Source organism: Setaria viridis, chromosome 4 (assembly GCF_005286985.2).
Source record: "Setaria viridis chromosome 4, Setaria_viridis_v4.0, whole genome shotgun sequence".
Taxonomy (NCBI): Eukaryota; Viridiplantae; Streptophyta; class Magnoliopsida; order Poales; family Poaceae; genus Setaria; species Setaria viridis.
Genome location: NC_048266.2, coordinates 38,307,719 through 38,429,839, shown reverse-complemented (window position 1 = coordinate 38,429,839; position 122,121 = coordinate 38,307,719). Strand labels below are relative to the sequence as shown.

Sequence of the window (122,121 nt, the reverse complement as noted above, 5' to 3'; positions counted from 1 at the left end):
GGTGCAGGAAACCAATCACACCTATAGTGTACAGTGAGAATTAACCTTCCCCAACCTCATTTGTTGGTTGCTGCATCCATGTGAAAAAAAAGGAAAGCATACTTTTCAGCTCACTGTACTCCGAAGGCGGCGTTGCTTGTGTACACGGTAGTTTAACAGTGCTGTGCTGCGGACCAGGCAGGTCCTGCTGGCTGCTGCCGATGGGGAGGAACACAACAACCACTGCAGAAAATGCAGAAGAGTGGAGCTAGGCCTGTGTGCATGCACTGTAGTCAGATCTGCAGTCTGCAGATCCTATCCTCGGCGCTTTACGAGGCAGCTTGCTTTCGTTTTCCTTTTTTTGTTTTTGTTGGTCTTTTTATTAGCAGGCGGTAGTGTTTGTTTTTTGCTTATTAGCATACGGTAGTTTTTGTTGCCTTGTTGGTCTGTTTTGTGCCACTAGGCTAAAATCCCCTGCCAGTTCAACCAAATTTCCAACATGCCCAGGTGGATCGGGCCATGATTCGGCGGCCCATCGATTTTTCTTCCCCCCTCCCCCCGATTTCTCTTCTTCCCTTCCAACTGTAGCAGCAGATGCAGATCGAGTGGCGGTGGGAAGCAGAGCTGGACCGGCGGTTCACTCCTCCGCGCCACTTGCACCACCATGCGGACCGAGCCAGACCTCCGTAATTTTCTCTGCTCATAACCTTCTCTTCGTTTCAGTCAAATAGTATTTTTTTTCTCACAACAAATCAACCGTTTTAGCTTTTCAGCCGAGCTTATCAGCCACCAAACAGTATTTTTCTCTCACAACAAATCAACCGTTTCAGCTTTTCAGCCGGCTTATAAGTTCAGCCGAACAAACCGTTTTGTGTTCCGCTTCAGGAATCTCGAGCTCGCCAAAACCCAGGGCCTGCAAACATCTAGGTTTTGCACTTTGCTGGTTTCTGGTCGGCGACTTCCCCCTCCCACCGCGTCCATTTTGTTTGTTCAGGTATCAGGTCGTCGGTCCTATCATCTTCGTTCTTCGTGCGTTCCTGTGACCTGTCCCATTTCTTCCCCTTTTCTCCGTGGTTTTGTTTTGATTCTTCTTTGTGCAAAATGACGGCACAAAGCGATCTTGGTTGAAGTGAATGCATTCTCTTTTTGCTGGATTTTCCCCTCGCGGAACGGTTTGCTCTCTCCGCAGAAGTTCTATTTTGATAGCGTGTTCAATGCAGAGGACCGAATTTTAGCTGAACTGATGAGCAGGGTTTGACACAAAGTTTTGATCGTTGCACTTTTTTAGCTGAAGTGATGAGCTGGGGCACTTAATTGTTTATCTTGTTTTCTTCTTGTGCTACTCATGTTTGAGAGCAACAATTGGGGCAACTGGCCTGTCCTCGCTCCTCTTGCAGTAGAAAAATACAAGGGCCAGATTTTTTGCAGGAAAAAGCAATAGCATCGGTACTTGTTATTTCTCGTTCTTCCAAAACAAACCTCTTTTAAGCCAACCAACCAGCCGACCCTGACAGCGCGATTTCTCCCTGATCTGCCCCAATTGGAGGAGGCGACATGCGACAGTGGAATCGCTGTAGAGGATCTGACCAGGGAGGGGGATGCGACTGTGAAAGGCTGCACCTGGCCTGTGGGTGGCCAAGAGATTTCCTTCCATTCATTCATCCCACCCAACCTGCACGGCTGCACATGATCCTACTGTTGTGCGCACTGATTGAGAACAGTAGTAGCTCTGTCCTCTACCCAACCCCCCTCTGAATCTTTTTTCACAAACTGATCATGACACCAAGGATCAAACCAAACACCAGCTGCAAAGATCACCCTGGATTCCTGGAACAAAGAAAGCCTAGATCAAACATCCTCCTTTGGTAGGGGGCTGCTGGCACCCTAGAGAGGGTTTGGTAGAAAAACAGCCCCATGGCCATGGCATAGCACACCTGCAATCAGGTTCGGAATTATCACTTCCTTTCTAAATCAGATTTTTTTTTATAGATTCCCCACATGCCCACTCAGATTCTTGCTCAAAAGGAATCGGCCATCTTCGGTGTTCTTTGCTTTCTTTTGAGGTGTGGAGTAGTTGAAGTAGTAGTTGTTGCCTTGTTGGGGCCTTCAGTGTAGGGCATGTGCATGGTTGCTGTGTGGGGAGGCAGCCATCCACTGGGCCTCACCCTCTTCTTGCATCTGGTGGGGTTTACCCTTATGGGAGGAGAGAGATAAGAGAAAAGGTTGCCATCTTGTGTGTGTGTGTGTGTGTCTCTTGGATCTTTGCCTCTGCGTCGTCTTGCTTTGCTTTCTCGGTCCTTTTCTTTTCTAGCTGAACTCTCATGGTTCTTGGTTTTGCACTTTAGCTCACCTAGAATTTCAGCTGAATAAAGATACTTTCAAGCAAAGGAGGTGAGATTCTTGATTTTACATCCAGCGTTTCCCCCCCTTTTGTGTATAGAGGTAGAGTAGAAGTTCCCTTTTTTTATGATTTGCTTCACCTTTGCTTCCCAAAAGCAACTGGATTCGATGCAATATTGGTTCGTGTGTTGGTGGGAACAGTAAGGCTGAGCAAATAATGCCAATGCTGAGGTAATTGCTGTCAGAGATCGGAGGGTTTAAAGTTTAAACGGGGGTGGTTGTGATGGTGGATAGGATAGGGGCCAGCCTAGATGCCGTTAGACCTGGACGCTTTGGCCTCATAAGTTGAGGAAAGAGACCTCAAAGGCCAGCTGAGAGCTCAGTTGACGACAATGGCGCTGCAGGTGCTTTAGTTACCATTCAATTGACAACCACAGTTGCTGGTTCTGCGCTGCCCGCCCAGTTGGTTGATTTCAAGCTTGTGCGGTGTTGCTGATTGGCGACAAGATTTTTCAGGAATAGACGGAGGATTTGGCTGTGTTCTTGTTTCGTCAGAAAAGGGAATTGAGGTCTCTGATCTTTTTTCCCTGTCCTATTTCCTCCAGAACTAATTTTCTGTTCTGCTGTGATTTCCTGACTAAATTAGGCGCACGTGATTCACTGTCAGGGTCTTTTAACTAAGTATATTTTTGCGAATTAAAAGTTTTAAGCGTTGAGATTTCCTCTATCTATATCTGTTTCAGTTCTGCAATTTCTCTGTGACGTTTATTCTTTCTATTCTTCCTTGCAGTGCTGCCAGCTTTCACAGACACAGGTGGTAACAGCAGTTGCGATTTTTAATTCTTCTTCTTGGAAGGATTGAGATCTTCAGTTCTGGAATGGGTTCTTTTGGGATGAACTGGGATCAGAAGAATTCCATGGTGTGGGATTGCGAAAATCTAGCACCATCTGTCCCGAATGAAATTGTAAGGCATGGATCTGCGAATTCATCTGGTGGTACCCTCACTTCTAGCTCAGAGCTAGGGCATGGTTCATCCAAGAGCTCCATTTCGGGATCCATTGATTCACCGTTTGGAGTAGGGAACAGCATAGAGTTCAATTTCGCTGCTGTTGAAAGGCATGTTAAGGACATGGGTAAGAATGGCAGAGTTGACGACTCGAGAACTTCTCCATCATCAATGATAGCGTTCAGCCATGGGGAGCCATCAATCAGCCTGAAGCTTGGAAAAAGGGCTTACGTTGAAAATGTCTGTGGAAGACAGGATAACAAGAGTTCTGCACCTTCAACTGTGACTTCTGCATCGACTGTTGTCAAGAAGACCAAGGTATCTCATCAGAATGTGAAAAACTCATACTGTCAGGTCGAAGGTTGCAAAGTTGATCTGTCTTCTGCTAAAGCTTACCATCGCAAGCACAAAGTCTGTGAAGATCATGCTAAAGCTCCCAAGGTGGTTGTTGCTGGTCTAGAGCGCCGTTTTTGCCAACAGTGTAGCCGGTGAGATGCCCTTGCCTTTAAAATGAGTGCATTTTTATTTCTATGGCATTCCTTTTGTATATCACTTTTTTTTTTGGCATCCTTAATGAGAGAAGGATGGAGCTTCAAAAATGTGACCAGCTGAAAGAAATACCACCCACTTTAGTTGTAGAATCAAATGAACCACTACTACACCAGATAATGGTCAATTATTTTGCATGACTGAGCCTTTCATGATATTTGCGATGTTTATTTATCCTTTGCTGATCAAGATACACAGGAACACTAAAGCGAAACGAATAGTGAAGAAAATTGGCATTTCCTTTTGTTTCTGGCACTAGTTTGTTATTGATGTGTAAGTGGACTGTTGTTAGAATATCTTGAAAAAAAGGGAAATTTCAGATGAGCAATTATAACAAACGTTTACAGTTTGACCTTTTAGTGACTCCTCTTTTTTCTTTAACCCTTCACTGTCTGTAGGTTTCATGGTTTAGCAGAGTTTGACCAGAACAAAAGAAGCTGTCGTAGGCGTCTTACTCATCATAACGCACGAAGGAGGAAACCTCAGACAGATACGATTTCATTCAATTCATCACGACTTTCGACAATGTTTTATGGTAGTCCTGAACTCTCAAAACACTACCCATGCTGATCAGCTACATATCACTCATTCAGTACACATTTACTTTTTTTTTTGTGTGGGACCCTGTTTTTGAATCCTATATGTTAGTAGAACAACACTTTCTATTGGTGTCAAATGACTAATCTACTATTTTAACTTGTTCTGTCCATAACTTCAAATTTGACCGATAGTGTCTGCCCGATTCAAATTGATAAGGTGAATGCAAATCCTTTAACCAAATTTATATTTGTGAATAGGATGCTGATATTGTTGTAAGCATTATAAATATGCATTGGTTCGGTTCTCCGCAGATGCATATTTATGGAGTTAGTTAGTGACTCAGCCCAACTTCATGACACTTTTTGTAACCACAATCATAGAACGTGCAACTTCTCTTTTAGTGGGGGGATTACTATTAGGAAGTTCTTGTTAAATTATCAGCAAGTTCTTGTTTTCACTCTAGATGTATTTTTGCTTGTTTAGTCTTAATGCTGATATTGTTTGCATTTGCAGACACAAGCCAGCAGACAAATCTTTTCTTTAGCCAACCTCTCTTTAGCCAAGTGAGAAGCAATGCACTTTCTTCATGGGATAACTTGGGAGGCTTCAAATTTGTGGAAACAAAACATATGTCGATGCATCCAATGAAAACAGTAGGCCTTGATGAGTTGCCTTTCTCAAACCTCCAGATATCAACTAGTGTTGCTGCTCAAACTGCACGCCATCATAATTTCGATGGGCTCATGCCAGTCAAGGGAACCAACACAAAGGTCCTCAATCAAGGTACTTTGCTAATCTACTGCTTTTAGATGTATTACTGATCTCCAGTTAGAAATGCTTTTAGGTGTTTCAGAATAGGTTATCTACACTACTGTCGTACCTCTTAGCAGTTTTTTCCTTCAGTGCATTTGTGACAGCATTTTATTCTTTGTCGCTCCATTTTGGATAACAACATTCCAGTTGTGCATTTATTACAATTTGATGATTTGTTGCTAGCTAATCAAATTATTGTCCATGATATTTTTGTTAAGCAAATGTTCTGTGTTGTGAAGACCCAAAAATTTGCTAATCCATTATACCCTTTTCATGTATCTGCACAATTGATTGTTTTCCTGAATCCTGAGGCTACCGTCTAGAGAAGGACAGTAAAACACCAAGCCTCTCCTGCTAGTTTAGAAACTTGCTGGATCATGCGTGTAGCTGTAGCATAGGAGCCATAAGATTCCAATCTGAACTCTTCTAGTTTTGTCTGGAGGTTTTCACCACAAAAAAAGGCATCAAAGTGCAAATGCCAAACAGCTCTGCCCTGATACTATGACCTGTATTAGAAGTTTTAGCTAGCTTGGTACCATCTGAAGTTCTGACACCCTGGTTCCTAGGTCCCAGAGAAAAGATTCAATGTTACCTGAGTGTGACTGAACCCTGTTCCATCTTCCATGGAAGTCTTACATTACAGTGCCATCGACTGAAGCTCTACTCTCATGATCAACCTCATTTCTAGTATAACATTTCTATTTATGGGACTGATGTTACATTTTGTATCTGCTGAATTTCAGGTGTGGAAGCCTCCACGGCCGCTTCCAACTCAAATGGAGCCCCAGAACTTGGGCGTGCTCTCTCTCTTCTGTCAGACGGTTCTTGGGGTTCAAGTTCAACCGTCATCCAGCAGCATAATTCTCATGTGCACACTGGTGCGATGCCGCCCCTCGGCACTATTGCTGTTTCCAACCCTGTCACGAATCATCTGGATCCGTCCCCGGGAGGGTTCTGGCATGACGACCCTGCCACGCTCGATGGAACTCTGCAGATTCAGGCATCCACTCACCTCTGAGTATGCATGATCGAATGCACTGAAGCTGCATACTTGAACACTTGGCTACTGATCCTCTTAAATCATCTGCGATTTGGTTTGTCAGTTACAGGCTCTTTGCATTGTTTCATCTCACAACTGGAGGCAGGAGGCATTTGGTGAAGCAAGGCGCTGAAGTTTCATAGGAGTTAGGCATTTTGGGTCCATTGGTGTGGCTACCTGAACCTTTTTCCAGTTTGCAATAAGCACCGGTGTGGCTACTGGCTGCCTGGTCTGTTCTAAGCAAATTCATGTTTGATCTCACTGCTTGTTTTGGAGTCAGACATGATCTGAAGCATTTAACCGGAAAACACATAACCCGGCCTGTTTATCTGGATGGTTCTGTGACAGCAGATGCAGTGTTGTGCTGTATCTGTATGCCCACTGGTGCAGTTTGGCGCGAAGGCTTTTGCCGTTGGCGCGCCGCGTCCGGCCGGTCTGCCGCGCGTGCTTCTCTGCATGATTTGGTCGCGTTGCGCGCCAAATTAAGGCATGCGGCAGGCGAGCCGGGCTGGCCACCCCCAAAAGCTCGGGGCGCCGCCCCTCCGACCATTCCTCCCGTCGCCTCCCCCCCCTGCCTATTCATCTCTCCCAGCTCGACCGGCCTCCCCCCCCCCCTCGTTCCGGCCGCGAGCACCATCATATTTATATCTCTCCCCGGCGCGTGGTCGGAGGCTGCCGTCGGCCGGCCGCCCCCGCACCACCGCCGCCGGCCGCTGGAGAGGTAACTACAAAAAGGCAACCTGGATGGCCAACCTGTTGCCGCTTATCCGGAGAATGAATCGGTGGTGGATCCTCCCTAGCTGCGGCGACATCCGGCCGTCGCGGCCAGCATCGTCCCGCCGTCGAGGTGAGCAAATGATCATACCACATTTATATATATATATATATATATATGTATGTATCGACCTCGACTTGGATCTCAAGCGTGCCATACGTGAGCTCGATGCGTCCTCGTCGGGCAGATGCCGAGACGCCGAGGTCCCCTCCGAAGCTGGGGAAGACGGTATCGGAGGGGATGCTGGCAGTGCCCAAGGACGTGGAGGAGTTCCGGACGATGTCGGCGTACGGGTTCCTGAAGCTCTTCACCTACGACGACCTGAGGCTGGCGACCGGCGACTTCGACCCCGGGCGGATCGTCGGCGAGGGCGGCTTCGGCGTCGTCTACCGAGGGTTTATCCACGGCGCGGTGGGCAAGGAGGTCGCCGTCAAGGAGCTCAACCCGGAGGGCCTCCAGGGGGACAGGGAGTGGCTGACGGAGGTGAGCTACCTGGGGCAGTACAGCCACCCCAACCTGGTGGAGCTCATCGGCTACTGCTGCGAGGACGACCACCGGCTGCTGGTGTACGAGTTCATGGCCAAGGGCAGCCTCGAGAACCACCTGTTCCGGCGAGCCTGCACCCTGTCGTGGACCACGCGGGTGGCCATCGCGCTCGACGTCGCCAGGGGCCTCGCCTTCCTCCATGGCGCCGAGCGGCCCATCATCTACCGCGACTTCAAGACCTCCAACATCCTGCTCGACGCGGTTCGTTCGTTCGCCGATCATGTCATCGGCGGCGGCCAATTCATCGCTCGTCCGCACGGCGGCGGCCATCGTCGGAATCATCGAAATTTATCTCTCGTGTTCTTTTTGGCTGCATTGCAGGAATTCAACGCCAAGCTGTCGGATTTCGGGCTCGCCAAGGAGGGGCCGATGGGCGGCAAGACGCACGTGTCGACCAGGGTCATGGGCACCTACGGCTACGCCGCGCCGGAGTACATGGCCACCGGTAGGTACCCCTCACGCCGCCGTCCGTACTCGTCCGCCGCCGTCGCAGGAGTACTCACTGACGCCGCCGCCGGGCGCATGTGCGTGCAGGGCACCTGACGGTGATGAGCGACGTGTACGGCTTCGGCGTGGTGCTGCTGGAGATGCTGGTGGGGCGGCGCGCCGTGGAGCCGAGCCGCGCGGGTGCCCGCGAGGGCAGCCTGGTGGACTGGGCGCGGCCCATCCTCATCCGGCCCAAGAAGCTGGAGCGGATCCTGGACCGGCGGATGGGGGGCCCGGCGCCGCGGGGGCTGGACCGCGTGGCCCGCCTCGCGTACGACTGCCTCAGCCAGAACCCCAAGGTCCGGCCCGCCATGGCCAGGGTCGTCATCACGCTCGAGGCCGTGCTCGCCGCCGGCGCTAAGGACGACGACGACGACGAAGAAGGCACCGCCGCCGCCGACGCCCCGCCTCCGTGAGGCTGGCCAAGAGCTCGGTCGTATCATAGGTAGTAGGGAATGAACAAAGGCACAAATCACATTTTGGTTGAAACAATGGCGGTATTCCAAGAAGTGAAACGAACGAAGTTTGTAAAAACTGTGGTTAACATTACAGGCGGAGCTTTTGCGTGGTTCAAACACTTTGTGCTGCAACTTGTCGACGGTGACGAGTGTTGTTCTAAGTGCCTGTTTGGTCGAGGGAATAAAGTTTAATTCACGTCACATCGAAGTTTAGATACTAATTAGGAGTATTAAATATAAGTTAATTATAAAATCAATTGCATAAATCTCTACCTAATATTAACTAGCAAATATGCCTGTGCGTTGCTACAGTAACTGACATTTTTTATTTCCATCACTAAATTTTTATTCCACTTATTGGGTATCCCCACATTTAGTATGACCTTGCTGGAGAATTAATTCATTAAGCACTGAGGTAGATGTTCAGGAGGAGAAAAAAACTCATTTGATAACTCAGCTAAAACTTCATACTTAAAGCTCCAAGATAATACCATTATTGAAGCTGGAGAATAAACTAATTCATTTATGGGTCAATTAAACCGATCCAGTTACTTCATACTTAAAGCTTCAAGATAATGCCATTATTGACGGGGCGTTTGGATGTCAGGGGCTAAACTTTAGCCCTGTCACATCACACGTTTCGGATGCTAATTAGAAGGACTAAATATGAGCTAATTACAAAACTAATAGCAGACCCCTAGGCTAAATCGTGAGATGAATCTATTAAGCCTAATTAATCCATCATTAGCGAATGGTTACTGCAGCACCATATTATCAAATCATAGACTAATTACGCTTAATAGATTCATCTCGCGATTTAGCCTAGGGGTTGTGCAATTAGTTTTATAATTAGATTATGTTTAATACTCCTAATTAGTGTCCAAACATCCGATGTGACAGGTGCTAAAGTTTAGGCCCTCCCTGCCAAACACCCCCTGAAGCTGGAGAGTAAACTAATTCATTTATGGGTCAATTAAACCGATCCAGTTACTTCATGCTTAAAGCTTCAAGATAATGCTATTATTGAAGTTGGAGAATAAACCAATTCATTTATGGGTCAATTAAACCGATCCAGTTACTTCATACTTAAAGCTCCAAGATAATGCCATTATTGAAGTTGGAGAAGCAGTTGTGTCTACAAATATCTTGTTTCTTTTTCTTTATAGAGTGCACATGCAGATGTCATATTCACAAGGATTCCAGTGATAGTGAAGTTACTACTGTGATAGTGAAGTTGTGTATATCAATATCTAAATTTGATTACTCTGAGTTGATGCCTACTGCGCATCAGTGCAAGTAGTTTTCTGTGATAGGGCTTGTGAAAACGAAGTTTTCTTTTGTTCTTTTCATTCCTTCTCCACCTTTTCTATAGAGTACTTATGGGTGTACATGGGATTTCAGTTTCCTCCTGGTGAGTTGTAATCCTTTGCAAACAGATGAGCTGCAATTTTTGAATGCGGGCCTGCTACATTGGTACACATAAAGAGATAATTGATTCCTCATGATTAATGATTTGTTCAGTACCGGGCATTAATGCTTTGTTCAGTACCGTGCATTCAAAAGCTTGCTTTTGGAAATCTTTCTGATAGGTCGGTTCACGGGCTATTTAATTGGCCTGATGGATGATAACATGTTAAACTGGGTAGTTTTTTTTATCTAACTCATAGATTTTTTTATTTCATTTTGGCGATTAACCCAGCTATAAATTTTGCAGCCTTTTATTATCAATTGCACATCTTAACATGCTTGAATTCACAAAAACATTAGCAGAATCTGTTCAAGTTATTTACTGATTCTATTTACTAGCTACTTCCATCTCTTTATATTGCACTAACTTGGTCTGCTTGTTGATGCAGCCTCTGGGGAGGTTCTATCATAAATATATGAACCAAAAAGCATAGGGATAAGTACTCTGATGGAATCGATAATTTGGATTATCCAGGCTGTTCGGCAATGACAGAACTGCATCATGGTTAGCTTCTGCACTTATTAATTTATCCACTAATTAATTTTATCTCTATTCTCTTGTTGTTTATTTTAAATGGTGCACAGTAGAGCTTGGACCCAGCACCTAAAGCCCTGTTATGTGTTCGAAAGCTCTGTCACCATATTTTCTCTTACATTATTAATCTTTTTCTCAAACTGGATCGAATGTCCAAGCCCTACAGACTACGGCTACGTTTGATCCTGTTACTGATGAGTTCATCATTAATACCCCAAATGATGGCGCTATTAAGTGGTGGATTGGCAATGCTGCAGTTCATGGAAAATTTGCTACTGTCTTTGCAAGGTTAATTTTACCCCTTCAAGGAAAAGGAGGGGAACCTGCTGATATGGACATTCATTGTCCCCATACGAGACCTTGAAACTCATGCTGTTCTTCCTGGAGTCGAGATCAATGATTGTGGGCACAAGATAGGCCTAAATGGTGTAGATAATGGCGCACTGAGATTCCGCTCAGTTAGAATACCCAGAGATAATCCTCTGAACCGATTTGGTGATGTATCACGAGATGGAAAATACACAAGTAGTCTCCCCACAATTAACAAAAGATTTGCAGCAACCCTTGGGGAGATTGTTGGTGGGCGAGTAGGTTAGTTAATCTTTCATGATGTGGGATGTGAACGTTGAATTGCTAGCATAGCTAAAAGTGGAATGTGAATGTTGAATTGCTGGCATAGATAGCCTTTAAGGGCGCCGGCTGGATCTGGGAGGAGAGGAGGTGGGGTCCGGAGGGAGGACTTTTGGTTTTCTATGTAGACATCTAATAAGTGGAATAAAAATTTAGTGATGGAAATAAAAAATATCATTAGTTTGAAAAACACAATTGATCTTTTAACGTAGCAACGCACGTGTATTTTGTTCAAGGATTGCGTCCCGTTGCAACGCACGGGCAAATTTGCTAGTAGGTGTAGAAGTGCGGTTATTTCTTTCGACCGTCATGATTGTTTTGCAAAAAAAATCCTCAACTTTTTCGTAATCAACCCACAGTCCTAGAAATAATTCTCGACACTTTTAAAAAAAAATCCCTTTATCCACCCGTGCCCCTCCTCCTCCAGTCTCTCTCTGAGGCCGTGTGCTATCCACTAGTGCTCTCCTCCTCTAGTCCCTTTCCCTGACCTCGTGGTTCACCGCCACCGACCACGCCATCCACCAGCCACCACGACTTCCTTTGATCTTCATAAAAAACAAGCTTCTTAAGTATTTCTTTCAAAGAAGCAAGCAATATGACATTTTATGTGTCTTCCATTGGCAGCACTATGGAAGAATGAAGTATTTGCATCTCCCTCAAGTAACCACAGTTCTCCAGCTCTCTTCTGCCAAATAAGCTCCTCAAATTGGTATATGCCCTCCAATTGCTCTTCTAGGTTGTATCTAGTAGCCTACTCTTCTTCTGTTAACCCCCCATCTTCAGCTTGAGCATCTAACAGTTTTATATCATGCAGTAGTTCTTGCTTTACATCCACATATGTGGTGCGTGCTACCATGGGAGGTTGCGCGTGGGGGAGAAGAGAGGTCGCCACCGGCCCCCTCGCCATCCTCCGTCCGCCCACCGGCCCCTTCTTCCCTCTCTCCACTTTCTCCTCTACCCGCCGGCCCTTCTCCTCCCTTCTCTCCACTTTCTCCTCTACCCGCCGACCCTTCTCCTCCCCTCTCTCCACTTTCTCCTTTACCCGTCGGCCCTTCTCCTTCCCTCTCTCCACTTTCTCCTCCACTCGCTGGGCTGGCCCTTCTCCTCTGGGGTGCAAGGGCGCGGCGGTGGGAGCTCCGAGGGTGCGGCAGCAGGAGCTCCGGTGTGCACAGCGGTCGGAGCTCCAGGGGCTCGGTGGCGGGCAGCCCGCGACGCCGGGAGTGGTGGGCCTCTAGCAGCGGCAGCTCGGTCGGAGCTCCCCGGCACGTCGGGGCAGGATGCGGCGGCAGCGACGGTAGGCGCGAGCAGTAGGCAACGACAACATGCGCGGGCGGCAGGCTGCGGCGGCGACGATGGACGGCGGGCTGCGTCAGTGCCTGCGGGCGGCGGCGTTGGCGGATGGGATTTTTTTCTTTTTCTTTTTATTTTTTGAGATGCTTATGGTTTGCAATCCAATTGTGATAACCAAAGTCATCAATGCCAACCAAAGTCATCAATGCTGACCTTGATCTAATGGATCGCAAAACCGGTGGTGATGACGGTTATAGGGCTGACAGTTGGGCTACCAAAGTCATCAATGCCAACCAAAGTCATCAATACCGATCTTGATCTAACGGATCGCAAAACCGGCAGTGATGATGGTGATAGGGCCGACAGTGATAGCCCAATCTGTAATAGTGTTTTAGGCCATATTATATCGCTGTAATTTTTATGAAATAATTGATGTGATCGCTTAGATTTCAGGCTATATCTATTGGACTTGGTGTTTATTCCCGTTGCAACGCACGGGCATATTTGCTAGTGAAGGCTAATTTGCGAGACGAATCTATTAAGCCTAATTAGTTCATGATTTGACCATGTGATGCTACAGTAAATATGTGCTAATTATGGATTAATTAGGCTTAATAGATTTGTCTCGCGAATTAGCCATGGCTTACAATTAGTTTTATAATTAGTTCATATTTAGTCTTCTAATTGGTATCAAACATCCGATGTGATCCGAACTTAAAAATTAGTCCATGGATCCAAACACCTCCTAAACCAAGAAGCAGCCATACTACACTTGAATCTTGATGACGACACTTAAACTGCTGCGCTGTCAGTGATGACATTGCTGGGTCACTGGGTCAATAATAGATACAAACATAAATGAAGGTTCGCCGCCACCGACCGCCTCGCCATCCACCGGCCGCCACCTTCGCATGTGTGGTGCGTGCTACCATGGGAGGTTGCACGTGGGAGAGAAGAGAGGTCGCCACCGGCCCCCTCGCCATCCTCCGGCCACCCGCCGGCCCCTTCTCCCCTCTCTCCACTTTCTCCTCTACCTACCGACCCTTCTCCTTCCATCTCTCCACTTTCTCCTCCACCCGCTGGGCTGGCCCTTCTCCTCCGGGGTGCAAGGACGCGGCGGCAGGAGGGCCGGAGCTCCGGGGGGCGTGGCGGTCGGAGCTCCAGGGGCTCGGTGGAGGGAGCCCCGCGACGCCGGGAGTGGTGGGCCTCTAGCACCGGGAGCTTGACCGGAGCTCCCCGGCACGTCGGGGCAGGATGCGGCGGCAGCGATGGTAAGCGCGAGCAGTAGGCAGTGCGGGCGGTGGGCCACGGCAGCGACGGTGGACGGCAGGCTGCGTCAGTGCCCGCGGGCGGCGGCGCTGGCGGATGGGATTTTTTTATTTTCTTTTTATTTTTTGAGATGCTTATGGTTTGCAATCCGATTGTGATAACCAAAGTCATCAATGCCGACCTTGATCTAACGGATCGCAAAACCGATGGTGATGACGGTTATAGGGCCGACAGTGATAGCCCAATCTGTAATAGTGTTTTAGACCATATTATATCTCTGTAATTTTTATGAAATAATTGATGTGATCGCTTAGATTTCAGGCTATCTTTATTGGACTTGGTGTTTGTTCCCGTTGCAACGCACGGGCATATTTGCTAGTGAAGGCTAATTTGCGAGATGAATCTATTAAGCCTAATAGTCCATGATTTGACCATGTGATGCTACAGTAAATATGTGCTAATTATGGATTAATTAGGCTTAATAGATTTGTCTCACGAATTAGTCACGGCTTATGCAATTAGTTTTATAATTAGTTCATGTTTAGTCCTTCTAATTGGTATCAAACATCTAATGTGATCCGAACTAAATTAGTCTATGGATCCAAACACCTCCTAAACTAGGAAGCAGCCATACTACACTTTGAATCTTGATGACGACACTTAAACTGCTGCGCTGTCAGTGATGACATTGCTGGGTCCAATAAAAGGTACAAACATAAATGAAGCTAGTTGAGTTGTGATCACCAGTGATCAATACTCCCCTTCACAGTTGGCGATGCAATGGGTACGTACGGCACCAGGAAGCACGGGACCTGCTGGGATTGGGACATATATCTACTACCTACTGAATTCTAGTACCATAGTCCTGTTTGTGAGTCCCACATCTTCAATACTCCATCCGAGGTTTATCTTTATAAGGCGTGATATTAACTGACTCACTCCGACATCATCCATGCAGTTGTCATCTCGAGCATGCATGATATATATAAGCAGGGCCTCACTCCACAGCTAGCTGCACTACACATTGTCTATCTGCAAGCTTATAGGTAGTAGGCACGCACTTCAGCCTCTACCTTCTCTTCTTCTGCCGATCGATCGAGGACAAGTCGCATTCGCCATGTGGAAGCTCAAGGTGAGCGAAGGTGGCGGGCCGTGGCTGCGGTCGTCGAGCGGCTTCCTCGGTAGGCGCGTCTGGGAGTTCGACCCCGACGCCGGCACACCGGAGGAGCGCGCCGAGGTCGACAGGCTGCGCGAGGATTTCACCCGCCACCGCTTCCAACGCAAGGAGTCCCAAGACCTACTGCTCCGCATGCAGGTATATTTTCTTTTAGAAAATGAAAATATATCCGGCCTATGCGATCAACACATAGCCAAATTTTTTATAGAATCTTCAGCTCAGTTGCTGATAAAAAATAAAAAGAGAAAGAGTAGATAAAAGAGAAAATAATAATAACCAAATATTTAATATTGCTTATCCATCCATTCTTAATGAAAAATTTCCACAACCTCCATTGCTCTGCTATCGAATGGACAGTCTCCCTTATATCCTCATACCACGTTAATAAATCGTGATCAATATATATGTTCCCTGAAAGTAACCTTGGAGATCAGAGAAATGAACTAGGCCTAGGCCTGGCCTTTACAGGTCTATATCGACACTCAGTTCTTGCTGAGTTCATATTTCCCATGTTCATCAATCGTCATGCCCCATAAAAATCCTTATCAATGTGCATCATCCATTTATCCAGTATGCAAAACTAAACGGTCTTCTGGGGAATATTCCGTCCGTGAAGCTTGAAAATGGTGCTGAAGTTACAGAAGAAATTCTATTAACTTCATTGAGGCGAGCTTTGAATCAATATTCTACTCTGCAAGCACACGACGGGCACTGGCCCGGTGATTACAGTGGAATTTTGTTCATCATGCCAATATTGGTAAGCATTTTCAACTTCATATTCCCAGTTATGTAATGATCCAGTATTCCAGTGTCTTGATACCCTCATATGTCATCGATCGGAACATGAAAGTTTACGTTTTTGGAATTTGCAATAAATCTTCCCCACAAGTTTATTTTTCAGCTTCCTTTTATGTTGCAGATATTTGCTCTGCATGTTACTAGGTCCGTTAGTATCGTCATATCACCGGAACATCGACGTGAGATATTGCGCTACATATACAACCATCAGGTGAGACATCCTTTCATATATTCTCACCCAAATAAGTATGTTATATGCATTTCGGCTACAGAATGTAAAAAAATTACACAGATTTCATATAGTATTGCAATACCTGCAGAATGAAGATGGCGGTTGGGGCACAATGGTTTTGGGGCGAAGCAGCATGTTTGGGTCATGTTTGAACTATGCTACCTTGAGGCTTCTCGGTGAGGTGGCTGATGGCAATAATGATGCCTTAGCCAAAGCGCGTGCTTGGATTTTATCGCATGGAAGTGCAACTGCGATACCGCAATGGGGAAAGATATGGCTCTCCGTAAGGGCAAAGAATACAAATAAAAGATCTATTAAGTTTATGAAATAATTAGCGAAAGTGAAAGAATTGGAAAACAATAACTATGACAAGATGATAACTTTTCTATAGACACATCACTTAATTCTATTTCGATCTCATTGTACCAACTTCTTCACACCTCTTAATGTTAGGAATAATCTAAAAGTAAAACAACAGAAATTAGTTCTAAGCGTGTACAATGAGATCTACGAATGTTCAAGCCTAATTAGGAAAGCTTCTCATTGGTTGATTCCGACATGCCGTGCTCATAAGAGCAACTCCAGCAGCAACTCCAGCGGAATCCCCGATAGTGATTTTGTAGCCCTTAAAAAAATTAGAGAAAATCCCATTTGGCCTTTGAGGGCTACTGCTGGAGTTGCTCTAAGTAAATATTTTTTTATCACGATTAAATTCATGCTTTAGCTGAGACTAATTTAAGCAAATCTTGTTTATCACAGATAATAGGTGCTTATGATTGGTCAGGAAATAATCCAGTTATTCCTGAATTGTGGTTGGTTCCATATTGTCTTCCAATCCATCCAGGTAAATGTTTCATTTGCACTAACAGTTCAGTTTTTGAATAGATAAAATGTTTCTCATACTATGAAATTGAATATATTAAATTGGCACAATTATTTTCTAACAGTTCCATTATTATTTTTAGAGCCTACAATCAATTCGTAAATAGGTTGAAATGATCCATACAACTTTGTCCTTCGTAGGGAGATTTTGGTGCTTTTGTCGCTTGGTATACATGCCCATGTCATACCTTTATGGGAAGAAATTTGTTGGGCCTATCACTCCAACTATACTGGCATTACGAGAGGAGTTATATAGCATACCATACGACACGATTGATTGGGTCAAGGCTCGACATTCTTGTGCCAAGGTTTGTTACTATCCAAGCTTTTAAACTTTCGGTGGTTAAGATACCCAATTTCTCCTAGATTGGTCAAGTTTCTCTAGTACATTTGGAACTGTATATGCTGATTTCATGCCACTATAGCAATAAAATAACAAATTCTTATCTTCTAAAAGAAGAAACAGTTTTTTAAAAAATAATACTCCTTATTCCTTTTTTAGAGAGAACAATATTTCCTTTACTATGGAGGCAGATTTTTGAATGCTTGATTCACTCTTCTTTTGTTACAGGAAGACCTTCGCTATCCCCGATCACAAGTTCAAAATCTTATTTTTAGTTGTCTCAACAAGTTTGTGGAGCCCATGTTAAATCGCTGGCCAGCTAACAAGCTGCGTGAGCAAGCTTTGGATAACCTCATGGAGCATATCCACTATCAAGATGAAACTACTAAATACATTGGTGCTTCTCCTATTGATAAGGTATTGCATTGTCTGCGTGGAAGCTGCAATATTCCTTGCTTACTATAAACTTTGTATATATCGTGGCAACGAATCACTCACTTCTAGAGAATCAACCTTTAGTACTGGTCAGTAACCCCCTTTAGTACCGGACGCCTGATCAGTATCACTTGTTCGATACTAAATGGCGCCAAAATGCTCGGTACTAAATGCGCCATCACATGTGCATCATCACAAGTCACGTGAATTTCACACGTAATATGCGCATGCGCGGTCCGTGGGATTCGAACCCACGACCTCCAGTCTCGCGCGAACCTTTCTTATCATCTCACCTACACAACACATGTGATTGAGTTAGATATGCTTCCCTTTTGATAACCTGTGGAGAGACCTTTAGTACTGGACAATAACACACCATTTAGTACCGATTGGTGTTATTGACCAGTACTAAATGGTACTCCACGGGTACTGCCGTCCGATACTAACGTCAAGGACGAATGCTCATATTTCTAGTAGTGATTGGCCACTTGTTTTTGTCATTAGGCGTTGAACATGATTTGCTGCTGGGTAGAAAGTCCAAATTCAGACGCATTCAAGCAGCATCTTCCAAGGATTTATGATTACTTGTGGCTTGCAGAAGATGGCATGAAGGCACAGGTAGTGTTTGCAACTTCGTATGGAATTATTGGTCCCGGATGTGTTTGTACGATTTATGATAGCCATTAAACTTATGTGTGAAGGACATTTCCTCATGAATATTGTATTATTATTGAAGCAAAACTGGAGTCAGCAAGGGAAATATGTTATAACCTTAGCTCTCAATAGGTTCCCAGGTTGCTGACACACAAAACAAGAAACATACACACGAACATAGTGGATTGGTGCTGCTGGAATGACTCGCAGCTTTTCTTGTTTTCTTCACTATGTATAGCTGAATAATTGATACAATAAAGGGTGAGAACATTTCCTATTTAATGCAGAAAATAACTAATTCTGAACACATATGATTATTTTCGAACAATCTCCCCCTAATTCATGTGTGCTGATTTAGAGTTGGTGTGGACTATACCAATCCTAGAACAGAGCTCATGGAATTCGACTTGCCCAAGTGACTTCGTTTGAATGTCAGAAAACTAAGAATTCAATGGGCACAGAAAACTCCACTCAGTGTGTCTTTATATGTCTTGCGATACCACTGGAAGATTAAATTGGATTTATAGTTAAATTATTATTTAGCAGATATCATTGCGTTTGAGAGGTGACCTCTTAGAATCTACATTCAAGCCTTGCTGACTGCATGACAATTTAACCTGAATGTGCAAAAAGGAATGATCAAAGATCCACATATCTTCCTTGCAACAGGACAGATAAATAAATGAGACCCTAATTCTGTGATAGCATACCATCATTGTGGTGGTGCTCATGTCATTAATAGCAAAGCCTATTGCATATAGCAACAAGGTCTTTCTTTTTGGAGTCAAAGATTTCTTCAAGACAACTTATAGTTTTTTTTCAAATGGAACAGATAATTTGTTATTGTTCTATTGAAAATAGGTTTACGACGGTTGCCAGAGTTGGGAGACAGCCTTCATCGTTCAAGCATTTTGCTCAACGGATCTTGTTAATGAATATGACCCAACTCTAGCTAGAGCTTACAATTTTCTAAAAAAGTCACAGGTTTGATATTCTAGTCTTATATTATTGTAAATGTTTCAGAACAAATTGACATGCCATTTTTACTTTGCTTGGAGGTTCTTGAGAACCATCCAAATTACCAGAGCTATTATCGTCATAGATCTAAAGGTTCATGGACTCTTTCAACTTTAGACAATGGGTGGTCTGTATCAGATTGTACAGCAGAAGCTCTTAAGGTTAATTTTGTAAGAGTTTAACTAATTTTCATAGAATTTATGATGAAATAGCTTTGGTATTATGGACTCTTCAAATTGTATTTCCTGCAGGCATTACTGTTGTTGTCAAAGACTTCTCTCAACCGTTCTGTTGATCCGATAAAAGAAGAAAGCTTGTATGATGCCATTGATTGCATTATTTCTTTCATGGTATGCTCCACCAAACTAAATCATGTAACATGACCATACTATTGGATCAGCGTTCTTCCATTCTCATGAAAGTTATGCAGCAAGGATATGCTCATGAAACTCTTTTTTTTTATTGGGGGGGATGGTATTGTAGAACAAAGATGGAACCTTCTCTGCATATGAATGTAAGCGAACGTTCTCTTGGTTAGAGGTAAGTATCCTTAAACTGTAATTTCAGGTAATAATCCTTCACTTATAATTTTACTGATTCAACTAATAAGATGAATAAATATGTTTGGTTCTTAATTTTTAGATTCTCAATCCTTCTGAGAGTTTCCTGAACATCATCAACGATTATCCGTAAGAGATCCAAATATCTAGACCCAAAAACAATCATTGCACTTTACTTCAAGAGAACTAACTCACCCCATGTAACGAATTGGTAGATCTGTTGAATGCACATCATCGGTGCTTGAAGTTCTGACATTTTTTAAAGAGCTATATCCACTCTACCGTACCAAAGAGATAGAAAAATGTATTAAGGATTCTGCTAAATTTATTGAGAATAAGCAATGTAAGGATGGTTCATGGTAAGTGGAAAATAGTCAATTTACTGCATGCAAACCATGCTTTACTTCAAATTACGCTAGTTGCAACTCTATATTTATCTGACAGGTATGGCAGTTGGGGTATATGTTTCATTTATGGAACTATGTTTGCGGTAAAAGGACTAGTTGCTGCTGGAAGAACGTATAATACTAGTGCATCCATCAAGAAAGCATGCAAGTTTCTATTGTCAAAGCAACAAATTTCAGGGGGATGGGGAGAAAGCTATCTTTCTAGTGAAACAGAGGTAAAGTTTCTTTCTTATGATCTTATCAACCAAGATGTTCCTTTTGGTTTTGAAAAGGTAATCAGGTTCATCTTGTTCATACACAGAACTATTATGAATATATAATGCAACTGTTAAACATGCCATACCATATACTATATTTTTTTTAGCACCAGCTGCATTTTGCTCCTCCATTATATAACAATATATAATTATATGTTCCACATTTTCACAAATAACTGTTTGTCTCAAACATTAGTATCCATGGTATTATCTTAGACCACTAATTCTATTAAAGCACACTACCAATATATTACACATCTACAATAATTACATGGGGAAAAATTGTTTTGGTGGATAACTTACCGATACCTAAGTTCTTTTGATGCAGAACGTTTGTTTTCTTATTGGTGCTCAATAATGAATGCTTGCTTGCAACCATGCTAGACTATTGATGTTCAGTACACACCTTCAGAATTTCAGCTTGCAGAGCATCAATTTCTTATATTCAAACTAAACGTGTCTAACTTAGATTCTTCTCAGCCACCTTTAGTTTGGTGGTGGGAGTTGTTAATAATATATATAGGCACATACATGTAACCCTATATTCAATGGAGGTGACCTCAGGTTATTATTCTTCCCTCTAATAGATGTCATGCAAAACTTGAGCAGGACTATGTTGATGGAGGTACTTCTCATGCAGTGAACACTGCATGGGCAATGTTAGCTTTGATTTATGCTGGACAGGTTTGTTCATTGTTCCTTGGAGAAACTATTCTCATAAATGTATGCCATTTTTTTAGTCGAGAACAAGTGCATTATGTGACGGAGAAGTTCTGTTTATTCAATATTCTGGTTAGGTTGAGAGAGATCCTTTACCACTATATCGTGCTGCAAAAGAATTGATCAACATGCAGCTAGACACAGGCGAGTTCCCCCAACAGGTAAGTTTTTTCACTTTAATTATCCTAATAGAACTCTGTAGTAGTATAGTTGATGAACTTGGTAGATTTGTCATCAAATATACTGTTATAGAAACCTATAGAAGAGGCCGTTATAAAAAGTTTAGCTTCTAATAATTAATAACAGCTAGTATTACACATGGTATTAAGTAACAAGCAATGAATCGTATGTGTTGACAGTGGCGGACCTGCGCCCCAGGCTGCCCAGGCTGCAGCCCTGGTCCTGTCCAAGAAATCAATGGAGGTTTATAGAAAATTAGACAAATATTCAAGGCAAAAAACACTTGAACTTCTAATAAGCTTGGATCAGCCCGACCAATACTTGGGTCCGCCCCTGTGTATTGATGAATACAACAGTCTATAAACTAGTTATCTGGAAATGGCATTGCTTTGTAGGGCTTGCAACAACATGCTTTGTAGAACAGTCTATATTGTTCTTCTCTTCACATTAAATGTTAATTGACAGTTGGTGATTAAAACCGAACCACTCATCATGCTTTAACCTTCCTTTCGATGCTAGGAACAAGTTGGATGCTTTAACTCCTCCTTTTCCTTCAACTATGGCAACTACCGCAACTTATTTCCTATTTGGGCCCTTGGAGAATTTCGCCGCCGACTACTTGCAAACAAGTGCTGATTTGAGCTTGAAAGAAAAATATTGCTACTGAGAACATATGCTTTTCCCTGAAAGTCAGAAATAATATTTCTTTGCTACGATCATGTAAACCGATTCGATGCATTGGTGAATTAGATGTCAAGGTCGACACTTCGCCCCCAATATATATAGCCATAAAGTATATCATGAAAAAGAATGTTATGCTCTGCTCTAGACCTGAGCAAATTTGGCCTGACGTGCCCGGCCCATGGCCTTTATAGGGCAGGGCGTGGCACGCATTTTCCCTAAAAAAAATCTGGGCGGGCCAAGCCCGACCTGATTATTTTTTGAATTGTTTTCCAACTAAAAAAGAGCGGGCGGCCCGGTCCGGCCCGAAACAGCTGGCCCGAGCTCGAAAGGTGTTAGTGGGTCACGCTTTTTGGGCCCGAATCATTCCGAACTTTTTACCGACCTGGCCCGGCCCGCATTTTGCTCATGTCTACTCTGTGCCATATAGTATTTGTCATGCCCTCCTAGTATTTGTCATGCCCTACTTGATGTGCTAAGTCACCCGTTATCATACATACATCTATGGGCTCACCAGAAGGTTTGGACAGTCCTAAATATAGAGCTGGATACTGAGACACATCTGACATGAAGATCCTGGCGCAAGACGGCGTGGCCTACATGGAAAGACAGGAACTAGTCGAGGATTAGGAAAGTACTCGTTGTAATAGGAGTAGAATTCATCTAGTCGTATCCGACTAGTATTCTTGTAACCAACCGACTTGTAACCCTGCCCCCGGCAATATAAGGCGAGGCAGGGACTCCTCCAAAACAATTTAATCCAACAAACACACAGGACGTAGGATATTACGTAATCCAACGGCCCGAACCTGTCTAAATCGTGTGTCTGCGTTTACCTTTGAGTTCCTGATCTCGACGAGCCCCACCAACCAAAACACTACCTCAAGCACCCCCTCGGTAGGTTGCCGGGTCTAAACACCAACACCCATACAAAAGAACACAGATTTTGTGAATTTGTTATTTAGTGGCATGGAAAAATTTTCACCAAAATGTTTAAGTGTCCGTATACTAACTAAATTATCCAAATAAATGACACTAAGGCATAACAATGATATTGATATGTCATATGATACACCAAAATAGATGAACGAAGATCCATGATTCGTCGTCAACACTTAACATAAAAAGGAGCAAAAAGGACACATCTGAAACTATATGAGCATTTAGACTGTAGAAAAGCTCACGAACGAACTATGAAACCACTACCTTACAAGAATTCATGTTCCTCATCACTAGCAAGGGAGATCTGCATAGCCTTTCAAGTGTTCAGTAACTTGTTCGGTTGCACCAAGCATTGACCTATAGTCGCTATAGAAGACTCATCACTTGAGATAATAACCAAACACAAAGAAGCAACAAGGCCGCACACGAAAACAATACCAATACAAGTACCCATTATTTGCTGGTAATACCTAAACATGCATCTCCATTTGGGACACGAGATTACACGTGGCTGGAGCAACACACGAAAATTCCGAGATTTGCTGGGGACGTGGCTCATATATAGGAACTATGGTTTTGAGGTGATGCCAATCATAAACAGCAACCCAGGCATAACACACTACTGGAGAAAACGCTCTAGTACCGGTTGGGAACCCTCCATCTAGTAGCAATTTGATACTAGAGGGGATCCTTTAGTACCGGTTGAAATAACTGGTACTAAAGGGTATTAAAAAATTTTAAAAAATAATCAAAATCCCTGCCAGCCCCGTCTCCCCCCGCCCCGCCGCCGCCGTCCCGCCTCCACCCCGCCTCCGCCTCCTCCTCCTCCTCCTCCACCCCCTCCGCCAGCCTCCTGTGCCCCCTCCTGCGCCTCCTCCGCCGGCCTCCTTCGCCCCTCCTCCACCTTCGCCGGCCTCCTCTGCGCTTCCTTCGCCCCTCCTCCGCCTCCCGCCACATCCACCAGCCCTGCCGCCACCCGCCGCGCCCTCCCGCCACCGCAGCCACCAGTGCCGCCGCCACTCCTCGCCGGGGAGAGCAGAGGGCAGAGGAGAGGGAGAGCGCCGGGGAGAGGAGCGTTGGGCCATTCGAGAGGGAGAGGAGCAGGAGAGCGTCTAAGGAGCAGGAGAGCGCCTGGGGAATGTATAAGGCCGGTTGGCACGGGGGGTGGGGGGTGGTGGCAGACGGGAGGCATTTAGTACCAGGTGGAGCTCTCACCCGGTACTAATGCCTCTTAGGGCCTTTAGTATCGGGTGGGGGCTCCATCCGGTACTAAATGGGGACCTTTAGTACCGGGTGGAAAAAGGGGGGGTCACGGGGTCCTTATCGGGGACTAATTTGAACTGATACTGAGGCTGTGGATGAGAGGTCATTTTTATAGTAGTGACACTAGAAAAGAAAGTGCACCTAAACAAGCAGCTTATATTTACAATTTACTGCACGCCTAAACAATCAGATTATATTTTTACTGAATCAAAGCGGATTGTCAGGAGCTCCAAATCATGGCTGAGCGGGAACATCTATCATCTGTACCCACGGCATTGAGCTGGAGCCTAGAGTGAATGATACCATCACTCTCGAAGATGACAGAAGCGGTACCGTATTCCCATTTGCGGGGCTCCTATCTGTCTTCTGTAGGAAGACGGATAGGATTAGGATTATTAAAGCCCATACAAGGTCTAGTTAACGCTAACCCACGGCCAGCAGCGTAGGAGTGCATGCCGGCAGCTTAATGGAGCAATATAATAATATTCAACATTTTTCTGATCCGATTCAACAATAGTTGAGATGTAACTCAACATTTTATTTTAACATTTTCTCCAACATTTTTCTGATCTGATTCAAAATAGTTGGTAAACTGATTCAACATTTTTCTGACTGATTCAATGATAGTTGAAATCTAACTCAACATTTAATGTAAACTGCTTTAACATTTTTATTTAATACAACATTACATATAAATTGATTCAACATTTTTTATGTTGAAATAAAAAATGTTGAAATAATATACAAAATTTTTGAAATAGGGCATTTTGAATGTTGATTTAAAAAACAAATATATCAACAATTTATAAAAAAATATTGTATAAAAATATGTACCAACATTTTTCTTTAACCTTTTGACACTCATCAATATTATTGCTCACCAATTTTTTACACGCACCAACTTTTTTTGCATCCACCAATAATTTTTCGCTCAATATTTTTTGACGTTCACCAACTTTTTTTACTAAAAAAATGTTGAAATAGTTCATCTAAAATGTTTATTTTTAAAAATATAACAAAACATTGGATCTTATTTTGTAGTATTAATTTCAATAAATATTATGATTCAATCGGAATTCAAAATGTATTTACGATTTGGGTGAAAAATAAGATTAAAGTTTTGAATCTAAAAGGAATATCACTCATCCACCACCATGCAACAGCAACAAAGCATGCATGCGGGCACCCACCCATGCATCACCACTTATCCACAACTCCATCAAAACGCTCGTGTATTAGCGCCTGCTCCAATCTAGTTCGCTTATTGTACTGCGTACGAATCTTAAATAGTGGAAGACAAGTTAAATAATTTCTTTCGGGAGATGAATAGGAATCCCGCCCATTTGCTCCCCATACTTGCGCCATCAGAAGGATCACGGCCCGGCGGAAGCATGGATTTTAGGCCAAAAGCTCATCATTTTCAGCGAGCTGAATATCTATATCAATGTTGTATCCTCTACATTTTTCGTATGACACATCATCCCTTTGAATCCACGTGTCGTGCTGGGGGCATGCATGTGCCACGTGTCGTGTGCTCGAGGAAGGCGGAGACGAAAGGGGATGCATGACCTGATGAGCTCAAATGCCGGTTATCGATCAAGTGTGAACAAGAGCTTTGTCGCCGCGGCGGCGGCGGTGCACGAACGCTGACCGTGTTACGTGCTCCACGCCTTCCAATCCTCCGACGCGATCAGATCTCTCCCATCGTTGGCGTTCATACGGCGGTCGAGCTAATAGGGACGTGCGCCGTGTTCGTCACACGACAAGACGGACGACGGTGGCAAGCTCAAGCTGGAACTCGCACACAAGCGTAAGCTGGTGATGAGGACGCGCAGTATGTCATGGGTTTTGGCCGTGCTCAGTATGATTCTTTGTGTACGAACACTGAACACCCCTAATCTTCCCAATCCCTCTGACGCAATGGTCTCCTCCGTGCATGTCACCGCTCACCGAATCCCCCATGTTTGTAGCGCTTGTGCCTTGCCCCTCTCTTCGCGATCACCGACAGCACAGGCTGATGGCTGGTGCCAGTCGTCCTGATCATTAGCAGGGCGCCGGCCAGTTCTTATCAGAAGAGCTAGCTGGCTCACCAACATCATGTCATGTCATATGCTGCATCAACTATTTTGATTGGTATTTCTGGCGACAAAATGGATAAATGCATGCAGTTTTCAGTTTTTCACGGGCTCCATGGCTGCTGGTGAGAGAAGGTAAGTGAACTGAGGCTTTATACAGAGGGGAAAAAAGAGTGAATCCCATCAAAAGCATGCAATGGTCTCTCCCTGCAAGCAAGCATTCCTCTTGCTCCTGTTCTTTTGCTACCTCCCTGCTAGCACCTAGCTAGCCTACGGATTTACTTCTTTCAGCTTTTTCTCGTATGAAGGTCTTTTGGAATAACTTGCGACCAGGATCATCGAATCGGGTCATTGTTGTGGGAGACAAGCAATGCCAACCTAGGAAATACTTTGTTTTCCCTAATGAGTAGCCCGCAAGCTGCAAATTATATTTTGCAATGGCTTTCAGCAGCTTTGATCATGTAGTTCAGGACCAGCCTACAAATTGCTGGTTGCTCTCAAGAACAGAATCAGCTGATTAGTGCTCCATATGGACCATGATGTGGAATAATGTGCATGCATATGCATGCTTATCGTTCATACTAGTTTTTTTTTTAAAAAAGTAAAGGGCAGGAGTACTGCCTTATCATATAAGGAGAGGAGAAAGGATCAGTTTACAATGCTTAGATTACATGATATGCAAGAAAATTCAGCACACATTTCACATATAAGTACATTTGTCAAACTACTCGATTCTCGGGGCTCCACAAGCCGTCTGTCGTAAACGGATTTCTTCTTTGATGAGGAAGAACACCTGCAACGCCGAGCACTGAGAACCTTCAAAAATCCTCCGGTTGCGTTCTTTCCGTACGTTCCATGCCGTGTATACGAGTATTGCCGCTGTAGCTCGTCTCTTGTCCTTGGTGACCGCTCTGATGGAGGAGCACCACCACTCCTGAATTTCAGAATCAGTTGCCGGCATTGTCACCAATTCGGTCGCCCAGGTGGTAATCTTTTGCCATACCTGCCTAGAGAATGGGCACTTGATGCATAGGTGGGTTGCCGTTTCAGGATCATTACGGCACAGTGGACACAAAGGATTGCACGGCCAGTTCCTCGCCTGAAGCCTGTCAGCAGTCAGCAATCGTTTTTGGATGAGCAGCCACGCAAAGAAACGGTGCTTGCCCTCAGTCTGCGCCTTCCAGATGGCTTGCGGTTGAAACTCACAATAAGAACCTCTAAACTGAATTAGATAAGTACTCTTAGCAGTGTATTGTCCATCAGCAGACCATTTCCATATGATTTTATCTGGCAGCTCAGTGAGTGTTTTATCTTGAACTAGATCCCACAGCACAACATATTCAGACATTTCAGTGACAGTTTCCATCCTCCAAAGTCCCCTCGTCCAACTGTGGCCATTGAGTTCCTCTTTGACTGTCCTATGTTTAGGCAGTGGCTGATCATACAACCATGAGGCCATGACAGTCTGTCATGAGAGAGTCATAATCAGGAATAACAATGCAGTATTTTTGCTCAGAGAACAGAGAAGTCTTCGTCTTACCAGATTTCAGGAGCTCAAGTAGTTGGCAGACAATGGTCCTGAAGGTGAGAATTAGTGCGGAGTATATGCTGATGTATCACCGTATTTAATGTGCATGAAACCTCTATAAAACTTGCATTGGGATTAGCTATACACCAATCATGCTTAGAAACGTGAGCTAATCGATCTGTTTCTTTCTTCTTACGTTTATATGTGAGATACCGGTTTTCATGCTTACGTTTTTTTCCCCATCCAGTTGCAATATACATGTATATACATGCCTGTACTTTGTGGCGAATAAAATAGCAGTCTCTCTTTAGAAACATTTTAGTCTTCCTTTACTTGGACCAACACGCCAATGGTTGCTTGCCGGACAGCAGTTAAATAATGTGATCATGCACGAACAACTCTTAAAATTAAACAATTGGAACTTGGAAGTACAAAGCGAGTTGGGGTTTTGAATGCAGAAAATGTATGTAACCAATGAAGAAACCCGTCCATCTGTGTAAACAACTAGCTTCACCGAGAAACTGAAACGCAGAAGCGAACAAAAACGGATAAAAAGCAAACGATAATTCCATGTCAATGTGGTTCATGATGACAGCCAAGCCAAGCCTAGCCTTGTAGTGCCTGCCAGCCCATGAATTGAATTAGCAGCTTAGCAACAACCTTGGGTGTGCATTGCATGCGGTCAAGCTTGTTGGTGGCAGTTGGGAAGCTGCAGCTAGCTAGCTGCTCACTCCGAGATCCATGCAGTTATCATCTCGAGCATGCATATGTATATAAGCAGGGCCTCACTCCACACAGCTAGGTAGGTGCAGTGGATCGATCGACCGAGGATAAGTCGCATTCATTCGCCATGTGGAAGCTCAAGGTGAGCGAAGGTGGCGGGCCGTGGCTGCGGTCGGCGAACGGCTTCCTCGGCAGGCACGTCTGGGAGTTCGACCCCGACGCCGGCACGCCGGAGGAGCGCGCCGAGGTCGACAGGCTGCGCGAGGACTTCACCCGCCACCGCTTTCAACGCAAGGAGTCACAGGACCTCCTCCTGCGAATGCAGGTTCTTTTTTTTTCCTCAAAAACAAATGGAAAAAAAGACGATGCCAAAGCGACGACAAGCTTTGCGAAAATACTTGCTTCTGCTAGTAAAAAAAAAGTTCACTAAATAAAACCTGAACTAGTCCACTGAATCTTTCGGCTGCTTGCATTTAGAGTTCAGACCTGAACTAGCTCTAGCTTACATGTCTATTTGACACTGTTTCTTGCTGACTTGATTTCCCCACCTTGTTCATCATCCATCGTAAAAACCCTCATCATTGTATCATCTATTGCTTGCAGTATGCAAAGCTAAACCGATTTCCAGAAAATAAACCGCCTGTGAAGCTTGAAAAGGGTGCGGAGGTTACAGAAGAAAATCTGTTGACTTCACTGAGGCGAGCTCTGAATCAATATTCTGCTCCACAAGCACATGATGGGCACTGGCCTGGCGATTACAGTGGAATTCTGTTCATCATGCCAATATTTGTAAGCATTTCCAACTCCATTTTCTTCCCAGATATGTAATGAGCAAGCGTTTTAGTGTCGTCGTGCTATCGGAATATGTGTTCCCAGAAGTTCATTTAATTTTCCAACTCATGTTTCTGTTTGCAGGTATTCGCTTTGCATGTTACTGGGTCCCTTAATACCGTGATATCATCAGAACATCGACGTGAGATATTGCGCTACATTTACAACCACCAGGCAAGGAACACTTCCATATATTCTCTCACTCAAATAAATGAATAAAAGATGTGGATTTTTGCTATCGTTAAAAAAAACAAAACAGAATTCACATAGCACTGCAATACCTGCAGAATGAAGATGGCGGTTGGGGCACACAAGTTTTGGGGCCAAGCAGCATGTTTGGATCATGCTTGAACTATGCTACCTTGAGGCTTCTCGGTGAGGAGCCAGATGGCAAGAATGGTGCATTCGCCAAAGGGTGTTCTTGGATTTTATCCCACGGAAGTGCAACTGCGGTACCACAATGGGGAAAGATATGGCTCTCAGTAAGGGGAAAACAAAATATTTTTTTATTACCTTAATATACAAAAGAGAAAACCACGAACTATTACAAAAATGAGAATCTTACTGCACACTTCAGCTGCTTTTCTTTTGCTTTGATTGTAACAGTATTTTCACATATCTAAAAGTCAGTACTAGAAACTAACCCAAGTTTTTTATTTTTTTAAAAAAATAATCACAATTAAATTGTTGTCTACATTGAGAATAATGTAAGGTAACCTTTTCAATCACAGATAATTGGTGCTTATGAGTGGTCAGGAAATAATCCAGTAATTCCTGAATTGTGGTTGGTTCCATATTTTCTTCCAATTCATCCAGGTAACTTCCATTTAGATAGAAACCTTTGTTTTTTTTTTAAAAAAAAGGATGTTCGTGAGATAAAATGACTCTCACACTATGATACTGAATATTTATTATCAATAGTTTTTTTTATAACTATTCCATTATTATTTTTATAGCTTACAGTTCATTTGTAAATAGACTGAAATGAATCCACAAAGATTGCTACAAACAGTTTTAATCTGCAAATTCAACCCCGCTTTATTTGAAAAAAATAAATCGAGTAGAACAATAATATGTGAAGCAAGAATAGCTGAGGTCACTGGGTTAAAAAAGATGGTTTATAGGTAAAACACTCTTAAGAAATTAAAAATATTACAAACCTAGTAAATGCTATCTAAAATACGAGATAAAGAAGGTCCCAGATAATAAATCTGCTTCATCCGAATTCTCCCCTTTCACCCTTTTTATCAATTCACTGCCCTTTTGATTTTATTTTCTTAAGCAAACTTTGTCTTTCATAGGACGATTTTGGTGCTTTTGCCGCTTGGTCTATATGGCCATGGCATATCTCTATGGAAAGAAATTTGTTGGGCCCATCACTGAAACTATACTGGCATTACGAGAAGAGCTCTATAGCATACCTTATGACACTGTTGACTGGGACAAGGCTCGTCATTCTTGTGCTAAGGTTTGGTATTACTGTCCAAGTTCTAAATTTTTTTGTGTTCACTGTACCATAGTTAAGATATCCATGGCCTCAGATCACGTTGGCCGATATAAAAACTCTATTCACAGGTTATTCCCTCAACCTTAATAGTGGTCAGTGCTGCTAGTTATGTTTATGTATGGATTCAGATGCCAGTTGCTCTGATTGTAAGAGTAAGCCAGCGTGGGTTATAATAGGACAAATCAAAATTGTATACATGAAGCACTAAAAAGTATAGATTAGCCACATGTCGCATGATTGCACAATGGAATACTACACTGAAAGTTTCAGAACAATGATCATAATCAAGTTACTGTATTTTTTAAAGACAGAAAAACTACAATTCTAGCAAGTATTAGGTACACTTTTATTGGTTAGGACATTTGACTTGTTCCAAAAGAACACTAAAAACTATTCATTTTACACAAGACACACAAAATATCTTGTAAAACTGAAACAGGCTTTTTTGTAATAGCTTTACCTCCCAATTAATTAAGAGAACTAATAAATGGTGTGTAACGAATTGGTAGATCTGTTGAATGCACATCTTCAGTGCTCGAAGCTCTGGTGCTGTTCAAAGAGCTATATCCACCATACCATGCCAAACAGATAGAAAAATGTATTAAGGATGGTGCTATGTTTATTGAGAATAAGCAACGGAAGGATGGTTCATGGTAAGTGAAATTTCATCATTGCAAATTATCTTTTACTTCAAGGTTATGCTATTAGCAATAACATTACTTATTTATCTGGCAGGTACGCCACTTGGAGTGTATGTTTCACTTATGGAACCATGTTTGCAGTAAAAGGATTAGTTGCTGCTGGAAGAACGTATGATACTTGTTCTCCCATGAGAAAAGCATGCAGCTTTCTGTTGTCAAAGCAACAAATTACAGGTGGATGGGGAGAAAGCTATCTTTCAAGTGAAACAGGGGTAAAATTTCTCTTATCTACCAAGATTCTGTTCATTTTTGTTTGGAAAAAGGTAATAAAGTTCATCTTGTTCATATGTAGAATTGTTGAGACAGAGATATAATACCGCTATTAAACATCTATGGATCCTATGGTCCTATTATATTTTGCTTAAATTAAGACTTCATCAGCTGTCTTGTCACCATGTGCTTGCATATTTGCTGGAAGTCACTAGCAACACATGCCTAACTCTATCCTATACATTTTTTTCCAACTAGAGCAATGCTCTTCTGTTATCTAATATATCGACCCACTGTTCACATATACATTTTCCCTCGAACACGTAGGAGAACTGCACTTCATTATATTAATTAATAGGAAAGGCACCTTCCATTTTATATCATTGACCACTAATTCTATTATAGCACACTAGTAAATATTACATACTATGATATATAAATTTTTAAATGGTTTTGATGGAAAACCTACTGGTATCCTTCTTGTGTTGAAATTAGATCTTGTTTAAATTTGTTTTCATATTAGCAGTCCATGTTGAATGTTATCCTGCAACCAAACCACAGCAATAGCATATATTGGTTAAAAAAAAGGAAGTGCATATGGTTCATCTCAAAAAGGAAGTGCAATGTTAAAAGGAAGGCATCTAACTTGGAGATAATAAATAACAATATATCACAAATCGAACTTCAGACCTAGCAAGTTCTCTTCAGAAATGCATACAACCCTTTTAGGGGCTCAAATGTAGGAAAATTTCTCCCTTCCAATAAGGCCCTAGCAACTGATATGAATGTTTAACTCGGATTTCATGAACAATTTTGGACAGAATTATGCTGATGGAGGTACTCCTCATGCAGTGAACACTGCTTGGGCAATGTTAGCTTTGATTTATGCTGGGCAGGTTTGTTCATTTTTCCTTGGAAGGCATACTAATGTGCCTTTTCTATGAAACAATTTTCATAACTGCATGATATATTTCGGGTTAATCGTATTATATGATGCATTGGTTTTCTATATTGATATTCTGTACAGGTTGAGCGAGATCCGATACCACTATATCATGCTGCTAGAGAATTGATCAACATGCAGCTAGACACAGGCGAGTTTCCACAGCAAGTAAGTTTTAAGTTTATTTATCCTGAAAGAATGTTTCTATTTTGTTTTGACAGATTTGTACTAAAAGTTGAGGTGCTAGCCGTACAATCAGTGAAAATGTATATGATGATTAATAGAGCATTCTAAATTGGAAATTATCATTGGTTTCTAGTGCAAGCAAGATGTTTATTGTGTCATCTAGAGTGATACAAAATGTTACCTGACAAATCTAGCACTTAAAACTCAACCAACCATCATGCTTTTCCATTTTTTTATGCTAGGAACATATTGGATCCTTTAACTCCTCTCTCTACTACAACTATGCCAATTATCGCAACTTATTCCCGATTTGGGCTCTTGGAGAATTTCGCCGCTGGCTTCTTGCAAACAAGAGATAATGTCAGTGCACATTATTACCATCGTCATATCACGCTCAAGATGTGGTTGTAAAGAAATAAGAAAAATATCCTTCCTGAGGACTTTTGTTTTTCCCTGAAAATAAGAATCACTCTGTTCAGACATGGACTCTGAATCTGCTTGACACTTTGAAAACAATTTAGCTGTCAGGTAGAGTGTGAATGGACTGTTTTGCTCTGTGACATATTAATTAGAATTTAAATAAATAATGACTGCTGGTGGGGCCCAGGTGTCATGTGGCTGGTGTTACTTGAGATAGAAAGGTTGATTGCAACAGCAGCGTGCTATGCCAATGTGTTGCATGCCCCCAAATATTGAGGGTCAAAACAGCCCTGTCATGCTGTTTGATGCCTTATCTGACACATAAAGGAACACGAATCATGTTGTTTTTTTGGATTATCCAATGGCATACAAGAAAATTCCACCAAATTTATTTGCTGAAATTTCTCAGACTGTAGCTAAATTATCTAAGCAAATGACACTGAAGAGCAATGGTCAAGTACTCAGCTATTCACCCACAACATTTATATAATACAATTTCTTTCCTCTATTAATTTTAGAAATTATTTTCAACGTATGAGAACAAAAGTATGTGCAAGCAATGAGCACCAATAAAAATCAAATATATGTATTGCGAGGGTCTTGCTTGGACCGGCACGTCACGAAGACGTACCAGTGTGCCATAGACCGGGCTTGGATCTAGTAAAAGACTTGTCTACCATACCGACATGGCACGACATGCCTAGCGTGCCTAGAAGTCTAACCACGATGTGGCACAAGACACGAGAAGGCTGGGCCATGCCACGGCCCAGGTCCCACCTCTACTCAGGCTACCCTGTCACGCGATACAACATATGCAATGACTGTGCATGCATGATCCAAGGCTAAAGCTAGAGCTAATAAAAAAGAGTAGAAAAAGCCAAAGTCGCAACTGAATTACCTGACAATAACTCATGTTCCTCCTTGTTGCCAGCAGGAGATGGCATGACTTTCCAACATCCTACTAAATCAGATGCAGCAACTATTATACCTTCAAAAGACCCTGCCATCTGCCAAGTGCCAACCGAGATGACCCGAAGCTACAGCGATGAATAAAAAACCATTAACCTGAACAATCGTCTCCATCAGGAACACGATTTACACATCGATCGGCTGAGTTGAGTTACCACACGAGTTGATCGAGACTTGCTGGAGAGATTAAGCTCATACACATGGCCAAGGGGTTCAGATGATATCCATTGTAAAGAACACGAACAAATGGCAGGATCTTGCTAGTCAAAAGGAAGCGCGCCGAATCGAGCCTGCCGAATCAACCTAAGCAGAAGCACCATGAAATGAAATGGCTGAGCAAGAGCATTAACAATGCAGACTCAACACAACCGCGGACGCTATCACTCTCCACGACAATCGAAGAGCTGGCATGAAAAGGGAGCCGAAATCAATTCCACAGGAGCGATTTTGCCTACAGATCGCAACAAATAGCAGACGGACGGAGATGGTAGGAAATGCCGTCGCGCGGCATCCTCAGGGTCGGCGACGCAGATGCAGGAGAATCAAGGTGGCGTTGCAGTGCCGGAGACATCACCGGCGGCGGTGGTTTCGTGTAGGGAACCAAAGTAGTCGGCCCAAGCCCATTCATGGAAACCCCAAAGAGAAAAAAAACATCGGAAAAAATTCAAAGTGTGGCTGCTGGGATTCGAGCCCAGGTCTCCACGGCCACAACGTGGAATTCTCACCACTAAACTACAGCCACTTTGGTTGCATTCTTTCTATGATGTGCTTTGATGATGTTTCCGAGTTGAACACCTGCGTACAGAGTCTCAGGCTACATTGCTACTCTGGATGCTGCGGTGGAGTGGAGGAGGACAAGAAATCAGCCAACAATTCGACCCTCAGGGTTAAAACACGAAGTACTGCCGTTTCGTAGTTGTAGTCAGTAATCACTGCTTTTACATTTTTCCCTGAAACAAAGTCACTGTGGCTAAGCAAGTCGCCGGCCGTCTCGAGCTGGTCCATCCGGACAGAGAACGCAAGTTGCAGCTTGCAGAGCATCAGAAGAAGCTCGTAGCAGAGATGAAGCGTGCCGGCAGCAGCACCACTTGAGTTGCAGGGCTTGTCAGAGGCCGCGCCGGCCGGCGGCAGGACCACGGGCTCGGACTCCGATCCGGTGGCGCCGCCGCCAGCGCGCACTTCTCCTTCCACTCCTCGATCGTGATGTGCTGCTGCCGGCACACCAGGCTGCAGAACGCGGTGTCGCCCCTTCAAACCAGACGGACAGCTCGATTAGTTAGCTTCTCCTTGTCCTTGCACGAGACCGAAGCCGAGAGCCGTGCACGCGGAGATCTCTGTGTTACCTGTACATGAAGGTGTCGCGGCCGGGGCCGAGGCGGCGGTTGCAGAGCCCGCGGGCGCAGTCGGCCAGGGCGGCGTCCTTGGGCAGCAAGCCGACGAGCGTCTAGCGAGCGCGAGCCCCTCAACAGCTGAACGCTCGCCGATGGCTTTGGGTACTCCAGGCGGAGGCCAGGATTGCTGGTTGCGCCGACGATGTCAGCTGGATTGGCTGAAGTTCTACGCCAATGAACGCCACCGAGGTGCGAGGGGCACGACGGCTTCACGCGGACATCCTGCTATTGCGCGCCGCGGCATCTTGCGGCGATGTTCGTACGGCATCGGCGTGGCCGGTGGTGATGAGGAACGTCCGACGAGCGTCGACGGCGTCCACAGCCGGGCCGGCGTCGTTGGCCAGCAAGCCGATGGCTTGGGAGCCTCTTTGCGGAGTCCAAGACTGCGTGGTTGCGCTGACGGTGTCAGCCGGATGGACGGCGGGCGGCGGCGGCGAGTGGCAGCCCGCCACAAGGGGCGGTGAGTGGCTAGCGCCTGAACTTGAACACTTAGTGGATGTAAATTAAAGCGCCTTCATTAAGAAGAGATCCATCCATGACAGTTTCAAGTTTGTAGAGCAAGCTGCTAGATCATTACACAAGAAGAAAAAAACCTCTGTGTTGCTCAAGTTGAATATCTCAAAGGCATTTGACACGGTTTGTTGGCCGTTCATGCTGCAGGTCCTGCAAGTTCTGGGTTTTGGGGGAAAATTTCGAGATTGGGTATCTATACTGGTATCAACAGCCACAACAAGGTATTAGTCAACGGAGTGCCAGGAGGTGTTATTCGCAATATGAGGGGGCTACGGCAGGGGGACCCCTGTCCCCCATGATCTTCATCCTTCTGATGGAGATGCTGCACCGTATGTTCAAAAGAGCAGTCCAGCAAGGTGTTTTGGCTGCACCGGCCGATCATGGCATACATCACCAATGTTCTTTATATGCAGACGACGTGATCCTTTTTTGCTTCACCGACAATTTAGGACATGGTCACGGTTAGGGAAATTTTACTCTTCTTTGGAAATGTGTCTGGCCTGCACACCAATTTTTAGAAAAGCTTGGTGGCGCCCATAGCTTGCTCTCGACAGCAGATTGAAGCAATCACTGAAATTTTGCCAGCCAGGGTTTCTGAATTTCTCATTCAATATTTGGGGCTACCATTGATAGTTGGCAGATTAAGGAAGGCACACTTCCAACCGTTGATCGACCGAGTAACAGCTAGTATGCCCACGCGGAAGGCGCCATTGATGAACAAAGCCGGCCGACTGACAACAGTTAGGGTGGTCATGACTTCAATACCTATTCACACACTCATTTAATTGAAAATGCCAGAATGGGTCCTAGAGGAGATTGACAAAAGGCGCCGCGGTTTCCTGTGGACTGGCAAAGAAAAAGCCTTAGGTGCTCAATGTACAGTTGCTTGGCCAACAGTTTGCAGGCCTACTGACTATGGCGGCTTGGGTCTATTGGACCTCAGGCTGGCGTCCTTCCCCCTCTGTCTACGATGGCTATGGCTGAAGAAGACTGACGCGAACCGGCCTTGGAAGAACCTGCAATTGGAGTTTGCCTGAGACACTGTTCTTCAGCACATGTTCCAGGCTTCCATTCAGATACAGCTTGGGGACAACAATCTAGCGCTCTTTTGGCAGGATGCTTGGCTAGGACAATCTTCACCCTCTATTCTGGCACCAGATCTCTGTAACTTGATCGCGCCGCAGGTGAAAAGAACAAGGACGGTCGCACAGGCGTTGCACCAGAAGCAATGGATTCTAAACTTTGCCGGATGCGCTAAAGTGCCTGCTCTTACACAATATGTTCTTCTTTGGCACAAACTAGCCAATGTTCATCTAATCTAGGGAGTTGAAGACCGAATCTTGTGGAGATGGGACGCCTCTGGAGTCTATTCTGCTCGTTCAGCCTACCGCGCCTTCTTTTGTGGAGCCACAAAGTTCGTTGCCGCTAAGCTGATTTGGAAATCATGGGCACCAATGAAGTGAAATTTTTCATCTGGTTGGCAGTTAAGGAGCGGTTGTGGACGGCTGATAGAAGACATCGACATGGGTTACAGGGAAACACGGAGTGTACATTCTGTGAACAGGAGCTAGAAACGGCAGTGCACTTGCTAGTTGCTTGCCCTTACACAAAGGAGGTTTGGCACATCGTCTCGACAGTGCTGCACATACAGAACACCACCTCACTGTCTGAAACCTCCTTAACGGACTACTGGGTGCATAAGCGGCGAGCCATGAGTAGATCACTAAGAAAAGGGATGGACTCCTTGTTTATGTTGATCTCCTGGACAATTTGGAAACAGCGCAACGACAGAAACTTTGATAGAGCCCCAAAAAGAAATCCTCTGCAACTAACTGAGCTAATCTGAGAACAAGCTGCTGATTGGTGCGCGGCAGGAGCCAAACACTTAGCAATGTTCCAATGGCTGCGACAACAGCAGGACGACGCTGAAGCAACGGTACCTTAGTGGTTTCTTACCCTAACCTTTGTGTTTAAACGGATGTAAATAAGTTGCCATGTAAGTTCAAACTACATTTCAAAACCGTGTGCATGAGCCCGATAGGCCCGTGTTGTAACAATTCTACTCATTCTTCTTAATACAAAGGTACGCAGCTCTCCTGCGTATTCTCGAAAAAAAATTTACCGTCCACCCCCGGAGTGGCTGAAGCTGTCGGATCGGAAATCGGCGGGCAAGATTGCCGCGGGTAATAACAAACGGAGACGCCTTTCTTCTTCCTCGCGCTCTCCAACGCTCGCCGCTCCCCTCGGCAGCTCCGCTGGTCGGGGGACGCAGGTAGCAGCCGCGAGCCCGCGACAAGTGAGAACTGGCGACGGATTGGAGGCCGCGGCCCCCGAACGCCAAGCCAATAGCTAGCGTGCCTCCTGTTCAGGCTGATTGTAGCCGAAGTAACGGAGTTCCTGGTTATTATGTTTCTCCATCTACTGTTATACCATATAATACAAACTCTATACCTCCCCCAAATTCAGATTTCCAAATTCAAATTTTTCATATGGTTCAACACCATGTACGCAACGGAACTATGCACCACATCAAACGCCGCACGACAGCCAAATGATCCTTATGATTTTATGCTTGAAAAACATACGAGGGATTTAGCTATTATGTTTCAAAAGACTTTTGGCTTAGAGGTTAAAGATAAAATTTTAGTGTGTCAAAAACCTTATCCGAGAGCTTTTTTATACTACACGATATCTTCATAATTTCAAGGTGCCTGAACCACATGGAACACATTAGCCAACTTAATGCAGGGTATTCATGGTAATATTGCTAATTTAAAAATCAGAATGTTGCCTTTGTCGTTATCTGGCGCCGCTTCCGCTCCTTTCCCGTCGCTCCTTCTCCGCAGAGCAGAGTGCGCCGCCCGTGCCGCTCCTTCTCAGCGCGAGCAGCTTCTCGCCGGCGACCACACGCCACGCGGTGAGCCCGTGCTCCTTCCCCATCTCCCTCCCTCTCTTCCTCGTCCACATACACAGCAATTTCTCTCCTAACCCAAACCCTAGACTCGATCTGTTCTTTTTCAGAGGCTGTAGACAGATCTGAGGGAAGGGAAGCACAGGGACGGGAGGAGGAGGAGGAGGAGGAGCTCGGCCGCCATCCGTTTTACTCACGGGAAGATCGACGTGCACCACCAATACTCCTGCCTTGGTGAGTCCTGCCTCTCTTCCTCCCCATGTGAGATATCTTCCTCTTTCTCCGATGTCTCTGAAATCCTCTCGTTTGATCTAGTTCTGTGTCGATCGATTTCTTGAATCAAAGTATTGTGGATGATGTGGTTCATAACTCGAGATGGATCTGTGGATTGTATGCTCTTTACAGTTAATTGTGATTTTTTTGCTCTGTTCCTGAATACAGTGTGCTGTTAATCTCTTCTTGTCTTTGCCCTGAATCAGATTCCTAATCAGATTGTTCCTGAATAGAGGTCAAGTTTCCATATGAAAACATCTTGGAATAGCTAACATTACTATGACTTGTCAAATAAATCTGTAGGTCTACTAGAATCAGAATAATAGGATGGGTTAATCCAAATAGCTAGAATAATGTTCTTTTTTTAACATAATGTTGCAGAGATGGTTTCCTTTATTTTTCAGACCAAGTTGAGATTGTTTCCTTTATTTTTTTGTGCACGAGAGAAGTGACGAAAATTAATTAAACATCGTAAACCACGCACAAATGATGTTTATGTCAAAAATTAGCAGCAGCATTAGCAAAAACGGGCTTATACACAACAATCCAAGTATTTACATTGCAATTTTCGCAGACTTTAGCTTCTTGGTGCTAATCAGCTCAGATGATTAGTTATGTGTGAAAATTGCGATGTAAATACTTGGATTGTTGTGTATAAGCCCGCTTTTGCTGCTGCTGCTGCTAATTTTTGACATAAACATCATTTGTGCGTAGTTTACGCTGTTTAATTTATTTTTGTCACTTCTCTCGTGCACAGAAGAATACAGTGAAATGTTTTTACGGTTCTAAAAAAAATTCGATCATTCCAAGAAGGCGGAGATGGCTCGAAGCCCCTGCGACCTCCGCCTTCTCCTCCTTGCTGCCGCTGCAGCTTTCATCTACATTCAAGTAAGGGAGCACACCTGCCCATTATTTCTGTCTCTTTGTACGCTGTTCGATTGAGGTCTCGGTTGTTTGGTCTCCGCATCCTAACCACATTGTTCTGTCCTACATTCAATTTCCATCACTATGAGTGATCTATACTGACATGGTCCCTCCCTTCAGGTGCGCCTCTTTGCAACACAATCCCATTATGCTGACCGTCTTGCAGAAGCAGTAAGTACTAACTATTTGTATGTCTTTGTTTCTATCCCTTCTTCATCTATGCAATTCCATTGTAGGTTTTCTTAATCTGTGGACTCACCACAGGACTAGAATCAAAAGCGTTCCATAACTCAAAGTTGCTTACACCTGTAATTTGTTCCATACAGGAAAGATCTGAAAATCAATGCACCAGCCAATTAAAGTCCTTGATTGATCAAGTCAGCATGCAGCAGGAGAAGATTGTAGCGTTGGAAGGTACACACAATTAAACTTGCACCTCCATGGGATTTTTTTTGGGCGTCAAAACAGAAATCAAGCAAATCTATGAGTTGCTCAGACCCAATGGGTATTTAAGCTTGTAACCTTTTTGGTAATGTAACAGAGATGAAGATACGGCAAGATGAAGAACGTGCACAGCTGAAGATTCTGATACAGGATCTTGAAAGTATGGAATCATTTACCTTCTTGTAGCACTTGATTATTGATTTTGCTGGCCAGCCTTGTCTACTTCTGTTGAATTTCTTTGTCCTCTCTCATACAAGCCTTTTAGGCTGTGTAGAGTAACACATCGTTCTCCAGTCAGAACCTTACCAAACTGCGGCATTATGCACACGGTTCATTCCTTCATGCATTGTGCTCAATTCATAAACAGTCTGGCTGATGTTTCATCTTGAAATTAGCATTTTTTTTCCTTCTTTATGGAATCAAAACATTGTTTCCCATGTCTTCTATAGATGAGAATATTTTAATCCGTTGTATGCTATGTGGACAAATTTGAGTAAAGCATGTTTAGAAAGAGCACTGCAATAAATGGAATTAACTATAGTAAAATTATGGTTGCTAAATGGTGTTGGTCAAATGCCAAAATACAGAAGCGAGACATCTGGTCCTTAAACCTTGGCAGTTGCCATCTGCATATCGGGCCCAAAGTTGTATATTTGCTTAACTGGATGCTATTCTTCCTATGATGTCTATTCTACCTTCTGTAATTTCTAATCCTTTCCTAACATTTCTTTTAAATGCAGAAAGGAGTGTGCAAAAGTTACTAAACAATAATGTGGTTCCTGTTGCTGCTGTTGTCATAATGGCTTGCAATCGACCGGACTATTTGGAGAGAACAGTTGAATCTATCCTGAAGTATGGTTCACGTCTGAATCATTTGGTTTCAAAAAGCGAAATGTTCTATTCTACTCTTGATTCCCAAATAGTTTTCTAACTTGGTACTAGAACCCACCCAGTGTGGTTATATGATTATACAAGAATTATGTACATTTGTCAAAATATACATAAAATTGACCCCGTTGCATATAAATTACATATGAAGTTTATTTAAGAAAAAAGTCTATTTTACTTCCCTCACCTATTTACTTTGTCCACATAACCCCCTAAGCAAAATTTAGGCTCACTTTACTCCCCCAAACTATTTCATTTGGTCCAATCTACCCCCTAATTAGATTTCTCTTTTTTGTTTCTTCCTGTACAAATTGAATTTTAATTTCAGATTTTGTCAGTTGACTTATAACATGATGCTCCATGTTAAAAAAATATATTAGAATTTTTTCATGATTACTTTTCGTACAGTTTTGTATATCTAAGATCAATTTCGTATTAAATATTCCTAACCTATGAAAATAACCATGAAAAATTCTTAGTATAATTTTCTAACATAAGGCATCATGTTTTGTATATGCTCACAAAATTTGAACTCAAAATTCAACTCATACACGAAGAAACAAAAAAGAGAAATCTAATTAGGGGGTAGATTGGACCAAATGAAATAGTTCAGGGGAGTAAAGTGAGCCAAAACTTTGTTCAGGGGGTTAAGCGGACAAAGTGGATAGGTGAGGGGAGTAAAATGGACTTTTTCCTTTATTTAAATAGATTTAAGTAGATTTTCAGCTATTATGAATATTATAGGTATATGGCCATTTGTGGTACATATATACACATATTTAAGTGGCATTCTTCATTGCGACCTATTAATCCTGTTTAGCTCGACATAGCTTGGTGCATAGAGCCCCTTTCTAAATGAGTGATGGATAATACTTGTTCCAGGTATCAGACATCAGTTGCTTCAAAGTTTCCGCTTTTTATCTCTCAGGTACTTGAAACAGCAATTTCTGTTCTTGGATCCATTAAGTGTGTGGGACTCCCATTTTTTCATTGGTTCTTTTCTTGTCACAGGATGGAACAAATGGAGCTGTGAAAAAGAAAGCTTTGGATTATAAACAAATAACATATATGCAGGTGCAGAAACGAATGTTCTGATGGTTTTTTAGAGCACTTTTATGCTTATTTACCTAATAGTGCAGACCACAATCCATTGCCTTCATGTACTATTTGAGGCATAAGTGGTTAGACATTGTCATTGAAAGATGATGTTCATAGTTGGAGTAATAGAATCCTTTACACGCTTCTCTTATTCCAGTCATGCACTTTATATATTACGGTATTACCCCCTGGGATGTTCAAATACACTTGTATACTATTCAGCTCTGATGTAGGAAATTAGGAAACCCTTGCATTATTTTGGTAGTATTAGGGTTTGACATTTGTGTGGGTCTCAAATAGGATGATGGCTGCGATTTCAGAATGAAATAGACAATAGAGACCAAAAGACCCCTCTGATGTTTCCCTGTGGTGTCTGTTTTCACTGAGCTAAATGAGAGTGAAATTAAATTACTTAATTGGAAACAAATGATAATTGACAGAATATCAAATTCACATCTTATAGTGAATTTGAATGGTAGTATTTTTTGTCCCATTGATTTATTCAATTGATTTCGAATCAAAGTAGTTACTGATTCATTAGTTAAGACTTTCTGTGGTCCTTACGCTTTCTATATGTTGCAGCATATGGACCTTGAACCTGTGCGAGCTGAAAGGCCAGGAGAATTGACAGCATATTACAAGATTGCTAGTAAGTGCTCCTTAACTGATGTACAGTGCTTAAGTTTTTTATGTTGTTCCTAACACTTGCACTTTTTCAGAACATTATAAGTGGGCATTGGATCAGCTATTCATTAAGCATAACTTTGCTCGTGTAATCATTCTAGAAGGTCTGACATCCATGATGTGGCTGTTTATTATTACATATTTTTCGTTTTCCAACATTTTTCCATAATTTGTTAATAGATGACATGGAGATTGCCCCTGATTTTTTTGACTACTTTGAGGCTGCAGCTAAATTACTTGATAATGACAAGTATGTTACATTATTATCCTTTCTACTTGAAAATCTGAGGAATTCGATATATAATTTCTCTAATCACTTTCCTTTTGTTCTAATAATTGTGGCATTTAAGGACGATTATGGCTGTTTCTTCTTGGAACGACAATGGGCAAAAGCAGTTTGTCAACGACCCAAGTTAGTACTATGGTAGTCCTACTTTTTGAAATTTCTTCTTTATATAGAGGGAATACTACTCACTTTGCTATGCTACATTTTGTAGAAGCACTTTACCGCTCGGATTTCTTTCCTGGGCTTGGATGGATGTTAACAAAGTCCACTTGGATTGAACTGTCACCAAAGTGGCCTAAAGCATATCCTTACTGCTGCCTAGATATTTTTTATTACTGCATATGCTATTTCCCACCTTTTATCATCTAATTCTTCCTTGACGAGATTTTACTTATTGGGATGATTGGGTGAGGCTAAAGGAGGTACATGGAAACCGGCAATTCATACACCCGGAAATCTGTAGAACATACAATTTTGGCAAACATGTATGTCGGCATTGTTCCTTAATTTATTTAATTAACATAGGAATAGGAATATCAATCACCACTACCAAATTTCTTCATGCGATACAGACTAACACTTAACAGTCAAAGATGAATATGCAGTGAAACGCACCACATTTCTTCGTGCAATGGAAACCACTGATAACAATTTTTGTTGGATTACTGTCCCACATTTACACTTCGGCATTATGCTTTCTTTGCAGGGATCAAGCTTGGGACAATTCTTTGAGCAATATTTGGAGCCCATCAAGTTAAATGATGTTCATGTATGCAAAACTTTCCATATTATTCATTTGTATTCCTGCTACAAGCTACCTGTTGCTGAAATATACTTGTTCCATATTTGTGGACACAGATTGACTGGAATTCGGAGGATCTGAGTTACCTTAGGGAGGTAAGAACTAATTTGGATTTCGAAGGCTGCCTGCCATTCACATAAGAAAGTGCCTAATCATTTTGTTCTTGCAATACTTCAAGGATAAGTTTTTAACCAAATTTGGAAAAGAGGTGGCTAGTGCCATGCCTCTCCATGGATCGGATGCTGTGTTGAAAGCCCAAAACATGGCTGCAGATGTAAGGATCCAATACAACGACCAGGAAGATTTTGAGCAGATAGCTCGTCAATTTGGAATATTCGAAGAATGGAAGGTCAATTCTTAACCCAAATGTAGATAGTTTTCTCAGTTATGTGAAGCAAAAGTTTCTCTGTTAGCAATTGCCTATTTGGATTTGAAAAGTGGTAAAGTGTATCTTGATTTTTTTTTCTTGGAAAAAAATTCTAGGATGGCATCCCAAGAACAGCTTACAAAGGAGTAGTGGTCTTCCGATACAAGAGTAGTCCGAGGCGGATATTTCTTGTGAGCCCAGATTCTCTTCGTCAGCTTGGGGTGTAGTGGTGTTGAGAAGATAAATTTCATCATGGAGCCCGTGGTGAACCCTTCTTTTATCAAATGGCAAATGTCGGCAGATCCGTTTATTGATTTCTGGAATGGAGCAACCGGGATGCATGGCGAAGGAAATTTTGAGAAGTGATTGTCTTGGCCCAAGGGCCAAGGCACTGAGTAATGGAGGCATGGGCTTGGTTTATTGGAACATTTGCAAGATTAGTCATCAACATTATATTTTTTTCCATGAGTCCCTAAATATTTAGTTAGCAAGGGACTTTAATCCTAGACTGTATTTAGGGTTTACACGATGCTGTGGAATACACACATTTGAATGTAACAGCAGGGTACTAGTTGACCTGACACTCTCGATCTTTATGGTAAAAGAAAGGTGATTTCATTATTGGTAACATCCAGCAAATCGCTAGATACAAATGCCCTAATAAACGTGGATGGTTTATGTGTATGATTTCATGTTAAGATTCTGTTACTTAGATTACTTATACATGCAACATTCAGATATTGCATTACAATTTTTTTTTCAACTTTGTGGTTTGTGGAGGATGGGAGTGGATTTGGCTGACCTCTGCTCAAATGCATGAGATTGATTTGCCTGGATTTGAGTAGGAATATGAGATGACCACAAAAAATCACCGTTGGGTATTCCCATGGTTTTTTATGTTGAGTATCTAAATAATCCTGCACGGTCAATAACTGGAAACAATCAAATACTGTCGGGCTGCAAAAACCAAAAGAAGATCAACGAACGGAAACAGAAGAAAACGATGCGGGAAACTGTTGGGCCGCAAACACCGCAAGGTGGACGCCAGCGGCCCAACTAACGGCCCGTGCGGAAACTACGGCCTGATCGGAGCGGCTTGAGATTTCCATACAGGACTTGATAGACCCCACCGGGTTGGAGCGGGTTGCGGTTCGGAATTCCAATCATCTTCCGAAAGATTTTAGTGTAGACATCTTCCACCATTTGAAATTCGTGTAATGTTGTTTGGATGACTCAGATTAATTTGGAACTGAGGAGGAAACGGAGTGTTTGCGCAGCTGCACGTGCGTGAGCAGGTGGTCAGCGATACGTGGGGGACGCATAAAGATGGCAACAAGCACGGAATGCCCGTATGCCCGCGGGCATGGAACTTGATGGGCAAGGATAAAGGCGCCACTCCTTGCACGTGAGCATGGTGCGGGCACCATCCTAAATATAGAGGATAGTTGTTCATGGGTAAAGAAAATTGCTATTCTCGCTCGCGTACCTACCAGACCCGCTCCACAGGTCTGACATGTGGGATCTACCAGCAAATATGTATATATACACAATTCCTAGGGTACCTTTCCCCTGAACCCTGATTCAACACACTCGGCCACACCCACCCTCAAGGTTTCATCAGTGTAGTTGAATGCCATCAGTGGCCTGTCAGGGAGTACTCGAAATGTATACATGTCGCTGGAGTCGTTGTAGTGCTTTTCAAGCAGTGATGTTTCAACCATGGGGAGCTGGAAGGAGATGTTGTTCATGGTCGCAAGAACTTTGCCCTCGAGACTCGCCATCCTTGTGCAGAATTGGCGGCCATCCCGGCAGACAGTGCCTAGGGCAAGTGTGATGAAAAGGTGCTCATCAGCACGCATTGGTATATGTAGGTGAGGTGCGTGGTGCAGGTTTGTCAGGTTTCCATGAAAGTAGAAAGATGTTATCGAGTCATGCTCGTCCGGCATCTCAGGTGTCATTGGCATATCACCAGACGTACTTCCTCCTCCATCAGCACGAAATGAGCTCACTGCAGCACCATTATTTCCAGAGCTGTGGTTGTTGCTATACAGCACCATGCCCCTTGTGACATTGTTCAAAGGCCCAAAGGCCGCACACGCGGCTCGCCCAGGCCCAGCTCGCCCACCTGCTCTCTCCTCTCGCCGACACCCTGGGCCCACACGATAGCGCCCCCTCTATTGTTCTTCTTCCTCATCAGTACCACCTCGCCCCCCCCCTCCACATGCGCTGCACGTGCTGCTGCGCTCGCCCCCGCGTCGAGCTGGAGCACACTACCGCTCGCGCCTGCGCGCGCCGTGACGCCCTGCCGCGCCTTTTCCTTTTGCGCTGGCTGCCCCGGCTGCTTGCCACGCCGCCCACGCCTTGCGCCGCCTTATCTCCACCGCCCACGTTGCCAGCACCGCGCCACCAACCCCCTAGGGCGCCGCCGCCACTCCAGAAGCTTCTCCTACCTACCCGCGCTTTAACCCTAGCCGGCCTGGGGCTATAAATAGAGCACCCCTGGTGCCCTCTTCGCCAGGGTGCTGCCCGTTCGCCACCGCTGGGAGTGAGTAGGGAAGAGACGGCCGTGGGAAGAGGAAGGAAGAGAAGGAAGGAGGGAAGAAGGAGAAGGAAGGAGAAGAGGAGGAGGAGAAGAAGGGAAGAGGAGGAGGGCGCCGTCTGTTGGAGCCGCAGCCGCCCGGAGCTCCGTCGCCCGAAGCCATCGCCGCTGCCGCTCGCCACTGAGCCCCATCTTCACCGAGCCTGCGTTGTGAGCCGCCGCCCCTCTTTCCCCGCTCCTTCCGCTTGGTAGAAGTAGCCTAGGCCGCCGCTGCCGCCGCCGCTTGCTGCCTCGCTGCCGGCCTTCGCGAACCCGGGTCTCCGGCGAACCGCGCACCGTCGCGGTCAAGCCGCGGCCGGGAAGCCCCGTGCCTGCGCGCGCCAATGCTGCGCCTGTCGTGCCTCGCTCACCCGCGCCGTGCCGCAGTCCTCCTGCGGTGCTGATGTGGCCGTGGGGCCCACCTGTGGGGCCCACTAGTAGGGCCCACTGACCTGGTTGAGCCCACCGTTGACCAGGTCAATGCTGATGACAGCGTAACACGTGCCACCTCCTTGGGTTGCCACGTGGACCAATCCCGTGCTGACACATGTCCCCTTAATAATTGTTTTCTAAAATTAATTAAATAATTAAATAAACCCTTTAATCTTTAAAATTCATAATTAATTCATTTTAATTCAGAAAATTATGAAACCAGATGCATTAAATTCGTAAAATTGAGCTCGTGCTATTTGTAGCTAGTTTGATGTTATTTGGATCTTCTAAATTTGGCTTTCTTGGAGTTTTTACCTAGATGTAATGCCGTTTAATTTATGTTTCGTCGTATTTCGTTCTGTTCAGACCCGATCTACGACCCGGAAGACCTTTAAGACCCCAACTACGTTGAGGACCCAATTGACTACGGACAAGGTGTCATGTCACTCACAATCATATAGATCCTATGCATGCTTAGTTCCTAACGCTTTACTCACATTGCTTGCTTGATGATGATGGATTGCATAGCCAATGTTTTTAGCCATACCTGGATAATTGTTCATCCTGTTTTCCTTGTTTTACCTACCTTTGTGGACTAGGTACAGATCCCGAGCTAGTCCACTGCTTATTTATCCATATACATGCTTTTGAGTTATGGATGGGCATTTGCCATGGTTTTGATGATGTGATTCCTTGAACACTCTCACGTGTGTTTTGGATGAGTGTGACTCCTCGATGTGTTCTTGGCGGGAGCGAGTCATGGTTGGTATTGAGAAGTGCCTTGCTGGGAGAGAGCTTTCTAGACTCTCTCTATACCACGTACCTGTGGCGGGTACCTTGTTTGTTACTGAGGAGTAGGTGACGTACTGGTACGTAGTAGGTGCTTCGGCATGTACTTGTTGGTAGAGTGCTTGCTCTCAGCCGCTTAAGGACCGAGTTAGTTTACCACTAGCCACAACAGCTACTTTTCGTACTTACTGCTCGCTTACATTTGGGCGGGGTTCAGTCCAAGACTAGTAGTGGATAGTGCTCTGCCTGTAGGCAGATTGGAGGATCGTGTAAGGAGTTGAAGGTGTTGGCCTGCTCGGACCAGACTACACCCCAACGTGGGTATGTTTCACAGCTTCGAGGTCTTCTCTGGTGACGGCGTGCCTAGCATCTGAGGACGGTTCCAAACTCGAGGAAACAGGAGAGAGCTATCCACTTACTAGGGCTCTGGCTGTTAGGTGGGGTTTGGATGGCTAGCTACCATTCAGGCTCCATTTGTGCGGGTACAATTGTACAACCTCTGCAGAGTATATAAATTTATAGCCATAGTCCGTGTCCACTGGTTATGGGGAGGGAGCTCTCACATCGCCTAGCGTGTTTGGGTGCTGGACCTTGGGGTGAATGATCCGGTGTTTTGTGCAGACTTCCTTGTTGAGGTGTTGACCTCGGGATATGTGTTTTGCTTCCTCGATTTGCTACTGCTGCAGCATAAAACTCTACAGCCATATATAGGTTTTACCCATGCATATAGTATGATTCCCCCGTTTCCTTAGCGTTGCTGCTTTTGGGAGTTGACATGGTCTACTCGCTTCTCGGGTAGATGTTGGCTTTTCAGGATCGGAGCCCAACTACGACTTCGGCAACGATGGATGGGAGGACTAGGGATCGTGCTTCGCTCGAGTCGCCTGTGAAGATGGAGTTCGCCATAGCTTCTGTTTCCGCTGCGTAGACGTTTTACCTTTCTTGATTCAATCCTGATAGACTTGTAACGGCATGTGCCGCTGAGATGTACTCGTACTCATATTATCTATGAGGTTATTGTACTCTATTTCTCTCTCTGTTTCTATGTTTGTATGGATTTGTACTATCTGAGATAGGGATTCGCACGTGATAGCCTTCCCAGGACTATCACCGAGGTGCGTAGGCTTGAATTCTCAGAAATGGGAATTCGGGTTTGTTTCACTATCCATTAGGCCGGACCAAAATGCAACCGGTACCGAGTATCGGGACGAATACTCAGTATTGCAGTAGTGAACACGGATCCACTCGATACATTAATTCTCCATCTTAATGGTCAGATCCAACTCCCGATTCAGGTAACCAATCAAGACAATCTAGCACCCGAGCAAGCCTGGCCAAGCTGAGTACAGCAAACCAATCAGCCCTTGATGATGGGACGCGTCACAAGAAGCAGCTCGGGATCCACTTGTCCAATAATCGAGAGGGCCTATACATGGACCACGCAATTCAAGCCCAGTGAGCACTATTAGACATCGTGCATTAAGTAAGTTGTTTTCTGTTCTGCACACGTCTACTGGCCATTTTACAAGTTCAACATATGGTACCTTTCTGAGTGTCCTTTTTGTGGTCTCAGGCATCTGATGATCCACTGCTGGCCACATCACAGCTTGCCTTGGGCTGCTGGTGCGCGTGGAACACGAGTGCCGCCCAGTTGGCGCTAAGACATCCTGCAAGGGTCCCTTTGGTTCATTTGCTGGGCACTGTTTCACCTTCCTGAGCAAGGACAGGCGTTTGGCATCGAGCCAAAAGCTTGCTTTGCCAGCAGGCAAGCTCGCTCAACGCGACAAGGAAAATCTCGCCCGTGCAGGCGAGCCAAATCAGCTCTCCTACACAAGCAAGCATTGCTCGCTGGTGCTGCTCCGTTCTATCCAAGCTGGTAGCTGCATGACTGCGACAGTGCGACCTCCTCCTCATCCAACCCTAGCTCCTCCCTCCCCATGCGCAGAAATGGCGAGCTCGGCGCTAGTGGACCACCAAAAGCAGCCCCTGGTGCCAGTTTGAAGCTTTTCCATGGTGGATTTGCAAGCTTGACATTGCAGAGTGCAGACCAGCAAAGCAAGTCCCCGCTGCTGTTGTGCAGGTATAGGCAAGCTCAGCACTAGCGGCCGACCAAATCGAATACCTACTGCCAACATTGAGGTCGTCTTCACCCGGATTGAGTTTCTGGTTGTTGGATTCGAGTTCCTTGCCGTCACCAGCAGCCATGGCTGTAATGTGCCGTCGATCCCTATCTCTCTCTGCATGACACCAAGAGCCCATTAGTTTTGGATAAAAGCGGAGGGCTGAGACTTAGGGATAAGCAAGGAAACCAATCAGATCAACAAATCTTGACTTGCCTTGCTCGACAAAGCCAGGCAAGCTCGGCTAGGCAAGGCTAGCTTGAGCAAGGATTCCAAACAGGTGCTGGGACAGCTGCCTCTTGCTTCCCCACCATATCAGCAACGATCTCTTTCTTCTAAGGTTCTGTTTGGTTCCATAAGACTAAAATTTAGTTCTTCCTTTTTTATTGGTTTCATGGGACTAAAATTTAGTTCTTCCCTTAGTCCCGAAACTTCCAAACAGAAGGACTAAATGAAGGACTAAGGGGATTAGTCCTCTAGTCCCTTCGGGTGGCTAGAGGGATAAAAGATCCAGAAGGACACCCCTACCCCTTATTATTACCTATTCCCCACCCATCTCGAGCCCTCCCGAACATGTCGTCTCTGCTCATTCTCGCTCACTGCCCTCCCCGCCGCCGCTCTCGCTGCTGCCACCGGCCCCCTCAACTCCCCACGACGGCTATTAAAACTAAGGTATGGAGCATCAAAGCCGTGAACGCCGAGAAGATGGTTCCAAATATTATTTTCGACTACATCTTCACGTGTAACTTCTTGAGCAGCGGTCTAAGTTTCGGCGTACGATTCACGAAGCACAGGATTATCCAAGAAATCTGATCGTGGTGGTGGTGGTGGAAGAGATGTGTCAACTGTTGGGCCGTTCTCTACGATGAATATTGCTGCATGCTTATCGTCAAATGAAATTCATAGTGGCAATGGATGTACCATATCCCTGTACACCACCACGCAAGTGTCATACGATTAGATTTTGATAGCGCTCCTTTAGTGCCACCCTTGATGGGACCGACAAATATTGGTCATATCTAAATTTAAGTCAAACTTAGCAAAATATTCGTAATAAATATAATAGATAATTAAATCTTGTACGCACCAGGATTATCTGTGACAAAGCGGATGGCAGCCCACCCAAGCCTTGGCACTTGCACGGTGTTCCTCACTGGTGGATCTACAAGGTTGTACCTCTCGACATCCCTCGTCGCATTGTAGGTTCCGATCCCCTGAGCAAGCACAAACATATTGTGCCCATGTAGGTGCATTGGGTTGGAATCACTTGACATCAGTGCTGTATTCTGGAACACCACCTCCACTGTTGTGCCATACCGGAATCGCCGTACCACCGTCGCTTGGGACGTTGGCTCTAGCTGCGCCTCCTTGGGGCCTAGCGGGATCAAGGTTTCATCAGTGTAGTTGAATGCCATCGGTGGCCTGTCAGGGAGTACTTGAAATGTATACATGTCGCTGGAGTTGTAGTAGTGCTTTTCGAGCAGTGATGTTTCAACCATGGGGAGCTGGAAGGAGATGTTGTTCATGGTCGAAAGAACTTTGTCCTCGGGACTCGCCATCCTTGTGCAGAATTGGCGGCCATCCCGGCAGACAGTGCCTAGGGCAAGTGTGATGAAAAGGTGCTCATCAGCACGCATTGGTATCTGTAGGTGAGGTGCCTATCGACGTCTTGGAGGTCCGCCTCCCACCACTCCCCTGCCATTGCATGTACCATAGCAACTTAAAAGCCAAATTAAAGCTAGCGTTGTGCCTAAAGCATATCTTATCTTACAACGTAAAAGACCGAACAATTCACGAACCTATAATGATGGGGATCTCCTTATGGGGTTTAGGAAATGGATATGATTCTGCCCCAAGTCTAGGACGGATGATCAAGGCACCGTGCAGGGTTGCCCGAAGGCAGGGGACATGAGCGTGCCACAACAGGGTGCCTTCTTGCCCGGAAACATGGAACCTATAGGTGAAATTGTTGTTGGGTAGGATAGGAAGTTGCGTAAGCATCGGCACACCATCGGCCCAACAGTTCAGCCGCTGCTTCACACCATGCCTACATCACAAAACACAGAGGAGTACTTCGTAATAGATCGCAAAAGGAAAAAAAATGAAACAAAATATACTGATCTTTGTTGCTGAAAACAAAACGGATCACATAGGTGGTGAAAATTGGGTTGACTACTTAAAATGCAATAGCTAGACATTTTGTCTTTCAAATAAAAAAAATCGATTAAGTAATAATCTATACTTTGTACTTGCTCATTACCAGTGGATTGTTATGTTGTAGGGTGACTTGTTGATGACATTAGCAACCACGAAATCCCCTTCTGTGACCTCGATCGCCGGCCCCGGGAGCTGCCCGTTCACCACAGTGGTGAGTACCTCCTTGCACAAGTGCGTCATATCCATCTGGCTTACCTGCATATATACTTATACGTGTTCCAGCAAATCAAGCATGCATATACTGATTCTTGATGTTTTGTAAAATCACAGATGCTGATCGTCAACAGCATACACAGAAGTGGTTAAAGATGGATAGGAAAGCAGTGCAAGATAGCTTGCGCTTACAGTGAAGGTGTGCTCGACAATGGCCGAGGCAGCAGGTTGGGCCTTCATCATGAAGAAGATGACTGCAGCGGCGACTACTGCAGCCGCCATAGGGACGCTCCAGGCCCTCATAGTTCGCAAGTACCTCTGCTTATCTGTAAACTTCCGCTATGTCTGACTATATATAGGATCTTGGTCACTGGTATAGTGGTATTTGTTGGAGTAATAATCATGAGGGAGATCACAAACCATTATTTTTGTACACGTCACTTATTTTCTTTTCTGCACATTCTACAGACAGTTTTACTATATCGTGTACCTTTCTTACTGTCTTTCTTTGGTCTGGATTCTACTGATCAGCTCATAAGCTTGTCCTGGGCTGCTGCTACGCATGCATCACGAGTCTTGTTGGTTGGTCAGCTCATCATAATCCATTGATGTCTGACAGCGAGCTGTTTCCACTGGGCCATAAAAGATCAAGTGGTCCGTGCAGGCGGACCGAGCACCCACCAGCAATCTTGAGCCAGCACAAATGCCGTCTTTGTTGACGGGCAACGTTAGCCACCCGCTAGCACAAATGCTTTCTGTCCTGCCAGGAATATGTATTGAGTTATTTATAATTTCTATTTCCCGCCAGTTTTTAGCCGTCAAATTGAAATATGTATATCCAACTCCATAACAACAAACTTAAATAATAAACAATTCAAATTATTCAAAACTGCATCATACATAATATATAATTCACATTATTAAAAATCCAGCATTTGGAACAGAGCTATTCTTTGCCACGCTAATATTAAAACTACTACACCATCTATGAAGATTTGTGCACTCGTCCACCGTCAACACGCCATTTTTACCGAAGAATGCTCCATCCTCATGACAAATCTCGCATATGATGAACCTCGCCATGTCCCTACAAATGTTGTCGATTTGTTTGTCTTTGAGTTTGGCATCGTGATTGTCGATCCTAGGCATCTGCAGGTATACAGTAAATGAAGATTATGATGTATTGCCATTAGGAAGTTAGCACATGCCAATGTATAAGAGACTTAGGTCTTCAGGGTTCGTCTAGTACCTCCCATTGTTTCTGAGGAACTCGCACACGTAATATCCGCATAGTGCAGTGCTGGGAGGTTGCTTGTGGCACTGCAATTAAATAGAAAAATGATGAGTTGTTATTAATGACAAGTCTAAATTATATGAAAAAACCAAGTTTTATGTTCTTACGAATCTATAATATATTATTTTCATAGCTTTCTTCCTTTTTTGATAGTGCTCCCTGCCTTTTACTATGTAAAGCTTGTACGCACTTTGAGGATATAAAGACAAGAGTTAGTAATACAACTTAGGTGCATAAAATATCAACATTCATTTAAGTACTATCAAGAAATGTCTTATTTTTGTATAATGCCTATCAAATCTTTGTAGCTATCTCTACTAAAGCTGGCTGAGTCGAGGACCACTTCTCCTAGCTTGGGTAAAATAATGATGCAGATCAAGTGATCTTGTTATTCTTTTATCTTTTGTTGCCAGTACCAGGGGTGTTTCTGTGACTCTAAAACTACTCGGTAATTTTGTTGCTCGATGGTAATGAAATTCGGGCAAGATCCTTGGTGGAAAAAGTGGGTTGGTTCATTATTAGTTTATTAAGGACCACAAGAGAACATGCATGAGGAGGGTTGAGCAATTATTGGGCTGGTGAGTGTGAGAGAAGGAGATGAAGTCGTAGTTAATTCCCGGCTTTGCTTTGGTTCGAACGACATGGGTTACTCATCACCAAATTAACAAGGATATAATTATATATAGGCGATTTGCTTGTTTGCGCTTGAGCCTGCTGGCATATCCATCTGCACGGTGGCACGTCGTTCTCTGGCTTCCGCGTGCTCCGCGAGGTCGCTTGCTTGTGAGGGGCCGGCTCTAGCGCTTGCTCAGGCACCTCAAGCCCCTCTACTCTGCACGGGCAGGTATAAAAAGGCCTTCACCTGCTTCCTTTAAAAAAAATTGTAGCCATGTGGCGACTGAAGATCGATGAAGGCAGCGGGCCGTGACTGAGATCGGCGAACGGCTTCCTCGGCAGGCAGGTTTGGGAGTTCGACCATGACGCCGGCACGCCGGAGGAGCGTGCCGAGGTCGAGAGGTTGCGCCAGGACTTCACCCGCCACCGCTTCCAGAGGAGAGAATCTCAGGACCTCCTCCTACGCATGCAGGTGGTTATTACCACTCCATCTACATTTTCCTGTTGTATACACCACACTTCTAATTTTAAAATCTAAGGTGTTTTAGTTTTATCCTAAGTTAAACTTTCTAACGATGGAAAGTTGACGGGAGTGGCACATAAAAGAACCAGAAATTTAAACGATCTCATTGAAGGAAACTTGGTTTGTAAGATGACATATGGAAGGAATTGAAGATTTTTTTATGGCATAAAGAGTAACATGCAGTCAGGGCATTGTCCTTCATATCATTAGAACTCCCACTTAGTAGTTAGTACTACATTCATTTCATTATAATCTGTACACTATCTTGTTAAATAAAAAAATATTAATATTTTAAAAACAAAAATAATTGATGATATTCCTAGTTTTCTGGACCAGTTATCGAACTCCGACCTGACTCGATCTAATCCTTACTAGTGATTTGCGCGCGCCTAGAGCCTAGCGCTTTTATTGATGAGTATACACTACTAGAAACATGAGCATTCATTCTTGACATTAGTACCAGACGACTTTTCATCCGGTACTAACGCGTGAAATTAGTATCGGGTAGAAATTTTCGATCCTCGGAGGTCTTTTAGTACCAGGCAATAACGGTTGGTGTTATTGCCCAGTACTAGAAGGCATGGACCATTTAGTACCGGGAATAACACCAGTACCTCGTGTAGTACCATTTAGTACTGGGCAATAACACCAACCGGTATTAAATGGTGACATTTTGTACTGGGTGGTGTTATTGCCCGGTGCTAAAGGCCTCTCTACGGGTTACTCCAAAAGGAAAGCATATCTAACTCCATCACATATGTTGTGTAGGTGAGATGATAAGGAAAGTTCACACGAAGCTTGAGATCGTTGGTTCAAATCCCACGGACCGCGTACTGGGCATTTTGACCAGTACTGACCAGTATCAGGCGCCTGGTACTAAAGGGTTTAGTGACCGGTACTAAACGTCGTTTGTCCAGTAGTGATAATTCACTATTGGTACATAAAAAAACACACTGATTAAGCTTCATCTTGAGAGTATCATCCCTTTATCACACGGAAATTTAAAGCTTCAGTTCAACAATAAAAATTCGTAAAATAGTGCTCTCGGTATGGTGAAGGACTAATGGGTAACGGCAAAATTTTAACAGTCCAAGAAGTTCTGCCTGCATAGAAGGCTATGTTTTTTAGTTAGTCTATTATGATATACGACAATATGTCGGATTCAATTATTTAGATGCAGTCTAGAGACGAAGTAATTTGTACCTCTTGAACGCACGAAACAATAGCTTTTTATATAGGGGTTTCATTCTGCACGGCAACATGACATCTGCCCCAGCCGAATCTCGCAGCTTCAAAAGCCCAAACATAAGTGAGATCCTTGACAAAGAAAAGAAGATACATGTGCTAAAAGGAACAATTCCAATAGTAAGGACTATTTTTTACCTCGTGATGCGTCACACCGACCTCCGAAGATGAAAATGTGAGGGGATGGCATGAAGACACGAAAATGTTCAACGATCGTATGTTTGGTCATGAAAATATGCGCTATATATAGGTCACGAAGGCTAAAAATGGCCCATGTCGCCACCGGGCGAAAATAGCAAAATTTTTGGAAAACAGCTAGAGAGTTAATCTGGTCAAAATTTGTTAAATCGGCTCAAGAATAGGTGAAAACAGGCTCTGGATGGGCTAGCACGCCACCAGCGAGGAGGGCGGTGGCGGTAGAGGGGAGGAGAAGAAAGGAAGTGTGAGATTTTTTTCTCCATTGTGGAGAAGAATTGGTTGGGGTTGAGAGGGCGTGGAGAAGAAGTGGTTGGGATCGAGAGAGTATTATGCGAACAAGAAACCGACACCTATATTTAAAAGCGCGGGACGATTCCTATTTGGAAATGCGGGATGTATATTTGGAGACGCGGGATGATTTCTTGATAATGTGAGGGCCTTATGATTTCTTGATAATGGGAGGGCCTTATGATTTCTTGATAATGCGAGGGCCTTAATGCAAAATATGTTGAACACTGTGAGTCCACTAGCCATTGGATGGTCATCCAACCGCTAAAAGATTTTAGGCCGACGTGACCATTCTAACCGGCCGTCGAGTCGCTCTGTTTAATACATAGAAAGAATAGGAATAAGGAAGCGTCGGGATGATTTCTTGATAGTGCGAGGACCTTCACCCAAAATATCTAGTAATATATTTGGAAGCGTGGATGATTTCTTGATAATGAGAGGACCTTAATGCAAAATTATTTGGGCACTACTAAGACATAGCCATTAGATAGCCATTGTATAGCAATATATTTGGAAGCGCGGGATGATTTATTGATAATGCGAGATGGACTAAAACTAAAGTTTAGCACTAACTAAAGTTTAGACGTCTAAATTTTAGTTGGCTAAAATTAGCCAATCTTGTTTAGGGCCAGAGCTAACTTTTAGCTAATTTATTGGTAAAAATCCATTCTATCCTTAAGGGGTGGAGGAGAAAATACGCTAAGGTTTTAGAGGAGGGTATTTTTAGTTTTTTATCATTCTTGTTTAAAATTAGCCCCCATTAGATGGATTTGGAGGACTAATAAACTAAAGTTTAGTTGGAAGGTTGTTTAATTTTTAGCCTACTTTTAGCCCCACTATTTGGATCATCAAGAGCTATTTTTTAGCCAACTAAAGTTTAACCTCTGGATCCAAATAGGACCTAAGTTGTGAGCACCCTCCCCTGATCGCGCACAACCCTAGCTCAACCCCATTTCATGTGCGAACTCAGTAGCTGCCATCATATACTCAGTCTTTTGCTGAGTTTAAATTTTCCATTGTGAAATAGACAATCTTCACATTACTTATTGACGCCAAGTCAATTACTGTGACTCACGGAGAGTCCATCTGAAACAAGGACTAGAACTTTTTACTCTCGTTCCACTTCATATACATCTTCAATTTTTTCATATACATCTTCAATTTTTTAAATTGTGTTCTTGCTTGTGTTTTTTGATTCGTATACAAGTATACACCTTCAAGGTGAATCAGAATTGTGAACTGTAGAATTCTCCACCAATCGAAATTATGATATCAATTGAAGATCAAGCCAACAGATACATCAATGTGCATTTATTAGTGTGAAGGCCGAATCGGGGCTAGGGCGCGCACGCGGAAACGCACCGTGGTGCGAGCCTTTGCAGTGTCGTTGCAACTAGAGTCTCAATATATAGTTTCATCACACTGTTACCAAGACTGCTACATCAGTTTTTCAATGAAATGAAACTCTCTCTCTCAATGCAGAGTTTCATTGCACAGTTTCATAGACGGACTGCAGCATTTAATTTTTATAAGATGTTGTGATCAAATGTGCCATAAGAACTTTGTAGCGTCTACAATTTTATCTAAATTTGCCATGAGAACTTTGTAGCCTCTACAATTGTATCTAAATTAAGTATTAGCATAGTACTATGCTGACATATATAGAGTTACACGGTGTAGCGGTTTCACATTCAGATACGAAGAAGTTCCACATTCAGATATGCAGCAGTTTAACATTCAGATATGGATCAGTTTCACATTCAGACTAGAGTGCTCGCTGCCACCCAAACTAAAGCGATAAATGACCAAAATATGCAACCTGACAAACTTAAAAAATCCACTGCCACTCAAATTTTCATCTTCTTATTTCCTACATAGCGCCTTCCATCTTCTGAAGCCTTCCATCATCCCTTTTACTGGCACCTTGCCTCCTGAAAATGGACGGCAATATTTAATAATATGTTCACAAGTAAAATTTTCAAGCACCAGATTTAACTGACATATAATTACCAATTGGACAAAAACAGGGAGTGAAAATGACAAAATAATATTTACTGAATAAAACATCTGAATGGTGAAATAGGAAGATGATAACTACTGATAATACTGACAGGCTAGCATCTACACCAGATGATAGCTAGTGCCAAATTTGTCTGCACTACTTCATGAATAAAAAGAAACATAGGTTTTTCAGTTTAATCAATCTGACTAACCTTACATTTGTGAACCGGATCTACTTGACCCTATACCCGGCCAGCCCATAAATCTGACGAGCAGGGCATCTCAGCTATCCAATTAAGCAATCAAGCAACCCAAACAACACCTTGATTGGGATTTGTTTTCTACTGATGCACAAACTGAACGAGAGGGAAATTACCTAGGATTTGTGGAAGAGGATTGACCTCCGTGGCTGCCAACATGCTGCACTTGGCGGAGGCTGTCATGGTGAAGATTTCAGGTTCACAAATCCCTGATGTGGTGACGCGTGAGTTAGACCTCTCGGTGAAGAAGCCGTCCGTTTGCAGGGGCCGCCGGCCATTCTTCTCTAGGTCCGCCATCGAACGGAGCTGCTGTGCGGCCTACGCCGGCAACGCCGCAGAGACCTACCATAGCCATCGGCCACTCGCGATGAGATTGGAAGGGAGAAGTGAGGCGAGATATGGATTGGAGATTGGCGGGGAGCCTGGCGGGAAAGCTTGCACCACGCGGGAGATCGATAGAATCACAGGAGGAGCTCCACGCTTCGCACGGGATCCCCGCCGCCGCGTCTAGATGAAACGAAGCCTCCCAATGCAGTATCGTCCGGTTTCCAACGTCTTAGGTAATTGGGGCTTGCTCGTTTCATCGTTGTTTTCTCTTTCTTTGTTAATATGGTACCGTATCATCGTTTACATGACACCTTATTTATTATCCATGAAACTACCATTAAAGTCCTGCTTGGATACCTTTGCTAAACTTTAGCAGCTAAAAATTGCTAAACTTTAGTTGCTAAAGTTTAGTTAAGGCTGTTTGGATACTTTTGCTAAACAACATTTAATGAGGTGGATAAAGACCTATTTGTCCTTAATGAATGCTACCAGACAAGCAATAATGAGGAGCAAACGGTATCCACCCCACCTTTTAGCAAGGTTTAGCAACCAAAAATTTGCTAAAGGATTAAAGTTTAGCAACCAAGTTTAGCAAGGGTGTTTGGCAAATTTTTTACTAAAAGTTGCTAAACTTTAGCAAAGGTATCCAAACATCCTTTAAGATTGGCCCTTATATATTTCCAGTATTGTGGAGTGCAGCTTAGCCACTAACTAGAAGCAAGGTTAAGCTTAAATTGTTATCTTCTCTTGTTTGTATGTATGGCCGCATTAGTACCTCGGTCAACACTAGAATCTCCGTGTGTTTCTTCCTCCCTCCCTCTCTCTGCCACATGCGCACCCCTCTTACCGTTTAGAGCACACTTTCAAATTCAAATGGGCATCACCAAGCCTGATGCCCTTGCCTCTACCTCATGCTGTCCCGATGCTGCCGAGCCCGATCTCAACTTGGTACCGCCTCTCAACTGGAGGTCGTCCGAAGCATAGCCACCTTCTGAATGGATGTGTAAGTAAAACAAAAAGAGTCATGGGATAGCTTTTATTTAAATTTTAGGGTGTATATCCTAGTTATGTAGAGGCCGGGAGTGCTTCAAAATCTTTACTTCAGCTCGATGTAACAATTTTAATTAGTAAAATCTCCGCTTAGCGAAAAACAAATTATCATTAAAAATCTAACAAGGCCCGAGGTAACATTTCATTAAATGGGGATAAAAGTTTTTATTAACAAAAATGTTTCTAAGGCCAGTCTCAATGAACAATTTCATTGCACAATTACTAAGGCCGAGAACTTAGTAATTGTGCCCGATTAGTGTCATGGGATGAAATTTCTCTTACATCCAATGAAACTCTTTCTTCTCTCTCGTAATGGTCTTACCAAGTTAGCAAAATTGTTGATATAGCATACAATTTAATGTTCATGAAACTTCTATAAAACCTTACCTAAGGAGGCAAAGGATATTGCTAGAACCAATCCTAAGGAGGCAAAGGACATTGCTAGAACCAATCTGCCCGAGGAAATAAAATGATAAGGCCCAGTAGTAGAAAAATTGAGATCACGGCTCGGCGGCTCGGTGAACCAAAATTGAACGGCCCTGCAAGGCTGCAACCACATTTCACGAGAAGATCCTCTCAAAGACACAAGCGGTGCAGGTGAGCAGCCAGTGCCGGCCTGCCGGGGAACAGGCCCAGCGTGCTGCTGTCCCCACAGCTCCGCCATACCTTCGCCCTGTTGAGTGTCTACGCCTGTTTGTTGGAGAATCTTCACAACAGAGGCTGTTGCGTTCAGGGATTAGTTACCTATGATTGCGGTCTGCGAGTTTGAACATGCATCTTAGTTACCTACTGTGGTGCTAAAAAAAAAACAGTAATCACAAGAGGAATTGAAAGAGTCATAAAAGAAATATGTGTTGCCTCTGCCTGTGAATTTAAGATTCTGAACTCTGAATCCAGCTGCGGAGAATAATGAAGGATACAGTATATCGTCCTAACATTGATCCAGGTATTCATCATTTATCTAACCACCACTGGTTGCAGTACTGAACTTTGGTCAGACGAGCAGAAACCACACTACTTTCCTTTTCTTTCTTCGCCATGAATTGTCATGGTCATCATCCCGTAAATGTAAAACTGCTAACTATAGGATCTTTAGGTAAATCACTATATTATTATAACCTATAATCGACTGGAGCAGATGTTGACTGAAGTTTTGCCACAGCTAGATATGATTATCAAAGTCAAGTATTTATTTTGATTGAAGCTGAAGAGGAGGCAGCAGGAGCAGCGAATCCCTCTGACCAGTACCTCCAAATAAGAATGAGATTAAAAGGAAATGCTGCGCCGATCCTCAATTTATCATATAGTACATCGCTTGCTGGGAGGAAGGTTGGATGGATCCGGGAATCCCAGTGCCGCCACCGCCAGAGGTTTTGGTTCGCAAAAAGCTGGCCGCTGCAAAACGCCACGCGGGGGGTGATGCGAGCATAGCTCTTGTATCTTTCCTGTTGTTCGATGAATGAACGACCTCAGGCGACGTGACGGTTCCAGCGCACGTCACCCTACTCTTTGTATCTTGCGAGTTGGGGACTAGCGCCTGTTGTAAACTGCAAGCCATCGTGCGGTCGCTCCTCGTTTCATGCCGCCTCGTCTGCAAGACTGAACCAAAACAAATCTGTTTCCTTTTTATACGAGACCGATTGGGAAGAGATGGGGGCGTCGTCGGGGTGTGCGTTGCCGCGCTCGTCCGGGTCAGCTGCGCGCAGCGCGTGTCGTCGCGGAAGGAGGAGGGAGTAGTTAATTGAGAGGCCGGAGGATCAGGGTATTCAGGTCAAGGCGAGGGCGCCCCGCCCGCGGCGGCGGACATGGAGGGAGATGCGGCGATCGAGGGCGGCCGGCTCGCGCCTCTTCTCGGAAGCAGCTGCGGATCCTCCGGCTGGCCGGAGCCGGACGGGTCCCTGCTCCGCCGCCTCTACGCCGGCCACGCACTCGCCAGATGGGGCGCCAGGTGCGTTCACTCCGTCATCATCAGTCACGCGTTCCTTCCTTTGCCCGTGTTCTTCTACCCGCGCCTAGCTAGATGATGGGTCATTTTTCTCATGAGATGAATTACGATTTATGACTCGATCAGTTTGTCGTGTTCGTGTAATCAATGGATGAACATGAAACCGCCATCACAAGAATCGGTGGTGGTTCTTGAAATTAAAACTGTTAGGGCTAGTTTGGAAAGCACAAATCTAGCACCCAAGGATTATTCTTAACAATCTCCTAAGCCTTGTGGTGCGAACTGCATATATCAATCAGGCCACTTGGTCTTACCAAGCGGCTTCGTCAGAATGTCGCCCAGCTGTTCTTCGCTCCTGATGAACTCTACCTCGATAGACCTGGTTCAGCAGACTCAGATAATATTTAACTTCAATATGCTTACTCTGTCCATGGAGCACTGGGTTTTTAACCAAAGCAATAGCAGACTTGTTGTCCACCCTCAGCATTGGCACTCTTGGTGCTTATCCTTGCACCTCTGCTAGCACTCTAGCTAGCCACAGTGCACACCTTGCACAAGCAGCACTAGTAGCTGCTATGTATTCTGCCTCACAACTTAACTGTGCCACCACCTTCTGCTTCATCGATTGCCAGGTGATTGGGCTACTGCTGAGGAAGAAAATCACCCCAGTCGTGCTCTTCCTAGCATCGACATCACCAGCGTAATCGTTGTCACTAAATCCTATCAGGTGAGCCTCCTTCTCCTTCTTCTTGCCAAACTAGAGTCCCCAGTTCTTGGTTCCCTCCACATAACGCAGAATGTGCTTCACTGTCATGAGATGATCTTCGCATGGCTCTTCCAGGAATCGGCTTACATACCCAATAGCGAAAGCAAGGTCAGGGCAAGTGTTAACCAGATACCTTAAGCTCCCGACGATTCTCTAGTATGCGGTCGCGTCGACTGGTGGCTCTGAACTGAACTTGCTCAGCTTCAGACGAGTCTCCATGGGCACCTGACAGGGATTGCACCCTGCCATGCCGCTTCTCTCCAGGATCTTGGCGGCATAAGCTCCTTGGCTAAGTGAGATTCAACCCGCACTCTGCTTCACTTCAATGCCGAGGTAGTAGTGAAGTAGGCCAAGGTCGCTCATCTTGAACGCGGCGATGCAGCTGGCGCCAGTGATCACCAGATCATCAACGTACACTTCGACCACAGTGCACACCTTGCACCTCTGCTAGCACTCTAGCTAGCCACAATGCGTGACAAGCAGCACTAGCAGCTGCTATGTATTCTGCCTCACAACTTAACTGTGCCACCACCTTCTGCTTCATCGACTGCCAGGTGACTGGGCAAACTCCACTGCCTGCGCCTTGCCTAACCCTCTTGGCATCTCCCCTGCAGTGGCATGTGGCGATGGCGACGGGGTCGGCTCACCATCTGATGGAGCCTCCCCAGGTGCCTCGACGGAACCCTTAGCCGCCAGAGTCGCCTGGCCCATGATGGAGTATTCCATCGTGAACACATCGTCGTTGCCACCCGTCGCACCGAAGTTGCCGCTCGTGCCCCAGTCCCACTGGGCTTGCTCGTCGAACATGACATCCCATGTCACATGGATGCTCTTGGTGATAGGATTGTAGGAGCGGTACGCCTTTGTTACGTGCTCCTAGCCGACGAAGATCATCTTGCGACCTCAATCCTCCAGCTGCTTTAGGTGAGGCTTTGTGTTGCGGACGTACACGATGCAGTCGAACATCTTGAGGTGGTGCACGACCGGCTTCTTCTCGTGCCAGGCTTCGAATGATGTCATCCCATCCACGCTCTTCGTTGGGCACCTGTTCAGCACATACACTACCGTGCTTACCGCTTCGCCCGAGAACCAGCCGGGCAGCAATTTTGCCTTGAGCATGCTCCTGCTGCCGCCACTACAATCCCGTTCTAGCGCTCCACCACGCCGTTCTGTTGTGGGTTGTAGGGCACGGTGTGTTGATGGTGAATGTCATTCGCCGCACAGTACTCCACGAACTCAATTGAGGTGAATTCACCCCCTCGATCGGTTTGAAGAGCTCTCAGCTTGACTCCGGACTCGCCTTCCACCCATGCCTAGATCTCCTTGATGGCAGCCGCAGCACGATCCTTCGAAGGAATCACGGGTACCCACATGTACCTGCTCAGGTCGTCCACCAGCAACAGGAAGTACTTGTTGCCCCTTGGCGTCACTAACGCGATGGGACTGCATAGGTCCACGTGCACCAGCTCCAGGAGCTACTGCGCATGGTACTCTGCTTGCACCGGGAAGGTGGTGCGCCTCTGCTTGCCCGCCTGGCAAGCTTCGCACACCTGCTCCACTTGGCCGAGCTCTAGCAGCCCTCGAACTAGCTCCTCCTAAGCCAGCTTCCGTAGCGCTGCCACAGTGATGTGGCCAAAACGCTCGTGCCAGCGCCATGCCACCTCATCATCACGTTCGTGCACCGCTAGGCACACCGGCTGTGCCATCTTGATGTGGAGCATGTACAGCCAGTTTGCCGCTCGCGACACCATCGCCAGTAGCTCGCCTCCAGGCTCCCGGATCCTCATGACTCTGGCGTCAATCTTGATCTTGTACCCAACCTCATCAAGCTACCCGATGCTCATGATGTTCGTCGTCAATCGGGGATCAAGTAGACCCCGGCGAACGAGCAAAGCTCACCGTTCTTGCACCCAAATGCGATCATCCCGCAGCCTTTGATCCACACCACCAAATCATCACTGAAATGCACGGTGCCCAGCACTGTCGTGTCCAGCTTCGAGAAGGCATCCCTGGACCTGAACATATCGTTGGTTGCCCCAGTGTCCAGGACCCACATCTCCGCCTCGCGCTCCGCCTCCTCTCCAAGCTGGGCAAAGACCTTCTCCTCCCGGATCTTGATTTGAGACCCGGATCTCGCCTCTGGTGCTTCACATCCACCGCCACCATGTGCCTACCCCACCTACTGTAGTGGCAAGACAGCATGCGGCAACGGGACCATTGTTGAGGAGGTGGCCACCAGTGACCCGATCAGCGCTGCACTGGAGGATTACGGCGGCGGTGGTGGGGGAATGGTTGGGGAGGACCTGAAGAGGAGGAGAGATGCCTCCTCTTCCTCCTGGACCGCATAGGCCTGCTCCCTCTTGGGCTTTGACGGGCATTCACGGGCCCAGTGGCCCAGCTTGTTGCATCTCCTTCACTCATCACCTCGGGGCTTACCAGATGACGACCGGCGTCCACGCCCACGGCCGCGCCCATGTCCTCCTCCTCCGTGGCACCCTGATCCACCATTCATGCCACCGCCGGAGTGGTTCTCCGCCTCCTGCTTCTTCCACTGGGCGTCCCACTCCTCCGTGAGGTAGAGCCGCCCGTCATGCTGCAGCACCCCCGGAGCCTCCTCGAAGGTCTCCTCCACCGCCTTCAGTCACCCCACCTGATCTGAGAGGGTGAGGGTTGACACATCGAGGAGCCTAGTGATCGTGAGAACGATCTGCTTGAGTCACGGTGGAACACTGCGGATGACCTTCTCCACAATCTTGGCCTCCTCGACCCCTACGCCAAGCGTGGCAATCGTTGTCTCCATGCCATTCAGGTGCAACACAAAGTCTTTAATGGTCTCGCCATCGTTGAACGTCACTAGGTCGAATTTCCCGCCGGAGTTGCACTGAGGCAGATTTCTTCATGCGGTCGTTGCTGACCCGCATCTCCGAGATGGTCTTCCAGGCCTCCTTTGTCGTATCCTTGTCGGCGAGGGAGGACACCATCTCCAGTGGCACCGCGCTACAGAGAGTGTCGAGCGCCATCATCTCCTACGCATTGGCGCTGCCATGCTCGACGACATGCCAGAGCGCCCTTGCCTTCAGCTTCACCTTTATCAGTAGTGCCTAGTCGGAGTAATTGGTCTTAGTGAGGGCGGGGTAGCTACTCCTGCCGCCCACCTCACGAATCACCTGCTGGATTACGACATCGTTGCTGGAGGAGCCATCGGCGAGCTTCTTCTCGTCACCCATCAGCACCCCGGTCCAGAAACCGGCTCTGATGCCAATTGTTAGAAACACACTGGAGAAACAACATCGCCGGCAAGCTTGTGGCCAAGACACACACACGAACATAGAGGACTCAATTTGCGCTGTCAACTTGACAACTTTTCTAGAGTCTATTGCATTGCTTAAATAGACAATTACAAGGTAAGAAATTAAACCCTCACAATCAGGCCGGCTATATAATCACTCAATTGCAAATTGCTAAATTAAGCTACTAGCTAAACTAGGAAATCACAAATCTAGCACCCAAGGATTATTCTTAACATCGCAGCCCGCTTCCCTACGTTTTCCACGGGCAAGAAATCCGCGAGGCATCAGGTCGGGAGCGCTTCCCCCGACCCGCTCAACCCGTGATGCCGCTGCCTTCGCTCGCGAGGTGCTGCTGCTTCTACCACCGGGTTCTCCAAATACGAACAGGGATTTGCATGCCGGGGTGGGAATGGCACCCAGGGAATCAAAGCGATAGAAAAATCCCCGCTCGGGGTTCCCTTCCCTAGAATAGCTGCCCCATGTTCCCAAACTGGCCCTTTACTTCAAGGTCCCCGACCGTGAGATCTCGATTGCTGCTCCAAACTCTCTCATTCTTTTTTTGGTTAATCATTCTTATTTCAGAATTTCAACTACATCAGATAGAAGTAGAGTAAATAGATGACAATGGTATCCAAAGATTTGGAGACTGTACTATTGTTGTTGCAGCTACGTGTTACAGTCTCCTGGTTGATTCAGATTAGCCACACGCCACGCATGAATACTGATTCTTAACTGCTAGTAACACAGTAAGATAAGATCATCATTTCATTTTTTATGTTACAAAGGATGTGGGAGTTCTCGGTTGGGCTGTACATGATCCGCATCTGCCCAGGCTCCCTCCTCTTCACAGCGATTTACGGCGTTGTTGAGTCTGCTTCTGTCGCCGTATTTGGCCCAATGGTTGGGATACTCGTCGACAAGCTCACATACCTTCAGGTCAGCTACTATCATCGCCATGTTTTTACTGATAATATACTGGATGAGTAAACAATCAAATGGAGTGTTGGAGAAAGTTTTTTGTGTGTGTTACTATGACATTGCTTGGATTGCGTAGCGGAAAGCAAATGATGCTTCCAAAAGAGCCATTCAATATCAGGAACACACAACCATACTGTAAAAGTAGACAAATGAGTTGTTTTCATTAACATGCATGTGCGCTTGACATTTGAAAGGGATAAAAAAAATCATGTCCTATCTGTTACATAGTTCCTGGCTGAAGAAAAATAACTTAATCTTCCAAAAATATGATTCATATATTGAAAGTAAGGATGGAAAAAAAAGTTGGGTGCAATCAAAATCAATGAATAACAAACTTTCTAACATGTTGTCATAAGTTAAAAATTATTACTAACAAATACTCTCATCATTTTAAGTAAGTATGAAATGTATCCACAACGTTTCAGGTATAGCTTTTACAATTGCTTATTTGAACAAATGAAAAAATTTAACATATTGTTTATTAAATCAAGTTTAATACAACAAAAAGAAGTGGAAATTGCATTATACGCCACGTTGTTTCCCAAGACATGTCAATAGTGTGGCCATGATCTGGTATCCACAGGCTAAAATAAAAGCTCCTATGGGTAGAAAATGGAAGGGGTTGTTAAGAGCCCATGGTTCCAAACCTATGAAAATTTTCGTCAGGTGAAATACAATGAATACCACCTAGACTTGCAGGCCGAAACCAAAATAATTTTCTAGGAAACAGATAAACAACCAAATAATTAGGAAAGAGCCCTAAAAAATATCTGGAAAGAAACTGTGAAATGAGGGGAGGGGCCAGAGTACGAAGAACTTACTACCCTTTCAGGATGTATGATTAAATGGCTCTAAACAAATGTATAACTCTTCAGGTTCTTGGGCTATGGTTGCTAGTCCAAAGCTTATCCTTCATCATCGCTGGAGTCTCGGTGACCGCTCTGCTCATCTACGAGGACCTGAAAGACGCAAATTTCCCAGTATTCATGTCGCTTGTCATTGTTACTAATGTGTCAGGTGCTCTTGCAGCGCTCTCAACTCTTGCTGGCACCATTCTGATCGAGAGAGAATGGTAATATCTCTCAACATCTTCCCTTATCCAATGGGAACCTAGAAATTGAAGTCAATGCAAATGCAGCAACACTTTAATCAGCATTGCCGCAGGGTGGTGGTGATCTCGTGTGGGCACCCTCCATCAGTGCTGACGGGGATCAACTCGGTGATCCGGCGGATCGACCTGAGCTGCAAGCTGCTGGCCCCAGTCTTCTCCGGCATGGTCTTCAGCTTCGTGTCCGCGCAGGCCTCAGCCGTGGCGCTGGCCCTGTGGAACGTCGCCTCGGTGGGGCTGGAGTACTGGCTCTTCGTCTCGGTGTACAACGGCGTGCCCGCCCTCAACGCCGAGAACGGCCGGCAGAGAGCAGCTGATGTGTTATCGTCGTCAGAGGAGATTGCCGCACCTGCCGAGAGGGCGGCAGACTGGAGGACAAGGCTGACGGAGCAGCTCTCGATCATACCCTGCTGGGAGTCGTGGGTGGTGTACGTGAGGCAGGATGTGGCGCTTCCCGGGGTCGCTCTCGCTATCCTCTACTTCACCGTCCTGAGGCAAGCTAACCGAAACACTGCTGAACTCTGAATCTTTGGTTAGTTGGTTACCGAACAACTCGAAGATGACCAATACCTTTGTGAAATGAAATCGTGCAGCTTTGGCACGCTAATGACAGCGACGCTGGACTGGAAGGGCATCCCTGCGTACGTGATCAGTCTGGCGCGGGGCTTCAGCGCCATCGTCGGCATCGGTGCGACGCTGCTGTACCCGATGGTGCACTCGTGGGTGTCCACTCTCCGGACAGGTCTATGGTCCATCTGGATGCAGGTAATTACATTACATACACAGGTGGCCAACTAGCCATGTGCATGTTTTTTTTTTTTTGCGCAAGAAGTCAAGAACACACGGATGTTTGACAAACTGCCAGTAGCTTGGAATTATTGCTGAATATTACTGGCGCGTGCTGTGTGCCAGTGGTGCTGCCTGCTGGTGTGCGTGGGCTCCATCTGGGCGAGCAGCAGCGTGGCGTCGGCGTGGATGCTGATGGCCGGCGTCGCGGCATCGCGCCTGGGGCTCTGGATGTTCGACCTCGCCGTCATGCAGCTGATGCAGGACGGTGTGCCCGAGCACGAGCGGTGCGTGGTGGGCGGGGTGCAGAACTCACTGCAGTCCGTGTTTGACCTCCTCACCTACATCATGGGCATCATCATCTCCGACCCTAGGGTGAGTGCCACTGCCATGAGCTACATACTATTCGCTACACATACACTGCTAGGCATTTGTACTTGACAAAACAACAAGAGAAGAGGAATTAAGATGACCGATCACACGTTGAACAGGATTTCAGCCAGCTGATCGTGCTGTCGTTCTTCCTGGTGACCTGCGCGGCGGCCATGTACACGCTGCACGTCCACCGCGTGCGCAAGCACCTCTTCCACTTGGACAAGATCCTCGCCAGGATCAGCTGGTGAGCGACCTGGCAGGTTGCAGCCATGGAGGCATGGAGTACCTAAATACTCCACCATTGACATTGCTACCGATTTCGTCACTATATCTCACTTGCTTTTATTTTGGCTCCCGTCCAATGCAGGATTTAAGTTTCCTGAACTGATTTGGGCCGGTTGATCAGGACGGTGTTCGCAAAGAATTTGCCCTGCTGCTGGCTAGCTACTGCAAATTGCTGATCTGACACCAGGTTTCGAGACAATCAAAACAGAGTTACTGGCTGGTGTTGTAAACGGTTGTAATGTCCACATGTGCGGTGTGTACAAAGTCGTACGTGTAGCAACCGCGTCGCAAGATTGTGGGGCTTGTTGTACTCACGTGGTAACAATTTTATTTATAGAATTTCCCGTGAATAACAAATTTAGAGAATCAACATGAATCACTGAGCGCATGGTGCCTTTGTGAGTGGCTAAGTGGTTGGCTTTACTCAGTGACAAGCTTTAGGAATAGTTCAGACATTCTGTTAGATATATATTTTTTAAGCAAAATTTTGTTAGATAGGTACCGTGCGTTGCTATGGGCAAACAAAATTGTTGTTGGAAACTAAAACAAGACAAATGGAAAAACGTCATCTTTCCTTCCAAAATCAATTAAAACTCCAGTGATCTTTGTTTTCATAAATATATAGGCAGACATTGTCAATTAAAACAAGACAAATGGAAACAATGGCCGGATTTTGTCTCACAAGTATTATAGGAGCAAAGCACAATAATTCATATGAGGTCTTCTGTAGTAACTTAAATACGGCAATTTGGAAGCTGCACGAGAAATTCATTGCTTGTTTGATTTCTTAAATTGATAGGAAATTCAAACAAACAGGCCCTTAGCTGGGAGAGAGTGCCCTGCGCAGCCAGCGGTGAGAAGCTGCACACCTCTCTAGGGTTGCTGGCCATCCCTTTTATGAGCTCCTCAATTGGCCATCATCAAGTAAAAGACCATCATGCCTTTGGGCATAAAACGCCAACAACTGGGGAAGGACTACTTTTGAGCATGTATGCTTAGAGCTGGAAAAACTTCAGGAAGAATTGGAGCAGACCCATCGCGAACGGGCCCCCCTTCGCATGAGGAGATAAAAGTCACGGACCGGATCATTAAGCTAAACCACGGGGAAGAAATAATGTGGCAGCAACGGTCCAGGATCACCTACGTGCTATCTTGACAGAGCTGGGGTTCCACCGGCAGTAGGTCGAGATGGTGATGAGGTTGGTCTCCTCCGTATCTTTCTTGGTTCTTTTTAATAGTGAGTGCCTTGAGAATTTTTACCGTCGAGAGGTATCCGTCAAGGAGATCCTATCTCTCCCTATTCATTTCTTTTGGCAGTAGAGGGTGTGGCTAAACAACCTAAATTAAACCGACTTAAGTGCACTAATCATTCTCTTAATGATTAATTCGGTCAATATGCACTTAAAATGACATAATTTGATAGTCTGTCAAGTAAATCCCTATTCAACCACTGAATATCTCGATTGAAACAATACACCACGAGTCTCACGCAATGATAAGTGCAGATATACAAACATCATGGAGTTTAAAAAATTAAAAATACAACACTTAGCTTTTACAAAATAAGTTCCAATACAAGAATGATACAGAGCTTTTAAAAGCACATCAGAAAGAAACTCGAACCAAAACAAAGCTAAGCTAGACAAACAACTAGCAACGGCGATGAGCAGGGGACAACACATCCAGCCTACCGATGTGCCATCACGACAACACCACCAGTACATTAATACTCAGTAAGTTTTACAGCTAGACTCCTAGCATGCAAGGCTTTTTGGCTGCCGGGTTTGTTTTGCCAAAGAGCAACTAAGAGTGGATCCTTACTTTCAGTATTTTAGCCAAATTTTAAATGAGAGAAGTTATTTTATAGGTTTGCATAATCACAACAATTCAGTGTAGAAAACAATTAATTAGATAAGCAACAAATAATAATCATTATTGTATTTCACCTCTTCATCCACATATTTCACTTCTTACTACGAGAGATTAAGGTTCTCATATCCACAAGTCACGGCGAATCAATCCGATTTTATCCCTTACAAGGTAAACATAAACACATGACATATGCCCCTCCGTCAAGCCGCACATGGCAACGGTTCCCTACGAGAACGCCATCATTTGAACTGCTCTGCAGCTCCTTAAGTACTAGTCAGCCATGAGTTTCAAGAATCCACGAGTACCTCCCAGGAATAGTCATGGATTCATGTACTCGATCAAAGGTATGATATCAAACTCAATTTATTGGCGCACCCAAAGGTACTAGGTTTAGCAGTTTTGACTACCTCCTACTCCTGGCATGTGGTTAGTAATGTTCAATCCCCGATCAATGTGCCACAACGATCTAGGCCTTAATCGATGCAGGCGGAGGTTTATTTTCAATCAATGTCATAACCTTACCCAACTCATGTTTTCTGGACCCGAAACTTTTATGGAAGCTAACGGAACATATCAACATGCTACTGCAGAAGTTTCGACATTATTTCCCTACTGGAAAAATTATTAAAAATCTATTATTTTGAACCTGTAGACTTGGAAAATAAATCATAACTAATTTTCTGTCCTCAATATGTGTTTACAACTTTCACAGATTAGTTTTCAAGCCAAGGCTATACTACTGTAAATTTATCAGGAATTTTAGGGAACAATAATATTTCTTTAAAATAATAGTGATTTAATAACATGCATTTTATTTAGTAACAAAAATATACATTGGGTGCTAAATAACATTTTTACTAGGTATAACCTATTATAGGAAAAGTAACAAATTTTATCTTGCATTTGTATCTTTTTTTCAATGATTTAATACATATTTCCAAAGTTCATAACCATTTAAATGAAAAACAACTAAACTAGCTTTACACTAAGGTCCCTGGAAAGTTTCTTTTCTAACGCATCTACACTTCTCTTCACAAAACTGCCCTCATAGTCGCTCTTAAGTCCGTGGAACAAATCCTAGCTCGCACTTAAGTCCTAAAATTTTATAGAAAACCCCCTGTACTTCTTTTTCTCCCGCAAACCACCCTCGATTCCTTCCTCCTCGGGCTCGCCCACGCACCCACGGCGAGCGGCCGCGACGCGGGTCTGGCAGCGCGTAAGCCTCTTCTTTGTCACAACCCAAAGTTGTAAAACAAGTTTAACAAGTTAACATGAGCATCATTTGTGCATAATGAAGCATCAATGCATAAGCATTCCATTAAGTTCATGAATTATTGTTTATCTTATGAAATTCAACTTTGTGAAGCACCTCAAATTTCTGCTATACAACTGTATCTCCTATTATTTTATTTAAATACTACATGCATTGTTATGAATTTACAGTATTTTTACTGAATTTTTAAGTGATGTTTGCTTGTGTTAACAATTTAGTGAAGTTTCAGTTTCAGCTGTTTTCCTTTGTCAACTGTGTGCAAACCTGAGCAGCTCTAGAGGTGATTCAAGTTCCATTGTCTTCTTTGTGATTTGATCTTTCAAATGAGCATTTTTGGAGGATTTTTGGGCACCTGTAGTTGGTTTGTTTGAAGTTGGGAAGTTGAACGATTTGAAATACGTCGAGCCCACTCGTCAATGCCTCCTTCCACCTCTCCCCTGCCTACTCGCGCGCCCGTTGGGCAGTGCCGGTGGCGCCTGCCAGCATGTCGTTGCCGGACTGGCCACCGTGGCTGAGCAACTGCGAAATCCCATCGCTGCGCTTGCTCCCTCTCGCCTTTATAAGCCCGAGCGTCGGCTCTCCTCAAACCCTAGATCATCTCCTACCATTGCCGCCACCACCACCTCCAAGCTCCCCGCCATCCTTAACCCTATTTGCCGCCGTCGATTAGTCTTAGTTCGATTCCTCACAGCTGGAGCTTCCTCGTGACGCCGTGCATCCGTTTTGTCGCTTACTCGCCTCTCCCCTTCACCATGCAGGCCCTCCTGGTGGCGTCCGTCCGACCCTCCACCGCTGTCCGCTGTTCCCTGCCACACCCCCTCCTCATTGCCGACCTCCTCCTACTGGTGAGCCCCGTGGCCTCAGGGTGCGGCCCCGCTGCTCCCTCAGTCGTGCCTCGTCGTTCCTTGTCCCCGGTCAAGCCAAGGCCACGCCCGTCCATGCGACACTGGCCCATGCCTGTGTGTGCATGTGTGTTCCATGGGAAGGAGAAGAGAGAATGAGAGGGAGGTTATGGATAAGATCCAGGGACTTGTTTTGTTAGATTCCTGTTGATATCTAGTTTATTTCAAAATTGAGTATGTGCAAGCTACTGTTGCATAGTTTGCTCTATGATTTATTATGTCCTAGACATGTTAAATGCTTTATAAATCATGTGATGCTCAAAAAATTGTGAAACCAATTTTTTTAGCTCCTATTTATCATGTATGCTCCAGATCTACAACTTGTATAAGTGGAATATATAGTTTTCAAACTGTTTTAGATCTATTTCTTGTTTGTTATCTTAATCTTGTTATTTGCATAATAAATAGCAGAAAACTGATAAAATATTGAAACCACTTCTATTAGGTCTATGTTTTCTATATAGAATCCATGAAAAATTGTATTCATGTTTTTTTGGATGATTTACATGTCTTTTATGATTTAATGTGCTTAATAGTAGTTTATCTTGCCTAATTTATATCCCATTATTGAAAATTGATTTTGATGTGAATCGAACTCTCATGGTTTTGTATTGTTGCTTTATGTCAGTGCAATTTATCTTATAATTTTTGCTCAGCCAATGATTCTAATCTTGCAACCTCGTACTTGTTAGTGGCTTATCGATTAGCATAATCTCTCTTATTATCCTTGTATATGGTTGTCTACTATTTTTTACTAGATTGTTCTGTTAAGAATTCGTTCATTGTTGTTTCTATTATTCTCCATGCATTTCATGAGCATTTGCACTCATAGCATCATCTCTAATACATTCATGCATTTCATTCATTTTAGAGAGCAACTTGCCGAAGAACATGACCATTGAGCCCAAAGCCGAGGCTGAGGTAGAGGTTGAGGTCGAACCTGAGGAACAACCCTACTTTTCAAAGTGAAATTGTTACTATGTATCTCTATGGGTTGCATGTGGGTTATCTATTGCATCATAGAACCTATATCCTTGTTATTATTGCTTCCCTTATTTTATACTATTTTCCTTGTTGCTCGAGTAGTATGGGTAATGTTAAATTAATCTTGTTAATTTCTTAGCCATGCTTAGACATAGAATGGTCACTTTGGTAAGGGAATGGTTATAGGCTAATCAACACCGATACTAGTTTGGTTCTCTAATGTTGTTGAGTATATGAACATGGTTAATTGGATATGAGATTTGAGCGGTGCGTAGGGTCACGAGAATGGAGTCTCGGTGACATAAACCGCTTGAGTCGATTAAGGACCGTCCGTTGTTGATGTTGGTTTGAGCATCTTTTTTGCGCTACCACATATCCTCGAATGGGATGGATAGGCCTAATACCTTATTTGTCTCGCTCTATGAGGCTCGACCCTAGATGTATAGTCCTCGAACTATGTAGAGGAGCCTAGGGTGTCCCAATGGATCTAGGTCGTCCTCTACACAAGCTAGAGGTGTTACACTCATCGTTCGGGGCGGTTTGGAAAGGGTTGGCATGAGTACCCCTTTGCACCATTGGTCAGGTGTGCGAGCCACAAGATCCTCGAGTCGTTGGGTAAACAGTACACCCTTGCAAGGATAAATCAATTTGAATTGTCACGTTCTCGGTTATGAGCAAGCTCAAGTCCAATGAATTCATCATAGAGTTATCAGATGCTTATGTTACTTGTTCACATGAAAATACTCTATGTTACCATGTTGATGTAATTGTTTTAACTAAATTTTGAAGTGGATTTTGGGCAAGATCAATAAAATTTGCTAGCTGTCCATAGGGTGATATTTGCATGCTTATGGTCAAAAATGAAGGATAGGATGAGCTAGGCTTTCGCAAAATTTACTTAACCTTTAAACCTTACTCCTTGTTCATCCCTGTGCCGCTTCTTGTTTTACTCCTTGTTCATCCTTATGCATGCTTCTTGTTATATATATTTGCGTAAGTCTTATGAGTACCTTTTTTACTCATGTTGCTACTCACTAAGTAAAAACTCATGTTGCTACTCACTAAGTTGCAGGTGAACCAGAGGCTGTTTTTGTCACATTTACCCCACGATCCGAGGGTGGGTGATGAGTGACTAGAGCGGTCATTTTTACTTCGGTGGTGTTCTTGGGCAACGACACCATCATTCCTTTTGCGTTTATCTATTGTATCCGCTACGTAGATAGGCTCTTTTCATGAGTTAGATGTTGGGAAACTTGAACCTTAATATTTAATCTCATGTTTTGTTGTCATGAGTCTAAAACTTGTATTTTGGAGCTCATTTGTTTAAATTTCATATTCGACCCCATTTATGTTATGAACTTATAATCTTAATTATAAAACTTGTTTAATGCTTAAAATTGCTCAATATGGTTCATGTAGTGATGTGAAATTTCTACGGTTGGTGTTACTCGATCTTGGGCATGTTGTGAAACATCTACCAGGACTACTAGACAAATGTCTCTTGTTATGTTGAACCACACAAGTCTTGCATCTCTAGGTGTGAGTTGTCACTTACAACGTCGCAAGATGAGTAAGTGTTAGCTCTCATCCTATTGGCATGACCGTCAATTCACTTAATTCGAGTTCAAATTGGACGGTTCTTGCATTCTTCCTCTCCAAAGACTAACCCAACACTTTCCCTAAGGCCCCGTTTGGATCCCTTCATTTTGAAGGAATTGGAATCTATTTAATGGAGTAGGCTATTTATCCTGAAATGTGGCATTCCACAACTTTTCAAAGTTTAAATATAAGATTATTTTAAATTCATGGGGTGAAAGATGAAAATTGATTCTATAGATCCTTATGCTATGTTTCTAATGTGCAACTTATAGCACACTCTTCGGCTCGCTTCTCTATAGCAGAGATGTGCAGCATATAAGTATCTCTCCCATATAACAACAATAATATACAAATATATTCTATGTACAAAATTAATTTGTGTCTAAATTATAATTATTAGAATAGAATTCAATTCTAAGATCCAAACAGGTCTAAGCTCTATCACGCCTTCTCCCCTACTCGTCTCCCTGAAAACCTAGCCCTAGGTCCCTCAGCGACCAGCGTCAACGCACGCCCGGCGGCAGGCGCAGAATCGAGCGCGGCAACCTAGCTACAAAGGCGAGATAGCGAGGGCAGCATCAGGAGCTCACCGGTGTTCCATTCATGTGGGTTGTTGGCGTGGAGGTGGCCCGAGGCGGGCTGTCCACGGGAGGCGCGGCAATGGCGGGCGGTGGCGCACAGGCGGTCGGGGAGAGACCGATTTCTGACGAGGTCGATCCCGGGCGGTGCTTTGTGTCTCTTGAGGACGAGGTTGGGGAGGTACCGAAGCTTCGGAGGTGGGGGATTGGAATGAGGTGGCGGGAGTAGAGCCGATTTCGCAGGCGGAGGAACTTGTGACTTGGAGATGGCGGACGGGGAAATCGAAATCCCCGGCGGTGGGATGGATGGCGAGCGGCGGTGACAGGTCGAGGAGGGAGCTGGGATGGTGGTCCAGCTACGGGCGCGCGCTATTGGACTGCGGTGGCCAGAGAAGGGTGGATTTGGCCGGCGGAGCAGCTTGGCTCGGTGGAGAAAATGGCGAAGGGAGGGAGGAAGAGAGGAGGATGCCGGTGCTTGCGTTTAAAGGCGCAGAGCGCCGAGCGAAGGGAGAGGCGAGGCGCGGCGCTGCAGGCCGATCCGGCCGCTGGTTGGCGAGCGTGGGCGAGAGCTGGACGCGGGCGGCCGCGTGGCGCGCGAAGCCTGGCCATGGTAGGCCACGACCAAACTGCGCGTTGTGGCCCTCGTCCAAACACATGCTCGACTAGCTGTTTTCGAACGCCCAAAACTCGTACTTCATGCGCATAATCCACACTCAAGCTCTCTATCAAAGTTGTAGAACATATCATTACCTCCAACTTTCCATAAAGGTGAAAGTTCTAAGCCTCAATGGTTTGCAAGTTCTTAAGGTTTGAACTTTGAATAAACTCTATTTTTCATCCAATTTTCAGAGGTTCAAATATGTTTTAGGCCAAATTTGAACAAGCATTTGAAAGCCAAAATGCTGTTGAAACATATCAAACTTGTTCTGCATGTCAGTTTCCACCATAGGACAATAAGTTCTATAAAGAGAGTTTTGACAGTTCTTATGAAAATTTTTGAGAAAATCAAATAGCCTCGGTGCATGTTTGAATTTGGTTTCAGGACTTAGAAATTTTCAGGTGAAGACCCAAACCGAGGTTTGACCAAATTTTTGAGCATTTAAACAAAGTTTTCATACAACCACCACTCACATAGATGAAAATACATACTCCATGCTGCAACTTTCATGTTGGTCAAAAGTCAGTTTTTTTGGAAAAATAATTTTTAAAGATCGATCAAACATAGCAAAATTGAATTAGCCGACACTAAGGTTTTTCATCCTCACGAGTTCAAATGAAATATTTGACTTGTGTCCACCTTCAAACATGTTTGTTATCAATTGGTTTGTTTGACATTTTTCACTATAATTGGGTATAAATATTATATTTTTCTCATTTTGCCCTATTTGTTATATTAAATTCTTAATTAGCTTAAACCTTCTTTAATCTCATTTTAAAATGTAAAACCACATCATTTGTGCACTGATAATCGCAGAAATTAATCACACCAAAATGCATACAAAATTATGCTAATGACCATGATTACGTAGATAATTAGTCCTTAATTACCATGCTAACACTGAAGGTGTTACACAGGGCCTTTCGTGCCTGTTAAAAACTAAGATTCAGTCATCAAGTCTTCAGGAGATCATGGTGACGCCTCAGCTCTGGTGGTTAGTCACTTAGTCTTCGCGGATGACAGCCTACTGAATATCAAGGAAAATAGAGAGCTGAATATCATGGAAAATAGAGAGAGTGCAGAGGAAGTCAATAATGTGTTACAAGCTTATTGTCAGGCCTCAGGACAACAGATCAGTATGGACAAGTCTTCTATTCATGTTTCTAAAGGAGTGTTGATGAGCACAAGGGGTGAAACCAAGGATATGCTGAATGTCCATAATGAGTCTTTAAGCGAGAAATACCTAAGCATATGCCTTCAAATGTTGGGATTTCAGTAAATAGTGTTTTCAAGTATCTAAAGGATAAAGTACGAAAGAGGGTCCAGGGTTGGATGGAGCAATCACTGTCGGTATGTAGAAAAGAGGTTCTGATCAAAGCTGTTGCTCAAGCTGTTCTGGCTTGTTCTATGTCCTGTTATAAGCCGCCACGAGGGCTATGTGAACACATCAATGGAGTGCTCTGAAGCTTCTGGTGGGGCAGCAAAAACGGTAAGAGAGAACCTGCTGGGTTGTATGGGATGAAATGACAAAGCCAAAGTATATGGGAGACTTAGAATTTCGAGATATTGAGTTCTTCAATCTGGCTCTTCTAGACTGGCTAGCGTGGCGGCGAGTACTCTCTCAGTAGCCGTATCCTAAAGGTTGTATATTATCCAAATGGAGATTTTTTTTGGAGGCTGGTGTGGGACAAACTCCATCTCGTGTCTAGCGAGCGATTGTACAGGGGAAGGAGGTTATGAAACAAGGCCTCATTCGACGGATCGGTAAGGGGAGACTACGAGTGTTTGGAGTATGAACTGGCTGCCGAGAAACAGACTCCTCCGACCCGTGATGAACTCCCAAGCGAACCCTCCGCAACTCGTCAGTGAACTCATTGACTATACCTCGGACAATTGGGACCATGAAAAGCTCCAGTTATTTTTTGCCCCAATGGATGTGGAGGTGATAAGTAATATAGCGCTGAGCACTAGGGGAGCCAAGATGACTTTTGGGCATGGCATTACGAGAAGAGTGGAATTTTCTCAGTCAGATCCGCATATCCTATGTTGGTGTCGACCTCGGCATGGCTGGAAGGCAGACCTGGCCAATCCAACTTCAGGGCTAAGAAGAAAGAATGGACTGATCTCTGGCAGGTCAAAATTCCCTCCAAGGTCAGAGTGTTCCTCTGGAGATTAGCGTGGCATTCCCTCCCATCGGCCTATGTCTTGCACCACATAAACATGGCGACAAATGGTTTATGTGCCATATGTGGATCGACGGACTCGTGGAAGCACTCTTCCTGGAACGCAACATGTCGAAGTGTGTATGGGCTCTAGAGCCAGATGTCACAGAACACCTGTGTGAACTGCAAGAGCAGGATGCTAGGGCATGGCCGGCGGCGATTATTGTTGGAGCCCAAAAGTGGCAGCAATGCCGACCAGGCTGAATCAGCCGGTTAGACCGGTCCCTCTTAGCGGTCTGACCGGTTTGGCCGCTATAGCTGGTCTAGTACGAGCCAGGCGGTCTGACCGGTTGCCCCAACTGGTCAGACCGGTCAGCCCGAGTTCGAGGTAAAGTTAGGAGTCCTGGTCGAATTGAAGTTGAAATGGGATTTCCTTGCGGGAAAAGATCTCCCACCCTATAAATATAGAGGTCCCTGGCCGATTGAGGGCTAACACCCAATCGACAAACAAATCTTTTTACCCTTTTATCTCAAACCCTAGCTTTTCCAACCCCTTGCTTTCCTCTTTCATCTCGACGGCGTTTGAGGAGGTTCTGAGTGCCCTGACCGATCTCAGAGCAACCCTAGGCACGCCATCTCCGACGGGGTCCCTCCCGAGGCAATGTTCTTAGGTTTTCGCAACGTCCCTGCAAGGACCGGTCTGACCGGCCTGCCTTACCGGTCTGACCGGCCTGGTGCAGAGGCGCCGACGAGGTAATTGATTAACACACGCGCGAGCTAGCGCACTCGTGTGTTGACCAGAAAAGGCGTCAACACATTTTGATGACTCCGCTAGGATAAGATCTGGTTTTATACCCGTTCTGGAAAACCCTAGCAAGATGGGATCTACTACAGACCTCGACAAGGACAACATCATCACGGCCTCCGTGGAGGATCTCAGTGAGGAGGAGGAGCGGAATCTTGCGATGCTCCAGTAATACGTCAAGATGCAGTATCTCACGGGCGTCAAGAAAGATCGTAAGGGCAAGACGACGAGAATGCACGACTTCGAGTTGCCCGCAATCAAGATGAGAGATAGCATGGTCAAAGAAGTACGCAATGTAAGTAATCTCCCCGCCGACCAAGCCGCTGTTAATGATGAACTCCGTAAGAGTCTTGCTGATCAAAATAGGATCACTAATACATTAATAGCTCGGATAGATCAACTTGTAGGAAATAAATCCGTTTCTTATAATAAAATTGATTTTTTGCAAGTTGACTCGCGTTAGGCTGCACAAACTAGTTCATCAGCAAATATGGGAGCCATCCCTGAAAACCCTGCATACAGCATGCCGTTGAACTTCTATTCATGGCAAATGCCGCCTCGAACCCAGCCACAACAGTCGAGCACGACTGGAGTGGTCAGACCGGTCCAGGTGACCGGTCAGACCGGTCAGGCCTTTCAGGCCGGCCAGCTGACCATCATCCCCTAAATGCCAGTGCCGATCGCTGTTGTGCCCAGCTCGGTCGCGTCTGATCGTGTTGGTGAGCTTGGGATTAACCCATCCTCATTTAGCACAATAGCATACACGTCACCTCCAATCCCCAACAGCGTTGTTGCATCTAGAGGGGTTTCAAATGACGTGTTTTCTAATTTACACTGCATTCAGAACGGCAACCCACCCCATGCAAGTACTGTGAACCCATCAGCCCGAGAGCACTCAAAGTTGCCCTCCCTTCACGAAATTAGAAAATTTAGAGAGGAGGTGTTAGCTTTGATGCAGAGTAAATACGACATAGATACTGGAAGTTCGAAATTATATTAAAAGTCGTACCAAGCTGATTTTGACTATGTTCCCTACCCTATCGGTTGGTGTAACACCCAGTGTTATTAAAAGCCTAAAAAAGGTAATTTAGAGGTTAATGATGAATTTGGATGCAACGGAGGTATTATGGACCAAAGTCAAATTTAGGTCAAATTTGACCAAAGATTCAAATACAAGATTTAAAACTTCAAAGGACTCCCACAACCAAGAGTTGGGCGACAACTTGAGAAATGGAATCTTTAATCTATGGTTAACCATTCCGGAAGTTCTTGGCCCAAGAAACATGAATTTAAATTCCCGAATTAGAACTCAAAGAGGGAACAAGTTACTATCGAGCTATCTGCCGAGAACTGAATGGCAGAGCACCCGGGGTGTTAGAAACACTCAAGAAGGGCCAAGAACAGGATATGACAAAGATTTGGGGGTTAATGAGCTTTTATGGCCAAAGTCAACTGTTGGTCAAATTTTAGCCAAAAATGCCAAATAAGAGCTTCAAATTCAGAAAAAGTTGACAAATGCATGAATTTGGACCTTATGGACATTTGGAACTCAAAGAGACCATTTGAGAAGCAAATGGACTTTAAATTGTCCAAAAATTAGAAATGGAGGATGTTACTATTCACTAACTGGATATAGGCATAAATGCCTTTGAAAAACAGTACTTAATGGAATGAACTTTGATTCAAGAGATTTTGGAGAAATGCTATATGAGCCTTTAGTTTTATGGGCAAAATGGAACTTTCATATCAAGCTTAGCATGATCTCCAAATTTGGCATGAAACAAATGGCATTTGAAAGTGTTAAATGGGAATTCAAAGTTAAATGGAGGATTTTGGTACTGTTCTGTCGAGATTGAAGCCAGCAATTTCAATTCAGTAAAAAAGTAAGAATTAGCAGCCAGCTTCAGGACCAACTTTGGAAGGGAAAAAGAGAGATTTGGCTTTTGAGATGAATAAGAGAAATGTAGAGAAATAGGTTCTCTACAACTTCTATAAAGGAAGTTTTGAGAGTTTAAGTGAAAAAAATGGAGTAAACACAATCTGAACCTTCAGCTCAGAAAAATTGACAGTTCTGTCAATACTGGAGGAATGAACAGTAACAGTTGGTTTTGGAAGCAAATTTCGAACCCTTAGAGTCAAAATCAGCAGAAACTCCAAATGTATCAAAGATAGTCACAAATATTTCCTACAACTTTGTTTAAGGGCTCTGAGCAAGCCTCTGTTGAATTTTAGCCACGAAAATCGACCTGAAGATAATCTGTTAAAGGCTTAGCTGTTAAAAAGGGAAAAGTAGCAGTCAGGTTCAGAAGGAAATTCCCCTCGATTGGTTGGGAATCTGAAGGAGGTGTAGTAAGATGAATTGAAATTCAGAAAATTTCCTACAACTTTTATAAAGGTATTTTTGAAAGATCAGTTTGGATTTTTGTTGTAATTGGCTGTTGAAGTTTCTGACAGTAAGGTTCAAAAGGAGAAAATTCAGTTAAGTTGAAGTTCAATGTCCAGAAAAGTTCAGAGACATTTTTCACGAGGAAGGGGTGAGATTCAGCCAAAAGTGCAAATCTATGAAAGATAGAACTTTGGATTTCCTCCAACTTTGATAAAGGGAGTTTTGGATGTTTGAATTGAATTTTAGTCGCTATTTCAATCTAAACTTTTCGGCTGTAAGGGAAAGAAGAAAGAAAAGGCAGGGGAGGGACGGATGGCACAGCAGTGCTGCCACGCAGCTGCCTGCCTGCCTGTTGCCGGCGCCACCGCCTTGGGTCGCCTGATGCCACGCAGCTCCTCACGTGTCGTGTTGCGCTTGACCTGATCCTTTGCAACCGCCTCCTCCGGTTTTTAAAGACCGAGCTGCCGTCGCTTTCTGTCTTTTTCCCCACTGCAAGAACATAGCTAGCGCCAGCTTCCTCTGATTTCTCTTTCTTGCGCCGCAGCACCTGCTCTCTCTGCCCTCTCCTTCCAGCGCAAGCTTGAGCCATCCCTGTCTCCTTTTTCCTCCGGCGCAGGAAGCAAAGCAGCGCAGCAAACAGCAGAGCAACAGAGCAGCGCCTGGCCTCCGGTCCACTCGATCCGCTGGCCTGCGCGCCTTGGCTCGCCGCCCCACACGCACCACCTTCACTAGCGCCTGGCCGCCCATGCTCGCCCTGCTCCTGGCCTCCACTGCGTCTACGCGCCCGTCGCCGCCGCACCCCTCACCTCCTTGTTCTGTTCTTCTCCCCACCGAGCAAACAAGCAAGCTGCAAGGAGCAACCTTGCTCTATCCCTCTCTCTCCAGTAGCTCAAGCACGCCGCCCCCTTTCTCCATTTCCTGCTTCGCACGAACAAGCACCACCAGCTACGCACACCACCATGCTGAGCTCCTATCTATTTCCTTTCTACGAAGCAAGATAGAGCAGCAGCTCCCATTTTTCCCCTCTTCTTTGCCTTCCACCCCGTCCACAACCTGTTCGATAAAATGCCGCTCAGAGGGTTCCCGCAAGATGTTGTCTCTTATGCTGCACTGGTTGAAGGACTATGTGAGACAGGGAGGATTGATGAGGCACTGGAGTTGTTCAGGGAGATGAAGCGGCCATACATGCACACATACGTGGCCTTGGTGAAGGGGTTGTGTGATGCTAGAAGAGGGAAGGAGGGGCTCTGTATGCTGCAGAAGATGAAGGAGCTGGGATGGAGGCCAAGCACTCGTGCTTATGCAGCACTGGTCGATTTATGGTGTAGGGAGCGGATGGTTGATGAGGCTGAGAAAATGATGAAGGAGATGGTTTAGCTGCTGATCAGTATACTTGCAATGCGCTAATTGATGCTTTGTGTAAAGATGGGAAAATCGATGAAGCTTGCTCTTCTTTTGATGGCCTAGAAGATAAAGGCATAAGACTAAATTCTGTGACTTTTCAATACACTGATGGATGGGTTATGCAAGGCTGGTAAAGTCGATGCTGCACAGACGTTTTTTTGAAAAGATGATCTCAGCAGGTTGTTCACCGGATACCTATACATACAGTCCATTCATTGAAAATCTATGCAAGACTCAGGGATCGCGAGAAGGATTATCCTTTACAAATGAGATGACTGAAAAGAGGATAACAAAAATTGCAGGTCGTACTATTGTTTTGCAGCGAGGCAGTGTCAACCAGAATGTTATATTTATTTTGTCTCATGTTACTGGCCCGTTGGAAACCTGAGTAGGCTGTGAAGAAGAAAGGAGACCTCACGATGGTTATGAAATGAATGGAAAACAAGATATCATTACTCAAGTTAAGATGAATACGGTGGAAGTTCAGCATATGTTGACATAGGCAACATGCTGATCAGCAGGCTGTTATGTTAATAATAGGCTGGAGGCTATCTGAACTGAATTAAGGCACTTCAATTTGCTTGGTATTTCCACAATTTTATGCTAACGAAACATTGTCAGAATCGGGAGGATGCTTTGGTTGCGGACGTCAAAGCTCCTGAGGTGGAATTTGTGGAATTCATCTGAAGATTGTCAAGAGTTCGAGAAATGTTGAAGTGCTTCTTTTACTAAAAGGGTTTTCCGAAGGACTAACATTTGTTGATCCCAGGCAAGCTCCGGTGCATTTAAACTCATCTACTTTCGGAAATTACTATTCATGAGTCCAATTAATGGTTATTTCTTTATATGTGCATTAGGTCTAGGAGTTGATTGAAAACTTGCTTTTATGCACAATCCAACCTTGTTATTAAGGACATCTTTGCCACCTGTTCAACTAATAAGTAACTATCCTATGCTTTGCAATGCTTAGATACCTATGAGTAACTTTGGTTACTCAACACTAAGGCTAAGATGGTCATACATGTTAATCAAGGAAATGGCCTGAGATTTTGGAAATGCGGACAGAAGCTAAAGATGGTAGTTCTGTCTACTAAGTTAATGTGGTTAAGGACCGTTCGTTGTCTTAACCATTGATCAAGTGATTTTACCTGATTTCTTACTGGGTATGGGACCAGCAAAGCCCGGTAGGTTAGTTGGCTCTGATTGGGAATATTTCGTACCTGTGCTTGACGTGCTGGAGAATGGTAGGGGCGTAGCCTGAAACTCATATGGAGACTAGGCTAGACGTAGGGTCCCATGTGGGGGTGCGTCCCTGGGTTTGGGTAGTCATATTCCCAATCTTTGAGTATGACTAATCGAAAGGTTGTTGTGTACAACTCGTACAGTTGTACATGGCTGGTGGTCGGGTATCTCCTGTAGGATGTAAATCGGTCCGGATCGTCGCAATTCTCGGTTATGAATGCACTTTGATCATTGTTAAGCATCGTAGTGTAATCACGTTGAATATAATGTTTTTCCTGGAATTAATATGCTGTATGACTTAGTCCCATTGAGTGCTCAAAATATTTTATTCATCTAGACGGGTTAGGTAAAAACCAAACTAAAATAAAATAACAAAACTAAGGTTCCACATATGGTAAGCTTTTTCGCAAAATGTGAGTCAGCCAGTACACCAAACAGCTATCATTCAGTAAAAGAGAATCTATCTATATTAGTTAGTCGGATCATGACTTGTTGGGGATCCTTGTTACTGTTTTTCAGGGGATCCTTGTTACTGTTTTTCAGGAAGCTAGCAGGGACCCACCGAGGAGGAAGCTCCGAAGAACTAGGGTATCTTATGAGTCTCATGATACCACATGATAAGACCTAAATGTTTAATTCTTTGCCTCGGACTGGTTAAATTTTAAACCCTTAGAAATGGTTTAACTTGCACTGTTAAGTTTCTTTCAACCTCTGGTTTGTAATAAATCGTACCTCTGGTATGTATGTAAAAATATAATGTTTATTGATGCTATCCCATCGTGGAAGCGATCCTGATGTATGGCTATGGAACACTCCGTGGAGATTTTCAAAGATTTCTGTGAACAGAACCCTTGACGGACTACCGGACTTACACTGTTTTAAGTGCGTTTTGGGTAATGGTTGTTCGAACTTACACTGTTTTAAGTGCGTTTTGGGTAATTGTTGTTCTGACAGCAATCAGGCACACATAAGCCCGTTTAAGTTGTGGCGGAACTCGTTTAAGTTGGGCGGTTCCGCCATAGTTGGCGCATGCCCGATTTCGTTAAATTCAGTGGCGAAGATAACCGGACTACTTGGGAGCATATTAGACAATATCTGGCTCACCTAGGCGGAGCGTGTTATTATAATGCTTTGCGTGTTCGTCTATTCTCTTTGTCATTAACTGAAACCGTTTTCGCTTGGTATTCATCCTTAGCTCCCGGCTCTATTGATTCATGGGAACAATTAGAGCAAAAATTTCATGATCATTTTTATACTGAAATTTTCCAATTAAAACTGACAAATTTAACATCGGTTAGGCAAGGCAAGGAAGAATCTGTCATTGATTATATAAGACGGTTCAAAAACTAAAGACCGATGCTTCAACTGTCATTTTCGGATAGTGATTTAGCCCATCTTACGCTTAAGGATTTGAAATCCTCTATTAGGGATCGGCTAGAAGATTTTGAGCTTCACACCACTGCACAAGTCCTTATGAAGGCTTCGACAATGAAAATTAGAGTTGCTAAGGAAAAGAATAGCTTCAAGTACAGATTGAAAAGCAGACCTATCACTAGATAAGGATCTGGAAGTAAAATAAACACAAACAAGGGGATAAATGCCTTATTTACAACATAAATTAGAAGTTTTTTTAGCATGCGAACAAGATCAATGAAAAATGAGGATGAGTTGAAACAAAATGAGCATGCGAACTTTAATTTCCCGTGGAAACTCAATATTTCGGATGGAAGCACACAAGAAATTACAACTTTGGTCTAAATATACTCCCTTTGTCTCAAATATGAGAAGCATTTTGTTGCGCTCGGAAAAAGTTTTGAGCAACAATTTGGTCCCAGGGACAGCAATGCTCAGGAAGCAATAGAGCAGCGTCAAATAACAATAACATAATCTAAATCAAATCCAGTCAGTGCAGAAATTTCGCTAACATAAACAAAGTTGAAGTAAAATTACCATCCTACATGGAAATCTCTTGATCTTTGAGCCGCAGCTTGGTCAGCTGTCGAATTTGTAAGAGACTCATACAAGACAAAATCCAGGAGAATTCCAATCCCTCCCTTTTGTGTAGGCTGAAAGGCAACTTTGTGTGAACAGAAAATCTAGAAACAGTTCTGAATACTACTCTTTTATGTCTCTATAATATTTACCACTCAGTAATCATCAAATCAACCATAAAAAAGAGTACAGATCACCATGAACAGTTTAGAAACCTTGTGCTGTTGACTTTTACAATTCCTTTATATTGACATACGTATTATTTTGTTTAACCTGTATAACTTAGTTAGGTACTAGGTCAGACTGCTTAGAACTCTTTATCTGGTACTTATCTGGTACTTGTGCCGGTATCTCTGTACAGCAGCAGCATGTGAAAGAATCAGGTGATGAGCAACAATGTAAGGCTCGGTAGCGGAGTTTCCCTCCTTGCACTTTGCGCACATTCCAGGTGCGAATCTACCATCATCATATCATATCCTAGGGCAGCGACGACCCTTGGCTCGTTAAATGTCATCCAGTTCTTGACTCTGTCACAAAATGTCTTGAAGCAGAAATCAGCATAGTCCGCAAATGCTTTCCTGCATGATTCAGTATGTTAATGTGCGGATATTACATTTGATCACCTACTATAACAGATTCAATAATGGATGGAGGGCACATTTTATACCCAAAGACAACATTTATCCAATGAAGTAGCTTTCTCGACTAGGACCGCAGTCCAGAGGCCATAAGGACTTCCATTCTTAAACTTGTCTACCAACGTACAGAAGCTTACCACTAAAAAATTTTGTAGCAGATGAAAACATGTGCAACATGCATGACATACCATGCTAGTTTCAAAACTGTTCTATGTATTACAGATGAAAGCTCCAAAAACAGTCAAGTTCCAGCACTACTTAGAAAACAATGTTCAAAACCGTATATACCTTGTGAAGTATAGCAACATTTTTTCCCTTCTTATTCATTTAATGAATAAAAAGTTGAAAACACTTACACCACTTTTCTGTTTAAAAGCCCTCCGTATTGGACCTCCAGTGCCTCTGGTAAGTCATACTGATACAGATTTGCATAAGGTGTAATACCAATTCCTAATTCCAAAGTTGAATATCTACATCCAAACGGTACCTAACAGTATAGCATTGTATTTCCAAATAGAAGATGCAGTGCTCAGTTTTCTCATTGGTGTATCATTACGATACATACTTGTTTTACTCCATCTTTAAACTGTCTTTGGATATGCTGAATATCATTTCTCAGCACCTTGAACTTCTATAATAACTTCTTTCATTACAGGTATTATATCGTCAGTGCAAAAGGTTAATCAGATATGAAACAACACAAACCCAAGTGTCCTGCCTTCTGGTAACTCCATGATAATGCAGACACACTTTTGTCAGAGACCAGATTTGGATCTCGAGCAAGGAATTAAGGAGAAAGGTGGGCAAATGTTCAAATTGAAAAGCAGACCTATCCCTAGATAAGGATCTGGAAGTAAAATAAACACAAACAAGGGGATAGATGTCTTGTTTACAAAATAAATTAGAAGTTTTTTTAGCACGCCAACTAGTACTAGTAGTGTTTTTCTGCAGATTGTATATAGACGTGGTTCAGATATGAAAACAAGCAGAAGAGTTATGAAATTAGAAACAATACACTAGAAGAGGGTTATTCCAGGAGCAAAGCAAATATTCATACATACATTATGAGAGGGCACTAGACAATGGGAATGGGTCATAAGGAACTATGTTCTAAACAGTGACTCGGAATTTCCAAAGGAAATTCCTTACCATAATAAATTTACCTAACAGTATAGCACTGTATTTCCAAATAGAAGCTGCAGCGCTCAGTTTTGCTGCTTCTTCGTTAGCGGGCTTCTGAGGCATAACCAGGAATACGGCCACCACTTGGCCCCGTCGTCCCTGAGCTCTTCAGGGTACGGAATTCCTTTCAAAGTGTCTGATCCCAGATCGAACACGAACGCCCAATCTGACAGCTTATGTTCAGGATTCTGATAGTAAATCCAACGGCGCACCACACAGTAGATGTGGTTTCTCCTGACAGCGGGGAACTCCTTGGCAGAAAGGGCAAAGCTTTCGCTGAGTCCCAAGAAGAGCGAGTACTCGCCGAGGTCCGTCACCCGCTCGCCGATCTTCGGCGTCCCCTTCGGAGTCCAATCCAGCTTGTAGACCTCAGCAAAGGACGAGCACGCCGACGAGACCCGCGAAGGAGAGGAAGGAGGTTGGCGACCCCCCCGGGAGCCGGTCGCACCGCGCAGAACCACGAGCAGCAGCTCACCGTCGCAGCTCACCATGAGCACCTCGCGAACGAGGTGGACCAAGCGCTCGCACCTGCAGAGCTTGTTCACCTTGGGACCGAATGAACTCATCCCGGCACTCGCGGGATGGCGGTTCGGGGCGCCGAGGTTGAGGTCGTAAGCGGCGATGAGTTGCCTCAAGTCCATGTAGAACATTCTCCCGCCGTGGAACACGACGCTGACGACCCCGGCGGTGGGTTGCTCGAACAGGGAGCTCCAGGCGGCGTCCCCAGGCCGCCAGAAGAACGACTTGGTGCCGTATTGGCTGAGAGTGAGGCGTTGACTCGCGACCGCTATCCAATCCGGCGAGCCGAGCGGGTCGCCGGAGAGGAATACTTGGGTGACTCGGCTCAGGCACGGGAGCGGGACCTCGGAGCCGGAGACGGGATCCCACAGAACGAGCCGCGTGGGCGACCGGATGTCGTCGACCAGCGCGAGCCAGCCACGAGACGCACCGCGGCAGTGGGGGAGCCCGGCCGGCGCGGCGCGCACCCCCACCATCCGCTGCTGGCGGAGGCGGCGGGGGAGCCAGGCGGAGTAAGCCGGGTGGCCGGACGTGGGCAACGTGCCGGCGCGGGCCACGATCCAGGGGCGGAGCGCGGCCAGGGGCGAGGTGCAGGCTCGCCAGTGGGCGCAGACTTGGCGGACGTGGAGGCGGTCGGCGTCGGTGGACAGGCGGCTGGAGATCTGCTCGAGGAGATCGCCTGGGAGGGTGGACCAGCCGGAGCCGCCGGCCGTCGCGATGCGGAGACGTTTCATCGTTGCCTTTGGAGTGTATCACACATGATTAGGGAGCTGGGGAGGGAAACTATTTGTGGGGCTAAAAATCTACCTTTTGCGCACCCTTCCTTCCCGTAGCAGATTCAGACTCTGATAGCACACGTTCTGTGGGGGATTGGTAGGCGGAGACTGCTGGAGACGAGAGGACGAGACGACCACGGCAAGCGGGGCGAGTGCGCGGCGGTTGTGTCGGGCTCGGCGGGGGGTGCTCGGCGAGCTGCTCCGCGGTCCGCATCTTCGAGCGAGCTAGGGATGGAAGGGGACTGGAAAGTGAAGATGGGGCAACAACATGGGGGAAGAGGATGGGGGAGCAGGGTGGGGGCAGGTGGTCGGTGGAGAAGATGAGACTCCGCAAAATAATTAGAAAATAGACAGAGGGGGTGTTTGGATAGCAGGGACTAAGTTTAGTCTAATCACATCCGATATTCGGATGCTAATTAGGAAAATTAAACATGAGCTAATTATAAAACTAATAGCAGAACCCTAGGTTAAATCGCGAGACGAATCTATTAAGTCTAATTAATTCATCATTAGCGAATGGTTACTGTAGCACCACATTGTCAAATCATGAACTAATTAGTCTTAATAGATTCATCTCGCGATTTAGCATATGGTTGTGTAATTAGTTTTGTAATTAGTCTATATTTAATACTTCTAATTAGTGTCAAACATCCGATGTGACAGGGCTAAAATTTAGCCCATACCTCCCAAACACCCCTTCTGACATGTGGGGTCATGATTGTTGTGTCTAACTGTGTTAAAACTGCCATTAATCTTATTAATCTCATCCTCACAAGCCATTGTCCTTGACCAATTAAAATTGGACGATCCCATCCCTCACAGAGTAAATAAAGAACTAGGATAGACCCGTCCTTTTCAAACAACTCGAAATTGGACTATCCCATCCCACAAACTTGAAATTTGATGATCCCATCCCACGATAGGTACGGAACCGTCATATATCGTATTGTCTCGAAACCCAACACAACCTTAATCATTCATTAAGATTAAGGGGTAAAAACGCTACACCACATTTGAAAATAAGACACGAAATTAGTCACCGGCCGTTGATTGATGCATCGTTGTAGTAATACGGAGATCTGCAAAAGTATAGATATAGTGAAGAAAAGCCCATAGAACGAGCACAAATTGAGGACTTTTTATTTCTATTACATTTCAGTACCAATCCAAGCCTTCGCATGAAGCGCTAGCTTAACACCCTAAAACATAAGAAAATACGAAGCCAAAAGTGAGCAATGCTTCCTCATGATAGGTAGATGTAGGACACAGTGTCCCCTGGCGCAAGGCTCTTTTCTGGAGCTACTGTTGCCTGCAAAACCAATATATGATTTCAATTTCAGGAGCATCGGAAAAGGAAAATGGTTTCGAAAGGATTACAAAAGGGATTGGTTTCGAGAGCATTGCAAAAAGGGAAACGGGTAAGAGCTGTGCACAAGCGTATAGTTGTAAGAGCTTGGCACAAGCGTATAGTTGTTGTATAATTGTTGATCGCAGTCTTAAGATGTGGAGTACAGCTAGGAGTTTTATTTGTTTGCAGCTACAAAACACAATTTAGTTGTCCAGGTTTTTGCTTCAATGTTAACAGCACATGAGATTGTTCAAGAAAAATGAGGATATGGAATAAAAAAAACTTACTTGTGGAGACTCTCCATAGCCACTTCGAGCTTCTTGGCGTCAGCACCCACAATTTCATTAGTCTTTTGCCCTTTATGATAGAAATGGAACGTAGGCTGTGGAAAAGTACAAAATGGCATAGCGAGAATCAAACAGTTGCAACATGGATTTAGATTGAGGACTAAAGATACACAAATATTCTGGCAAAAAGTGCATGCTGATCATAGTTCGATGAACCAAAACTTACCACCGAGTATACTTTGAGATCACCAAGCTTGCTTCCAAGTCCTTCCTGCAAAGACAGCAAAGAAGAAAGCATCAGCAACAAATTATATTTGCAAAAGCAATAAGCACGCCATTGTGCGAGGGATGAAGCTAGAGCGGACACGACAGTGGTGCACTACTACTAAACACTGCACTAGCCTGATACACAGATACGCTTTACATATACAACTATCACAGATCAATTTTCAGCTCCTCATATATTACTGCTATACGTGCAAATAAATGGCATTCAGACATACGAAAACACGCAAGTAGTAATATAAAAAAATTATCAATATTAGTGAAGGTAAGAAAAATTGAATTGGCAAACAAAGGCTGGAATCATAATGTGGCACATTAGAGAGGCTGATTTGATGATCACTACTTCAGAATTTCAGATCACCTTAAATTCAATCCACTGAAAATCATAGCGATAAAAACTACAGCATATACAAAACCAAACACAACTTTCTATATGTTGAAGTAGTTGAAGATTTAGTGCAATTTGGAATCTGCACTGTTCCTACAATTTGACAGAAGTGGACAAGTTGTACAACATAGTGCATGCATCTAACCATCTTTGCTCATATGAACATCTTGGCCTACTATAACCTTTGAAGAAGTTCACAACTGTGGAAAGCCAAACTGGCAAAGGATTTTTTAATAAAAAACTTCTACCTGATTTTAGTCAACATGATTCATACTGAGATTTATTGGCTACCGAGAACGTAAAAGGAAGTGCAGGCGTGCTGTAACATCAAGTCAAAGTAATCTTGGCCAAAGACAAAACCAAATGGAGGAAGAGACAGGAGGGGATCAACGAAGAGCAAGAGCTGCCATGATGACTGTGCCCTGTGGGCAGAGAGAAGGCGAGGAGGCCAGTGGGGTGGATCAGGAGTCATTTCAAAGCGTGCAAAGGGCTGTTGAGGGCACATCGCCTGCTGCAACAGGCGTGCTGGGCCATTGACCAAGTTTTTGGTTGGGTTGCATGCCTGGGCTGGCTTGGCTACTAGTAGGCAGACCTGGTGCACATTCTACAGCAAGGGTTGTGCATGGTGAAACATGGGTACTAATAACAGTAGAAAACCTTGGGCAATGGTTCCAGGGCACCAGGGTGAATATACATTGGCTTGGCCCCTGGATATTCAACAATGCAACAGTTCAAGATGAAGCAGCAAACTGTGACCAAGGGTATTCATATTCCTGACCGATTTACCCATATAAACCAAATCAGTGTGTACTTAAACAGGCAGTTTCTAGCACATCAGTGTTGCAGAAAAACTGAATTTGCACACATACCATATCAATGTCAACTTTATACACCGGTATGCTCGGATACTGGCCGCTCAGCTTTGATATGAAAGGCGCGATTGCCCTACCTGCGATGCAGCACAACCACACACAAAAAAAAAATTGTAACACCCGATCAGTTAAGCCCCATATTTGGCATTGGCAACAAAGGGATCAGGGCAAGTCAGCACTTACACGGTCCGCACCACACTGCCGTGTAGTAGAACACAGCCGGCAGCTTCTCATCTGCAGAATCCACAGCCATCACAGGCGTAATATGAGAACACAGTCATCACAGGGGGACCCAATTCAGCACAAAACATGCCAAGGACTAGGCATCTAGCAGGGTTCGGACAGGGGCCAGGCGGAAATCGGCGGCGTACCTTGAACCTTGGAGAGGATGCTGGCGAAGGAGTCCGCTGAGCCCACGACCACCATGCTGGAGCTGGAACCGCCTGCGAGAGCCAACCGGAAAAGGCCGTCAATCCACGAGAGACGCGCGAGAAGGAGGTGAGGGCATGGGCGAAACGAGAGGAGGGGCGAGAGGAATACCCGCGGAGGAGGAGAAGAGGCGAGAGAGCGGGGGGAACGCGGGAGACGGCGACGCGGAGGAGGAGGGGGGCGCGGGGCTAGGGTTTACGGCGAAGGGGGGGAGGTGGTGGAGTTTCGGGGCGGCGGCGGCGGCGGATGCGGGGGAGACGAGGGGAAAGAGGCGAGGGAGACGGCAGAGTCGGCGGGCCATACCGGATACCGCGATGTGGCACGCACGGGCACACGGGTCGTCTTGGGTTGGCACGCACGGGCACATCGGTAACCGAAAGTACGAAAACGAAAAATAATCCAGTATCCAAAACGGAAACGATTAGAGCCTTTCCTGATTTTTTTTAGTCGGTAATACGGCGATATAGTTGTATAGCAGGATTCCATTGTGTTTTCTTGTTTGGGGATTCCATTCTGACCTATGGCAATCTAGCAGATTCAGTTTTTTCCACGCTTGTTTGTTTCCACCCTCCTAAAGTTTTAGGTCCTAAAATCTTTTAGGCAGTTTTTAGGCACCCTCCTAAAGTATGTTTGGTTCCACCTCCTAAAAGTGACTAAAGGCATTGAATGAAGTGGTAAAATGACCCTGTGCCCTCCCACTACCTCCCACCATACCCCTGGCGCCAAAACACGAAGGCCTTCTGGGCCCGGCGGAGGAGGTCGGAGACGGCGGGGACGGCGGCGCGGATCCGACGGTCGGCGGCGGCGAGGAGGCGCGGCGAGGGCGAGAGTGTGTGGAGGAGCGAGGTGAGGAGGGATGGGTGGACGTCGCCGAGCCACAGGAAGGGGAGCTCGAGCGGGGAGCGCCAGTCCCCCAAGGCGACGACCCGCGCGGGGTCCTGGCGCGCGGCGGCGTCGAGCGCGGACTAGTGCGCCTGGAAGTGGGCCTCGACGGCCGCGGCGGCGGAGGAGAGCGGGTCGTCCCAGGAGCCGGTCGAGGAGGAGAGCGCGAGGCGGAGCAGCGGGAGGAGCGGCGAGCAGAGGGTGGCCAGCCAGGTGGCGAAGAAGTCCCGCATCGGTCGCCTGGCGCCCGGGGCCCCGCAGCCCAGCGGCGGGAGATGGGCGGCGGGAGATGGGCGGCAGCGGTGGCGGCGGGAGATGGGCGGTGGCGGCGGGTGGCAGGAGTCGGGCGGGAGAGAGGGAGGGTAGGCGGGTGGGTGCGGGATCTAGCGTGCGGTGCGGGTGGGTGCGGGGGTAGGGAGGGTCCAGAACCGATTTTAGTCGGTTTTAAGAGGGGGGTGGGGGTCTAAAAGATTTGGACCTCCTAAAAGATTTTAGTCACTTTTTAGGAGAAGTGTTTGGCACTTTAGGCAGTTTTTAGTCATTTTTTAGGAGGTAAGGTTTTAGGAGGGTGGAAACAAACCGGCCCTATCTGTGATGCAGCACAATACAACAGCTATTTCTGCAAGATTTCCATTTTAGCATGGTGCACGGTAACATGAACTATGCTCCATACTGTTAATCCATCCAGATGAGCAGAAAAACATGACTCAGAGATATTTGGCAACCGGGAAAAAGAACACTGACGTACTCAGGAGCCTCTCTAGCAAATTGATTTTCTCCTTTTTTCCCTTTATGTGTTTATAGAGGATCTTCTTTCACAATTTCAGAAATTTAAGGAGACCTTTCTCCTTTCACAATTTCATGAATTAAAAGGATGACGACAGCCTTCGCAAAAGAGACATGTGAATGCAGTTGCTGGGCTGGCTTGTCGTGAGAGTAACATCATAGAGTATACGGGGCTATTTGGCTGGGTTGCCAGCCATGAGCTGCTATGCATGGTCCAAACACCAACTGCGGTGCGCTCGGTGTTGCTGCTTCTTCATGAGTGGGCTTCTCTGGCATTTTTTTTGAATGGTCACAGGGAAGAGCACATATCAACACCTCGTTTTTAAGGAAACGAGGCAGAAACCACGCTCCTCAGTTAATTTGGGAAAACCAGGCTAAAATCACGATAGACTGCCTAGCTAAACTAGGCCTCAAATTAACAACAAGCCCCAGCACAAGGGCAAATTTGTGGCATAACCACGAATAGGAAAACATCATACCCAGCACAAGCATAATTTGTGTGGCATAACCACACATTACAACACCGCGAGCATGCTCAAGGGCGAAAATATTGCCTGACCATGGATCACAACACAGCTGAGGATTCTCCACGACGATGCCCTCGTCAGGGACACGACGTCACTGTCATCGCCGGCCCAAGAACTGGGCTAGATTTTCATCCGGATGACCGATAGCGATAATGCGGGGGCACATCGACGCTTCCAAGGAAGAAACAACACCCACGGGTGCCGCCGTCAAGGCTTTCGCCACTGCCCTTCACCGAACAAACGCTTTCGCTGCACATAGTCGGTATCCATGGCACATTACCTTGCGATGCTTGAGCTCTCAGCAGCTCGCACGAGCAGCAAGGCACAACGGCAGCGCGGTGGACGACCGCCGCCGCTAGGCCTCCGTCCGCCAGCAGCATTGCCCGCTGATGGCTCCAGATAGAACCAGCCCCGAGCACACAAGCCTACCACAGTGGACGACGTCCGGCAGCAGCGCCACCCATCGCCAGCTCCGACTTCGAGAGGTAGGCATGCCACCCACCAAGGAGGCCATATGGAGGCAGCCCCAGGCGGCGACCGATCCACGGCTCGCGGGCGCCTGCACTTCAGAGTGAGCTCCGTGGTGGCCGGAAATAGGATTGTAGGCCTACAACCGGCAGCTACGTCTCCGGCCACCGATTCTGGGACGCACCAGCTGGGGCAGCCCCCTACCCTGTCAATGGCCAGATCCGAGCCCGGATAGGCTGGATTTAGCCATAGCATCCAGCAGCCCCACCCCGCACAGGATGGGGAGAGGAGGGGCACCAGCTACAGCTGCCGCAGCACACCCGGCCATGTTTACCTCCGGGACCTGCGAGACGGCAACTCAACGGAGTTCCCGAGTGTTGAAGCTGCAGGACGCGCGGAGGAGCCGGCCATGGCGACGTAGGTCTGGTTGACACGGGGAGGTTGTGGTGTCCGAGCTGCTGCCGCTCAACCAGATCCAGCCGGGCCCCCGGCGGATCCGTGGGCCACATCGCCGGTTGAAACCACGCCGGAGCTCCGCTAGCCGCGACTAGCAAGCACACGACGCGAGGCGGCCCCGCCGCCGCCGTCCTTGCGACCGCTCGCCGTGGTCTCCGATATCCTACTGCCGCGGACTTCCGGGCCAGCCGGCCAGGCCAGCCTTCGTGTGTGTAGGCCCGCTCGTCGGCTCCTATCCCCATCAGGCCATCACGGCGGCACCTGCCTGCCGCTGGTCCTGCGCTTCCGTGGCCGCCGGTCTGGTCAGTCACGCACGCCGAGGCCGACACCGACACGTCTTGCTGTTGCTGCCCGCCCGGACCCGCTCTATCCGCGCTAAAATCGACAGCGAAATAGCAGCCGAACGGAAGCGTCGGCACGTCACCCCCGGCTGCGCGCCCGCGGCCCCGCGCAGTACGCTCCTCCACCGATCATGGTCGTCGCCTCGAGCCGTAGCCCGTAGCGGCCGGCGGCCCGGCGCCCCGAGAGCCAGGCAGACAGGCGGGACCAGCCGTGTTAGTTTGGCACGGTCGTCGGAGCCGTGCGCCCGTGCGCCGGCGATCCCTGCGCTATTACCTGCACTGCACGGGCGAAGTCTAGTCTCTGAATTATTCCAACACGGAAGAAGCCAGAAATTGCTCGGCTCTTTCCTATCTGAACCCACGGTCCGCGGGGACGAGATGATCATCAGTTCGGTGCTCTACTGGACTACGATCGATCGATAAGTCTTGGTTTAACAGTCGCTCCTAATGGAGTAGCACAGCAGTAGCAGTGGAACAATGGTCAACGTCAACAATGGCGTTGGAACGGCTGATTTAACCCTCTACTCTACTCTAATCTACGCGGCCATCTCGTGAGCTCGATCTTGTTGCCTTCGGCGACAAGCCTGGGAGTGGATAGATGATTGACCAATTCCCTGCTCCCTCGCCACCAATCAAAGCCCCAAAGGTCAAGTTCTCGGCGGGTCCCCCCTGTCCGTCCACGCCATTATTGTTCAATTCAACGGTGAGCTAGCTTTTTATCCTTGCCTTCCTGCTTCAATTCGTCTTACCGCCGTGAACGAACCAGTGATCTATCTGCCATTGAGCTAGGTAGTAGTGGTAGTATTGGACAGAGTAATTGACGTCTCCAAACGTGTCAGTCGTTTTCAGATGGAGAGGCAGGGAGACATCGTTTTGTCGCTGTGTAATCCGTGTCAGTCAAAATCAATTAGCTTAGCAGCGAAGTACATACCGTTTCAAATTAATCGCGCGCGCATGCGTCTAGCTAGGACAAGAAGAAGGAGCGTTTAGATTTAGGTTGCGTTTGGTTGATGGTTTTTGGAAAAACTGCTGTGAGTTGTGGGCTGTGGAAAAACAGCTGCGAGAAAGCAGCTGGGGAAAAAGCAGAAGACCGTTTGGTTAGAGGAGCTATGAAACTGTAGGTTGTGTAAGAAATAACTGTAATACCTCTAAAGGTCTGTGGGTGTGTTTATATGCAAATTGCTCGTAATAAAATAATGTGTTCACTGATTCGCATGTAAATAACTATTTTAGAAAGGAAAAAAATAAATTTTATATGTTCTTCATCCATTAAAGTGATTGGTTGACATAAATAGAACAATATCCATCAAAACTTTTATACAATGATGCCATCCCTCAACATTATTGTCCTCCTCTCGCACTAATCAAAGCATCAGCTATTCTAGTACGAATGATATTCATGGTATCCTCATTCTCCACATCGTCACTCTCATCTCCTTGTGTTTGTTGTGAAAACAACATTCCTAACGGCCTATTCCCGGCTTCAATCTCTTCTTTGCAGGCATCAATCAAATGCCTTAAAAAAGCATCACCCCAATCTGCCTTGTCACCCATTCTTCAACCAACCAAAAATAAATCATAAGAATCTGTAAAGCTGTAGCTGCATGTAGTGAGAATGCAGTGAACAGTAATGAAGAGTGGCCACAGGTAACAGTACAAAATGCACATGAAGTATGAACTGAAGTAGTTTTGTAGGAATTGAAACTCTAGTATGAAACATTCTGCATGACTCAATTCCTAGATATTCTGTATGAATTCTGTATGAAATTCTGTATGACCCAATCCCAATCCCTAGCCACAGGTAACAGTATGAAATTTTAGTATGAAACATTCTGTATGAATTCTTTCTGCAATATGACATTTTTTCTGCAAGGTAGCATGATTCTTCTCCCTGCTGTTATTGCATAGAGAACTGCTATGACCAATGCGAATGCTCTTATCCAGGTGGCCTTGATTTTTATTTGCCCTCCTACCACCAGTGCATTTTTTTTCCACTAGTAATGGAAGCCCAGGATTCGGTCGAGCAGGGAGTGCGGCTTACCAGATGGATAGATGAGCGGGAGCAGCGGACAGCTGGCCGGTGGCTAGCAACCGGGGGTGACGGGCGGCGGGGTGCGGCGGCCGTCCGAGGGGCGGGGTGTGGTGGGTGGCCTGGGGCGTCGGGCCGGCGATCGGGGTTGGCGGGAGGCGGACCGGTGACCGAGGGTGGGAGGCGGACCGGGGACCGAGGGCGGCTGATGGCTGGCCGGTGGATGGAGGACGGCTGGCCAGCGACCTGGGGCGAGGGGGTGGCGGCGGCGGCCGTCCGGGGGCGGGGTGTGGCGGGCGGCCGGGGGCGTCGGGTCGGCGGGAAGCGGACCGGCGACCGGGGGTGGCGGATGGCTGGCCGGCGGATGGCGTCCGGCGGCGACGGGCGGCGGGGTGCGGCGACGGGCGACAGGCCGCCAATGGCGGCGCGCAAAGAGACGGAAGGGTATGCGGGGAGGAGCGGACGGACGCGTCGGGAGAAATAGATCGGGGCAAAAAATGAATCGTTACCTTCATAATCAGTGGCATGTGGGTAATTTTTTACCCCAAAAGCACTTGAAAGCAGGGGGAAGGTGTTTTTGATTTTGTAATAGAGCAAAAGTAGCTTTTGAGCAAAAGCACAGAGAGCTTTTAGGCTCTTTGGTTGGCTTTTGACTGTTGCAAAAGCAAAAGCAGGTTGGAAAGTCCAACCAAAGGCACCTTAATTGTTCAACTTGTTAAGGGCTTGTTTAGATGGGTAGAGTAGAGAGAGATATGTAAAGGCCCAAACTTGTCAGAATGGAGGTGAAACTGAACTGCATTCCATGCAATTTGACAAATCTAGGATGAACCTCTTCCTAACCACACAACTCTCGCCTAAATCTTGATGCGCAAAGTTAAAAGGAAGACATAATTGAATAGCTACGTGCATACCTTGATAGGCGCACAAGCAAGTTGGATATTGCGAGCAATTTTCTATTATGGGGGGGGGGGGGGGGGGGGGGGGGGGGGGTTATCCACAGCATAAAATGTGCAGCACCATCACTATTTCCATGCCAAACCTGGGGACGGTAGCAACAGAGCACGTGAGAGAAGACGAAGATGCATGGATGGTACAGTCAATGGCTTGACCGACGACTCATGATGGGTGTTTGATTCTTGAGCTAAAGTCTAATCCATATCACATCGAATTTTCGAAAGCTAATTAGAAAGACTAAATATATGTTAATTATGAAACTAATAATACAAATGGAGGCTAATTCACGAGATGAATCTATTAAGCCTAATTAATTCATAATTAGCACATGTTTACTTTAGCATCACATTGTCAAATCATGAACTAATTAGACTTAATAGATTCGTCTTGCGAATTAGCCTCCATCTGTGCAATTGGTTTTGTAATTAGTCTATGTTTAATACTCCTAATTAGTATCTAAATATTTGATGTGACAGGAACTTTATATTGGACTAAAGAACCCCCTTAGTATCTCCGAGCGTCGTCCCGGACGCACTGATGATTGATCCGTCCAATTTATAGGTTGTTTTGTTTTTCTATATGCATGATTTTAACTATGCACCTAGATAGATATATGATTATGTCTACATATATAATTAATAAATACTATGAATTTAGAAAATCTAAAATGATCTATAATTTAATTTGAACTAATTGAGCTAGCAACCGTACGATGACCCCTGCATATTGCATCGTGCAGGCAGGTTACACTCTTGGACCTGTGTTCTTCCACAGCTTCTCATGAATAATGTGATGTGCGTCACTGCGTGGATACGATGATCTTCGCATACAGTTGTTTAGCTAAGCCAGTGTCGTCGTTGATTATTCCATACTAAGAAAATTCTAAAGCAAATCACGCGGAGGTAATCTCAGTTTGTTTACTCGATCAGCTGGTCATCGCCGTCCCCCATGTCTTCCATCGGCCAATCAAGTCGATGTCAGCTTGACTTGTAGCTGCTCAAGCAAGAAGCGTGCTTCTTCAAGCAAATGCATGTAGCGTACTAGCGTTGTAGGTGGAAGTGGAACATCCATGCATGATACATACAAGACCCTAGCTAGCTATGCTAGCTCAGCTCCTGGCTAGCTTTAAGCTTACTAGGCGTCTGGACCGAAAAATGTTCGTAAAACAGGTCATTTGTTTAGGATAATCTGCACGTTGTGCGTGCCATTGTGGATGGAACGAGGGTTCATATGCCAGTATGTGTGACAACCTTTACACAGTTAAAAGACGGTCTTCATAAGGGCAATACTAGTGCATCATTACTATATCATAGTCTCATTAGGTGTCGCATAGGATGTTTTGCTCATGTAACATGAAACTAAAGAAAAAAGGTTATGTCTCTAGGAAGATACAGCTTGAGCTCCCCAGTACTCCCTCCGTCCCAAAAATAATGATATTTTGGCATTCAAAATTTATCCTAAGAAGAATGATGTTCTATATGCAAACATTAAATCTTATGCATGCATAATCTGCGGCGTAGATCTCGTGCAAACATGATTAAATGGAAATATTTTTTCTCCATTTTCTATATGCAAACTGAACTAACTAAGGGTGTACGTGTCTTTTTCATTCACCTCTAGTCCATGTTGTATGATAGGTAATCTCACCAGTGGTGTAGATGCAGCAGTATGTTCTCGAGCATCTTCAAGAGTACTTAAAAATTAAAGTTTCAAAAATTTCATTTTAGAACCTTACAAAAAATTATTGGGAGGAAAAAATATCTATCCCTCCAACCAACGGTTCCGAAAAAATTAGTTCAAAAAAGATGCAATTGCTGCCACACCATGCATTTGTGGGCCCAACACTTGTTTTTCCCTCCATGAAAGGTAACTCGCGGGATTTATTTTTTCTCTGTTGTTTTTTTTCCTTAGAATTGGGAGCACGGAGAAGAGGGGTATATTTGGCTTTGAATGGAGTCGGTATTGGGTACGCGAAAAAGTTGGGAATAAGATTGGATGACTGTTGGAGTAGCTTGTCCCTAAAACTAGTTATTAAAAATGTTTATTTAGCACTCTTGGAGATGCGCACTTGGGAATGGTACACATCACAGGCATGGCGGATGTGCTCCCTTGGACAAGCTGGTGCTGATCCTGGTGCAGCAGAGCCACCAGATTCCATCCAAGAATTTTCTGCAGAGGAATTGGGTTTCATGGCCGTGCTGCCACGGCCGCCGCCAAGCAAGCTGAAAATCACTGTCCTGCATTACCACTCGCCGCTGTCCTGTCCCTACTTTTCACCCTGGGTTGCTGTCAGAAAGACGACCCAGGGCCACCATCCAGATCGCAACTTAGGTCGGAGAGGAACCTCAAACCTGAAATGAGAAAAATTAAATTATAAGTATAGTCTAGTAATCAATGAAAAGACAGTGGACCATAGAAGAGGCGGTGAAATTATAAACACGCGCATACCTTTCCTGTGTGCTCTCGAAGATAGCTATCTTCAGGTTGATAGGCATCATATTCACCAACCGCTGACAAGTATCCGGCCTGGGAGACAAATCAAATTGAACATATACCGTGACATTGAAAAGGAATACAAGGAGTGGCTACGATTCAAATATGTTATAATTGTTTACACGGTTTATTTGCAAACTAAAAAGAATAAAAGGTTGTAAACGTTATGGCAGGCTTGAGAATGTGGTAAAGATGACGTAGTTAGCAGTAACAAGATAAAGAACACAGACAAAAAATGCTGCACATATGACCTTCTAGTTGAGCAGACCCGTGGTGAATCTCGCTGAACATCTTCTGACTGTAAGGGCACCGATTCTACACAGGGAAGGAAATAATTAGAGAGAACTAGAAATAAAGACTCTTTCTTTACTCATTTTCTGAAGATTTAGCACAAACCGACATACCTGAAGACTCCATCCGTAAGGATGAAAATGAAGAAAAACACAACTCGAAGAGATGATGGGAAAGCTGCCTGCCACGGGGGAGGAAGGCCGCACCGTGGCACAGAGTTACCTATAAATTATGCGTGAACTCAAATGGTTAACGTAGATTGTTAAATCTAATGCCCGGCGCGGACATGGCTTGGCCGGCAGGAACTCGCCAACGCTCCATGATAGAAGGGGCGCACAAGAGCAACGAATTAAAGAGAAGAACAAGGGGCGCGCCAGTGTGCTCACCGATGAGGAGGACTGGTGGAATCGGCTGCAGAAGGCAGTCAAACGAATGTCGGATTGAAGACGGCTCGCGGGCGAGCTACTGACAACTGAATGCGGTGGAGGCCCTCTTCGCCGGTGGCTGGGCGGGTCGAATTAGGGGGGGGGGGGGGGGGGGGGGGGGGGGATGGAGAAGGTGAGCAGCTTGGGTTGCGCTGGAGGTGACCTAGCACCGGCAGGAGGTGCGGCATCCGGAGATGGGGGTTGGACGGCGAGTGGAGTCCGTCACCGCCGACGGCTAGGCGCGAGGAAAGGGGAGGCCGAGGCGCCGCTCCCGCCGCTCCTCCTCCGCGCCGCGGTGGTCTGGTCCCTGCGCCTTCTCGCCACGTTAATGCCTGACATGCTCCGCGTCCATCCTAGGCGAGCAGCTCGGGTAGGCAGCGAGCAAGCACCGGCAGGTGGCGGCGGCTGCGGAAGCTGGAGACAGGGGGCGGATGGCGAGTGGCGGCGAGCACGAGCAGGCGGCGGCGGCGGCGGAAGCTGGAGACGGGGGGGGGGGGGGGGGGTGGATGGCGAGTGGCTGCGAGAACTGAACGGGAACTGAACGGACCATCCATGATCGGGAGAAAAAAATCGGAAAAAAACCGGCAGGAGGCAGGGTGAGATAAAAACTGGCGGGAGGCGAGATGTGAGCCTGGTCCGGTGGGTGGGCTCGGGTACGGAATACCCAGGTACCATATAGTATTACTTATATACATATGCAGAAATGGAACTACAGTAAATTCACTAATTCAGCATGTGATACTTCTAAGTTCTAAGATCCTTATCAAGCCATCATGAAAAAGTGCAGGGGTTTCGCATTTAATTTCCCGGTGCTTCCAACCTTAAAAAAAGCATCATTGCGCACATGTCCAATGCACGTCATCTATCCCACGAATCGAAGTCCCACGGTCCCACCCCAACCACCGGTCCTCAGATTAGAACATTCAACGCCACGAGTCGAAGCATGCATCGATCAGAGGGAGCACCTACACCCCGGAAAACTCGTCTACCGACAGGGGCAATCCAAACACGATCTTCGTGGTGGATCCACGTCGATCGGCCTTCCCGGCCCAAAAATAGCATGTGCTGAATTCATCGTCGTCGTGGATTCTTCCATCCACTCACGCTCACACCCATCGTCCATCGAATCGCCGCCACCCCCCATCCATCCATCCATGACGACTCCGTCTTCTCCGCAGCTTCCGCCGAAGCTTCCCTGCAGCGGGCGACCTGGGCGAGCAAGTGCTCGGTCGACCGGCCGCGCGCCGCCTCCACATCGCACGAACGCACGCTCTCCAGTGAAGTGGACGGCCTCATGGTATGTGCCAGCCGAAATCCCCATCCGCAATCAAGACGCATCGCCGTGCGGCAGCGACGTGACCGCTGCCTCGAAGCCGACGAAGCCGGGGACGGCAGCCGGCTGCCAGCGACGGCGACGCGGCGGCACCGGGAGGCCGCGGCACGGCGGCGTGGACCCCACCCATCTCTGCCACGTGCCGCTGGTGGGTGGGCCGCAGCAGGCAGGCGGGCGGATCAGCGACGCTTCTCGGAAGGTGGGAAAGCTACCACGAGGCAAGGCCGCCATCAAGCTCCATGACCGCGACGCGTCGGCGGATCCCGGACGTCGAACCGAAGCGCACGGTGATCCGACGAACGGCGACGTCCGGTTGACCTCTCCGGGTCACTATAAATGGCCCTGCCCGCGGCCGTGCCCAACTCCTCTTCCGACACGACACAGGGAGTAGCTCGCGCTCCGACCAGCCGGCGGCCATGGCGATGAGTGACACCGGCTCGAGCTTCGCGCAATGGGCCGAGCTCTACCACCACGACCCCACTCTGCCCACCGCCGACGACACCGTCGCGGCGAGCTCGCCCGGCGACATGTTCGCGGCCGCCACCGCGGCGGCGAGCCCGCCGACGTCGGGCGGGTCCGGCGGGAGCCCGACCAAGGCTGCGGCTGCGGCCCACCACCAGCAGCTGGGGATCGACGGGCCCCGCGTCGGGAAGCCTGCGCGGCGGCGATCCCGCGCGTCGCGGCGCGCACCGGTGACGCTGCTGAACACGGACACGGCCAACTTCCGCGCCATGGTGCAGCAGTTCACGGGCATCCCGGCGCCCCCCGCCGGCGCGTTCGGTGGCCCCGTCATCAACTTCGCCGGCGACTACGGCTTCCCGCCGTCCTCCGGCGTCATGTCCTTCGACCACCACCACCACAACCTCCACCGGAGCCACGGCGCTCCTCCCCCGGCGGTGCCGCTCCAGGACCAGCTGCTCCGCAGGCAGCAGCAGTACACCGGCGGGGCGTTCGGCGGCTACAACAGCAGCCTGCTGCACGGCGGCGGCGGCGACCTGTTCGCCTCCCACGGGCTCGCGTCGGCGGAGGACCGGATGCTCCTGCAGAGCATCCAGCAGGCGGCCGCCGCCCACCACCACCACATGCCGCCGGCGTCCGCCGCTAACGCCGCCGGCGCTACTGGCTTCTTCGCCTGAATAATAAGGATCTGATCAAGGTACGTGCCTCCATGCGACATGCATGGAATATTGGAATGGAAGGGGGAGAGATCAGATCATGGCCGGAAAGCTGAAGCTGAAGGATTAACAACAACAAAGGAAAAAGTTCAGTCAGAGTCGATTAAGTTTGTCGTGGCATGTGTCAGATCATGCTTGTTTAATTAGTTCATGCAGCTCCGTTTACCGGCTGCAGAGGATGTAAATATCTTCTGTTAATTTTGATGATGATGTGTGAAGTAGCCGTCTGTACCCTGGTCACTCTCATGGAGAGATTTAATCACTTCTCATCCGAGATTACCCTTCTCGTGCGTGGTTTTCTGCGATGTCGATTCGGTGGCGACGAGCATATCTTGTTCCCGATCGCGTTGGGCTTGGTTGCCCGGTTCTGGAAGCAAAGGTCGTGTCGTGGCGGGCCGGCCGGCCGGCCACGCCGATCACATGTTGTTTTCGCCGGGTTAAATGTCGTGGTGCCCGGTGGGGCCCCAGGGGATGGAGGTGCATGCACCTTGCAGGCGTGACGTGGCAGTGACCGGAGCGAGGTCAAGGTCAGAGTTGTCATGCTGAGAGCTTTGTACACTGCTTCTGCCTTGGACTCTGAAGAGAGTCTGAACTCTGTGATATGAGACACGGTTGATCCAGGCTTTAGTAGGATTAAAGTAGTGGAACAGCAACAAGATCAAGAACACACGCACTAGACTAGAGTTAGGGCTTTGAGTATTTCAGAAGAAGCGCACAGCAGGATTGATTATGTTGCACATGAACCTCTGCAGTAACAGTAAGCATTGAACTGACAAACATTCCTGATGGTTTCTGAATTTCGGATGAAGGAAGGTAATCTGAAATGGAATCCCGGCAGGTACAGGATACGAACCGATTCCTGCCGTATCGTGCATCCTCGGCCCTACCACATTTAGTTCGTTGCGTATTGTTTACCGATAGTCTGATACCGTGACATTTTGCACGTTGCGAGCCATCTGAAATTCTGGTTCATGCACATGACCTGAGAAAAAGAAACGCGTGTACTTCTGCAGTGTTTGCAGCTGCAGGGGGGTGCAGCAGCAAAACTCCAGGCCGGCCCGCTGCATGCTTACGCATCAGGTTCAGAAATGCTCCGTGGTGTCCAGGGAATTTGAGGAAGGGTATATGGAAACAATGAAGCAACCTTGTTACTTGTTGTTGGATGGAGCCATGGAGGATGGAGACCGGGGAGAGGTGGAGTAGCTGAGCAGTGAGCACTGATTAAGCCAAACATTCCTGCAACTTCCATGCTTAAAAAGAAAGAAAGAAAGAAAGAACGAACGAAGAGCACATGCACTCAGACAGAAGCAGAGTTTCATTCAGACGGAGAGAACACGTTCTACTTTCTGCCGTGGCCATTTCTACCTATGAAATATGACCTAGCGAATCTAGCATACTCACCCTAAGATACGCCAGAGTAAAATATGCCTTTATGCTTGCACATAAAAGGCACGCTTGCTATAATCAAACGGCCTCAATTTTTTGGAATTTCAGTAGATGGCGCCACACTGAAGCTATTTGGTGGGTTTTTCTTTGAGTGGTATTCATGGTTGCTGGACTTAGATCTCTAAGAAAGAGGGAGGAGGCAGGCCGCAGCAGTGAGCCGGTGAAGCCGCCAACCACATATAGCATCTTCCAAAGAGAGAGCATGTCCATATGGTACGAATATTATCCGTTCGTATCAAGTCCGAATTCAACTGGGGTTCGGACCCATGTACATCCAACTTCGGATCTAAATCCGGATACTCAAAGTCGATACTTGTTCAACACAGTTGACACTATCCATATTCGAATTTTAAGGGTATATTCATATTTGATCCGTGCACACCACATTCTGCTATTGGTCCTCTTTTACTACACTTTGAGGGTGTCGATTAACCGCAGCTTATAGTTACTTTGACTAACTTTTTCAGTCCCTAGCACTTTGGTCCTTGTTGCTTTCCTGCTTTTCATCCTCTTCCTGTAGCCAGGCACCGTTATCTCCAGATGTTCCAGTTCTGCATATGATCCGTGCTCAACTTGAAGGAACTATTATCACGGCTGTGCCGATCGTCTGTTTGATCGAGCGTGCGCATGAACACCGGTGTTATCTCCAGTTTCCCCCTTTCCGATAACATGAAAGAACAGATTCCTGTCCTGCAAGCTGCTCTGCTGCTTGGATTCTCTTCTCTTCGCTGCTTCTGAACCACGACCGGTAGTCCTCATGCATTTTCAGTTACGAATTACATGGCCTAAATTGTATGTACAGCATGTACAAATTCAGTCCTTGGCTCCTTGCTGAATTTCTTATCTTGTACGTATTAAGGAATAAGGACTTCAGTCACTAGTCAGTCTAGTACTGAGTACTGACTACAAGTTTGTTCCTGTACTGAAAGGTCATCATCAGGAGAGAAGCTAGCACTGATGCTTTCATCTCTGTTTGTAACAGCTTAAATCTAGCTTATAGCTAATATAAGCTGAAACTAGAAGCCACACGGCATGCTTTTTTGCAATTTTTTAGAAGCCAAACGGCATGCTTTTTTGCAATTTTTTTTGCCGCGCTTCTTCCCACCACCTCTATTTATACTAAAACGTAAAAGCTAGTTCAGACCCGCTTCTCAAATAAGCACTATTTCAATATTTATACAACTTATCTGAGAATCGCTTCTTCCGGCCGCGGTTCCAAACTGGCAGTGCGCTTCGAGGGCTTCATCACTTGCTTGAAAGGGCCTTGTGTCCTTGCCGTCCCGTCCTCCAATGCTGTGGCCTCGCCACTTCCCTTGTCCGCTTCTCTTTTTCCAGAGCTGCTCGCTGCCGTTCTGATCACTCATCACCCTTGGCCTCGATTTCGTTCGTCCTATCCACGCCCATGCCGCCGGGGACGTCCCACATGTCCAGCTGCAGCAACATCACGGCCGCGCCCGCGCCCGAGGCGCCGTCGCCGTCACCGTCGCTGTCGTCGCCGCTGGACTACGACGTGGTGGTGATCCTGGCGGCGATGCTATGCGCGCTGGGGCTCAACTCGATGCTCCAGTGCGTGGCGCGGTGCGCCCGCCGGGCGGTGTCCGACCCCGTCGGCTGGGCCGCGCGCCGCCGCGCCAGCGCCGGGCTCAAGCGCGAGGACGTCGTCGCGCTGCCCGTGGCCACCTACGTCGCCTCGCCGTCGCCGTCGACGGCGCCGGCGCAGTAGCAGCAGCAGGCGTGCGGGGCGGCGGGGTGCGCCATCTGCCTGTCGGACTTCGCCGACGGGGAGAGGATCGGGTGCTCCCCGTGTGCGGGCACCGCCGGTTCCACGTCGCGTGCATCGACAGGTACGGTGGTTCGTCTCGCACTGCTCCTGCCGGACGTGCCGGCGCCGCCTCTCCTCCGAGTCCGTCGCCGGAGGTCACCACCACCTGCAAGTCTTGACGGCTATGTATGCCCGATCAATCTGAATTCGGAAAGCTATACTGTTTTTTGTTGCTGTTGTTCTCGAGATCATTGCTTCCGGCATATGCGTGTATGTAACGTATCTTAGATCCTGAGCGGGACGCTGCATGCTCATCCGGTAACCAGTAGCTTGTTTGATGGCTCACTTTGCCATCCTGCATGAGAGCTTTTTTTTTTATACGTGTATTCCACCATATGAGATATTGCTCCTTTGTTACTGAATTATTGTGACAAGATCACATACGAAAGTCCCATGTATGGTCATATGAGCCGAAAGAGGGACGGAAACATTGTAGTCATTGCTTCAACAACCAGTTCATTTCTGACGCTTTCAGAGAGTGTACGTAGTTATGTGATCAAACCTCAAGGCCGACTGGACTTGCACGGATGAAGTTGGTCCGTGGGTATACACGGACTCTCCAATGTTAAAGCAGCTTATAACCACCGCCCATCGCTGTTCTCGGATTGTGGTACAGTGAACATGCCACGTAACCCTTTCCTTCCATCATCAGAGTGTCATTTTCAACTATCACCAATTCACTGCTTGGACAACTAATTACTCGTACAAAGTGTGCCAAAAAATGATAAAGGTGTGATATTGTGAAGCATTCGTTAAAAAAGGTTATTGTGAAACTATTTTTTAAGAAGATTCTAATTATACCGTTTTGAAAAGTTCAATTGGAAAAAAATATGTATTCTTGGTAAAAAAAATATTGACAGGACGCAACTCAACTCTTTCCTGATGCGTTTGTACTAGCTCCATTGCTGTGCTCCAGCCTAGAAGCTAGAAGGCCAAAATGATTTGTTTTCTGCACCAGTTGTTCATTGTAAGACACAATGAGTTCTCACAAATTTACCTTTGCAAAGATCTAAGAAGAAATATAAGATTTTTTTTTTCATAATACAACTTCATCCACCAGGGTTCAAATTATAGTGCCCAATATTTTCAATGGCTTTATTTGTAGGCGTGTGTGATTAGTGCACGCTCGCGGGAGTGTGAATGTGGTGCACAGACATAGTTGTCTATGTGCACGTGCGTGTGGCCTTGTAATCGAAACCAAAAAAGAAAAAATGTTCAACCTAGAGCCCTTTGTTCTGGGGCAGTGGCAAAGCTAAGCAAATTGGAGGGGGTGCATTTGCCTTGTGAGTACATAGTGTTGAGCTAAGGAGGGTGCATACATGGTGAGAAATTAACTATAATCACTGTTTTTTGCACATTAGGGGGGGGGGGTGCATTAGCACCCACTGATTGTAGTGTAGCTTCGCCCCTGTTCTGGGGCACTGGTATATGGTTGAGCCAACTTATGTTGAATCCTTGAGCAAGGTTTTTTTTTAACGAAACATGGTACGCAGAATATGGGCACCACAGGTAAGCAAGGGCATGATATTGAGATCGACGAAGTCACCTCATTTTTCTCGCTGTCAACTTAACCAAATTGAACTGCTTTAAGCTGGCATGAGCATGGTTATTTACCACATCTCATTTTCATGTTTGCATGAATCTATTACTATAGAGTGAATGCAGGTTTTAAATCTCTTAATGAAATCCTCTTGAGACAAACAATAATCCATGGACGCTAGCAAGTAGCAACAATGCAAGTCGCTCTCGCGAGAGATGGCGCCAGAAAGGAGGGCAAATTTGGAGGCGATTCCAGGGTTATCTTGGGAGCACGAACGTGATGCTCGTCCACCAGACTAACCACTTGATGACCGGGCAGGAATGGGAGGTGACGAGGAGGGCGATGCATCGCTGCCAGTAGCTGTCACGGCTAGCAGCTGCAGACGTTGCCCTACCGGAGAGAGGAAGGAGAATAAAGGAGAATATCACTATCATTATCATCATCATCAGGATTGGAATACCTTTCGGGAGATATTGATGCCCGGTCATGTTTCGGAATGTGGCAAGTGCAGTGCTCCAGATGAGGACAAGATACGATGAACAAGGTCTTCTGCTCTATACAGTGTCCCATAACAATTCAACAGCAAATCAACACGCTCATCACATGACAATGGCTTCAAGTCGACGACCTTCGGCGCGTTCACCGCACACCTTATTCCGCATTTTGGGGAAGGGCCATCAAAATTGCAGCCTTCTCGTCCTACACTACTCATCCAGGATCCTCAGGGTCGTCAAGGCCTCAGTGCTTGGAGTTGACAAGAGCCATGTGCCCAATCAAGTCCAGGACCCGGTTGCTGGTGCAAAGAAACAACATCCTCAGGCCGAATACAAATGGGTGGGACACATTGTTAAAATGCTGGGATCTGATTTTGTGGACACTCACCTGTAGCCCCACTCGTTGTCGTACCAAGACACGAGCTTCATGAACGAAGAGCTTAGACCAACACCAGCCTCGGCATCAAATATGCTCGACCTGGGGTGTTGTGAGGGATTTAGCGATTTCCATTTCCTTGCGGCTCAGGATGGCACATGTGAAATTGATCTGGAAACTCACCTGGCGTCACCAACAAAATCATTTGAAACGACATCCTCATCCGTGTAGCCTAAAATGCCTTTCAATGCACCCTCTGATGCTGCCCTGAAAACAATGACCATATAATGGGTGAGAATATGACATTGGACTGACAAGTTTTCACCAGACATGGGTGTTCAAAGATTGGTCGGTGGTGTGTTTTGATCATTCCGTTGAAGGAACTAATTTGTGCCAAAATTATAACTGCTTCAAAGCAACTAAGGAACACTTTTGCTCCCATTCTTCATTTCTCCAAGCTATAAACCCCACTTCTCTGCCACTAATTTATCATGGGCACTCCTAGAAGATATATTAAAACACTCTCTCCATGTACAGCACATTCCTTCTCCTACTTTGTCCTAAAATGACAGTTATGTCAAACCGAACATTCAATCTATTAAAATTCTCCTATAATTCTGCTGTCAGAAAAGCTAAATGTATTAATACTGTGAAGTTTGCACCTTAACTGTCACCAATTGCATAGCTAAATCCTCTGTGGCCATAATTCATTACCTACCAAGCTATAGAAGCTAGTGATCCTTAACAACAGCAAAACAGGGCATGGATAAAAAGGTTTCTGGCGGTATGTATAATGAAGTGCACGAGTCCAGCCAAAATTGGTTACTAAGCATATAGCAAAGGCATGCTGCCCAAAGGATGAGTGTAATCAGAAATTAAGCATCGCGAGGTGCAAGAGCAAAATAAGTTTGGATTGCATACTTGATAGCTGCTTTCACATCTTCATAGGAAGCACTTTTCTCAATCCGGCAAGTCAAGTTGACGACAGATACATTTGGTGTTGGCACTCGGAAGGCCACACCAGTGAGTTTTCCGTTTAATGCAGGAAGGACCTACCCAACAGCCTAGTACACAGGGAAGAGATAGATAAGAAACCCATAGAAAAGAAGGTTTTGCACTTTGCTCTTTTCTTTTGAGTAGAGATAACCTTTGCTGCACCAGTAGAGCTAGGGATGATGCTTTGACCAGCACCACGTCCTCCCCTCCAATCTTTCATTGAAGGACCATCAACAGTCTTTTCATGGTGATTGTAAACAACGACTCAGCAGTCTTTAATGAACCATGCCTCAATGGCAAATCCTGAAGAGCAGAAAGGAACCTGTCGTAGCATGGACGGTTGTCATGAGTCCCTCAACAATGCCAAATTCCTCATGAACGGCCTGCAGAACATGATATGTATATAAGCATTTCAAGTGATGAGAAGTGGCACTTCATGGGCAACAGTGGAAGTATTCAGTATCCAAATATATGAAACACTAGAAATCAACTTACAGGAATATCTATGATCCTTACCATATTCCATGTATATCCAGTAAGAAAAAAAGAGAGGTCATTTAAGGAAACAGGAAAACAACCTTGGCAAGGGGAGCAAGGCAGTTTGTGGTACAACTTGCATTAGAGACAACATTCATGCTGGGGTTATAATTCTTCTCATTTACTCCAACTACAAACATAGGAGCATCTGCTGACGGAGCAGATATCACCAATTTCTTTGCACCACCCTATAAATAAAGCAGTGGAAATCTCAGTATTCTGATGCATCTAAATGACATTTTCATAATCTATTGTCTAATAGAATCTGAGGGCGAGTGCTTAGCAGCTGATGCAAAAAAAAAGAAAGAAAGGAAAATAGAAATCTCAACACAAAGAAAAAACATCCAGCCCTCGCTTTGTTGGATCCTAATCATTAAATCTATCCATTGTATGTTGCTAGGAACTTTGTTAAAATCCAATTCGGAAGAAAATTTCAAAATAAAACCAACCATCATTATAGAATATATATTCACATAATATTAATATACTACATACTAGGAATGGACACACGGTTGTGCATGCACTTGGGGTAGTTATATAGAATGGTTTTCAGAAGGCAGTAATCAAACCTTCAAATGTGCTGATGCTTTCTCGATTGTCGTAAAAACTCCAGATGATTCAATAACATATTCAGCTCCGTAGCTACCCCAAGGAATATCTGAGGGATCTCTGAAATGAATAGGTTCAAGCCCACAAAACCAAATCATCAGCGGAGGAAAAATTTACTTGCAAATTTGGCATGGTCACAGGAGAGGTGTATCGCCATATTCTAGAGAAAACCATGGGTTACAATTTTGTAGCCTATTTGTATGTCTGTTATCTTATCCAGTATGTCGATATATGTGTGCAGCATGCTCGGACAACACTACCATACGAAAAATGTTCACAACCTTAATTCCACAAAGCAGACCATCTCCTTTGAAAATAAGAAATCTGTTGCACTGTCAATACAAGGCAATAAAGCTAATGTCCAGGTATTCATTATGCAAGATAGTCAGCAGTCAGCACTGAGACTAGTTGGGAATTGGCTGCTATCAAAACTGAGTATCAGAGGGCACCGAAAACATTCCCCCCCCCCCCCCCCCTTCCTATCCAGATTTACTAGCCAATCTATAAAGGAGCAGACACAGTTATTCAAAAACAATATATATATAAAGGTGCAGACACGTTCACGAATCAATATCTATTCTGTTAAACCTGGAACCTTCATGTTCTTACCTTTTGCTTGTAACTGAGATCTCCTTCCCATTGATCTCCAAGGTTGATGCATCTACGACCTTGATGGAGCCTTTGAATGGACCATGATTGGAATCATACTTGAACATATAAGCCTGAAACAGGACGAATATCAGGAGCAAATTAATGGGAAACCACCAGTCAAATTTACTGCATATCGTAGCAAGTCTAGAAGTTTTTTGATTTGCAATTGAGTCTAGAAGTTTAAATGCAGTGGAACAAAAAGCAACTTAGAATGTGCAACAGGACAAATAACATTAATGAAGGCTTCGTAATAATTATTCTGGCAACTGAGCCTAACAGAGAAATACAAACTCACATTGTAGAAAGCAAGATATACTCCAAACATGTAATGCACATGATACCAAATTCTGTAGCTTTCTTACCATGTACTTAGCATCAATGAAAGGATCATTGACAGCCACAACTTCAATGTCATCTCTACTAGTTGCAATTCGTAGTACCAGCCTCCCAATTCACCCAAATCCTGCAACAAGAACAAAAGAGTGGTATTAGACCTGATCTTTTTTTAGCAACATATGAAGACTGAATTCAAACAATTACAAGAATAATGATAAAAGTGAGCAAGTTCAGTTCAACATCGGAATTGATCACATTGGTTTCTCAATTTAACAGAGGAACTCACCATTGATGCCAACCTTTGTCTTTCTCCCCGCTGGAAGATTCTACAGAGGAGAAAAAACCTTTAAATAGTATAAAGAAACTCTGCAGGCCACCAAAATCCCTATAAAGCTCCATGAATCGAGCAACTTACGAGGGGTGGCCGTGGGAGTCTGTGTGTCCGTGGCCCTAACTGGCTCTATGCTTCTAGCACTGCAGTTCACAAGAATTTAAAATGCACTGTGAAATCAACTGCATTCACCGGCTTGCAGCTTAGGGTAGTGAAATCACAACACTAGTAATATGGCATTTCTGGCATAAAGCGCCAATTTCTTTGGTAATTCAATCTTATATGATGAATTTCGTGATCAATGGAACACCAAGTTCGGAGCATTTTTAAAACTTTAAACAAGTTGAATGGAAGGACAGCAAGAAGGCACTCACTGTGACGATGAAGCTCCAATTGAAGGGAAGCTGCATCTGATCTTGCTCCTCGCGCATGACACTGACAGCTACACACAGAATACCAGCCGAATCGCAATTCAATAGAGGTGACTTTTTAGATGAAAAACAAGCTGAACATACATGTTGGTTTTGATCGGTTGAACATACAAGTTTTGTTAAAGCTAAAAACCGTCCATTGAAAGGTACAAACGAAGCTAAGACCCTAATACTCCACCAGACAATTTGGCAAAACAATATGACAAAATGGAACTTCTCCCATAATAGTAGCATAATGGAGTTCACATACGCAACCAACAAAATAGAACTCCTCTCTTTTAATATAGCAGCAGCTCTCCTGCTGGCTCGTTTCAAAAAAAAGAAAATACGCAACCAACACGGAGCAGGACGAAGACTTGAGAAAAAAGAAAGGAGACTGAGAAGCGCTGAGGGATCGGTGTGGTGAATGGGACCTTGACGGGGTCGGCGGCGGCCGGGGTGGCGGAGGCACGGAGGGAGACGGCGGGCGACGCCATGCGGTTGGACGGTGCCCGAGCCCTCGCCTCTGGCCTCTGGGGGAACGCTGAGTCGCTGACGGAATGGAGGCGCACTGGCGGAGGCGGAGAGGCAGGTGGCAGACGGGAGACGGCGGCCTGTGTGTGCTTGTGCAGCTGTCCGATTCCTTCCGTCTGCCTCTCGTCTCGCTCCCGCGGCGGAGTTGTTTACGAGTTCACTCTCTTCTGCTCGCCTTTATTATTTTCGGTTTGTTCTATTTCGCTGATTGGGGATAGTTCGTATAAACTTTAGCGAACAGAACATAGTTATGGTTTATTTTTTATGGAAAATTCATATCTGATACGAAAATGTTTGTGTGAATCGCGTATCTTCGGTTTGTTTGGACCCACGCACAGGCCACGGGGTTCCTGTGCAGCTTCCATTAGCCAGTTAACTTACTTGCTTTAGGGTCTGTTTGGCAGAGCTCCAGCTCTGAAAAAACAGCTCCAGATCCATAGATCCACCTAGCTCCTCCATAGAGCTGCTCCACCGTGGATCTGAAATTTCAAAAAGCGTTTGGTACAGCTCCACTCTTATCTTTGTCTCACTGGCAATTTGGACCCATGCATCAGAATTAAAAAAAAAGAAAAAAACGTCTTCTTCACGGCGAGTGTGACCTCTCCACGCCTCCGCTGCCGCGCCTGCGGACCCGCTGCTCTCCTGCGCTCCGCCGGCAAGGGCGAGCAGGGGCGGGCGGGGCTCCGGCGGCAAAGGCGGGCAGGGCTCGGGCGGTAGGGGCGCGCGGGGCTCCGGCAGTAGGGGCGCGCGGGGCTCCGGCAGGGCAGCCTCCAATGGCAGGGGCGGGCGAGGCTCCGGCGGCAGAGGCGGGCGGGGCTCCGACAGTAGGGGCGCGCGGGGCTCCAGTGGCAGGGGCGGGCAGGCGCGAACAGGGGCAGGCGGGGCTCTAGCGGGCGGAGCGAGCGTGGCGGGTGGGGCGAGCAGAGGCGAGCGGGGCTCCACGGGTAGAGGCGGACGGCGCTCCGGCAGGCGGGGCTCGGGCGGGCGGAGCGAGCGTGGCGGGTGGGGCGAGCAGACGCGAGCGGGGCTCCGGCGGGTAGGGGCGAGCGGTGCTCCGGCAGGCGGGGCTCTGGCGGGCGGAGCGAGCGTGGCGGGTGGGGCGAGCAGAGGCGGGCGGGGCTCCGGCGGGTAGGGGCGGGCAGCGCTCCGACAGGCAGAGGCGGACAACAACGGAAGAGGAAGGACTCCAGTGTGTCGCACGGAGAAGAAGAAAAAGAAATAGAACGAACCGGTCATTTTCCACTAATGAGTGGCAGTGGTGGATAATTTTCTCCAACTCCACCAAATTTGATTTCGTGGAGCACCCCCTGAGGTGCTCCACCAAATCCATGGATCTGGGGGTAGATCCACCGTTTTCGTGGAGCAGCTCTGCGGTGGAGTTGCTGGAGCTAAAACCGTTTGGCTGGAAAAATCGGAAGCGGAGCTGTTTTTAAGGATCTGGAGCTACATGGAGCTCTGCCAAACAGGCCCTTAGACCCATCAGAGCCCACCAACACCACCTTCTTCCTCCTCCGACTCTTTCTTCCTCCTCCTGACGTCTTCCATCCCCGCTTCCTCACACCTCCACCGCCTCCTCCGCCACCCCGGCCATCGGCGGCTGGCGCGCCGCTGCCCGCCCACCCCTTCCTTCCTAATCCGGCGCGTCTTGTCACCGCCGCCGCCGCCCACCGGCTATTCTTCCCTACCCGGCCCCGCCACTGCCGCTGGGCCAACCGCCTCCCCCCGGCCTTCTCCTCTAAGGCCGGCGGCCATTGGAACCACCCCGAAAACCCGAAACCAAACCACCGCCGCTTCGACCACCACCGGCGGCCGGCGGTGACTCGTTGCCGATCGCTCCCGCCCACCACCCGCCACTCCTCCGGACAAACATCCTCGGCGGTGTAGGATGCAGCGGCGGCACGGAAGTCGGGAGGTAGCGGCGACGCGAGCACTGAGAAGAGGAAAAGGCAGCGGCGGCGGATTGGATGGCCTGTAGTCTTCGCACGTATCTTAAAGAACCGGAAGCCAAGTAACTTTTCCGCAGGCCACAACACGTGAATGCATGCGCCGAAAATCGGCTGGGTGGGGATGGGTTCGAGATGGAAGAAAGCACCAATACAATATGGGCTTGAAGGCCTAAAAGCAGCGCTCCATAATGGGCCTTGCAAATAGCATGTCAACAACATTCGGGCTACGATGATTTCACAGCCCACCAGAGAGATCACCACACGAAAATCACGGAAGCCCACAGCTATTGCTCTGCTTCTGTTTTTGTTTGCTCAAGCAACAATGCAACATGACCGGATGGCCCTTCTTTTCTGAAGTAATCCGGATGGCCCTGATAGCTGACAGTCTGAACTTTAGGTGAGAAAACTTTCGGTTCAACTCGACCTTGCGAAATCACAAATTCACAACAGTCTGCGGTGAACCCAGGTTCTGAAAGGTAAAAACTTTCATTCTATACTCCAAAGTTACAAATGAGTTCAAAGCCAAAGACACCAACCAGTTCGGAGCCCTAACTGACGACGCTGCTGACACAAGTCCAAAACCAAAAGGGTAGCCAGCCGTTTGACCTGATCATCAGACCGTAAAGAAACCAACATAGCAGAGCATCTCAGCGCTAGTGCGTCACAGTTGTAGACGCTGGCGAATCCTTTTTACACCTTGAGATGACAAGAATATAATGGTACTCTACTCACGTAAGTACAAGACGGCTCAAATTACCATCGGCTAGTACTGACACTTTTGTTCTTTGTGAAGCTAGCCCAAGTGAAGGGAGAGAGCATTTGGGCACCACATGCATGCGTACTAAAAAAAAAAGGTTATAGGGTTGTTGAAATGGCATTTGCAGGCCATCCGCTTCTAACTTTCGCAATTACAAATAGCTGTTTACAGGAGCGGGTAAAAGCCCCACCCTGTAAAGCTGTTTCCACACCCGCCCCTGGTAATAGTGTCTTAAGGGTGGGTGATGCCATCACCCGTCTAGCCATCACCCACCCCTCCAAATTTTTTTATATCATTTTCGTACCAAATTTTTAAAATATGGTTCTCAATCAACCCATTCATATCCAACACTCAAAGTACATTGCACATGCAGTAAAGTTATATAAACAGTTCTTACATTAATAAGGAAAGAGTAGGAGTACATCCATGCCACAACACAATATAACTAGTTCTAATAATAGTGCAAGTTTGTACATCAATACTTATAGTAAAGTTCGTACATCAATACTTAAAGGTTCTAGAGAGAACAAGTTCAAATCCATAAGAAAAAGGGTAGGAGTACGTCCATGCATGTTACATATTTCATACTAATCTAGCTTGCTTTCTTAGATATGGAACATAGTTAAGGTCTTCAATCGTCCAGCCTAGGACTTTATCAAAATAAGTTAGAGCACGGATGAGTGCACTCTCCTTCGCTTCATAATGACAGTCGCATACACTACTGTGAATCTCGAACAATGGAGACGTTAACTGATATGGCCTATAGAAAGTGAGATGAGCCTAGAACTTCCAATCTCTGATAAATATCGGGTTTCTACCCATGTAAGTCAAATCAAACACCTCCAAGACGTGATCCAGAATCGCACGAAAGCTCACAGCCGTATTGGTAGTATCAAATATATCCTAAAAGATGATAATAACATGATGAAAGTTAAAAAATGTAACATAACTAAAGTTAAGAATGATAAAAGAATGTTTCATACCATGTCATATTGATTAAGCTGACAAAGCCTCTCGTAGTCACAATCACATTCTCCCTCCTCGAGCTAATATATTCAAAAATATGATAAGTCTAGCACAAAGTACCCATAATCCTTAAGCTGCTCTAGGTAGGCCTCCACGACAGTCCTCTCAAAAGTTACCCTATTTGGTGCTATTTGACCCCATGCGGCAATCGAAACCATCGGGATGGCCTCTCCTAGACATCGAGGTGAAATCTGTATCTCAAACAGGTATTTGAAAAGAGATATGTACTCTTTGAAAATGAGGTTCACCAATAACCTCGGTTTGCACTATAGGAGAAGTACAATCTATAGCTTCGACAACATCTTTAGGCCATCTAATAGGGTTGATAAGCTATATTGTATGTGAGTAAATTTAGAATTTATTCACATGTAGTAAAAAAATGAATTAAAAGAAGGAAAGAATATTACTATGTTGGGAACTGACCGCTCCTTTGATTGCCCGTTGGCAAGTCAATGGCGCCATTAGGGAAGTGAAGTCCTGAACGACTAGCAGGAGGGTCCTCTAATATGTACTATCCCCTGCCACCTCCATGGCCGTCGCCACTACGGCGGCCACCTCCACAGCCGCCACCACCACTTCCACTTGCCATAGTTAGCTAAAATTATCCAAATAACATTGTAATAAGATAGATTATTCCACAAACATCAACTTCAATCATAATTTAGACAAGATACATTTTTCTAAAAAATCAATCCAAAATAATGAAAAAACTTTATAATTGTTGGTTTAAAAAAAATAGAAGACATTTACCCGATGGCGGATAGGCGGCGGCCCGACGGGGAGGCGGCGGCGCTCGAGGAGGAGGCCGCCCGGCACCACAGCGGTGGAGAGAAGGGGAGGAGGCGCGCCCCATGCTGCGCGGCCCGACGGTGGAGAGGCGGCGCGGGGAGGCGTTGTGACGGGAAAGGTGATGCTTCGGCTCGACGGTGGAGGCTGCGCGAGGAGGCACTGCGGCGGCGGAGCCCGCAAGGGAGGGGAGCGGCGCCGGTGCGGGGGAGGGG

At 45.8% G+C, this 122,121-nt stretch overlaps 10 protein-coding genes, 1 non-coding gene and 3 pseudogenes across 32 annotated transcripts; 8 read left to right on the top strand and 6 right to left on the bottom strand.

Moving 5' to 3' along the window:
* Window positions 1–538: 538 nt before the first annotated feature.
* On the top strand, window positions 539–6,595 carry LOC117852865 (squamosa promoter-binding-like protein 12). Of its 6 annotated transcripts, none has more exons than XM_072293356.1 (5): window positions 539–665; window positions 3,110–3,814; window positions 4,274–4,410; window positions 4,929–5,198; window positions 5,972–6,595. In XM_072293356.1, exons 2-5 carry the CDS (start codon window positions 3,198–3,200, stop codon window positions 6,244–6,246), a joined length of 1,299 nt encoding a protein of 432 aa, XP_072149457.1. In that variant the 5' UTR covers window positions 539–665; window positions 3,110–3,197; the 3' UTR covers window positions 6,247–6,595. The 6 variants fall into 6 exon arrangements, with proteins under 6 accessions (XP_072149457.1, XP_072149455.1, XP_072149453.1 ...); XM_072293354.1 differs by lacking the exon at window positions 539–665 and adding an exon at window positions 833–973; XM_072293352.1 differs by lacking the exon at window positions 539–665 and adding an exon at window positions 1,039–1,923.
* Window positions 6,596–7,282: 687 nt separating this feature from the next.
* On the top strand, window positions 7,283–8,733 carry LOC117852864 (probable serine/threonine-protein kinase PBL17). The gene is made up of 3 exons (XM_034735143.2): window positions 7,283–7,789; window positions 7,910–8,033; window positions 8,123–8,733. The coding sequence occupies exons 1-3, from the start codon at window positions 7,283–7,285 to the stop codon at window positions 8,488–8,490; spliced, it is 999 nt and encodes a 332-aa protein (XP_034591034.2). The 3' UTR covers window positions 8,491–8,733.
* Window positions 8,734–14,660: 5,927 nt separating this feature from the next.
* On the top strand, window positions 14,661–22,860 carry LOC117851924 (achilleol B synthase). Of its 2 annotated transcripts, none has more exons than XM_072293350.1 (18): window positions 14,661–15,038; window positions 15,472–15,657; window positions 15,820–15,909; window positions 16,019–16,213; window positions 16,690–16,774; window positions 16,954–17,120; window positions 17,384–17,572; window positions 18,095–18,208; window positions 19,106–19,228; window positions 19,303–19,422; window positions 19,513–19,611; window positions 19,745–19,801; window positions 19,904–19,950; window positions 20,037–20,180; window positions 20,266–20,443; window positions 21,095–21,169; window positions 21,283–21,366; window positions 21,565–21,865. In XM_072293350.1, the coding sequence occupies exons 1-18, from the start codon at window positions 14,841–14,843 to the stop codon at window positions 21,634–21,636; spliced, it is 2,223 nt and encodes a 740-aa protein (XP_072149451.1). In that variant the 5' UTR covers window positions 14,661–14,840; the 3' UTR covers window positions 21,637–21,865. The 2 variants fall into 2 exon arrangements, with proteins under 2 accessions (XP_072149451.1, XP_034589725.1); XM_034733834.1 differs by lacking the exon at window positions 21,565–21,865 and adding an exon at window positions 21,905–22,860 and having other exon boundaries at window positions 14,662–15,038.
* Window positions 22,861–28,670: 5,810 nt separating this feature from the next.
* Window positions 28,671–33,581, top strand: LOC117853708 (achilleol B synthase). The gene is made up of 12 exons (XM_034735997.2): window positions 28,671–28,922; window positions 29,201–29,386; window positions 29,513–29,602; window positions 29,716–29,910; window positions 30,160–30,244; window positions 30,730–30,896; window positions 31,064–31,101; window positions 31,445–31,588; window positions 31,671–31,848; window positions 32,668–32,742; window positions 32,874–32,957; window positions 33,218–33,581. Exons 1-12 carry the CDS (start codon window positions 28,725–28,727, stop codon window positions 33,332–33,334), a joined length of 1,557 nt encoding a protein of 518 aa, XP_034591888.1. The 5' UTR covers window positions 28,671–28,724; the 3' UTR covers window positions 33,335–33,581.
* A 1,453-nt stretch (window positions 33,582–35,034) lies between these two features.
* TRNAH-GUG (transfer RNA histidin (anticodon GUG)) lies at window positions 35,035–35,106 on the bottom strand. The gene has a single exon. It is a non-coding gene; the product is annotated as a tRNA-His (tRNA).
* A 3,924-nt stretch (window positions 35,107–39,030) lies between these two features.
* LOC117852742 (alpha-1,3-mannosyl-glycoprotein 2-beta-N-acetylglucosaminyltransferase) lies at window positions 39,031–45,573 on the top strand. 10 transcript variants are annotated; one of them, XM_034734973.2, is made up of 19 exons: window positions 39,031–39,185; window positions 39,290–39,413; window positions 40,266–40,340; window positions 40,497–40,547; window positions 40,703–40,790; window positions 40,918–40,980; window positions 41,561–41,672; window positions 42,591–42,636; window positions 42,720–42,782; window positions 43,389–43,455; window positions 43,526–43,594; window positions 43,671–43,740; window positions 43,841–43,902; window positions 43,988–44,078; window positions 44,168–44,261; window positions 44,483–44,545; window positions 44,635–44,673; window positions 44,757–44,927; window positions 45,062–45,573. In XM_034734973.2, the coding sequence occupies exons 3-19, from the start codon at window positions 40,272–40,274 to the stop codon at window positions 45,170–45,172; spliced, it is 1,329 nt and encodes a 442-aa protein (XP_034590864.1). In that variant the 5' UTR covers window positions 39,031–39,185; window positions 39,290–39,413; window positions 40,266–40,271; the 3' UTR covers window positions 45,173–45,573. The 10 variants fall into 10 exon arrangements, with proteins under 10 accessions (XP_034590864.1, XP_034590862.1, XP_034590860.1 ...); XM_034734971.2 differs by having other exon boundaries at window positions 40,263–40,340; XM_034734969.2 differs by having other exon boundaries at window positions 40,213–40,340.
* Window positions 45,574–50,088: 4,515 nt separating this feature from the next.
* LOC117851583 (laccase-15) lies at window positions 50,089–53,758 on the bottom strand. Of its 3 annotated transcripts, XM_072293346.1 has the most exons (5): window positions 53,427–53,758; window positions 53,125–53,276; window positions 52,664–52,911; window positions 52,314–52,559; window positions 52,099–52,239 (listed from the first exon to the last, which is right to left on the bottom strand). In XM_072293346.1, the coding sequence occupies exons 1-4, from the start codon at window positions 53,535–53,537 to the stop codon at window positions 52,462–52,464; spliced, it is 609 nt and encodes a 202-aa protein (XP_072149447.1). In that variant the 5' UTR covers window positions 53,538–53,758; the 3' UTR covers window positions 52,099–52,239; window positions 52,314–52,461. The 3 variants fall into 3 exon arrangements, with proteins under 3 accessions (XP_034589310.1, XP_072149448.1, XP_072149447.1); XM_034733419.2 differs by lacking the exons at window positions 53,125–53,276; window positions 53,427–53,758 and adding an exon at window positions 50,089–50,981 and having other exon boundaries at window positions 51,952–52,559; window positions 52,664–52,804; XM_072293347.1 differs by lacking the exons at window positions 53,125–53,276; window positions 53,427–53,758 and adding an exon at window positions 50,989–51,207 and having other exon boundaries at window positions 51,952–52,559; window positions 52,664–52,804.
* A 1,640-nt stretch (window positions 53,759–55,398) lies between these two features.
* LOC117851224 (solute carrier family 40 member 1) lies at window positions 55,399–70,944 on the top strand. Of its 3 annotated transcripts, none has more exons than XM_034733001.2 (9): window positions 55,475–55,615; window positions 56,435–62,983; window positions 67,822–67,972; window positions 68,890–69,086; window positions 69,179–69,616; window positions 69,716–69,887; window positions 70,035–70,283; window positions 70,400–70,543; window positions 70,651–70,944. In XM_034733001.2, exons 2-8 carry the CDS (start codon window positions 62,841–62,843, stop codon window positions 70,529–70,531), a joined length of 1,482 nt encoding a protein of 493 aa, XP_034588892.1. In that variant the 5' UTR covers window positions 55,475–55,615; window positions 56,435–62,840; the 3' UTR covers window positions 70,532–70,543; window positions 70,651–70,944. The 3 variants fall into 3 exon arrangements, with proteins under 3 accessions (XP_034588894.1, XP_034588892.1, XP_034588895.1); XM_034733004.2 differs by lacking the exon at window positions 55,475–55,615 and adding an exon at window positions 63,613–63,707 and having other exon boundaries at window positions 62,854–62,983; window positions 70,400–70,527; XM_034733003.2 differs by lacking the exon at window positions 56,435–62,983 and having other exon boundaries at window positions 55,399–55,615; window positions 70,400–70,527.
* Window positions 70,945–88,101: 17,157 nt separating this feature from the next.
* LOC117852665 (uncharacterized) lies at window positions 88,102–92,039 on the bottom strand. Of its 3 annotated transcripts, none has more exons than XR_011898095.1 (3): window positions 91,572–92,039; window positions 90,213–91,504; window positions 88,102–89,003 (listed from the first exon to the last, which is right to left on the bottom strand). XR_011898095.1 is itself a non-coding variant. In XM_034734856.2 (3 exons), exons 1-2 carry the CDS (start codon window positions 91,752–91,754, stop codon window positions 90,269–90,271), a joined length of 1,419 nt encoding a protein of 472 aa, XP_034590747.1. In that variant the 5' UTR covers window positions 91,755–92,039; the 3' UTR covers window positions 88,102–89,003; window positions 90,227–90,268. The 3 variants fall into 3 exon arrangements, 2 of the variants coding, with proteins under 2 accessions (XP_034590747.1, XP_072149446.1); XM_034734856.2 differs by having other exon boundaries at window positions 90,227–91,504; XM_072293345.1 differs by having other exon boundaries at window positions 88,535–91,504; window positions 91,572–92,037.
* A 597-nt stretch (window positions 92,040–92,636) lies between these two features.
* On the bottom strand, window positions 92,637–95,465 carry LOC117851267 (thioredoxin O, mitochondrial). The gene is made up of 7 exons (XM_034733052.2): window positions 95,261–95,465; window positions 95,092–95,163; window positions 94,904–94,954; window positions 94,718–94,797; window positions 93,402–93,446; window positions 93,176–93,270; window positions 92,637–92,849 (listed from the first exon to the last, which is right to left on the bottom strand). Exons 1-7 carry the CDS (start codon window positions 95,448–95,450, stop codon window positions 92,840–92,842), a joined length of 543 nt encoding a protein of 180 aa, XP_034588943.1. The 5' UTR covers window positions 95,451–95,465; the 3' UTR covers window positions 92,637–92,839.
* Window positions 95,466–95,847: 382 nt separating this feature from the next.
* LOC117853707 (protein INAPERTURATE POLLEN 1 homolog) lies at window positions 95,848–98,321 on the bottom strand (annotated as a pseudogene).
* Window positions 98,322–106,486: 8,165 nt separating this feature from the next.
* LOC117854024 (uncharacterized) lies at window positions 106,487–107,593 on the top strand. Its single transcript, XM_034736304.2, has one exon. It carries the CDS (start codon window positions 106,551–106,553, stop codon window positions 107,268–107,270), a length of 720 nt encoding a protein of 239 aa, XP_034592195.1. The 5' UTR covers window positions 106,487–106,550; the 3' UTR covers window positions 107,271–107,593.
* A 144-nt stretch (window positions 107,594–107,737) lies between these two features.
* Window positions 107,738–111,161, top strand: LOC117854025 (probable E3 ubiquitin-protein ligase ATL44; annotated as a pseudogene).
* A 1,368-nt stretch (window positions 111,162–112,529) lies between these two features.
* Window positions 112,530–117,573, bottom strand: LOC117851827 (glyceraldehyde-3-phosphate dehydrogenase GAPCP1, chloroplastic-like; annotated as a pseudogene).
* Window positions 117,574–122,121: the final 4,548 nt, after the last annotated feature.

Excerpts from the sequence above, each read along its gene's own strand:
- LOC117852865 (XM_072293356.1), top strand. The coding sequence starts at position 3,198 with ATGGGTTCTTTTGGGATGAACTGGGATCAGAAGAATTCCATGGTGTGG. Across the intron at positions 3,815-4,273 it reads TTTTGCCAACAGTGTAGCCG|GTTTCATGGTTTAGCAGAGT; the intron begins GTGAGATGCCCT and ends CACTGTCTGTAG. Across the intron at positions 5,199-5,971 it reads CACAAAGGTCCTCAATCAAG|GTGTGGAAGCCTCCACGGCC; the intron begins GTACTTTGCTAA and ends GCTGAATTTCAG.
- LOC117852864 (XM_034735143.2), top strand. The coding sequence starts at position 7,283 with ATGCTGGCAGTGCCCAAGGACGTGGAGGAGTTCCGGACGATGTCGGCG. Across the intron at positions 7,790-7,909 it reads CCAACATCCTGCTCGACGCG|GAATTCAACGCCAAGCTGTC; the intron begins GTTCGTTCGTTC and ends GCTGCATTGCAG. Across the intron at positions 8,034-8,122 it reads GCCGGAGTACATGGCCACCG|GGCACCTGACGGTGATGAGC; the intron begins GTAGGTACCCCT and ends ATGTGCGTGCAG.
- LOC117851924 (XM_034733834.1), top strand. The coding sequence starts at position 14,841 with ATGTGGAAGCTCAAGGTGAGCGAAGGTGGCGGGCCGTGGCTGCGGTCG. Across the intron at positions 21,170-21,282 it reads CTTTGATTTATGCTGGACAG|GTTGAGAGAGATCCTTTACC; the intron begins GTTTGTTCATTG and ends TATTCTGGTTAG. Across the intron at positions 21,367-21,904 it reads CAGGCGAGTTCCCCCAACAG|GAACAAGTTGGATGCTTTAA; the intron begins GTAAGTTTTTTC and ends TTTCGATGCTAG.
- LOC117853708 (XM_034735997.2), top strand. The coding sequence starts at position 28,725 with ATGTGGAAGCTCAAGGTGAGCGAAGGTGGCGGGCCGTGGCTGCGGTCG. Across the intron at positions 29,603-29,715 it reads GCTACATTTACAACCACCAG|AATGAAGATGGCGGTTGGGG; the intron begins GCAAGGAACACT and ends CAATACCTGCAG. Across the intron at positions 30,897-31,063 it reads CTCGTCATTCTTGTGCTAAG|ATGCCAGTTGCTCTGATTGT; the intron begins GTTTGGTATTAC and ends GTATGGATTCAG.
- LOC117852742 (XM_034734973.2), top strand. The coding sequence starts at position 40,272 with ATGGCTCGAAGCCCCTGCGACCTCCGCCTTCTCCTCCTTGCTGCCGCT. Across the intron at positions 44,262-44,482 it reads CATACAATTTTGGCAAACAT|GGATCAAGCTTGGGACAATT; the intron begins GTATGTCGGCAT and ends CTTTCTTTGCAG. Across the intron at positions 44,674-44,756 it reads ATCTGAGTTACCTTAGGGAG|GATAAGTTTTTAACCAAATT; the intron begins GTAAGAACTAAT and ends CAATACTTCAAG.
- LOC117851583 (XM_034733419.2), bottom strand. The coding sequence starts at position 52,501 with ATGCGTGCTGATGAGCACCTTTTCATCACACTTGCCCTAGGCACTGTC. Across the intron at positions 50,982-51,951 it reads CTTTGTCACAGATAATCCTG|AGAGAGATAGGGATCGACGG; the intron begins GTGCGTACAAGA and ends GGTGTCATGCAG.
- LOC117851224 (XM_034733001.2), top strand. The coding sequence starts at position 62,841 with ATGGAGGGAGATGCGGCGATCGAGGGCGGCCGGCTCGCGCCTCTTCTC. Across the intron at positions 69,617-69,715 it reads CTCTACTTCACCGTCCTGAG|CTTTGGCACGCTAATGACAG; the intron begins GCAAGCTAACCG and ends GAAATCGTGCAG. Across the intron at positions 69,888-70,034 it reads TATGGTCCATCTGGATGCAG|TGGTGCTGCCTGCTGGTGTG; the intron begins GTAATTACATTA and ends GCTGTGTGCCAG.
- LOC117852665 (XM_034734856.2), bottom strand. The coding sequence starts at position 91,754 with ATGCGGACCGCGGAGCAGCTCGCCGAGCACCCCCCGCCGAGCCCGACA. Across the intron at positions 91,505-91,571 it reads GAAGGAAGGGTGCGCAAAAG|GCAACGATGAAACGTCTCCG; the intron begins GTAGATTTTTAG and ends TACACTCCAAAG.
- LOC117851267 (XM_034733052.2), bottom strand. The coding sequence starts at position 95,450 with ATGGCCCGCCGACTCTGCCGTCTCCCTCGCCTCTTTCCCCTCGTCTCC. Across the intron at positions 95,164-95,260 it reads CCTCTTCTCCTCCTCCGCGG|GCGGTTCCAGCTCCAGCATG; the intron begins GTATTCCTCTCG and ends TGGCTCTCGCAG. Across the intron at positions 93,271-93,401 it reads ATCTCAAAGTATACTCGGTG|CCTACGTTCCATTTCTATCA; the intron begins GTAAGTTTTGGT and ends ACTTTTCCACAG.
- LOC117854024 (XM_034736304.2), top strand. The coding sequence starts at position 106,551 with ATGGCGATGAGTGACACCGGCTCGAGCTTCGCGCAATGGGCCGAGCTC.